General features: G+C 40.6%; 1 protein-coding gene across 2 annotated transcripts; it reads left to right on the forward strand.

Annotated features, from left to right (window-relative positions):
* Window positions 1-24,793: 24,793 nt before the first annotated feature.
* Window positions 24,794-103,784, forward strand: MFSD14B (major facilitator superfamily domain containing 14B). 2 transcript variants are annotated; one of them, XM_046022282.1, is made up of 12 exons: window positions 24,794-25,253; window positions 55,589-55,684; window positions 66,470-66,532; window positions 76,647-76,774; window positions 85,029-85,143; window positions 91,222-91,440; window positions 93,230-93,343; window positions 96,365-96,436; window positions 98,187-98,299; window positions 99,601-99,698; window positions 101,275-101,417; window positions 102,030-103,784. In XM_046022282.1, exons 1-12 carry the CDS (start codon window positions 25,146-25,148, stop codon window positions 102,279-102,281), a joined length of 1,521 nt encoding a protein of 506 aa, XP_045878238.1. In that variant the 5' UTR covers window positions 24,794-25,145; the 3' UTR covers window positions 102,282-103,784. The 2 variants fall into 2 exon arrangements, with proteins under 2 accessions (XP_045878238.1, XP_045878239.1); XM_046022283.1 differs by lacking the exons at window positions 24,794-25,253; window positions 55,589-55,684 and adding an exon at window positions 57,955-57,973.
* The last annotated feature ends 24,384 nt before the right edge of the window (window positions 103,785-128,168 follow it).

Consider the following 128,168-nt stretch of genomic DNA (forward strand, 5'->3'; position numbering starts at 1 on the left):
ACTAAGATGGGGTGCCTGGGTGGCTCAGTGGATTAAGCCACTGCCTTCGGCTCAGGTCGTGATCTCAGGGTCCTGGGATGGAGCCCCGCATCGGGCTCCCTGCTCCGCAGGGAGCCTGCTTCCTCCTCTCTCTCTGCCTGCCTCTCTGCCTACTTGTGATCTCTCTCTCTGTCAAATAAATAAATAAAATCTTAAAAAAAAAAAGTAACTAAGAATGTATCATACATGTTAATATAAGAAGTAAAATAACAACATTTTTTAAAGAAAACACAGAGTTTGGGCAAAAAGTCCTTGAATATGATGTGGAGAGCCTGATCCATTCAACAGATAAATAGAACTTCATAAAATTAAAAACCTTTGCTCAGCAAAATACACTGTTAAGAGAATAAAAAAGATAAGCTAGAGACTAGGGGAAATATTTGCAAATCTCTCATCTGACAGAAACTAGTATGCAGAGCATGTAAAAACCTATCAAAACTCAACACTGGATAACAAAGACTTCAAGTGAAAAACTATGCGAAAGACTTGAGCAGACACGTCTTCAAAGAGGATATACAGGAGGCAAACGAGCACATGAGCAGATTATCAACATCATTAATCATAAGGGAAGTGCAAATACAAGCCATACTAAGATCGCACAACGCTCGAAGGACCAAAGTAGAAAACACTGACATTACCAAGCACGGTCAAGAATTCAGAGCAAGTGGACTTTGCAAGGATTGCCAGCATGGTTGCAAAATGGTGCAGTCACTCTGGAAACGGCTTCACTACTTTTTAAATAAAGTTAAATGTACACATACGATATGCTCCAGAATCCCACTCCTAGGTATTTACCCTGGAGCAATGAAAACTTCACGTTTACAAAAAAAAACTTGCACAGGAATGTTTCATAGCAGCGTTATTTATAGTATTCAAAAATAGGAAACTACTGAAAGACCTTCTCCGGGGGAATGGATAAACGAGTTGAGGTGTATCTGTTACAGGGTTGCAGGGTTCTTGGCTCACCGAGTCCAGGAATGAATCTCACAGACACAAAAGGAAGAGGTGACGTGAAAGTTTCTAAGTGAAGGTGAGACCAGACAGGAAAAGAAAAGCTCTCTAGAGTGAGAGGGATCCCAAATGGTTGGCCACTGAGGGCTGTCACTGGCAGTCTTCATTGAGAACTGACCAGGAAGTCAAGTGGCCTCAAGACTCTGGTGCCATCTTGGTCTGAGCAAGGACTGTTGATAACACCCTTCATGCCTTACTTCTTTGAGGTCTGGTCATTTTCTGTGATTACTGTGTAGCCACCAAAGAAAAATACTCCCTAACTTCCTGGGCCAGATGGTCGGGTCTCTTCCCTTATATCTTGTCTTAGCACTTTTGCCACCAGAGAGAGTTTCAGAGCCTAGTCAGGCCCTAACCCTAACACCCACCTCCACTCCCCCCACCCCACAGTCTATAGCCATCCAACCAACCGAATATGACTCAGCAGTAAAAGGAACCAACAACTTGACTGGCTCTCAAAGACATGACGTAGATTGGAACCAGTCTCAAAGGTTACAGGTTACCTGATTTCATTTACATTACAATCTCAAAAAGATAAGACTATAGTGACTGAGAACTGATCTGTGGTTGCTGGGACTCCAGGGAGAGAGTTTGTTGGAAGGGTGTGTCTACAAAGGAGCAGTACCAGGGAATTTCTTAGGGTGATGGAGGTGTTCTGCATCCTAACTGCGGTGGTGACTACACAAATCTGAATTTGTAAAAACTTAAGGAAATGGACATCTCAAAAAAGTTCAGTTCTACTGTAAGTTGACTTTAAAAAGTTAAATGAAATTATAGGACACCAAATAATAATAATAAATCTATTACATGTTAAATACCACAGCTTGTGGAAAATAGTTACACTGAAACAAGGAGACACTTAGCATGTCTGACTCCATTTGTTTCGATTTCCCTTGCTGCTGTGACCTATAGCTTGGAAACTTCTGCTTAGCCCTGCACATGGGCATGGTGTCATCAAAGGAATTTTGCTTACAGCCAAGAATTACAAAACTGATTTCTTACCCCAAACCTACCTCATCCAAGGAGGTAAGAAATTACATACAGAAATGACTACACTTTGTATAAGATTTACAGGAATGACATGACCAGAATCCTGTAACAAAAATCAACTGACCAAGACAAAGAAGCTACACACCTTCCCTTGGATGTCAACAGATGTCAGTCATCCTTCCACTCCCACCCCCTCCCACTTCCCTGCTCAAACCTCACGCTCAGGTAGATGGTTTTCTGGGGCATTAGTCTGCCATCTCTTTGGTTTGTTAATTTTCCAAATACAGTCTCTTTCCCTGCACCAACATCTTGCCTCTTGACTGATAGGTGTGTTGTGTGGCAAGTAAAAAAGGCTTGGACTTGGTCAATATTCCCAAAAGGAAAAAAAATGTAGCAAGAAAGTTGGTATTGTCTTACAATTTTGCAAATCTCTTTAATGTCTGCCTTGACAGATGACATTGGATTCTCATATCTGCTTCTGTATCCAATCCCTTTGGTTTTGCACATCATGTAGGCTCAGAAAAATTCAATTGTATGCTCATGAGAGTAAATTAGACAAATATTCTTGGTGTTATTCTGAGAATAGTCTGACCTCGTGTCTCTCCAGAAAACTGCTAGGGACCCTTTGGGTTCCCTAGACTATACTTTGAAAACCACTGGCCTATGTTATAACTTTGCACCAGAGGAATTGCCTTTCTTTGTATGATTAATTTTTAGAAAAATATTTCTTTATTCTTTACAATGTCATTTAACATATTTATTGTGTGATTATGATACACAGCCATAATCTTTAAAGTCAAACTTTGATGTTTATTGCAGTTAGAGGATTACTTTGATTTATGATTTCCACCAATGGATTGCCCAGGAACATGCCGAAGATGTTATTTTCATTTTATGGGATTAAAAATGTTAATTATTTGCCACCAAAACCTGAACACTGCCATTTCTTTGTTTGAGTAAGTAAAAGAATTCCTTTTAAAAGTAACTCACCTTAATTCAAAAGATGTTTCCATAACTGTAAGTCATAACTGCAATGTTATGTGGGCAGAACTGTTCTGCTTACAACCCATTTACAGTCTGTAACTAGAAAGCTTTAACTCCTCAGAAGCCAGGAAATCAATAAGCAGCTTATTTGAGAATAGCTTTAGGTAATCTGCATATATAGAAATTGAGACTGATTGCAGCATCAGAAAGAGCAGTATTCTTGCCTCTGTGAATGCCGGGCAATGCGAAATGAGGGCGGGTGCCAACGTCCTAGGGTTCCGACTCAGCGGGTTTGCTTGGGTCTCAGCTCTGAAAGTTAACCACTACCTCAGGTAACAACAACTGTAACAGGATGATTTGACAGAGTCTAAACTATATACAGAGTTGTGTTTCCCCAGTAACCAGACTCATTATCCAGGATTAGAAGTTTACCATCAACTAACACTTATGGCTGGTTCGACTCCATTTCCAGCCATTCTCACAGGAAGTCAAGGCAACCAGGCCGTCAGTGGAAAGGGAGAGAAAGACTAGGCTAGCAAGACTCTCCTTTGTCCTGGAATATTGTGAATGAAGGGGAAGTTTTTCTTCTCTATCCAGGCCTTGTCGAAACCCTTGAAAGTCCAGACTCCCAGGGAGGACTCCATGGTCCAAGATCTCCTTTAGAGAGAATACTGGGTCTAGTATGCAGAATATGTCAAGAACTCTCACAGAATAGAATGGAGGTTGCCAGGGGCAGCCAGATTGTGTGGGTGGTACAGGAAGTGGGGAGAGTTGGTCAAAAGGAAAAGGTACAAACTGCAAGTTATGAGATGACTAGTTCTGGGGATGTCCTATGGAGACAGTGACCAGTTAGCAATACTGTATTACTGGAGCCAGGGGTCTTGGTGAGTCAGTGGTCTTGGCATGATGACCCTGCCTGGTCACTCCTTAGGTGTTCTCTATCGTGCTGGAAAACTTCAAGGAAATCATTATCTCTTTGAACTTTACAAGGAGGACACACATTATCTGTATAGAAGGCATGTGTAAGGTTGCCGTGCAGGTCCTAGGAAAGAAAGAAGCAGGAAAGGGAGCAAAAAAGCAGTCCTTCGTGGGGTCCCTTTAGTTTCCCTGTCTCAAAATCATCCTGTTGTACACCTTATATGAAGTATATATCAATTATACCTTAATAAAGTCAGAAAAAAAGTCATCTTTCAAGGATTAAAAGAACCCCTACAACTCAACAATAAAAAGACAAAGAACCCAATTAAGATGTGAACATAGACTTGAACGGACATCTTTCTGAAGAAGACCTACACTCAACAATCCCATGAAAAGATGTACAGCATCATTAATTGTTAGAAAAAGCAAATCAAAACCACAATGAGGTACCACTTCACACACGTGCTAAGTGTCAACATTAAAAATAAAAGGGGGATCCTGGGTGGCTCAGTGGGTTAAGCCTCTGCCTTCGGCTCAGGTCATGGTCTCAGGGTCCTGGGATCGAGCCCCACATCGGGCTCTCCGCTCAGCGGGGAGCCTGCTTCCTCCTCTCTCTCTGCCTGCTGTTCTGCCTCCTTGTGATCTCTCTCTCTCTCTCTGTCAAATAAATAAAAATTAAAAAAAAAATAAAAGAGCCAGTTACCATACTAGCAAAATCAGTTTATTCAGTAATAGCAGAGGAATTGTAATTTGGGACAAGCAAACTATGTAAACCATGGGCAAGTCTGGAGAACAAAGGGAAAGTCAACTTTTTTTTAAAAGACTTATTTATTTGAGAGAGGGAGGGAGGGAGAGGGAGGGGAAGAGGGAAGCTTAAGCACACTCCATGCTGAGTGGGTTTGATCTCATGACCCTGAGATCATGACCTGAGCTGAAACCAAGAGTCAGACACTTAAGTCACTCCACCACCCAGGTGTCCCAGGAAGGTCAACTTTTATGAGGTTTTATGAGGAAACTTCTGTTTTGAACACAAGTTTATTTGAGGAAAAAAAAAAAAAGACTTGAGGTTGTGGTAGTTTCTCATCAGCAAGCAGTGGTTAGTGCGCTGCTGTTGGGGCAAAGAAAGTTCCTTTTTTTTTTTTTTTTTTTTTTTTTAAAATGAAACTCCTACCTGTGTCCTCCCTTTTCGAGATAAGAATTCTCTCCCTTCTTGCTGCTGGATACGCAGGCAGCAGGCAGCGGTGAGTGGTGCACACTGGACAGTCCCCACCCAGGGCTCCCCAACTCCTTCTTTTTTTTTTTTTTTAAAGATTTTATTTATTCACTTGACAGACAGAGATCACAAGTAGGCAGAGAGAGGAGGAAGCAGACTCCCCGCCCAGCAGAGAGCCCAATGCGGGGTTCGATCCCAGGACCTCGGGATCATGACCCGAGCCGAAGGCAGAGGCCCCAACCCGCTGAGCCACCCAGGCGCCCCTCCCCAACTCCTTCTTTTTTTTTTTTTTTTTTTAAAGATTTTACCTATTTATTTGTCAGAGAGATAGAGAGAGTACAGGCAAGCAGAGTGGCAGGCAGAGTGGCAGGCAGAGGCAGAGGGAGAAGCAGGCTCCCTGCCGAGCAAGGAGCCGGATGTGGGACTTGATCCCAGGACGCTGGGATCACGACCTGAGCTGAAGGCAGCCGCTTAACCGACTGAGCCACCCAGGCGCCCTCCCCAACTCCTTCTTAACTGAGGTTTTCTTACAACTATAACAAAAATAAGGAAAACAGAAAATAAGTATAGGAGGGAATGGGGAGAAATTGGAACCCTCTCACACTGCTGGTAGAAATGTAAAATGGTGCAGCCAGTATGGAAAACAGTCTGGAGGTTTCTCAAAAAGTTAAACATAGAATTATGAACCAGCAATTGCATTCCTAGGTATATACCTGAAAGAACTGAAAAAATGTGGTACACAAATGTTCATCGTGACGCTATCAGTGACATTCGGAAGGTAGAGCCCAAACACCCATCACATGATGCACAAATAAATAAAAGGCTGCATATAAATACAAAAGAATAGGGGTGTCTGTGCGGCTCAGTGGGTTAAAGCCTCTGCCTTCGGCTTGGGGCATGGTCTCAGGGTCCTGGGATCGAGCCCCGCATCAGGCTCTCTGCTTGGCGGGGAGCCTGCTTCCCCCTCTCTCTCTGCCTGCCTCTCTGCCTACTTGTGATCTCTCTGTCAAATAAATAAATAAAATATTTAAAAAAAAAATAAATACAATAGAATGTTATTTAGTTTTTAAAAAGAAAATTCTGCAATATGCTACAGCATGAATGAAACTTGAAAACATGGTGCTAAGTGAAATAAGCCATTCACACACATACATGGACCCACACTAATACATAATTCCAATTTATGAGATTCCTAGAGTAGTCAGATTCATAGAGACAGACACTAGAATGCTGGTTGTCATGGGCTGGGGGACAGAAAAGTGAGCCGTTACTGCTGGGGTGATTGCTTGATGGGGGCCCAGTCTCCTTTGGTGTAATACAAATGATGGGGAGCTTGGTACAGGGGAAGCACAACCTTGTGAATGTACCATATGCCACTGATCCCTAGACTTTATCTTTTTAAAGATTTATTTCTTTATTTTATAGAGACAGAGAAAGAGAGAGAGCGAGAGTGCAAGCAGGGGGAGGGGCAGAAGGAGAGCAAGAGAGAATCCCAAGCAGACTCTCCACCAAGTGTGGAGCCAGACATAGGACTCGATCCCACAAACCTGAGATCATGATCTGAGCCAAAATCGAGAGTCAGACACTCAATCAACTGAGCCACCCAGGCACCCATGAATTGTATACTTTAAAATGACTAATTTCCTGTTCCTTAAATTTCACCTCAACTTAAAAAAAAAAAAAAAAAAAAAAAGAGGCAAGAGAGGCTCCTTCATGGTGAGGAAAGGCCTGGAGACCAGTATGCAGATCAGGAAAAAGAAAAAAAAAAAAGAAGAAGAAGAAAAGAAAAAAGAGGTCTTTGGCACAATGTAGGTATGCAGGGTCGGAGCTGAGAAGAGGTCCCTCAGCCAGCCCGTCCCCCTTACTGAGCAGACATTGACCATTGCCATCCTTATCTGAGACTCAGGTTTCATTTGTTCTGATCGTAAGTATCTAGTGTTATCCCCAAGTCTGTATTCATGCTTTCTTCATTGTTGCAACCAGTATCTTTTCTTGAGAACCAAGATGCTTGGAAAGCCAAGAAAAGGAACCGGGTATGGCAAACAGCTTTGGCCTGGAGAAGAGGGGATATGCAGAAAACAGAGCAAGAGTTGAGAGCAGGGACGCAGACAACCTTCCAGAAAAACCCGTGGGACAAGCACACAGAGGCCTGAGAAAAGGCTAGACTTCCAGCATTCACTCAGGGGGCCTAGAAAGACTCTTACTATGTGGATATCTAGAGAACATGGGGACATCTGGTTTATACTGAGAAGCACAAACATATGGCAGAATTCTCCCTGTGGAGTGGAATTCTGGAAAGCCTCGTGGCCCAGAACATAGTGCACGCCTCCAGGCACAGCACCTGCTAGTCCAAAGAAGACTGATGAATCTCTAGACAACCACTCTCCCATAACATTCAGAGAGAGGAATTCACACAAAGGTCAGACCAGATTCTCAAAATCTGGCTCACAATTCTTGCCTTCGAAATCCCAAAAGTTGCAGGAGAGATCGTATGAAAAGTGCCACAAGGTTAAGCCGCTGCCTTCGGCTCAGGTCATGATCTCAGGGTCCTGGGATCGAGTCCCACATTGGGCTCTCTGCTCAGCGGAGAGCCTGCTTCCCTTCCTCTCTCTCTGCCTGCCTCTCTTGTGATTTCTCTCTGTCAAATAAATAAATAAAATAAAATCTTTAAAAAAAAAAAAAAAAGAAAGAAAGAAAAGTGCCACAATAGGAGTTTCCTGGGAAGGCTGGGACTCGGTAGAAACTCATTAGCTCTGGTTGGTGGCAGCCTGCCCTAGCACCAAGCACGTGGACTCTCTGGGGTATCCAGGATTATTGGCAATGACACCAAAGCCCAGCTGGGGAGACCTATGGGACACAGGCTCCACATGGGTAGGATGTTGGCTAATGCTGAGAACACCATCTGGCACAGAGGAGGTGATAAAAATACTGATACGTATCCAAGCAAGTGAGAGAGAAGAGGGCTTGATTCCAGCTGCAAAGGAAGAGACCTTATTGACCCTCCACACACAGGTCACTAGGGAGCATGGAAAAGAATGCCACTGGGTCAGAGTCCAGCCCTATCTAAACCCGGAGTGGGGAGAATCACTGCAATTCCTTACAACCCACTGAAGTTGTTGTTGTTTGGATTTTTTTGGTAGGCTCCACACCCAGCACAAAGCCCAATGCAGAGCTTGAACTCATGACCTTGAGATAAAGACCTGAGCAGAGATCAAGAGTCAGAAGTTTCCTCCACTGAGCCATCCAAGTGCCCTTGTTTTGTTTTGGTTTCAATCCTTCTATTTTCAGATTCTACTTTGTCATTTATCAGTCCATAAAATCCCATTCATAAAAAATTTTAAAAGGAGTCAGAAGAATATGGCTGAAGTAGTTTTTTGTGTCTCCTTCTGGTGGTTTCTTGTATACTCCACAACAGTTTCACTTTCAATATTGGATAAGTACCAGCTGTGGGATAGGACTTCTCAGTGCCTTACTGGCCAAACCCCATGAAGGCTGACATACTGAAAGAGAATGTACTTCAGAGGTCCAAATGCAAGGAGCTCACATTATTGGCCCAAATTTGCACATTCATGGGACCATCAAGGAGCTTGCTAAATTCCTTTACAAAGTAGTGAAAGAAGCCTAAAATTAAGGACCAAACCCTTAAAAAAAAAAAAAGACCGATTTATTTATCTATTTGACACTGAAAGAACTGGAGCAGGGAGAGGGGCAGAGGCAGAGGGAGAGGGAGAAGCAGGCTCCCCGCTGACAGGACCCTGAGATCATGACCTGAGCGGACAGACACTTAACTGACTGAGCCACCCAAGTGCTCCAAGGAAGAAATTCTTATCCAACATACATCCAACAGACACCAGCATCCAGTGATGTACGGTCCTGTGTAGTCTTAGACTCTCAAACATCCTCTGCTCCCTTCTCAAGCAAAACATCTATATTTTCATTATAAACATTGTGCATAGAATATTAGCAAGTCTGTAAGAGTTCCATGACTACATTTTTGGAAGGCAACTTGACACTATTCTTTAATTATAATTGACAACACATGTTTATACCCAGGCATCCATTTCAGGCACTATAAAAATGTGCAGGCTTACTGATAATTTTCCCACCCCCCACCAAAAACAAACAAACAAACAAACAAAAAACACTCAAAAAATTAAAAATGGAAAATAAATTGGAAACAAGGGGAAAGATGAGTTAAGTCATGATCTATGCAGACAGAGATACATGGATGCTCACGAGAGGGTCAGGGCCATGCTGGCTGCCCCAGGATCGTTCTCTAGAGAATAACAACACCACCAGGGCATCGTACAACTTGGCAGTTGCTCCCTTGTTGAGACCAGTGAGCTCTGACCTCCATCCTGTCCTTCTGTCCTGCTCCCCTTTGTCACATCAGAGGATCCCAACATCCTCATATAGTGAAGATCCACATACTCTGGCTTGATCTGACTTGGCCTCACAGCCCAATCATCAGACTTTTTCCCTGAAACACTTTAGAATTCAGCAGCTCACCATCCCCACTGTCATTTCTCACCCAGACCCTGGTAATAGCCTCCTAACCAGTCTCCTTGTGTCCACTCTGACCCTATATCTTATTTGTCACACAAGCATTAAAGAGATCATTGCACAATGCAAATTATTGTGTCATTCTTGAAACCTCTGATGGACTCCACCACAGTTGGCAAGAAGTTGACATTGCCTCATGGAGGCCACACCTTTTGGGTTTATCTTCCTGTTACTCTCAGTTCCCTCTCAGTCACCCCAAACTCATTGCCTTCCTGGGCCTTACACAGGCTGTTCCTTGTGTTTCCAACACTCATCTTTCAGATCTCTCCAGAGCTGCTCCCTCATCATCATTCAGATCTTAATTTAAGTATCTGCTTTTTGGAAAGGCTATCTCTAACATCAGATAAAAGCACCTTAAAAATTATTATCTTGGGGCTCCTGGGTGGCTCAGTGGGTTAAAGCCTCTGCCTTCGGCTCAGGTCATGATCCCAGGTTCCTGGGATGGAGCCTCGAGTCAGGATCTCTGCTCAGCAGGGAGCCTGCTTCCTCCTCTCTCTCTGCCTGCCTCTCTGCCTACTTATGATCTCTGTCTGTGAAATAAATAAAATCTTTAAAAAAATTATTATCTTTTCCATAGTAATTAACAGTGCCTTACACGATTTTATTTTTGTTTAAATGTTTATTTCCTATCTTTTCAGAAGAATATAAGCTCCTGTGGGCAGGACTCTGGCTTGTGATTAGAACAATGCTCAGCTCACAATAGGGAATCAAAACGCGAAGCAAGAGAAACAAGCATAACACACCAAATTGCGCGCACTGCTTTCCCAGAGCTTGGAGGAGGCAAGAGAGATGAGAAAAAAACAAGACTGTGAATTTTTTTTAAATGTCCATGATAAGAATGTATAGTGATAACTGTTTTGCACATACATAAAACTGAGCATGTGTGAATGTGCGTTTATGTTATCAATGAAAAATTACTTATGACTTTTGTTAAAGAAAGTAAGGAAGACTTTATTGAAGGGGGCTACTGAAACAGGATTGTGTAGCTGGGGGAGAGAGAGAGGGTTGACTCAGAATACAACAAAGAAAACTGGAAACTTAGAGCCCAGCAAGTTCATAGATAGAAAACTAAGAGGAAACATCAAGGGCAGAGGGGATTCTGGCCAAACAGGATCCAGCTGAATTCTAACAGTATGCCTGCTGAAAGCAGGCTAGGGTGACCAGATGGAACTCCAACACCCCTGAAGGGGCCATGCCTTGAGCTTCAGTAGTCAGTATGATTGTCAACGAGCTAAGAGCTGCTGAGAGCAGGTAGTCCCTGCAGGGGACGGTCTGTGGGCATGAGTCACAGGAAATACATGTGGGCGCCCTGCTGGGGGTAGAAGCCAAGGCTATCAACAGGGAAGGCAAGAATATCAAGCACAAAAGTCACCCAGGTGCCCAGCAGCCTCTGCCAGCCCTCATGAAGCAAGATCACCTGGCGTTATGGTTCCAATGAGGAGGCAGGTGCCCCCAAGGTGTGACTGATTCCTTAGCCCTCTCCACCATGCAACTCTGTGACTGCCTTGTTACATGCAAGCAGAAAAGTCCCAGGATAAAGATTATGAATCTTCCATACATTTTTAAAAAGATACATACATTTTTGAAAAAGAGAGAGAGTGCATGCACACAAGCAGGGGGAGCAGCAGAGGGAGAGGGAGATGGTCCCAGAGTAAATAGTCTCTTAGGACTGGAATTGTCACCATGGAGCGGGGACAAAGCAAGACCTATGCTACCATCTATAAACAGCAGTAGAAAAGGAAGAAAGATAGTTTCATAACGTTGATGAAAATCTACGCTATTCAATGAATCTTGAAACACTGATAAAACAAAATAAAATTTAAAAAAAAAAGAAAATCTACATTATGAAAATCTACACTGACCAGGGATCCCAATGTGGGGTACTTTTCATTGTGATGTTCTCATGCCCTTTAAGCCTTGGATGCAAGGCCAGTGGTAGAGGCTCAGCTTCCTTGTGGCCCCACAGCTCTCAGATGAGATGAATGTTCCTCTCTTATTTCAGGTCACAGTGGGTCATCCGAGTCACAGTCTTCCCAAAGCCTACTGAAACCATATCAGTAACTTGGAGTTGCTTTGTTCATTACTTATCCAATTTGACAAATACAATTTGTGAGATAATATCAAATTGTGGTGAGGAACTCTGGGGTAATTCTACCTTGGTTTGAGCCCTGGCACCAGCACGCATTGATGTCGTGGCCTTACCTGCCATAAGAAATCTGTTTCTATTTTCCGGCATTTTAAGTGCGGACAATGCCCACAGGTTTCTTCGTATGCACCAACTGTGTATTAATGGGTTAGTACAGGCTTGACATTCGGGTAACTCTCATAAATGTGCTATTATTCTTTCTGTATGTTGACAGTGGTATAAATTGTGAATAAGACACAGACTTGTTCATAAGATGTTTCTAGTTCAGTTCAGTTTATGTCAGTCAGTTGAGTTTATTTCAACAGATAGTAATAATTTGTCAACAGATAATAATAAAAGTATTTTTCTCAAAAAGATGAAAGTCTACAAAGAAATACAGGCTGTTTGGTAAACAAATAATTGTAATAAGTAAAATAAAAAAGAAGCGTGCAGTAAAAGGTAGAGCCACAGAGAAAGACACCAGGAACTTTAAACTTCATTGTAATGTTAACCTTAAAAATAAAACGGTCAGTTATTTTACCAGCAAAACCAAAGGTAAGCCAACAAATGAAGGAGAGAACTATGATTTCATGAAGAAGATGGAGGACGTTGGTAGGAGTTGTTTTGAATGAACATAGAAGAAAAGCAAGAGTTCAGGTGAGTTTCTCAGGGGCTGAGTTGCAGTGAGAGTTGATTTCACTGGGGAGATGTAGTCAACATCTTTTCCTTTTGGAGCCTGAAACTGATAATTCTTTCCTGTTGAAGATTCTTCTGCTGAAGCCTGTAATTGACATTTCTTCCTGTATTAACGTTGAATAGTACTGTCCCCACCTTGGAGCTTCCCCTTCCGGTCTCTCAAGTCTACTTTAGTGAGGATTCCCTTTATTAATTTCCACAGTAATGTGGAGCAGGCTACATTGGTTAACCTGCACTTCCCAACCACACTCCACAGAACCAGAATAAGATAAAGTCCTAGGTCCATTCTACTGTTCTACTAGAGACAGTGACAAATGGGGACAGAAAGGTGAGGTTCGAGCCAACATTCAGAGTGCTAAAGCCACATCAGTGGAGCTAAGATCAGCTGACCAGACTGAGGGGAGAAGCATCAGTAAACAAGGAAAGCACCACAGTGCTCAGTGAGTCAATGACAGAAAGATGAGGGTCTTGGCTATGGCTTCAAATGGATTTTGGAGTTCTTGAATTTTCTTCCCAGGCACTTGGCTTCAGGGTTTTGATGGTTGCTCCTTAAAACAATGTTAAATAACAAGTAAACAAACAGAACCTATTCAACACCACACACATTTTTAGGTTATTTAAATCACCTTATCATGTTAACAAATACAAAGAATTTATTTGCCAGGATACTGCAGACAGGCTTTTTTTTTTAAAGATTTTATTTATTTATTTGACAGACAGAGATCACAAGTAGGCAGAGAAGCAGCTAGAAGGAGGAGGAAGTAGGCTCCCTGCTGAGCAGAAAGCCCCATGAGGGGCTCGATCCCAGGACCCTGAGACCATGACCCGAGCTGAAGGCAGAGGCTTAACCCATTGAGCCATCCAGGCACCCCAAGAAAGAGACTCTTAATTATAGAGAAAACACTGATGGTTAGCAGAAGGGAGGTGGGGGAGGGATGGGTGAACTAGGTATTGGGGAGTAAGGAGTGCACTTTTGAGGAGGATCGGGTGATGTATGGAAGTGTGGAATCACTATCTCATACACCTGAAACTAATATAACACTGTTAGCTAACTGGAATTAAAATAAAATAAATGAAATATTAGCATGTGCTCACTCTTTGGGTGAGAATTATGTTTTTAACATTTAGACAATTAAATGTTGACAGAGAAACATGCATGAGGTGCACAAAAGTTCCAAGGAAAGGGTATATGATACAGAAGAGGAGACCTGAAGAATACCAGGTGGAGATAATGCCTGAGTTGAGGGGGAGGGGCACAGGTTATTCTAGACAGAGAGAACCTTAGGTACATGAGCACAATGACATTGGCATAGAATGATGCCAGGTGATGAGGTTGAGAGGTGGGCAAACCTAGAGATCCAGGGCCATCCATGTCATGGTAATGAACTGGAGATTTACCTTGCGTAAAAATAGGATACCTTGAAGAATTTTTAGCAAGGAAATGACCCAAGATGGATTTGTATTGGAAATACTAATTTTATTTGAAGACTATATATATAGTTGGAAGTAAACCCAAAGATAAAAACACTAAATTACTGAGAGATGAGAAGGGCACGAACTAAGGCAGTGGCGGTGGGAGTGAGCAGGTGCGGAATGACTTGAGATATAGAATAAATAGGGCATGATGGTTGCTAGGATGTGTAGAGAAAGAGAGGTAGGAGGTGGGAAAGGCTATAAGTAACATTTGATAATTGATTATGAGGGGGTGGCAAGGAAAAGGAGGAGCTGACCTACATCAGCAAAAATTCCTGCTTTAGGCATAGAGATTGTATCGGGTGGCAGCAACACACATTCAGCATGTGAAACAGAGAGAAGTAGGGCAAGGAAGAAAGTCCTTAAGTTCCTCACCTTTTATATAGTTCACACACATTGTAGAATAAACTCTTTGTCTACCTGACCCACTCGAAATGCCATCCTTCCTTATAAAACTTTTGCCTGTCCCTTCTGATTCTAAATTATCCTAGTATCCACTGTAGCCTAACATACACTTTTTTTTTTTCAAATGGTAAATCATGGGATACCTGCTGACTCTGTTGGCTAAGCATCTGCCTTCAGCTCAGGTCATGGTCCCAGGGTCCTGAGATCGAGTCTTGTAGCAGGCTCCACGGTCAGTGAGAAGCCTGCTTCTCCCTCTACCTGCCACTCTCCCTGCTTGTGCTGTCTCTCTCTCTCTCTCTCTGACAAATAAATAAAATCTTTTTTTTTTAAAGGTTAAAAAACAAAAACAAAAATAAAAGGTAAATCACATGTCGACAGACTGCAAATCTGTAAATCATATGTTGGTTACCTTTTAACCAAATTTCCTAAAAGGAATTGTTCTGTAATGCAAGGAATTGGGAAGATTAAGTAAGCATAGTTCTCCATGAAAAATGGGGGGCAGCTAAAGTGAATCCTTTCAAACAGACAGATAGAGATAGAGATAGAGATAGAGATATGTGTATACATGAGAGGGCCTAGAGGCACTGACACCTCAGGAGCGGCAAGCACACCCCCTACCCATATCTTGGTTTCTAAGTGCCACTCATAAAAGGAATCGGAAAAGGCTGATTCTAGGGATGGGCTGAGAAAATACAGTTTAAACCTGGAGCATCTTGTAGTGTCAGAAGATAACAAAGTTCTTTTTTTTTTTTTAAGATTTTATTTATTTATTTGACAGAGAGAGATCACAAGTAGGCAGAGAGGCAGGCAGAGAGAGTGAGAGGGAAGCAGGCTCCCTGCCAAGCAGAGAGCCCGATGCGGGACTCGATCCCAGGACCCTGAGATCATGACCTGAGCCAAAGGCAGCGGCTTAAACCACTGAGCCACCCAGGCGCCCCACAAAGTTCTTTTTTTAGAAAAAGTGATTTTTCTGGAGGACTCAGAGAAAACCTGAAAGATCCCCCAGTGGCCAAAGATGGAACAATTTGAACAAAATGAATGAAAGAACTCTAGGTTGAGGGTTGAGGTTGACCTTTTCTCTTCTTTCAATACTCTAAAAATGTTGCCCCACTGTCTTCTAGCTTGCATTGTTACTAAAAAAAATATGCTCTCATTCTCATCTTTGCTCTTTTGCATGTGATGTGTCTCTTTTGGGGGACTGCTTTTAAGATTATCTGTTTATAACTAGTTTTGAGTAATTGAATTATGATGTGCTTTAGTGTGGTTTCCTTCATGTTTCTTGTCCTTAGAGATTCTGGAGCTTCTTGGATCTGTGGGTTTATAGACTTCATCAAATTTGTATAATTTTGGCCATTATTTCTTCAAACACTTTTTGTGCCCCTCCCCATTCTCCCCTGGGGACTTGAATTATATATTAAGCTAATGTGAATCTGTCATACACTGAGGCATTCCACTTCTTGTCCTTTCCTATGTTTTTGTTGTTTTCTATGTCATTTTGCATAACTTCTATTGTTATTTTCAAGTTCACTAATCTATTCTGCCAAGTCTAAAATGTCATCAATCCCATCCAGGGCAATTTTCATCTTTGACATCTTATACATTATTATTATTATATATTATATAATATACTATCATCATTATATATTAACTTTACATTATATATTACTAACTTTATTATTAACTTTAACATTATATATTACTAACATATATTATCATCATTATATATTACTAACTCAAATGGAAACCACAGCAGGATTTCATTGATTAACCTGAATGGCTGATTCTGTTATTCTTCTTAAAGAATATATGGCATATATAATGGATTTCTTCAGAACTGGTATTTTAGTAGGCACCTTGCCTTCAAAGACCTCTTCTAGGAGATGTCTAGAGGGAATACTGCAGGGCTGTGTGTGCAGTCTAAGAAGCACTTTTGAGAAGATGTACACATATGTGTGTCTGTTAAAGGGAAGGTGATGTGGAGTGAGAAGGTACGCTGGGGTATCAAAGGAATTAAGTCTTGGATGGGTGATGGATCCTAGTGTGTTTCATTCCTGCACTCCTGAGTATAGTTCCCTTTACTTTGTGTTTGTCTGCCACGGTGTTATACTCATAGAACCTCAGCAATTGCTTTCAAGGCCCGTGACTCTACCAGAGGCATCACTGTCTTTAGTAAGCAATTCCCAGACATTAGTCTCAGTGAAAATTCCACCATTCTAGGTATTTCTCTTGTGCACAGAGGATCTGAGCAACCTAGTTCTTCTAGGTTGCTCAGATCCTACATCTGCTCCTACATCCCCTTTTTAAGTAAGCCCTTTTGGTCCTGCCTCCAATCTGTATCTTTCAATCCCCATTGCCATCATCCTATTCGAGTCACCACAACGTACATGGACCACTGAAGTAGCCTCATACCTGGTTCTCTTACTTTTGTTCTCACCCTTCTCAAATTCATTCCCTAGAAAGCTATGGAATGATTGGCTTTATTTATTTTATTATTTCCTTGGAGAATACTGACTGACTTCTGCATGTTGATTTTTGTGTCCTGCAACTTCAATGAATGTGTTTATTATTTCTTAAAGATTTTATTTAGGGGCCCCTGGGTGGCTCAGTTGGTTGGGCCTCTGCCTTCAGCTTAGGTCATGATTCCAGGGTCCTAGGATCAGGCCCTGCATTGGGCTCCCTGATCCTCAGGAAGCCTGCTTCTCCCTCTTCCTCTGCTGCTCCTCACTGCTTGGGCTCTCTCTCTGTCTCTGCCAAATAATAAATTATTTATTTATTTGAGAGAGTGAGCTCAAGTTGGGGGAGGGACAGAGGGAGAAGTAGACTCCCCACTGAGCAGGGAGCCCAATGTGGGGCTCAATCCCAGAACCCTGGGATCATGACCTGAGTGGAAGGCAGATGCTTAACTGACTGAGCCACCCAGGTGTCACGTGTTTAATATTTCTAATAGTAATTTTTTTTTGTTGTGTCTTCAGGGTTTTCTGTATATAATATCATATCATCTGCAAAGGTCATTTTACTTCATCTGTCATTTAGATGCCTTTTATTTCTTTTTCTTGTTAAGTTTCTCTGGCTAGAATTTCCAGTATTACATTAAAGAGAGGTGGTTAAAGTGCACATCCTTGCCTTGTACCAGATCTTAGATAGGAAGTTCTCATTTTTTCCCCATTTGTTACGATGTTAGATGAGGGCTTTTCATATATGGCCTTTATTGTTGAGTCAGGCTCCTTCTGTGCCTATTTTGTTGAGTTTTAATGATGAAAGATATTGACAAATGTTTTCTCTGCCTCTGTTTAGATAAGTATGTGGTGGGGGTGTTTTCTTTCTCTTGTTTATGTGGTGTGTCATATTTATTGTGAACACTGAATCATCCTTCTGTCCCAGGGATAAATTCCATTGGTCATGGTGTACGGTCCTTTCAATGTACTCTTGAATTCAGTCTGCTAATATTTTATTGAGGATTTTTGCATCTGTGTTCATTAGGAATATTGGCCTGTACTTTAGGAACTCAGATGCTGGGTGTGTATATTTTTGTAATTGTTATATCTTCCTATTGAATTAACCATTTCATCATTATATTATGACCTTGTCTTTAAAGACAGGCTTTGACTTAAAGTCTATTTTGTATAATATAATTATATCACCCCTACTTGATTAACATTTGCATATAGTATTTTTTCCCAGCCTTTCTTTCTTTTTTCTATTTAAAGATTTTTTAAAAATTTATTTATTCGACAGAGATCACAAGTAGGCAGAGAGGCAGGCAGAGAAAGAGGGGGAAGCAGGCTCCCCACTGTGCAGAGAGCCCGACATAGGGCTTGATCCCAGGACCCTGAGATCATGACCTGAGCTGAAGGCAGAGGCTTAACCCAAAACATCTTTTTTTCTTTCTTTTAAAAAAAGTTTTCTTTAAAGATTTATCATTAAGTAATCTCCACATGCAACATGGGACTTGGACTCATAATCCCAACATCGAGGCACATGCTCTTCCAACTAAGCCAGCCAGGCGCGCTTTCCATGCTTTCAAGTTTAGCCTGTGTGTCTTTAAATCTAAAGGGAGGTCCCTTGTAGACAGCATACCACTCCATCAATTTTTTTAATCATTCAATCACTCTATGCCTTTTGATTGGTGTGGTTAATTCAAGTATATCTAAAGTAATTGTTGATAATTTAGGATTTACTATAACCCATTTATTTATTTATTTAGATTTTATTTATTTAAGAGAGGGAGAGAACAAGCTAGAGAGCACAATCAGGGGGAACAGCAGAGGGAGAAGCAGTCTCCCCACTGAGCAGGGAGCCTGATGTAGGACCTGATCCCTGGATCCTGGGATCATGACCTGACCCAAAGGCAGATGCTTAATGATTGAGCAACCCAGGTGCCCCATCCCTTTTATTTATTAAAAAAATTGTTTAAGATTATTTTATATAGAGAGGGTGAGTATTAGCACATTTTGCTCTGACATTGTAATATTGATCATCAACAATTGTTAGAAGGTGGAAGAGGAATATTCAAGTATCCTCCAGATGGAGAAGGCACTTAAGACCAAAAAATGAAGAAAGCCACTCCATACGATTTACACAGTTTTACTCAGGGTAACTTAATGGCAGTGGGGGGTGGGCAGGGGGTGTCAGACAGATGACCATCCAGATGCTACGCAGCTATTCTCTGACAAGCCCAGCCCTTAATCTACAGGTTTTACAGAGTGAGTTAAAGTGGTGCCATCTGTGTAGCAGAAGGGAGGGAGGGGAGGAAACGATATTTCTCTCTCCTAGTTATCTAAAGAACTTTAGGGAACCTCAAAACAAGCCTTCCCGAATTCTGCTCCTGGCATATATTAACCTCCAAAGGGCTTGGAACACAGCCCTGAGGGAGGTCATTGCACAAACATAAGCAAGATGTGGGGCCAAAGATCAGTATGGTCAGCAGTCCTCCTTATCTTGTACTGATTTTAAAATTAGCCTTAGTAGAATCATACCTTGATCTATATACCCTGCCAATGTTACAGCAAATTTCAGTGGATGCTATGGGAAAGAAAAAAATAATAAACTTCAAAAGTCTCTACTGCTCCCTCTAGAAACTCTACTGTGAGAGTATCTTAAGAAAATGGCTTACAAATTTTTCTAGTTTTTGGTCCCAGGAATCAGGAAATGATACTCAAGCTACTAAGTGATACAATCATTATAATCAAATAGCATGACATGGTGTATATATTTTCCTTCTTGTTTAGAAAACTGTTGAAATTAAATATTCAGAAAAATAGGCAAATCATAAGTATATAACTGATGAATTTTCACCAAATGTACATATCTGTGTACCCAGAATCCAGATCCAGAAAGAGAACATGATCAGCCCTGTAGAAACCTCTACAATACTGATTACCCTGACTTTGAACAGCACAAATTAATTTTTTGCATTTTTGAGTCATGTAAAAGGAATCATATTGTCTATATTCTTTTATGTTTGACTTCTTTTGTCCAACATCATCTTGTGATTCAGTGATGCTATTGAGAATAGTTATAATTCATTCATTTTCATTGCTGAGTGGCATTCTACTGTGTAAGCCAACATGATTTAGGAGATAATGTATATATTTTCTCTCCAAAATAATACACTGACTGCATTACACTGTACAAATTCCTTTGTGTAAAATGAGGTTTCTCAACCTTAGCACCATGGACATTTTGGCCTACATAATTCTTCGCTGCTAGGGACTATTCTACGCATCATAGGATGTTTGTTAGTATGTCTGGCCTCTTAGCAACCTCTTCACTCTGGTGATCACAACAATAAAGAACATTTCTAGAAATTATCAAATGCCCCCTGGGAAGCAAAATTACACGAGTTAAGGACAGTTGGTTTGAAGAATCTGACAATTTTAGAGAAACTTTGGACTGGTATATGTGCCATTAGAGAAAGTCTACTTAAAAAAAAAAAGTTCCTCTTGTTTTTGCTTAGATTTAAGCATGTGAGCAAATGTAGCCTACTCATAAGTAATGCGACAAATAGCAAAACCCGAAACTATTTCTTTTATTTCTTTAAGATGCATTTGAATTCTGGGGTTTGTTTGAGGGGTTGTTTTTATTTAAATTCCAGCTGTATGTATAGTTTCAGGAGTACTCTATAGTGCAATCAACATCTGGTACTCATCACAATTCCCCTCCTTAATCCCCAAGAAACAGACTCTTTTTTATTTTTTTAAGGTTTTATTTATTTGAGAGAGAGAGAATGAGAGAGAGAAAGCATGAGAAGAGGGAGGGTCAGAGGGAGAAGCAGACTCCCCGCTGAGCAGGGAGCCCTATGTGGGAATTGATCATGGGACTCCAGGATCATGACCTGAGCCAAAGGCAAACACGACCAACTAAGCTACCCCAGGCACCCAAGAAACAGACTCTTAATCTCTAGAGAACACACTAAATAGTTACCAGAATGGAGGTGGGTGGAGGAATGAGTTGAACAGGTGATGGGGATTAAGGAGTACACTTCGGGCAACACAATACGATTTCAACAAGAGAGGAAGTGTAAATAGCACGTTAAAAGAGGCAACAAAGTCAAAGGCTTCTGCAAAGTCTGTGTGTGTAATATTTTCATGTTACTCAACTCTCCCCAGAGTCACTGAATGAGGAAAGACAACATCCAGAAAGAGAAAATAACCGAGAGCTTTACATAACAACTGCAACTAATTATCTCAATGATCTCTACATAGATAAATCATATAACCTGCTTTCTGTAATCATCACAACAGTCCCAAGAGGGTGGGTATTAATTATCCCAAATTTGTAAATGAGGAGAATGAGGATTACGGACTTTAAAACACTTTTTCGAGGTCACACGAGCAATAACTGGTGAAAGAGATCCCAGCTCAGGTGGGTCTCTCAACTACTACTGCTACCACTTCCTTTTGTCAATTTTTAAGAGTTTCCAATGAAAAACCACAAGTGTGTTTTTTTTTTATATTAAGTATCTGATCCACTCAAGCCTCAACTATCAATTCCAGCTAAAGTTCTAAAACTTGACATAGACACACCAGGTAAAAACAAGAGGAATGCACTTGTTTATAACTCTGGATTCTCACTTGTTCCACTTGTCCCTATGAACATTTCTGCCTTCCAAAATAGGATTAGCAACACACTGTATGAATCCAGTAAAATGAAGTAGGAAAGACTTCCAATACATATTATGGGGCGTTTCTTCCTAAATTCACCCTGTTTGAAACAGTATTAACCGGCTTAATTTCTTCGACAAGCATTCACTGACCATCTCTTACATTCTGGGTATCCTTCTGTAATATTTCATGTTCATATATATCTTTAAAAGTCAGTAAAAAGGCAGCACTTCCCAAACTGTGTCCCACACATCTACAAGATATTAATCAGTGTTTCAAGAATAAAAATGTTTGAGAAACACTGCTTACTATATTTTCTCTTTGGAAAATCATGATACCCATCAGCATATTAAACTAGAGTAAATCTGGCAATAAAAAAGAAAACATTTTAATTTTGTTATTATTTAACAAAGTTATTTCCTACCAGGGGAACACTTTTCCTCTTGCATACCTATTAACAAAGGAGTATCTTTCCATTAATAAGATGAATTCAAACAATGAAGATGTCTAAACCCTCTTGGATGTAACAAGGCAACACACTTATAATTTAGTGAGCAACATTACTTTCCTAGAGTCTAAGATGTTGAATTAAATTTTGTGGACTCCCAAGTCTTTGACCTTGATTAGTGCAGAATTAACTAAGAGGTAAGGATAAGAGCCCATTTAATTCCTATGGTATAGCTGTCAATATAATGTAATTATGCAATTCGCCTCTTTATTTATTTTTTTGTTTTTTTTTTAAGATTTTATTTATTTATTTGACAGAGAGAGATAACAAGTAGGCAGAGAGGCAGGCAGAGAGAGAGGGGGAAGCAGGCTCCCTGCTGAGCAGAGAGCCGGATGTGGGGCTCAATCCCAGGACCCTGAGACCATGACCCGAGCCGAAGGCGGAGGCTTTAACCCACTGAGCCACCCAGGCGCCCCTACAATTCACCTCTTTAAAATTACTTTTACCAGTCTCCAGATCGAGACCAGACCTCACAGTACCATCATCAAATGCTATTTACAGTGTTATATTTCTGGCAATGCATTTTAAGTGGGATTTTCGTAAACTAGCATGGATTTGGAGGATAATCAAGAAAGATGGCAGGTTTATCTTGACATTTTAAATAACTGTAACTAGACATTTTTGCATAGACATAGTAGGCAGAAGCAGGATCAAAGTATAGCTGAAAGGGGCAAGCAGTCTTTAGCTCAATAAAAGAACATAATCCCCCCCCCCCCCGATGAGAGCTATCTATAAATGAATTGGGTGTGCTTAACATTACCTCTTCTCTGGCTATATTTAAGTAGAGGTTAGATGACAACCTGCCTGAGATATTTTTGGGAAATTTCCTACTCTCAGTTCAATGCTGTTGACTTCTAAAATCCAGTCAGTTTCCTATTGTGAACTAAAGGGTCTTCAGTCAAGGCCAAGCAGCAGTACAGTCCCTGCATTAAGGGGCAATCCAGGTTGGTTACTTTAGATCAAGCAGAGAATGGTCTTCTTTCAGGAAAAGCCAATCGTGGAGATCCATGTACTTTGGGAAGCAATGTCTGAACAGTAAGTATAAATTAAGCTATAGCTCTATACACCAAGGGCTATGAACCAAATTGTATCCTCCCCCAAAATTTAGATCTTGAAGCTTAACAACCCCAATATGACGCTATTTGGAAACAGGGCCTTTTGAGCGGTAGTTAGGTTTAGATGAGATCATGTAGGCAGGGGTGATCATGATGGATTTGTGTCCTTTTAAGAGAAAACAAAAAGCTTATCCTTGTGAGGACACAGTAAAGTGGCCATCTGTAAGCCAGGGGGAAAAGCTCTCATCAGAACCTGATTACTGGCACCCTGAGCTCAGACTTCCACACATTGGAACTGTAAGAAATAAGTTTCTGTTATTTAAGCCATCTAGCCGATGGTATTTTGTTATGGCAGCCTGAACTAAGACACCAAAGTTAAACTAGCTCAAGGCCTGGGAGGGACCTAAGCCAGTGTGTAGACTATGTCAGAGCACACAAAAATCTTTAAGATTGTTCATGAACTGTATGAAATGTTAACTTTAAAAATAAAACTGCCAGTTATTTTACCAGCAAAAATGGGTTTATTCAGAAATATCAGAGAATTGCAATCCAGGGCAAGCAAGGAAGCTACAGTCAAAACCACAGACAAGCCCCAAGGACCAAAGAGAGGAAGGTTCTCTTACAGAGAAAGTTGGGAGGGCTGTTACAAAGAAAAAGTCCACTGGAGTAAACCAAGGGTTTGAAGTATAATGGCTTTTCACAGGATGGGCTGGTGGAGCTGGGGAGAGAACCCTTCTTCCTTCTGCTGGAATAATACAGTAGCTAAAGCACCATAGACTTGCAAGGGAGTCTCTCTCTGCTGGGTCTACGGATGATGCTCGGGCATGGGAGCTCGAGCTTCTGATTTCCTTTTATTAACTCTCATAGTAATAATACAAGTTGTAAATCAACAGTGGACTTATTGGACATATTTTATTGTTAGTTAAGTCTACCTGGGTTTCCCTAATAAGGAGAAAGACTGTAAGGTCTTCAGGGTTTCAAGATAATTCCTTTTCTTTCAAGGAAGCATTGAATGCTCAACCCTCTAGCAGGAAAAAGTATTCTGACTTTATCTGTACTCCAAATTGGTGCAACAGTCCTACCTGTTTGTTACCTTAGCTTTGTAACTACCAAGTCACTCACCTTTTGAAGCTTGGGTTGGCACCTGCAAAATAGGATGTGGTATCTCACAAGGTCCTTTATGGCCAGTAATCATGAGAGCAGCATTTATGAAGCCCGGCTTAGTATAGTTTATTTCTATACATCATCACCTTGCCCAGAGCAGGCTATTATCCTTATTTCACACGTGATTCTGAGTAACCAGTTCATATCCGCCTTGTTGGAGCCATCAAGTAGCTACTGACTGGAACAGGGGCTTGTACGTTTCCTCATACTGTCCTTCCCACGCATCCCACAGCCTCACCGAGCTCTCCAGCAGCTTCTGTAGATTTTGGGGAGGAACATTATATCTTAGATACAGTGCATACAGCTCTTTCCCAGTTCTGGATTCCAGACCGGGGTGGGGGGATTTTTTTCCCGTGTCAGAACGTGTCCATTCTGTACCTGATGAGGACAGAAGGAATCATTCCAGAGCTGCCATAATTACAAAAATCCCGCGCCTCTAGGTCGGCTGACCACACTGGGAGGTGTCTCAGGAAACAGAAAGTATGGTTGGGGCGGTCCTGGGAGATGACGTACTTCCGGCGCGCGGCAGGTCTGGAGACGCGGAGGCGGGGCCCGAGGTGGGCGAGACGCTGCTGAAGGCCTTGGGCGCGGGCCCCGAGGTTGAGGCGGGAGCTGAGGCGCGGGGCGGGGCCTCCTGACGGTCCCGGGCGACCGCCGCCAGCCGGGAGAGTGGTGGTATTTGCGGCCGACGGCGTCAGTAGCTACTGGGGTCCCTTCGCGGTCTCCTCAACGGCTCCAGCCCCAGCCGTCCTTCCAGCCCTCCGCGTCGCCGCTGGCGCCGCCGCCCGACGCGCAGGCCGCCGCGGGCCGCGGAGCCCATGAGGGCGCGGGCCCTGCCGCCGCGTTCGCGGCGTCGCCGTCGTCCGAGAGCGTCCCGAGCCAGCGCGGGCATGGCCGCGGCATGAGCGCCGAGCCGCCGCCGGAGCCGGAGGACCAGGCGGCGTCGGAGCCCGCGGCGGGAGCCATGCCGGAGAAGCGCCCGGGCGCGCAGACCGCCGGCGGCATCTCGGTGAGCGCGGGCGTGGGTTCCTGCCGCGGTGCTCAGCCCAGGCCCCGGGTCTGGGGAGCCTGGGCGGGGCCGGGGCGCGGGGCTGCGTCCCCCGGGGTTTGGGCAGACATGGAGCGTCGGCTTTGGCTCCGGCTCTCGGAAAGCCCGTCCTTTCTGGGTTCGGCCATTGGGTTCCTCACCACTGGGCTTTCCCAGCGCCGCTGCTGGCCACACAGAACTCGAGCGGGTTATTGTTTCAAAGAGCGCTAGACACAGGGCCCCGAGTACAAATAATGTAGTTCTTTCAAGAATTTCCAGACGTGTAACTGGCGATGCGATTTCCGTGGTGCGTTTCCTGGCCGAGCCTGCATGGACGTGTAGGGGCCTTAACCGGGAAGTTGACTGTGGAGGCTGGGCAGCACCTCCGCCGCTTCCTCCTTCACCCCGCGGTCGCGCCGTTGCAGGGCTGGATCTCGGAGCCAGCTGCGGAGCGTTCGCAGGCGGGTTTCGCGCCCCGGTTTTACGCCGAGTTCAGGAGGCTTTCAAGCCCCGGCGTACGTGGCCCAGATTCAGCACATCAGGCTTTGTCAGTGGCGCTTTGGTTTGCTGTGATGGAATACTTAGCAGAGAGAGCCTGTCATTTCTTTCTTTTTTTTTTTTTTAATATTTTATTTATTTATTTGCCAGAGAGAGATCACAAGTAGATAGAGAGGCAGGCAGAGAGAGAGAGAGAGGGAAGCAGGCTCCCCGCTGAGCAGAGAGCCCGATGCGGGACTCGATCCCAGGACCCTGAGATCATGACCCGAGCCGAAGGCAGCGGCCTAACCCACTGAGCCACCCAGGCGCCCCGAGAGCCTGTCATTTCTTAAAGACTTTTTTGGGGGGTGGGGTCTATTTAGGACAGGAAATACAGAAACGTTACAGTGACTAGAAACTAACACAAAGAAAACTAGAAATTTTAGGAAAATTAAGTGTATGCAGTTGGCTTCACATTTTAGCTTACGTATTTGTATTTGCTTTTAAAAAACGCTACATGATTCTTCCTTGGGGAGGGGAGCCTCCGTTAGAAGAACTGGGAGGGTGGGTGAAGTCGAAGGAGCAGTAAGTGGAATGGAGCCAGAAGAGCTGGTTTCTCGTCTTGGTTCTCTGAGAACCAGGGTGCACTAGACAAGGTCTCGACACAGTCCTGCCACTCAGTGTCTCCTCTGTAGCAGGAGAGCTTAGGGATGTTGAAGGACCCTCCTTGCTCAAGTGAGTTCTGGTTTTTGAAATAGCATCAGGAGTTCCTCGTTTCAAAGACAAGATTTCCATAAAGAGAGTTTTGTGTTTGAGGGAAGGAAATTCCAGAGAATTAGTTTTTCTCGTTTTGTTTTTGGTTATTTAAAAAGTAGACTTGTCATCTTCCTCCCCCCTCTAAACTAAACCAAACTGCCAGGTCCTCCTTCTGCCTTTGAACTGATAGACCGTAATTACTAAGCAGAGGCCACGCCAGTAACGTGAGAGGTAGCCTCCTTCATCCCTTGCCATGGGTCCAACTTCCAGTACATTACCAAGTCTAGGTAATTCTACCAGACACAGATTTTAGGTTTTTATTCTCTGCATCCCTACTGTTCATTTCCTCAGCATTTTGTGCTTAGATTTTGACTTATTTTTTGGGACCCTTGCTTACCTCACCATTGGTCTGTTGTCCACAGTGTTGATCAGTGTGATCTGACATGTAAATATGATAATTATTGCTGTCCTGAAATTTTTTCATTGGCTCCCTTTAGAAAAATAACCTGGCAGGTTGAAGCATTATAACATAGTGATTAGGTGAGCATGCTTGGAATCCCAGTTCCCACCTTTTATTACCTGCATAACTTTGGGCAAGTTACATAATATCTCTGAATTAATAATAGTACTTACCACAGAGGATTTTGAGGGTTATTGCAAACCTCCACCTGGTAAGCTCTCAATAAATATTAGCTGTTACTAATTCTCATTATTTTTTTTTTAAGATTTTATTTATTTGACAGAGATCACAAGTAGGCAGAGAAGCAGGCAGGGGGGTGTGTGGGGGGTGTGGGGGGTGTGGGGGGTGGGAGGGAAGGCAAGCTCCCTGCTGAGCAGAGAGCCCGATGTGGGGCTTGATCCCAGGACCCTGAGATCATGACCTGAGCCGGAGGCAGAGGCTTAATCCACTGAGCCACCCAGGTGCCCCAATTCTCATTATTTTTGGCATGAACGATTGGTTAGTATGTATAGGTGATCTCTGCCAGTCACTTACTAAAAATTAAAGTTCCTAATTTTGGGGCACCTGGGTGGCTCAGTGGGTTAAAGCCTCTGCCTTCGGCTCAGGTCATGATCCCACCGTCCTGGGATCGAGCCCCGCATCCGGCTCTCTGCTCCGCGGAGAGCCTGCTTCCTCCTCTCTCTCTGCCTGCCTCTTTGCCTAGTTGTGATTTCTCTCTGTCAAATAAATAAAATATTTAAAAAAAAGTTCCTAATTTTATGTGCTTAGAGCTAGAACTTTTGAGGGATGTTTACTCGAGGACACTTAGACACACTATTCCCTGATTCCTTTTCCTGTGGACCCTGATGCTAATATGATAATTTGGGCACAAGTATGTTCCTGCCCAGTCTTTCCTGGTCTCTGAGGGTGCATGGAGTCAGTATTGATAAACTGCAGCAAATACGGACTGAGTTTTCTGATGCTTGCTGTACTTAGTGAAATGACTAGCATGGGCAGGTGGCACAGTTCAGACACTGGAGCTTTTTGGAATGTGTGGTGGCTGGGAGGGCAAGTGAATGCCTTTAATCATGTAGGTTCATATTGTATCCTGGCAACCTAAATTATGCGTCTTTCCTGCTTGCACTTTCTGTCTAGTATCACTTCCAGGAGCTTATGTTCTGCAGCCACCATGACTTGGTTTCATTTTAATGTATTGGAATTTCCTTATAGCTTGATTCCAGTGATACTGAGTGTTTCAGGTTCTTAGAAGCTAATAATTGTGGGGGAGACTGCCCATACATAGGGAACCTGCCGACAGATTTTCAACCTTGTTTGGCAAAGAGATGTATTGACCAGAAGGAGACTGGCAGAGAAATGTATTGATCTGAGTAATAGAAGTATTTACTTCAACAGACCATTGCCTTGTAGAAAAGGGATATGTGTTTAGCAAACAGGTTCTTGTTTTATTATTTCCTCTTTGCTCTGTCCTTTCCTAATCATGTGTGTACAGACAACTTGAGATGTTTTATCAGAATTGTTTGCATTATCATTAAATGTATACTTTCCATTATACCTAACCCTCATAGCCAGGTAAGGGGAAAGGTTTTTTTTGGCATCATTTACCAGTGAACATCTGATGAAAATTAAGAATTTGCTGCAAAGAAAACACAACCAAGTTTAGCATACTATTTCTGGATGTTCTTGGACTCCCAGAAGCCAATGCTTAGAAACGGGTTAAGAATTCTGATATGAGGTCTCTCAGGATCAATGTTGTTTTGGTGACATTTGATGTCTCTTAAGTTGACTTTCCTAAGACTGTTTCAGAAGGTCTTCTATAAAGGCTAATTTTGATTTTTGAGAACAAGAACATTATTTATTATGTAGGCAAATGGAAATAATACTCAAGAGCAGCTTCAGGTAAAAAAAATGCTAAAATGACTATGTTATGTTTATAAAAAGATAAAAGAGGATCTAGGGACATAGTAGGGAAATTATTTCAATTGTTTCTTAACACTGTTAGGGACCAGTATGATCATTTCAGTAATAAAATAGTACTGGTACATTGGCATAGCAACCTCTCTTAAGTAAATTATAGCAGATAAGGGGAGAAACTGAAAGCATTTGTGAGCAGTAGATACATTGCAATTTAGAAAAGCAAATACGTGGTGCTTTCATTGAAACATTTACTGTATTTTATATTTAGAATTATGTAAATTTCTAGTCAGCTCAGTATCATCACAGTTAGCCTTTGTCATAACACAGACTTAACCTTGCAGTTATGTTGTTCTCAGGCCTCGTATAGACAGGATTTTGTAGACCTTGCTTTTTAGGATATTTCAGCATCCTTTTCCACCATTTCTCTCACTAGATTTAAGTCTTTGAAGGTAGGGACTACAGCTGTGTATATTTTAATCTGAAATAGTCTTTAAGGAGATGATCAATAAATGTTAATAAAGAAGTCAGTCTAGCTTGAAGTCAGTTTCTGGCTTGTCAATGACATAAGCTTGTCTTACTTTTTTTTTTCTCTTGTCATTTATATAATATGCTTTGGCCTTAAAACAAGTTGGGGAGTTCTAGTTTCTTTTCTCTGAAGGTTTTGTGTAATATTGATAAAATAATTGTAGAACTTTATGGTTTTTAGGCTGGGGTAATGTAGTAATCTAGGTTTTTCTTTTTTATCTTTTCTTTTTGATTTTTCTTTTCCTGTCTGTTTTAGTAAGTTCTATTTTGTTAGGAATTTGTCCATTTCACCTTCAGATTAACTGGCATGAAGTCATTCCTAATATCCTCTTAAGCTTTTTCTTTTTTTCTTTTTTTTTTTTTTAAGATTTTTTATTTATTTACTTGACAGACAGAGATCACAAGTAGGCAGAGAGGCAGGCAGAGAGAGAGAGAGAGAGAGGAGGAAGCAGGCTCCCTGCTGAGCAGAGAGCTGGATGTGGGGCTCGATCCCAGGACCTTGCCAGAGCCGAAGGCAGAGGCTTTAACCCACTGAGCCACGCAGGCGCCCCTTCACCTCATCTTTAAAAAAACATAATAGTAATTCTCCAGTGTATCTGGGTAATGATCGGTTTTGCAAATGGTGATAATTTTGTGTCTTCTGTATTTCTGTGTTATATGAACTAGAATGTCCAGGAAAAGGTTCAGTAGCAATGGTAAAAGTAAAAAGGTAAAACTTTCTCTTCATAACAGAAATAGATTTTTCATTGTTAAGGATGGTGTAAACTATATGTATGAGAGAAATATGTTTTATTGCCTGACAGAAGTCTCTTTTTATTTCTCATTCTCTTTTTTTTAATGTGTCCTCCCTCTTCTTTCCCCCTCTTTCTTCCTTTTTGCCTCGCTCCCCACTTTCTTCCAGTTCAGTGTCTCATAGAACCTTCACAAGTCGGCTACAGAGTTTGAGATGTGCCCTGGAGAAAGATGTTGTGGCATAGTAAGGGCATGGCTTTATGAGAATTGGAGACAAATTTGTCATCGGTACCTGTAATCAACTATAATAAATAACCTGCTAAAACATATAATATCTGTGAAATTGTGTCAACTTCTGACTAGCTCCCTGACTTTTTAATATATAGTTTTATATTTGCTTATATTTCTAAAATAGCTTTATTGAAATAAAATTGACATAGTAAAAACTATGTTTAGAGTGTACGGGTTTGTATTTTGACATGTGTATACACTTGTAAAATCATTACCACAATCAAGATAGTGAATATATCCATCACTCCCAGAAGTTTCCTTAGCCCATTTTATATCCTTTCTCTCCACCTACTCCGTAGGCAAGCATTTATCTACTTTCTGTCACTATATATTACTTTTAATTTTTTAGCATATGCTCTTTTTGGTTTGGCTTTTTTCCCCCCTCAGCATAAATTGAGATTTATCCGTGTTGTATATAAATTCAGTGCATTCTTTTTGGTTGCTGAGTAGTATTCCATTGCAGAGATGTGCCACAATTTGTCCATTCAGCATTGATGAACATTTGGTTTATCACCAGGTTTTGGCTAGTATAAGTAGAGTTGCTATGAGCGTTTGTCTACCAATCTTTGTATGGGATATACTTTTATCAGAATGGAATGGGTGAATCATATGGTAGGTGTATTGTTTAACTTTTTAAGAAGATTGCCAAACTGTTATCTAAAGTGATTGTACAGTTTTACATTGTCACTAGCTCTGTGAGGGTTCCACTTCATCCACATCCTCAACACTTAGCTTTATTATTTTTTTATTTTATTTTATTTATTTATTTGACAGAGATCACAAGTAGGCAGGGAGGCAGGCGGGGGGGGGGTGGTGGTGGAAGGGAAGCAGGCCCCCTGCTGAGCAGAGAGCCCAATGTGGGGCTTGATCCCAGGACCCTGGGATTGTGACCTGAGCCAAAGGCAGAGGCTTTAACCCACTGAACCACCCAGGTACCCCTCAACACTTAGTTTTAGCCCGTGTAATAGGTCTGTAGTGTATCTTACCGTATTTTTAATTTGGATGTCCCTGTGGCTTACGATGTTCAGCATCTCTCCATAAGTTTACTTGCCATCTTTATATCTTCTTGGTGAAGTGTCTGCTTAAGTCTTGCCTATTTTTTGTTGTTGTTGTTAGGTTGTTTATTATCTTAAAATTGATTTTGGAGAGTTCTTTATATATTTGGGATGTAAGTCCTTTATTAAATATATGCTTTGCAAAAATTTTCTTCCAAGCTGTGCTTTTAGAAGAACAGAGTTTTTTAATTTTCATGAAATTTAACTTATTCATTTGTTCTTTTATGGAAAGTGTTTTTGGTTTCATATCTAAGAAGTGCTTATTTCCTGTGTTTTTAGAAGATTTTTAGATTTTACACTTAGGTTTATGACCATTTGAATTAGTTTAAAATATGGTGGAGTGTGGATGGAAGTTTTTTTTTGTGTGTGTATGGATAACTGATGGTTGCATGCTTTGTTGAAAAGAGGTTTTTTTTTTGTTTGTTTTAAGATTTTATTTATTTGAAAGAGAGAGCCTGTGGCGGGGAGGGGTAGAGAGAAGGAAAAGGAGAGAGAGAATCTCAAGCCAACTCAGCGCTGAGCGCAGATCCTGATGTGGTGCTCAGTCCCACAACCCGGAGATCCTGACCTGAGCAGAAACTAAGAGTCCAGTGCTTGCCCAACTGAGCCACCTACGCCCCCTGAAAAGATTTTTTTTTTTTTTTTTTTCACTAAATTGCCTTTGCACTTTAGTGGAAATGCACTTTCAGTTGTCCATATATGTGTCAGTCTGTTCTGGATTCTCTGTTTCATCTATTTATCGTTATATCAGTACCACTTAATCTGTATTATTGGAGGTAGCTAATACTTGAAACAAATAGTGTTAGGCTTCCAACTTTGTTTTCTTTTAAAATTATTTTGACTATTCTAGGTCTTTACATTTTAGAAGTATAGAATCAGATTATTGACTTCTACAAAAAAAACCCAAAACCCTGCTTATATTTTCATTGGTGTTTTGTTGACTCTGATGATCAGCTTGGGAAGAATTGAAGACAACATTGAGTCTTCTCATCCATGAAGGAGGTGCTGCTCCATTTATTTCAGGTCTTATAAAATTTCCCACCTGTATTTTATAGTTTTCAGTATATAGCTCTTTCACGTCATTTGTCAGATTTTACCGTAGTTCATATTTTTTGTTGCTATTGTACATAACAGTGTAAATGTATTAAAAATGTGAACTCTTAAAAAATTCAGATTTATAGTTGTTTGTTGCCAGTATATTGAAATACAGTTGATTTAAGAAATTCTCTTAACATTGCAATATATTGCACAGAACATAAAATTGACTATTTTAACCTTTTTTTTTTTTTTTTGAAGTGGCTTCCACTCTGGGCCCAGTGTGGGGCTTGAACTCATAAACCTGAGATCAAAACCTGAGCTGAGATCAAGAGTTAAATAGTTGGATGCTTAAATCACTGAGCAATCCAGGTGCCACTTTGCCCTTTTTTTTTGGATTAGTTATTTACTTATTTGAGAGAGTGAGCGAGAGAGCATGAGCAGGTACAGAGTAAAGACAGAGAGGGAGAAGCAGGCTCCACACTGAGCAAGGGAGCCCGACCCCAGAACCACGGGATCTTGATAAGAGCCAAAGGCAGACAGTTAATGGACTGAGCCACTCAGGTGCCCCAATGCCTTAACCATTTTTAAGCATGCAGTTTAGTAGTGTTAAATATATTTATATTATTGGGAAACCAATCTCTAGAACTTTTTCAGTTTGTAAAATTAACCTCTATGTCCATTACATAGCATTTACCCTATCCCCCATTCCCTAATAACCACCTTTCTGCTTTCATTTGCTTTAAATTTGCCTACTCTAGATACCTCATATAAGTGGAATCAGTCTTTTTGTGACACTCAGCATAATGTCCTCACTGTTGTTGTTGACACATGTTGAAATATGTTGTCTTTAAGATTGTTGAAGACTGGTAGTATGCCTCAGAATTTCCTTCAAGGCTGAATAGTATCCTAGTTTATGTGTATACCGCATTCTGTTTCTACAGTTATCTGTTGAGTGTTCATTGCTTCTAGGTGGTGGTGGTGGTGATTATTTGACTATTGCGAATAATGCCTTTGTGAACATGATTGTAGAAATAAATTTCTCTTTGAGATCCTGCTTTCAGTTCTTTTGGAGACCTACCTAGAAGTGGAATCACTGGATTATTGGATAATTCCATTTTTAATTTTTTTTTAAAGATTTTATTTATTTATTTGACAGAGATCACAAGTAGGCAGAGAGGCAGGCGGGGTTCGGGGGGTGGTGAGCAGACTCCCTGCAGGGCAGAGAGCCTGATGCGGGGCTCGATCCCAGCACCCTGGGATCATGACCTGAGCTGAAGGCAGAGGCTTTAACCCACTGAGCCACCCAGGCGCCCCTCCATTTTTAATTTTTGAGGCACCACCGTGCTGTTTCATTTTGTGGCTGCATCATTGTAAATTCCTACCAACATTACACAAGGATTCCAGTATCTCTGCATCCTCACCAACATCTGTCACTTTCTGGTTTTTGTTTTGTTTTGGAGAGTAACCATCTTGATGAGTGTGAAGTGGTATCTCGTTTTGATTTTGCATTTCACTTATTATTAGTGATTTTGATCATCTTTTCATATGCTTATTAGCCATTTCATAGTCTTTTGCCCTTTTTTAAATTGGGTTGTTACTGTTGTTATTTTGAGTTATTGGGGTTCTGGATAAATTCTGGAAATTATCTTCTTATTAGACAACATGCATTGCAAATATTTTCTCCATAGATTGCCTTTTCACTCAGTTGATTGTACCCTTGGATGTGTAGAAGTTTTAAATTTTGCTAACATCCAGCTTACCTGTTTTTACTTTTGTTGTCTTTGTTTTTTGGTGTCCTATCAATGTATCATTGCCAAATCCAGTGTTAAAAGCTTTCCCCTTATGTCATTTTGTAAAAGTTTTAGCTCTTTTTTTTTTTTTTAAGATTTTATTTATTTATTTGACAGGAAGAGAGAGAGCACAAGCAGGGGAGCTGCAGGCAGAGAGAGAGGGAGCAGCAAGCTCCCTTCTGATCAAGGAGCTCGATACGGGTTCCATCCCAGGACCCTGGGATCATGACCTGAGCCAAAGGCAGGTGCTTAACCAACTGAGTCATGCAGGTGCCCAAGAGTTTTATGGCTTACATTTAGGGTTTTGGTGTATTTTATTTATTTATTTATTTATTTTTTTTAAATTTATTAAGATTTTATTTATTCGACAGGTAGCGATCACAAGTAGGCGGGAGGGGAGGGAGCAGGGGTGGGGGACCAGGCTCCCCGCTGAGCAGAGAGCCTACTGCGGCTCGATCCAGGGACCCTGGGGTCATGACCTGAGCTGAAGGCAGAGGCTTTAACCCACTGAGCCACCCAGGTGCCCCAGGGTTTGGGTGTATTTTAAAAAGTTTGTGATTTTGATGAAGCCCAATATCTTCTTTTGTTGCTGTGGAGCCATTTCTAAGAATCTATAACTAAATTCAAGATTTACCTCTGTTTTCTTCCAGAAGCTTTGTGGCTTTAGGTTAGATCATTTATCTGGTCTGAGTTAACTTTTATATATGGGGTGAGGTAGAGTTCCAGCTTCATTCTTTATATGTGGAAATTCAGTTGATTCAGCATCATTTGTTGAGGAAACTGTTCTTTCCCTTTTTAAATGGATTTGTAACTTTTGCCAAAAATTAGCAGAACATAGATGTATGGGTTTATTTGTGGAAACTCAGTTCTAGTCAGTTGGTGTATATGACAGCCTCTCTCTCTTCTGCTCCCATGTGGGCAAGTCACTGATGTTTGCTGTGTACTGTGATCTTTGAGTTGGGGATTATGTTTGGGACAAATGGGAGTAGCTTTCAACCTTATCTTTTTCCAGTTGAAGGCAGATGACCTGATTCACAAAAGCCAGATGCTCTAGTTCATCTGATGTTTTCAGGTCATGTTGAGATAGCAAGTGAGGGATTAGTGGAGATTGTTCTTTTGTCCAGATACACACTGAACCAGGCCAGACTCCTTAGCGTGGGAAAGGCGAGGGGGGTGGATAAGTAAAGGGCTGCACCTGGCCTGAGGAGCTGTCTAAATTTGGCTCCTGTCATCTCTTACTTAGGTTGCCTCAGTCCATGCTGCTTGTCATATGTATGTGCTGTTTCTACTTGTGGAGAACTTGGGGCTCTCTAAGAAAGGTAGTTTAAATAATAAAGTGGTTGGTTAGCATACACTCTGGAGGTAAATGCGTGGATGGAACACCAGCTTAGGCACTTAGTAACTGTGTGAGATGGGCAAGTTACTTGAATTCTCTGCATCTGAGTTTTGTCACCTATATAATGGGAATAAAGCATAATTTAGGATAATTTTTGCTTTAGTATAGCTTAGGATCTTTTGTAGTAGCCTGTCCCTAACCTGTGTCCTTGTTCTTTAGAGTGTTTAAAATTTAAAATTTAATTTTAAATTTACAATTTTATATTCCATGAAATGGGAACAGGGATACTATCTTCTGTTGATACCATTGCCCCCAGCATCTAGCTGACATAATAGAACTCAACAAAGGTATGTTAGTGAATTAACCACTTAGAATTGAATATTTTCATTCTTTTTTTTTTTAAGATTTCATTTATTTATTTGATAGAGAGAGATGGCAAATAGGCAGAGAGGGAGACAGAGAGGGGGAAGCAGGCTCCTGCTGAGCAGAGAGCCCGATGTGGGGCATTATCCCAGGACCCCGGGACCACAACCAGAGCCAAAGTCAGAGGCTTTAATCCACTGAGCCACCCAGGTGCCCCGAATGTTTTCATTTTTAAAGAAGATTGAGGGGTGCCTGGGTGGCTCAGTGGGTTAAAGCCTGTGCCCTCGGCTCAGGTCATGATCCCAGGGTCCTGGGATTGAGCCCTGCATTGGGCTCTCTGCTCCACGGGGAGCCTGCTTCCCCCTCCCCCCGCCTGCCTCTCTGCCTACCTATGATCTCTGTCTGTCAAATAAATAATTAAAATCTTAAAAAAAAAAAAGAGAGAGAAGGTTGATAGAGATAGAAATATTTACAAAAGCAGCCCTTGGCATCTTGGTTTGCTTTAAGTCAGGTGGTGTTGGCAAATTAGAGAGTTTGAAAAGTTGAGCTAAAGGAAGTTATCTTACAAATGTTTAATAAATGCTTAGTATATCCAACATCATAGTCATTGTATTTATTCAACTATTTAATGCAGTGCTGAGAAAATTTTCATAATTTTTGTAGAAAAGTTATTTAATCTGAAGAAGCAACAAAATTGTTTTTCTTACTGGCATTCCAGTATTAGGAGGAAGAAAGCAAAACGTTCAGGTATGATAATTTATTTGTTTTAAAATGATTTGTGTTCTTCATCTTTGTGTTTATATTTTAAAAGATTTCTGATAAGGAATTTATTTTTGATGGAGCAAGAAGTACTAAATGTCTGAATTTTTTAAAATACTAAGAGCTTATAGTGAAACATACTTCTCCTAAATGCCTTCAGTAGTACTGAAGAGATGACTTTAAATCTTATGGCAGTACGTTCCAACTCTGGGGTTCCAGTTTTCAATGAAAATGTATTTTGAAATAATACTTCTGCTTAGAAGTACAATGGAACCAACAGCTTACAGTTACAGTCTTAGTTCCTTAGCTTACCCACTAAAATCAAACTAAAATATTTCATTTTTAATAGCTGAACATTGTTCATGGTGTAATGATACACTTGATAATAATGGAATTTTTTTTTTTATTGCACTTGATAGGAAGTACAGGAATTGTGTGCTTATTTTGACAGTATAATATCACCAAAGACCCAGTGGGCTCATTACATTCATATACTCTGCTCTTCCCGGGGCGCTAGTTTTTGGTCTTTAGGATTGACCACATTTGGTCTCAAGTTGGCTGTCGTTGCTAAGTGTCACATGCTTACACAACAGTGCCCTCATACTGGAAACAGTAATGTTTTGATATATGTCCCTAGAAGAATGAAGGAAAGTCCATCAGCCCCCTGACGTATTTCCCCTCATATCTCACTGGCCGTAATTGGGTGATATGGTTCATTCCTATTTTAAGTCATTGAATTTTCCTGGTCAAGTTGGCTCATCAAGATTGAGCTATGGACCTGAAAAGTTCTCAAGCCTGTAGTGGCAAGGAGGTGACTACGTTCTCTTTATGCATACAGTTGCTAAAACACGAACACAGTTGGGAATTTGTTAACAAATATGTCTTGGGTGGTATGGGAAGTCAGCTTTTTCTGTCACAAAACCTGTTACCTGCTGAGTTCAGGGTATGTTTAGAAAGTACTGTTGAGATCCTTGCCTTTGAGAGGTGTTGTGTAGTATAGGAGAGAGAATAGTTGTGTGTGGCAAAGAGGCTATAGGGGTTTGGTGGGGAAGCACCCGCCTCTGCTCAGGGTAGTTGAGGAATGTCAGCAGCTTCTCAGATACTTTATCAGGTTACTGATATTTATAAACTCTCCCTTTGTATTCCACTTACATTGGGGCTAGCAGACTTTCTTCCGTTAAGAATCTGATGGTAAACATTGCTTTGGTGTAATTTTGGAAATCATGAGCTGTGAGTCCTCCCACTGTACTACTTTTTTTCAACGTTGTTTTGACCATTCTGGTTGTTTGCATTTCTGTGTGAAGTGTAGGATCATCTCATCAAGTTCTGTAATAAAAAACTGCTGGGATTTTGATATGGATTGCATTGAATATGTAGATCCATTCTTAGAGAATTATATTAACAGTTTTTAAAAGATTTTTATTTGTCTATTGACAGAGAGAGATCACAAGTAGACAGAGAGGCAGGCAGAGAAAGGGAGAAGTAGGCTCCCCGCTGAGCAGAGAGCCCAATCCTGGGCTCCATCCCAGGACTCTGGGATCATGACCTGAGCTGAAGGCAGAGGTTTAACCCACTTAGCCACCCAGGGTCCTGGGAGGGAGCCCCGCATCGGGCTCTCTGCTCAGCAGGAAGCCTGCTTCCCACCCCGCCTGCCTCTCTGCCTACTTGTAATCTCTGTCAAGTAAGTAAATAAAATCTTTAAAAAAAAAAATCACTGTTGATGTTAACATTTTCTCTGAGGTAGTGTTTGTCACCTTTCTTTATAAAGTTACTCTTTCCCCCTCTTTCTATATTTACTCTTTGGAGGAGAGTATGTGCAGCCCGCATTCGAAGAATGGGAAGTTACGCCTCACTTTCTTGAGTGCAGAGTACCTATGTAAATTATTTGGAGTTCCTCTGCATAGGAGTTTTGTCTGTTTTCCCCCATTTGTTTACTATATCATCTTTTAGTATAAACATACTTATTTTATAATTTGAGTTATAATGCAATATGGCTTTATTTTGTTGCTCATACTGCTCCAGCTTTAGCCATTGGGAGCTCTTTGACATATATCCATGTTTGGTTTTGTTTTTTTTTTTAAGATTTTATTTATTTATTTGTCAGAGAGAGAGACAGAGAGAGAAAGATCACAAGTAGGCAGAGGCAGAGGGAGAAGCAGGCTCCCTGTCGAGCAAGGAGCCCGATACGGGACTCGATCCCAGGACGCTAGGATCATGACCCGAGCCGAAGGCAGCCGCTTAACCAACTGAGCCACCCAGGCGTCCCAGACATATATCCATGTTTTTGTCGTTTTCTTAGGTTTTGTTTATTTGTTGTTAGTTGTTATTGTTGTTGTTTTAGCACTTATATTCTGGCACTACAAGAGCTCCCAGTTCCTCTTGTATATTTCCTGCCTTAGTCCTAGAATTAACCATTTCTCCAAGGAGCCCTGGCTCCTTTGTTGGAAAATTGTATTTGAAACCAAGACCTGGGCACCAGATACTTAAAGTGCTGTTGGGCTGCCAGGGTGTCATTACTTTTAGGTTCTCAGGTGGCAGGTCAAGGAAGATATATGTGTGAATATTAGTCTGTGTATATACATATATCTATAAATATTTCTGTATGTGCCTGTCTGTATCCGTGTGAAGCTAGAATAAGTTCATAATGATATCCAAATCTAATCTGTTATCGCATGGCTCATTCTCTCTCTCCCCTTTGTTTATTTATAACCTCCCACTCAGGCAGTGAAAAAAGTAACTCCCACCATTTGCCATCCGTTTACTTAATTGTTCAGTCCCAGGACACTGGTTTCAGAATTGTTATCTGTACCCCTGTGGAGAACACATTTTTCAGTTAGAGCACAGTGCTTATGTGAAGTTTCTTTGGCCTTCAGTCTAACAGACTCTACTCATTCCTAATGTTACTTAGATCACAGACTTTTCCCCCTGCTCTCTCCAGTGAAGTTGATTCATACATTCCTAATACAGTTAGCTCTTTGTCACATTCTGCGGTCCATGCTGAGATTCTCTGACCTCTTAAATATTTTTTTAATTAACATGTATTAAGGTTCATTCTTTGCATTCTGAAAGTCTGTGGGTTTTGATACAAATACACGGTGCCACTTACCTACCATTACAGTGTTACATGTAAGTTTCACTGCCTGAAAAAGTCCCTGTGGTTCAACTGTTTAACTTAGCCTTCCACCCCTAGCAACCACTGATCTGTTTACCATCTCTATAGTTGTACCTAAATGGAATCATATACCATATAGCCTTCCAGACTTGCTTCTTTTCACTTAGCAGTATGCATTTAAATTCTGTTATCCAGCAATTGCATGGACTGCATAAGTGACATGTTGGGCATCTTCTATATTATTTCCCGTATCATTTTTGGTTAGGAATCTATTCAGATTCCTCCCTCCCAACCTCGTTTTATAATTAGGGGATTTATTAACTCATTTAACAAGAAATCTGATGGAAAGACAGTTTTGGAATTGGCTCATTTAGCATATAAGCAGTATAATCAAGAATAAGGGTACTTTGTGTTTTCTGTGTATTGACTTGTCTGGCTCTTGTGGTCTCAAGGTGGCTGTCATAGTTCTAGCCTTCATGAAGTCCAGAGGCAGCCAAGAGACTGCCTCTTTCCGCATCTTTCTCTCTCTCATCCTTTTTACCATTGCATTTTTTTAAAGATTTTATTTATTTACTTGACACAGAGAGATCACAAGTAGGCAGAGAGGCAGGCGGGGAGGGGGGGAAAGCAGGCTCCCTGCTGAGCAGAGAGCCCGATTCGGGACTCGATCCCAGGACCCTGGATCATGACCTGAGCCAAAGGCAGAGGCTCAACCCACTGAGCCACCCAGGCACGCCTACCATTGCATTTTTAAATTGAGATACAGTCACATAAAATTCACTGTATTCAAGTGTACTGTTCATTTATTTTAGTATACTCACAAGTTTGTGCAACTGTCACCACTGTCAGAACATTTTCATCTCCCCAAAATGAAACCCAGTACCCATTAGTAATCATTCTCTATTTTCCCCTACTCTCAAGCCTTGGCGACCACTAATCTGCTCCCTCCCTTTGGAATTGTATATTCTGGGCATTTCATTTAAATGGAGTCATACTATATTGTTGCCTTTCCTCCTGGCTTTTCTTACTTAGCATTATGTTTTCAAAGTTCATCCATGTTGTAGCATGTATTTTTACTTCATTCTTTTTTACTGCTGAATAATATTGCTTTGTATGGATATACCACTTTTTGTTTATTCATTCATCAGTTGGCAGACATTTGGGTTGTTTCCACATTTGGTTACTGTGAATAATGCCGTGTGAACATTTGTTGATGAGTTTCTGTATGAACATATATTTTCAGTTGTCTTAGGTATTGGAGTACAATTGCTGGTAACTGTTGAAAATTCAAAACTGTTCAAAATATGGTAACTGTTCAAAATTTTGAGAAATTGCCAAACTATTTTCCACAGTGGTTGTACCATTTTTATATTCCCAACAGTTCTGTATGAGGGCTGTTTAAATCCTCATCGGTGCTTATTACTATATTTTTTTAATATCCATTCTAGTGGTTCTGAAGTGGTACATCACTGGTTTTGATATTCATTGCCCTGGTGGCTAATGATGTTGAATATCTTTTCATGTGTTTATTGATTACTTGTGTATCTTCTTTTAAGAAATGTTTCTTTATACAAGTTCTTTGCCCCTTTTTACGTTGGGTTACTTGTTATTTTATAAGTGAGTTGTAAGAGCTCTTGATTCAAGTCCCTTATCAGGTATGAGTTTTGCAAATACTTTATTCCACTCTGTGGCTTGTCTTTTTGTTCTTTGAGCAGTATTTTTCACTGTGTAAGTTTTTAATTTCAGTGCAGTCCAACATATTAACTTTTTTTTTTTGCATGGATAGTGAGGTTAGTGCTGTATATACAAACTCATCGTGAAACTAAGGGCCCTACTTTTAGCTCTGTGATCTATTTTGAATTTCTTTTTAAAAAATTTTTGGTAAAATATACATAACTCAAAATTCACCGTTTTAGCCATTTTTAAAGTGTACGGTTCAGTGGCATTTAAGTACATTAACATTGTTTTGCAACCATTACCCATTGTCCTTCTCCAGAACTTATCATTTGAAACTGAACTCTGTACCCATTGAACAATAACTCATCGTTTCCCTTTCTCTCTAGCCCCTGACAATCACCATTCTGCTTTCTGTCTCTTTAAATCTCTACATCCGAGGCGCCTGGGTGGCTCAGTGGGTTAAAGCCTCTGCCTTCAGCTCAGGTCATGATCCCAGGGTCCTGGGATCGAGCCCCGCATCGGGCTCTCTGCTCGGCAGGGAGCCTGCTTCCTCCTCCCTCTCTCTGCCTGCCTCTCTGCCTACTTGTAATTTCTGTCTTTCAAATAAATAAATAAAATCTTAAAAAAAAAAGAATAAATCTCTACATCCTTGCCAACACTTGGTGTTTTCAGGTTTTTAAATTTTTTTTCTTTATAATCATAGCCATCCTAATGACCATGAGGTACTATCATTGTTGTTTAACTTTGCATTTCCTTAATGATAAGTGATGTGGAGCATCTTTTCATGTATTTTTTTGTCCTTTGCCCATTTTTGCACGTTTATTGGTCCTTGAATTGTAGGAGTTTGTTTTTTTTTTTTAACATACAATCTGGGTAATCCTCATTGGATATATGACTTGCAAATATTTCTCCATTCTCTGGGTTCTCTTTTCAGTCTGCTGATAATGCCCCATGATGCACAAAAGTTTCTTTTTGATTAATCAGATTATCTATTTTTTTTCTTTTGTTGCCCTTTTTTTTAATGGCATTGAGGAAAGCATTGTCAAATCCAATGTCATGAAACTTCCCTCCTGTGTTTTCTTCCAAGAGTTTATAGTTTTAGCTTTTACATTTAGTGCTTTGATACATTTTGAATTAAATTTTTGTACATGATGTGAGGTTAGGTCCAGCTTTATTATTTTGCTTATGAATAGCCAGTGTTCCCAGCACCATGTGTTGAAGAGACTATTCTCCATTGAATGGTCTTAGGACTCTTGTTGCAAATCATTTGGCTATTACACAAGTGTTTATTTCTGTACTCTCTATTATTCAATGGTCTTTAATGTCTGTTTTTTTTTTTAATATTTTATTTATTTATTTGACAGACAAATCACAAGTAGGCAGATAGGCAGGTAGGGAGAAAGAAGGGAGGAAGCAGGCTCCCTGCTGAGCAGAGAGCCCGATACAGGGCTTGATCCCAGGACCCTGGGATCATGACCTGAGCCAAAGGCAGAGGCTTTAACCCACTGAGCCACCCAGGCGCCCCTTTAATGTCTGTTTTTATGCTAGTACTATACTGTTTTGATAAGCTTTGTAGTATGCTTTGAACGCACGAAGTGTGAGTACTAGAGTTTTGTTCTTTTTGATTGTTTTGGCTGTTACTTCAGGGTCATTTGAGATTCCATATGAATTTTAGAACAGGTTTTCCCTTTTTTGCAAAAAATGTAATTGGGATTTTTGTAGGAATGACATTGAATCCATAGATCATTTAGGGCCATTCACATCTAGACATTAAGTTTCCTGATTCATGAACATGGAATGTCTTTCCGTTTATTTGTGGTCTTCTTAATTCCTTTCAGCAACGTTTTGTTGTTTTCAGTGTTAAAGTATTTTGCCTGCCTGGTTTATTTCTCCTGAGAATTTATTTTTTTTGATGCTCTTGTGAAAGGAATCGTTTTTGTAATTTCCTTTTCAGATTGTTCGTTGTCGGGTCATGATCTCAGGGTCGCGTCGGGCTCTCTGCTCCGCGGGGAGCCTGCTTCCTCCTCTCTCTCTGCCTGCCTCTCTGCCTACTTGTGATCTCTCGCTCTGTCAAATAAATAAATAAAATCTTTAAAAAAAAAAAAAAAAAGAAAAGAAATGCAACTGAGGGATGCCTGGGTGGCTCAGTCGGTTAAGTGGCTGCCTTCCTCTCAGGTGGAAATGTCAGGGTCGTGGGATCTAGCCTTTCTGCAGGCTCCTTGCTCAGCGGGGAGCCTGTTCCTCTTCTACCCCCCCCCCCCCGGCCCCCACCTTGCACCCTTCCCACTCATGCAGGCTGTCTCTCAGAGAAATTAAAATCTTTAAAGAAAGATGCAACTGATATTTGCATGTTGATTTTTTTTTTGTCCTGTAATTTTGCTGAATTCATTTTTAGCTCTAAAGTTGTTTTTGTTTTTAAATAAACTTCAGGGTTTTCTATATGTAAGATGATGGCATCCCCAAACAGAAATGATTTTACTTCTTCCTTTCCAATTTAGATGCTTTTCCCCCCCCATATGTGATTACTGTGGCTAGAACTCCCAATACTATGATGTATAAAATTGTGTTGAAAGCAGGAATCCTTTCCATGTTCTGATCTTTTTTTTTTTTAAGATTTTATATATTTATTTATATGTCAGAAAGAGAGAGAGAACACACAAGTAGTCAGAGAGGCAGGCAGAGGCGGAGAGAGAAGCAGGCTCCTTTGTAAGCAAGGAGCCCTATGTGGGACTCGATCCCAGGACCCCGGGATCATGACCCGAGCTGAAGGCAGCGGCCCAACCCGTTGAGCCACCCAGGCGTCCTCCGTGTTCTGATCTTAAAGGAAAAGTTTTTTCACCCTTTCACTATTGACTTTGATGTTAGGTTTGGATTTTTCATATGTGGCATTTATCATATTGAGATAATTTCCTTTTATCCTTTTTAAGATTTTTTTTTTTTTAATCATGAAAGGCTGTTGAGTTTGTCAGATGCTTTTACTGCGTCAGTGGAGATGATCATGTGTTTTTCCCTCTTCATTTTAATGTGATGGTGTTCCGTTGATCGATTTTCATATGTGAACTTTTCTTAATTCCAGGAATAACTCTCACTTGGCCATGGTATTAGAGCCCTTTTAGCAGGTTGCTGAATTTAATTTGCTAGTATTGTGTTAAGGATTTTTGTATCGTTAGCGTAAGGAAAATTAATCTGTAGTTGTCTTTTCTTGTATCTTTTCTTTGGTACAGATAAATGCTTTCTTCATAAAATGTGTTAGGAAGTGTTTCTTCTTTTTTGAGAAGACTTTGAGAGTGATTGATTTTAATTCTGCTTTAAATGTTTGGTAGAATTTTCCTGATAAAGCCATGAGGTCCAGGACTTTTCTTTGTTGAGTAGTTTTTGAGCACTGATCCAATTCCCTTACTAGTTCTAGGTATATTCAGATAGCCTATTTCTTAATGATTCAGTCTTATTAGTAGGTTGGGTGTTTCTAGAAATCTGTCCATTTCATCTAATTTACCTAATCCATTGGCTGCAGTTGCTCATAATACTCTCTTATAACCTCCCTTTCATTTCCGATTTTAGTGATTTAAATGTCCCCCCTATTTTCATGGTCACTTTCCCTGTTTGGTTAGTTTTATGATTTTCTGTTGCTTTTCTGTTCGGTATTGCATTTATTTCTGCTCTAACCCTTTATTATTTCTTTCCTTGTTCTTGCCTTGGTTGGTTTTGCTTTTTCTGGTTTCTTACAGTGAAAAGTTAGGTTATTGATAGCAGATCTTTTTTTTTTTTTAAATAATAAGGCATGTACATCTATAAAATTCCCTGTAACCACTGCTTTAACAGTATTCAACAAACTTTGATATGTTGTGTTTTCATTTTTGTTTATCTGAAAGTTGTAATCTTCTTGTGATTTCTTATTTGACCTATGGTTGTTTAGGTGTGTACTGTTTAATACCCACATATTTGTGAATTTTCCATATTCTTTTATGTTACTGATTTCTAGTTTCATTACATTGTGATCAAGAGAATGTAGTTTATATGATTTCAGCCTTTAATTTATTTAGACTTGTTTTATGGTATTTCTGTGTACATATGAGAAGAGCCTACTGCTGTAGTTGGGGGGAGTAGTGTTCAGTAAAGGTTAGGTCTAGTTAGTGTAGTGTTACTAAAATAGCCTATTTTACTTCCTTGTTGATCTTCTAATTGTTCTATTCATTATTAGAAGTGGGTATGGAAGTCTCCAATTATTATTATTGAATTGTATATTTGTGCCTTTATTTTTAAAGGGTATGAGTGCCAGTGGGTGAGGGAGCATGAATGAATGATTTGTTACATAATATAAATATCTTTGATATTGACTGTAAAGAAGTCCTGTAAGTCAACATGAAAGATTCATTCTCCATTGAAAAGATATGCAGAGCAATGAACAATTTGTAGGCATATACAGCTTTCTAAAAAACATAGGAAATTCTGTTTCACTTGTAATCACAGAAATGCAAAAGAAAATGATACAACCATTAAAAAGTCTAACTAGCAAAAAGTATGTGCAGTCTTAGGATATGGGGAGATTCAGATATTGTATTGCAGTGTATTTTATTCTCAAACATTGTTACTGATTGTAAAAATGCAATCTTTAAAAAACAGTTTTTTTTAAAGATTGTATTTATTGGGCGCCTGGGTGGCTCAGTGGGTTAAGCCTCTGCCTTTGGCTCAGGTCATGATCTCAGGGTCCTGGGATCGAGTCCCACATCCGGCTCTCTGCTTGGCAGGGAGCCTGCTTCCTCCTCTCTCTCTCTCTCTGCCTGCTTCTCTGCCTACTTGTGATTTCTGTCTGTCAAATAAATAAATAAAAATCTTTTAAAAAATAAAGATTGTATTTATTTATTTGAGAGAGAGAGCATGAGAGGGGAGAAGGTCAGAAGGGGAAGTAGACTCCCCATGGCGCTGGAATCCCGATGAGGGACTTGATCCCAAGATTCTGGCATCATGACCTGAGCCAAAGGCAGTCGCTCAACCACCTGAGCCACCCAGGCGCCCCTGTAGGTGACTCTTTAAACTTTTTTTGGCAACCTGTTTGAAGCTTTTTAGTTTTCTTCCCTTTTGTTATGAATACTCCTCCATATTCATCACCCTACTTCAACAGTTAAAAACACACAAGACCAATCTTATTTTACCTGCGTTTTCATTAAACTGGTCCTCACATATCAGCTAAATTGAATCCAAGCTTTGTGTTTGTTTCATTTTGGCAAGAATACTTACAAGTGGTCTATTTCTTGTGTATTGCATCATGCATCAAATAACCTTTGACTCTCTTTATGATGTTTTAATTGATCGGGTTTCAGGTCTTATCAGCTTGATTATTCTCTTATAAAGTGCCTTATCAGCTTTTACCTTGTGGTTTTAATAGCTATTAATGGTTGTTGCCTAGACGGACTATACTAGATTACAAAGTGGCAGGATTTTAAGTTAATCAGTCTGTCATTCATTATCAAAAATTTATTTTTATTTTTTTTATTTGACAGAGATCACACGTAGGTGGGGTGGGGAAGCAGGCTCCCTGCTGAGCAGAGCCCCATGTAGGGCTCTATCCCAGGACCCTGGGATCATGACCTTAGCTGAAGGCAGAGGCTTTAACCCACTGAGCCACCCAGGCGCCCCATTATCAAAATTTTTTTTAAAAAAGAACTTTTCGTAGTCAAATACTTGGTTGTGCTAAGATGCAGAAAAGCAGGATAAATGCTTTCTTTTTCCCTCTCCTTCGTATTTAGCAGTTCTCAGAATAATGGCTTAGTTTTCTGGCATCCTTCAAAGATCTCTGGACTTGGAAATTTGAAGACATATGATAATATTTTAATCAATGGCAGACATTACTCTCTTTACTCAGTCTTGGCCAGTGGGAGTTAACTTCAGCTTGGCCCCTGAATCCTTTCAATATGACTGTAGTCTTCAATAACATCTTTGCTTCTGGCAATATAGATTCCAGAGTCAATTGTATTTTTTACCCCAAATCTGGAATTAGCTATTTGTCCAAAAAGTCCCATTTTCTTTTAGTGGGAAATGATATTTGAAGACCACAATCTTGGGCCCCAAGAGGGGGGGTATTCACTCCTGTAGGGTTGTTCATTTTTTTCTAGGTCTTTTTAGTGGCTCAATCTAGAAAATTCTAACTTTTTCATTAAGGTAATGTAGATCATAGTGTGTGTGTGTGTTTTTTTTTTTTAAAGATTTATTTATTTATTTGACAGAGATCACAAGTAGGCAGAGAGGCAGGCAGAGAGAGAGGAGGAAGCATGCTCCCTGCTGAGCAGAGTGCTGGATGGGGGACTCGATCCCAGGACCCTGGGATCAATGACCTGAGCTGAAGGCAGAGGCTTTAACCCACTGAGCCACCCAGGCGCCCCATAATGTGTGTGTTTTTTTAAACCAAGTTTAGAATTTCAGATTTTTGGTATTTTGATTTAATATTTTATCTTTTCTCTTACAATGAAAATCTCATTTCCTAGTGACAATAGTATGGTAACTTAGTATATTCTACTTACACTTGAAAGTTTCAAAAAATATAAAGTGTTATTACTACCAACGTGATTACTTAAAACAGTTTAAAATTTCATTTTCTTTTTACCCTTAGGATATAGCTTCTAAGAATGTTCATTCAAATTCTGTTTTAAAGCAACTAAACCACAACTCTTGATACATGGGTAGGTTGATGTATTTAACTTGCATTTGATTTTGTTTTAGAATTAGCTGAAGCAGTTCCCTGGTTCCAAAGTTAAATATATGAACCAACATACGAAATCTAGCTTCCATCCTGTCACTTTCACTCCCTCCTCTCCTTCCTGTATGTAATTGCTTGGATGCTTATTTTTCTTGACATTTGTGTTTTGTTTACACAAATAAATATGTGTGCAAATGTATTCACATTCTTCAGTCCTCTCTCAAGTGAAAAAGGTACTAACATTGCACATTATTCTATATCTTGCTTTTTTGGTGTTTTATTTGTTTGGCATCAGTAGTGTTCTCATAGCCTTGTGCACATGACACTTCATATTTTTGCCATATTGTCTGTGTGAGAAATTCCTACAGTGGGGTTATTGCTTCAGAGGATAAATATAAAAGTAATTTGGCTAAATATTGCCACATTGTTCCATTTCTCATCCCTATTAGCAGTGTAAGATCATATTATCAAACTTCTGAAATTTTTGCCGTTAGATGAGTATAGCTTGATTTTGCATTTTTCTTGTGAATAAAGTTGTTGAAGGGCTGTTCTATGAACTGTTCGTATCTCTTATCCATCTTTTTGTTGGGTTGTTAGTCTTGATTTTTTTAGAAACATTTTAAATGTTAGAGCTGTTAGCTGATTAGCTGACATAGTAGAAGTAGTTTTTTCACTCACAGTTTGTACAACTTTTTTTTTTAAGATTTTATTTATTTAGACTGTGTGCATGAGCAGGCTGAGAGGCAGAGGAAGAGAGAGAATCTCAAGCAGCCTTTATGCTAATTGTGGAGCTGTATGTGGGGCTTAGTTTCACTACCCTTGAGATCATGACCTGAGCCAAAACCAAGAGTCTAATGTTTAACCTACTGAACCCTCCAGGTGCCCCTGTACAGCTTTTTGATTACACTTGGTTGAATTTTAATTGTAAATTGATTATAGTGAATAAACAGAAAGCAATATATCCACGTAATGGAATATTATTTGGCCATAAAATTGAATGATGAACATGGATGATTCTTAAAAACATGCTAAATGGATGAAGCAAGGCAAAGTAGGCCACATGCTAGATGATTCCATTTATGAATTCCATTTATATATGATTCTAGAATAGGCAAATCCATAGATACAGGAAGTATGTTAGTCATTGCTAGGAAATGGGGTGAGGAGAGATTGGGGCATGACTGCTCTTAGATACGAGATTTCTTTTTGGGGTAATGAAAATATTCCAGAATTAGATAGTGGTGATAATTTTACAACTTTGTGAATATACTAATAAACACTGTACGCTTGGAAATGGCTAATTTAATGGAATGTGATTTATAGTTCAAGAAAAAAATAAAAAATGCATATCATCACTCTAATCATGAGAACATTAAACAAATTCAAATGGGAGGGCATTCTACATAATAACTGGTAAAGAGTATACCTGTGGTCCTCAAAAGTGTCAGGATCATGGAATTAAAAAATAAAAGTCTTAGTAGCTATCTAAGGTTGGAAGAACCCAAGGAAACAGGAGAACAAAATGCAGTGCTAAATCCTGGATTAGACCCTAAGCCAGGAAAAAGAAAAGATTAGTGAGAAAAATGGTGACATTCAAATAACATATAAATTAGCTTAAAGTAGAATAGCAATGTTAATTTTTAGATTTGGATAATTGTACCATAGTTATCTAAGACATTAGTATTTGGGGAAGTTTGGTGAAGGATATACTGGAACCCTGTACTGGTTTTGCAACTTTTCTGTGGGTTTTAAATTGTTTAAAAAAATAGAGTGGGTGGCTCAGTTGGTTGAGCATCTGTCTCTTAGTTTTGGCGCAGGTCATCAGGGTCTTTCTCCCTCTGCCCCCCTGCCCCGCCTTGAACATTCTCTCTCTAAAATAAATCTTTTTTAAAAATAAATTGTTTAAAAATAAAAATAATTATTTAATTATTAATTGCAACAACACTAAAAGTGGAAACTCCCTAGTAAGCATCAATAAATTAAAATTATGGTACATCTGTACAGTGGAATATTGTGTAGCTATTATAAAGAATGAAGATTTGCATGCAGTGACATGGAAATAGATAAAGGTAAAAAAGGCAACATGTATATTGTATTACCAGTTATGAAAAAGTATGTTTTTGCAAAAACAGTGAATACTGTTTTGCTGAAAAAAAAAAATTTAAAAATTTTTTTAAAAAGTATGTTTTTACCTATGAATGTACATGCATAAAAATATGACAGAATTCTAACATTGTGAATACCTATGAAAATTAGAACATGTATATTGCCATAAAGGTTTTACAGTGTTCATATATTAGTGTAACAGTTGTAATTTCTTAAGTATATATATTCCATATAAAATAACGCAAAAAGACGGGCGCCTGGGTGGCTCAGTGGTTTAAGCCGCTGCCTTCGGCTCAGGTCATGATCTCAGGGTCCTGGAATCGAGTCCCGCATCGGGCTCTCTGCTTGGCAGGGAGCCTGCTTCCCTCTCACTCTCTCTGCCTGCCTCTCTGCCTGCTTGTGATCTCTCTGCCTACTTGTGATCTCTCTCTGTCAAATAAATAAATAAAATCTTTAAAAAAAAAAATAACGCAAAAAGAGATTTGTCTCCTGTTTTTATAAAACATTAGGTGGAAGAGAAATGCTAAGTGCAGTTATGTATTCCTTTAATACTGCCTTTCATAAATTTGATATTTTGCTTCTTTGTATTCAGGCTCATGAGCTGACTTTTAGGAATATGTTCAGTGAATCTTTGGTTGTTGATCTGTTCTACTTTGAATGAAATCCCAGGGAATACTTGTTTTGTGCAGTCTCTTGTTTTGATAACTAGTTACAAACTTCTGAATAGCCAGAGTGATGTTAAACCCCTACTCACTTCTCTTTGGGAGAGAATTATGATAGTTTACTTAACAAGACTGAGTCTAGAAGTTGTTTTCCTTCTTAAGGAACACAATATTAATTCCTCAAATTAAGAAAAAAAATACTCCGTGCTTATTATTTCCTATTATATGTAGTATACAGTCTTTAATGCTAAAATGCTGGGGACCATGTTTTTTATTCACCTACAAGCTAACTTCAGTATGTTAGGAAAATCATCAGTTCTCACCAAGGATCTTTTGGCTCCATTTTAGAACAGTTTCCCTTTATTGATTTTCACAGTTATGTGTGGACTGAGGGATGAGACTGGAGAATTACTGAAGGGATCTCAAGGAAGTTTAGTTTAAACTTAATCATGAGGGCAAAGGGGAGGAGGTTGTATCACTTAATGATTGCTACATAAGAAACTACCCCCACATTTAGTGACTTTAAAACACCAACCATTTATGACAATTCTTTGGGCTAAAGTCAGCTTGGGGTTCTTCACTGGATTTGTGTGCAGTCACTCATGCTTCCATAGTCATCTTCAGGCTTGATGGGAGTTGGGTGATCTTAGACAGCCTTGTTCCTCTGCCAGGCAGCTGGTGGTGGCTGTTCACACTGGTTGGTCCAGGTGGCCTCAAGAGGGAGAACTTCATATGCTTTCCTCCTCCGGTGCCTATAAGGCATTTCCATGTGGTCTTGAAGGCCTCTGGAGGCCTAGGTTCAGAAGTTCATATTGTCATTTCACCTGACATCCGTTGGTTTGAGTGAAGTTGTTAAGCCAGCCCAGATCGAGGGAAGTAGAGAAATAGACTCCACCTTTTGATGGCATAGACAGCACAGCCATATTGCAAAGATTATGTGCACTGAAATTCAGAATTTGTGGCTCAGTTTTTGCAGTCTTCTGCAGGTATCATATGATGACATGTGTATTTTAGAATGATCACTCTGTGGTATCAAGAAAGATTCAGAGAAAGCAGGGAAGAGAAATCAAGGTAGAGTGAAGAGGCCATTGCAGTCATCTGTGGGAGAGATGGTAGTAGGAATGAATAAAGACATCACCACATACTTATCTTCTCAACATCTCAACATGTTCCATACTGATATATAATAGGGGAAATGGAGAGACAAGCCATTGAGCTGATTCAGAGAGGCTGCATTACCTCAGATAATTTAAGTGAGAAAGTTGTGATACTTTTTTTCATCAGCATACTGGCCACCAAGAGCTTGGGAAGAATCGGAAGGAAGGCAGATTTATTTTTGTTACCTTCTTACGTCTAGTTGCCCTCACCATACCAAGGCCTGCCTGCCTATTACAGTACATTTCTCTCATGCATCACAGGTATTGACTAGTAATAGTTGGTAGTTCAATTGAAGTAATTTAGGTAGAGGTGAGAATAAGAAAGTGTTTTTATTTTGTAAGAGGTGTTTGTTAAACAATTTCTAATTGATACATCTAAGCATGTAATATGTAAACAAAAAGGCAGCGTTGTCTGGTTTTTTGCAGGGTGTTAAAATAGCATAATATCCTAAAAATATATCATGCAGATTAAAGTGTGTGTCTGTTTTTATGTTTAATCAGCATTGCCATCACATGGATCTCTATCCCAGTGGTTTCCATAAATAGAGCTTCATTGCCTAGGAAAAAGCACCAAACCATGGAAGCTGCAAATGAGAAATAGAGCTGCTTTCTTTGGCTTCCTGTTAAGTGCATTTTCAGAGTTCCGTGAGATTCTTATATGCATGATGCTTAATAAATAAAACAAATGATTCAAGAGCAATTGACCTTCTCACCCAGTGTTCGGAAGCAATTATTTTCTATGGTATGTGGTTGGTGACTATTAGAATTTTTACCCAAATAGCTGGGAATTATTAGTTAATGCATATAGGCTCATTTACTATTTAAAAATTATTTTTTGCTACCACTTCTACATTTTTTTCTGTAGATTTTAAAACAGATTCCAAACATACTCTCATTTCACAAATACATTACTATGTATCTCTAAGAGATAAGGATCTTTTAAAAACACACCTTACTTCAAAACCATTATTACAAAGAGTATAATTCTTTAGTATCAGCCAATACTCAGTCCATTTTCAAATTTCCATGATTGTCTCAGAATTGTCTTTTTTCCAGGTAGTTTGAGTCAAACCCCAGAGTCACATAGTATTGCTTTTGGTTAATATTTCTTTCTTTTTTTTTTTTTTTTAATTTGACACAGAGATCACAAGTAGGCAGAGAGGCAGGCAGAGAGAGAGGAGGAAGCAGGCTCCCTGCGGAGCAGAGAGCCTGATGTGGGGCTCGATCCCAGGACCCTGAGATCATGACCCGAGCCGAAGGCAGCGGCTTAATCCACTGAGCCACCCAGGCGCCCCAGCTTTTGGTTAATATTTCTTAAATTTCTTTTAATCTGCATACTAAAATCATCCTCCCTCCTTTTTCTTTTTTTCTTTGCCCATACCATTTCCTTGTTGAAGAAATTGGAACATCTTAAAAAATTTTCCACATTTTGGGTTTGCTCTTTAAAGGATCAGAGAAAAGATACTAGTCTCTGAAGAAGAGATCCTTCTTCCATCTCCTATATTTTGTGGAGTGCTTATTACTATAGTGGGGTGAAAGGAGGGCTATTTGGATACATCATCGAACAAAGACAAAAATCCTTTCCTTCCTAGCATTTAAATTACTATTCCATGGGCAGTAGACAAAAATGAATCATAAAGTTTGTTGGAAATCCTCTAGAAAACGGTAAGAGCATAAGAAGGGGATAGGGAGGTGTGGGACCTTGTTGGACAAGTGGGATGTGGGGCTGAATGCCCTGGAAGTCTAAGAGGGCGGAGCAGAGGAGTTGCCAGGATCTGATTTACATTTAAATGGGGCCACTGCCGCTGCTGTGCAATGGGTGAGAGGGCAAGGGTGGAAAGCTACTCTGTAACCTAGGCAAGGGATGGTAGAGGATTAGACAGAGGGCAGTGTGGTGAGAGCCAAGAGTGAAGGCCAAGTTTCTGTCTCTAGCAGCTGGAACGACTTAATGCAGAGAGTCTCAGAAGGCTTAATCACAGGCAGAGGCTGATTTGTTACTGCCATTTCCGTTCACTATTCTGTTGGTAAAGGACTACTGAAAACTAGTGCTTTTTGAAGGTTATGTTCACAGCCTTTTGTTTTGGAGGGGTTGAATTGTTAGATGCTTAAATATTTTCTCTTTTAAATTTTGTAAAATGCTTTCTGTTTTTGCCTCATTTAATGGCATTTAAAAGTACTTTTCATTGGACATTGCAAAAATGTAGAAATTTACAAGTTTGTATTTTTAATGACATTTGTTCTTGGCTCTTTGAAATTTTTCAAAACTACAAAAAATTAAAAGTAAAATTATATTCCCTTCATCTAAATTCAGCAGTTAGCATTTTTGACATTTGCTTTAGGAAATATGTATGTATGTTTTTGGTTTTTTGTTGTTGGTTTGGTTTGTTTTTGTTTTTTCACCCAAACCATTTGACAATAAGTTGTAGACATCAAGAACACCCATGTGATTATCTAATATAAAGTCCATATTCATATTTTATCCTTTTGTTCCCTTCTCCTCCAGGATCCCCCATTTCGTTGTTGTGACTCTTGCCTCCTTCACTATGTATGAGTCTCCTGACCTTTATTTTCATCTTTTATGGCATTGACATTTTTAAGGAGATTGCACGCCTGTTATCTTATAGAACGTCCCACAATCTGAATTTGTCTGATTATTTCCTTATGATTAGATTCCAGTGAAATGATGCAGATTTACTTCTACCTTTTAAAGACTTAAAAATATAAACAGAGGAATAGTGAGGGGTTTACAGTCTTCTGCAGACATCACTTCCAGTTACTACCAAGTGGTAGGAAGGGGCCTAATCTTGTAATAAGCATTGTCACAGAATCAGCATTAAGTCGGAGGGAATTTTAGATTTATCTCCAGAAGTCATAAACTGCAGACGACTAGCAGAATAGACACGGTCTTAAAATGTAACAGAAACAGAAGGCTGGATTTTTACCCCTATGTATGGACTGTATGTATGGACTGTGTTTTCCTTATTGTTTTTCCTCCCCCATCATTTAAATCATCTGTGCTGCTCCTGAAGCTTTTGAGCAGATGATCCATATGCCCACCTCTCTCTTTACATAACTAGAGAAACCAGGCTTAGAAAGGCCAAGTTGCTGAGGAACACACAATTAGTAAGAGACAGAATAGTCAGGTGTTGGAACCCCAGTCTCTTAAAGACCCAGTTGATTCTCAACCAAAACTCAGTTGTTCACGTTGATGGGACAAGTGAAAAGTTTATAACTTTGGCACCTTCTGTGGTTAGGCAAGGAATGCCTAATGCCCCAGAATTAAGTTTTATCATATAAGTAGGTCCTAAGTTTATTTTATACAGCATTTATTTTGTGTGTTAGATACCATTTTAGCAAAATGGATTTCTTTCATCTTGCTACTATTTTTCATAACAACTTTCTTCTTTTTTTAGCTACAAGGCTTTGGCAGACCAAGTGTATACCATGCTGCTATTGTCATCTTCCTAGAATTCTTTGCGTGGGGCTTGTTGACAACTCCAATGTTAACTGTAAGTATTGCTGAACAGGTCCTTGTTTATGAAAGCAAAACAGAGGTTCTTAAGTATGTATCTCCAGGGCCAAATGTTTAGGTACGTGTTTGAGAGACTCTCTTGATAGCTATTTGAAACAGCTTCTTCCAGTGGGTTGTTTCCACTGTGTGCACAGACTGTGAACTACCTGCAGCAAAACGCCTGGGCTGCACTTTAAGTATTCTTGGGTAGCAAGGCCCTCCCACTGACCCAGAATCTTGGAAGTGCTGTGAGTGAACTGCAGGTATTTAGGAAGATGCAGTAGGGGAAATTATTGCAAAGTTTTGTTGAACTTTGTAACTTACTTTGTGTGGATGTAATGGCCTTTGACTAAGAACATAGTAAATAGATTGGTAAGTACCTTGTAACAGTGAAAGTGATCATTGTTAAGAATGTTCAGATTTCCATATTTGATAGCTCACTTATCTATAGCCACTTTTTGCTGAGGCTGCACTGAATTTCTTAGCAAGAACCTGGATGTTTGATATATGTTGTGGTTAGAGGAAGGGAGATGTGTAAGAAAGGGTTGGCATGTAGATTTTGGGTGCTTAATTACTATTTTATTTTGTTTTTTTAAAGATTTTATTTATTTGAGAGAGAAAGTGCATCTGCACGTGCGTACACGAGCAGGTGGAGGAGCAGAGGGAAAGAGAGATTTCCAAGCAAATTCTTTGCTGAGGACAGAGCCCCAGACAGGGCTCAATTTCAGGACCCTGAGATCACGACCTGAGCCAAAATCAAGAGTCAGACACTCGACTGAGCCACCCAGGCACACCCCAATCAACAAAATACCCAAGTAACAGTTATACTAAAGATATTTTTAAATTGAAGAAAAAGATATTTTTTAATTGGCCTTATATTTCAGTTGTCTTAAATTGTTCTTCAAAAATCATTGGTGGTTAACTCTTCTCAATCACCATGTTGCCATGCCAGAGAATCCCTTTGGATACAGATGAACTTTGTTCCAAAATTAGCTTTAGAAAATAGGGAACTTAAAGAGGCTGTTAGCCTCACATAAGACTTCGCTATTTTTATTCTTCTGGTGCATTTAAAATTTGATTTGAAATTTTCAAATTTGAAATTAATCAAATTTGAAATTTGATTAATTAAAATGACAGCTTGTATGGAATGGTCAGAAGATTGCCTGTGCTTTTAAACCTCTGTTTTATTCTTTCTCATTACACTATCTTTTCCTTCCTAATGCATTACTACAGAAGATAACTGGTTATTAGTTAATGGGGTAAGTGGTCCCCATTTTAAGTTCACGAGCCTGCTGTGTTCACCACTGTTTGGACTGCCTATGACACACTTAGTGCTCAGGAGCTACTTTCTTTGAATAATAGGAATATGCATTGTAGGCTCACATGTGTGTCCTCGAGGGATTGTTTCTTTGAGATGTATTTTCAGTATGAATATAGACATACCAGCCTACTCATTGTAAGGAAATATGTTATTTAATTTTTGGTCTTAGCTCTCTGACTCTGTCCATGTCCATCCCCCGTGTCCATTCCCCGCACACCCCTGCCCCCGCTTATGTGTTATGCGTCTTTTTTTTTTTTTTTAAGTTTTTTTTTTTTAAATTTGACAGAGAGAAGGAGATCACAAGCAGGCAGAGAGGCAGGCAGAGAGAGAGAGGGAAACAGGCTCCTTGCTGAGCAGAGAGCCCAATGCGGGCCTCAATCCCAGGACCCTGTGAACATGACCTGAGCCGAAGGCAGAGGCTTAACCCACTGAGCCACCCAGGTGCCCTGTTAAGCGTTTAAATAGTATTTTTTTAAGGCAACCAGAAATCTCCTATAGTGGTTCAGCAGGTTTCTCAATATGGAGTTAATCCTGTAATCATGCTCTGGTAAGAATTCAAAGTGAAGTGAAGAACAACTTAATGTTTTTCAGGCCTTGCTAGAAGTTCTAAAACCACTTTCCAGACAGTTAAAATCTTTGGGGACCTTTTTGGCCCTAGACCAGATTGTCAGATCTCTTTTAGTTTTAATTAATTAATTAATTTTAGTATATATCCAAAGACTGATGTGCCTTTCTTCCTACTGCCCAATGCAGATAATTTTCCTAGTGGTTCTTTGTCCTTATTAGACCCTGGAATGCAGCATTAGAAACCAGCCAAAATGCTGCTTTATTTCCTCTTTGCAGTTTCTGAGCAGTTTTGCTGCTTGCAAAGATTTGGTTAAAATAAACATGTGTGAGGAGTACAGGGTTGCTGGCATCACTCTGACACACGATATTGTCATAGAAGAAGTGTTGCTGAGTTAATTGGTGGGTTCATGCTCTTCTTTTCTGAGCTCTTGGTGTTGCTAAATTAAGCTAAATGTCCTTTACTGTACTATCTCACTTAGCCTTTACACTACAGTTTGCTACCTTTGTTTCTGTTCTGGCGAGGGTGGTTCCTTCCTCCTTTGAGGGGGAAGAGTCCCATATTTTAAAGAAAAAAGATTATCTCTGGCATATCTCCTCTACTTTCAGCCTTTTCTGGTTGGACAGAGAACTGATAATGTTAGGTTGTTTGATAAGGAAAGGATAAAATTAGGGTTTATTTCATTACAGCAGGAGTTCATTTATCCTCTTCTTTTATGTTGGGGTTTACTGTTGTCGTATAAGTAGTTCTTGGCATCCTGCATCTATCACCCACTTTGGTGTAACTATTAGAATGATGGTTCATGTGTGGTTTTTTCCATGCTATAACTAGTGGACAGCACTCTGTCCTGTTTCCTTCAGGTGAGAAAAACAGTCTGATAAGGATTTGGAGATACAGAATAGTACCTGCATATTAATATTTTGTCCAATCTGACTGTCTGCATCCTAGCACTCAGTAGAAGTGGTCTGTTTGAAGTAGTATAGAATTGGAGACTTTCCAAGATGGTGGAGAAGTAGGAGACCTTAGTTTTGTCTGTTCCCAGGAATTCAGCTAGATTGCTATCAAATCATTCTGAACACCTGTGAACTCATCCTGAGATCTAAGAAAAGAATAGCTCCAGTTCTACAAATAGAAAAGTGATCACTTTCTGCAAGAATGACAAGACGGAAAAGCTCACCTCAAAAAAGAATAAGAGACAGTACTGACAGCCAGAGACCTAATCAGTATGGCTATAAGTAAGGTGTCAGAACTAGAGTGTGGAATAATGATTATAGAGATACTAGCTGGGCTCGAAAAAAGCATAGAAGACACTAGAGAATCCCTTTCTGGAAAAATAAAAGAACTAACATCTAATCAAGGTGAAATTAAAAAGGCCATTAATGAGATGCAATAAAAAAAGGTGGCTCTAACTGCTAGGATAAAGGAGGCAGATGGCTGCCATTCCCATTGGAAATAAGGACTTTAGCCCTGCTTATAGTCGTCCCTATCCCACTGCTGCTTTTCTAACTAGGTCTTAGTTTGCATTCCAGGGCTTTGGGGCTGTTACACAGCCAGGGTGCCAAGACTGGTGGCAGGTTCCCAGTCAGTCCCTGAATGCTTGGTGCTTAGCTGGCCAGGGTATTCATGGGGATGGGTAACATTTAATTTTCTATTACGCTGGTACACAAAACAATTTGTGTTTTGACCTTGTGTCTACTGATTTTGCTAAATTCACTTACTAATCCTAAATGTTTATCAACAGGTTTTTACATACATATTCATATATTTTGTGAATTACAGTTTTTAGCTCCTTCCAGTCCTTTTTATTTTTCTTACTGCATTGCTGTGACATCCAGTACAGTGTTGACTAGAAGCAGTCACTGTAGGCATCCTTATCTCACAGATGATCTCTGGTGGAAAGTGATCTAAAATTTAAAATTCACCACTAAGTATGTTACTTGCTATAGATTTGTTTTTGTAGATACTCTTTTTCAGAGAAAGGAAGTTCCCTTCTTCCTGTTTTGCTTACAATTATCCTAAGAAGGTATTAAACTTTATCAAATGAATTTTCTGCATATAACCAGATAACAACTAGATTTTTCCATTATTTGAGTAATGTCAATTATATTGATTTTTTTTTTTTTATTAAAAGATTTTACTTATTAGAGCTTGAAGAAGAGAGATTACAGGAAGGGGTGGGTAGAGGGAGAAGCAGACTCCTCCCGCTGAGCAGGGAACCCAGTGCAGAACCTGATCCCAGGAGTCCGGGATCATGACCCAAACCGAAAGCAGATGCCTGACTGACTGAGCCATCCCAGCACCCAGTTATATTGATTTTTGAATATTAGCCCACCCTTGCATAAATCCCACTCAGTTTTGACATATATTTATAACTGGAAGCTTGTCCTTTGCTCCCCTTCACCCATTTCATCCTCCATCCTCTGCCTGTGGCAACCACTAGTCTATTCTCTGTATCTGTGAGCTTGTTTGTTTTATTTGCTTCCACGTATTAATGAGATAATATGATATTTGTCTTTCTCTGTTTGACTTATTTCTCTTAGCAAAATGCCCTCAGGGTCCATTGATGTTGTCTTAAGTGGCAGAATTTCCTTTTTTATGACTGAATGATGTTCTTGTGTGTGTGTGTGTCACAATTTCCTTTATTTTTAAAGATTTTATTTATTTATTTGACAGAGAGACAGTGGGAGAGGAAATACAAGCAGGAGGAGTGGGAGAGGGAGAAGCAGGCTTCTCACTGAGCAGGGAGCCTGACGTGGGTCTCGATCCCAGGATCATGACCTGAGCTGAAGGCAGATGCTTAACGACTGAGCCGTCCAGGCGCCCCTTATTTTTTATTTTTAATTGAAGTACAGGATAATATTAGTTTCAGGAATACAGTATACTGATTTGACAGTTCTATGCATTATAAGATCCTTACCATAATAAATACTTACCATCTGTCACCATACAAAGTTATTACAGTCTTAATCACTATATTTCCTGTGCTCATAAATTATTGCAAGTATATTGTCTTAATTTCTAAACATTTGGGGACTTTTCAAGGTTATATTATCAGAAATCATTATGAATTATTTCAGTTCTTTGAAACTTATTGAAGCCTGTTTGGTATACTCATATATGGTTAATTCTGATAAATTTTCCATGTGATCTGCAAAGAATTAAATATTCCCTGGAGTAGTATTCTCTACAGGGTAAGTATGTTAAATTAGTTAATTTTGTTTAATGTCTTTTATATATTCACTGGTATCATTTGTCTACCTGTTCTGGCATCTTTGAAGAGAGATGTATTTCTCTCCTACTTTTTTACATTGTTGTGCAGCTAAATTCTGTATTTTTTTTAAACACTGCAGTACATTGTAATGTTTTATACAGTCATTATTTATCCTGGTAGTTACACATTCTGATGTTCTTCCTTTTTCTGTATTTCTGTGCTTTTTCCAGTAATCAGTTCTTGAAGACTTTTTTTTTTTTTTTACTTGTTTTGCTTTGGTGCAGGTCCCTGTGCAGCACATTATTTTTAATGTATGTAGCAATTTTTTTAATCTCTTGGAGGACACTTACACTTACTTTATTTTTTTTAAAGATTTTATTTATTTATTTGACAGACAGAGATCACAAGTAGGCAGAGAGGCAGGCAGAGAGAGGAGGAAGCAGGCTCCCTGCTGAGCAGAGAGCCTGATGTGGGGCTCGATCCCAGGACCCTGAGATCATGACCTGAGCTGAAAGCAGAGGCTTAACCCACTGAGCCACCCAGGCACCCCATTTACACTTATTTTAAAACTTTCTTCTGTTTCCTATCATAATTTGGTTATTTGGCAGTGGGGTAGATTGTCTTTTCCTGTTTGTGCCTTTTAATGATTTTTAGATTTATATTGAATTTTATACATGCTTATGTTTACAGATGAGGGGGTAGATCAGAGATTGTGAAAACAAGTATTCTCTGGGGCCAGGCAAGTAATGTAAATGTCAGAAGTGGGGTGGGAATGTTCCAGTTGGAATACACGCAGCTTTGGCCACAGCAGCCACTGTCTGCTTACTCAGCTCATCAGTGATGTGGCACTTCAAGCCCCATGTTTTCTAATCTTCTGACTTCTTGTGACAGGCTAGAAAACCATATGGTATATGACTTTTTCCTGAAATTTACACACTGACAGTTACTGCACTTTCAGAAGTACAAAGACAAATCAGAAAGAATATCAGCTTGCGAGTTTGCCGCCTGTGCCCTAGACACCTGTGGTAGTTGGAGTATTGTTCTCCAGCCCAGGTGGAAAGCCCTGTTCCTCAGAACTGAATGCAGGCATTGCTTGTAGGCGCTCCTGATTTCTGACAGTGTGGTTGTTCAGAGATCCCTCTATAAAGAAGTAGTTTATTATGTGATCGTAGGGCTTTTTGCTACTCTTGGCAGACCTAAGGGACCTGGGGCATTATCATTTTTTAATCCTACCCATTTGGTTCTGCAGGTATCCCATTTAGTAGTCTCAGTTCAGAGAACTATGCTGTTTGATTCTTATGTTGGGCACTGATAAGGAGGATGGCAGCTTTGAGAGCAAGATACGGGAACTCATAACCTTTTTTTGTTTTTGTTTTTTAAAGATTTTTATTTATTTATTTGACAGACAGAGATTATATTTGCCACAGAGAGGCAGGCAGAGAGAGAGAGGAAGGGAAGCAAGCTCCCTGCTGAGCAGAGAGCCTGATGGGGGGCTCGATCTCAGGACCCTGGGATCATGACCCGAGCCGAAGGCAGAGGCTTTAACCCACTGAGCCACCCAGGCGTCCCTGTAACCTTTTAAAAACCTGTTGAACTATGGCTGTTTTTCCTCCTCCTCCAGTTCTGGGTCTTGTTTTTGTCTTGGTTTGGTTTGGTTTTTTTTCCTGGACTCTGGAAAATTTATGTTTTCAAAGATCTTTTTTTTCTTCCCACCTTCACATGTTATTGTTACTTGAGCTCTTTCAGGGTTTCCTGTCTGCTGTGTGTCATCCACTATTCCTAGCTTCCCAGGAATACTGTACATGTAGTTTCCTAGCAGTGGAATTTTAGGTAGAAGTGCAGAATTGCAGCTGTGCGTACATGTGTGAGCACATGCATATATATATGTCTGCGTGCTTACAGACATGCAGTCATTCGCTTCATTTTACCAGAAGTCAGTTCAACTCTCTAAACTTGCAGTTACTAGGAAATACCATTACAGAGGTGCCTGAGTGGCTCAGTCATTTAAGTGGCTGCTTTCAGCTCAGGTCATTATCCCAGGGTCCTGGGATTCAGCTCCACATCAGGCTCCCTGCTTAGTGGGGAGTCTGCTTCTCCCTCCCCCTCTGCTGCTTCCCCTGTTTCTGCTCTCTTCCTGTCAAGTAAATAAATTAAATCTTTTTTAAAAAAATACCATTATGTTTAATGCTTCAGGTAGTCTTGAAGAATAAAGGCAATTTCTTCCTTAAGTTTTATTTTATATAGGAAGAAGTTATAAATGAAAGCTTTGATTTTATCAGAAATGTTTAATACACTTTTTATTGTTAGGTTTAATTTATTATGGTAACAGTTACTGGCTTTTGTAGTTAAATTATATACTGTATTTAATTTTTTTAATTTATCATAAAATGGGTAGAATATTACTTTTTTTTTTTTTAAGATTTTATTTATTTGTTTGACAGAGAGAGATCACAAGCAGGCAGAGCAGCAGGCAGAGAGAGAGGGGGAAGCAGGCTCCCTGCTAAGCAGAGAGCCCAATGTGGGGCTCGATCCCAGGACCCTGAGATCATGACCCAAGCTGAAGGCAGAGGCTTTAACCCACTGAGCCACCCAGGTGCCCCTCTTTTTACTTTATAGCTGCTTTATTTTATGAAGGCTTATCTTATTTTTATTGACTTTTGTTTTACTTCCTTATCCAATAAGATTTAACTGCTATCTTCTCCACTTCCCTCCAATTAGGAAAAAGCAGAAGAGGTTTGAAAAGCAGAGATTGAAAATTCTTAGAGGAACTTCCTGCATCGTCTCTCAAATAGCCAGATACCCCGTCAGATCTCTGTAGTTTAGCATACAGCCCAGTAATTCATACACGGGTATGGTTTTGCCAAATTTAAGTGGTTGTGTCCTGTTTCTGCTGCATCATCTGCACAAGTGAATGCATGTTCGGGTCCTTTTGAGCGTAGAGTTGTTTTAAGGGAAGTCAGAGGACGGAGCTGGAGCGGTGGAGGATCAGCACTGGTGTTCCTTTGGCGACAAGCAGGCAGCCCTGGAGCTGGTGCGGTATTCACGCGCATTGCCCCACCTTCTGTTTGGCTCTGGCAGAAACTCTGAGGAAGCCTGTGAGCAAGGGGAGTCTGAGGAATGTCTGTTTGCTCTCAGCCTCAGTTCGACAGAATATGTAAGGGGAGAACAGAGGGTTGTGAGGCACTGGATACCCACACCCAATGGCAAGCCCAGGATCAGAGAAACGTTTTTTAAAATACATTGACTTTCTTGTGTTTTGCTGTTTCACTGTATTTTTGTGATGCATGTAACAAATGAAACTGTGAAGTAGTTCTGATACTGATTTGGATTCTGTTTTCTTTAAAGAAAATTTTATATCTCTGTATTCTATGAAGTGTTATTTTTGAGATTTTGCTGAGAACTTGAGATTTTTAACTTGAGCTATTTGCTGTCATTTATTTACTTTCTGTTTTTCCAGTACAGATAGGTAGAGTTCAAATGCCACTAGCTGCGATGACAAACCTTTTCTAAACCTTAAGAATAATCTTGTTAGTTTGGGGCGCCTGGGTGGCTCAGTGGTTTAAGCCTCTGCCTTCAGCTCAGGTCATGATCTCAGGGTCCTGGGATCGAGCCCCACATCGGGCTCTCTGCTCAGCAGGGAGCCTGCTTCCCCCTCTCTCTCTGTCTACTTGTGATCTCTCTCTTTGTCAAATAAATAAATTCTTTTAAAAAAAAAGAATAATCTTGTTAGGAAAAAGGTTGGAAACAGTTTCTATGAAATTGTTGCATAGCATTCCATGCGGATTTACTGAAGTCTCTCAGAATCTTCACCCTAATCTAGGACAGCAGTGTCAGCACAAATGAGGTGAAGAAATGGAAACACTTTGTTTACCTCCTTTATTCTAATGTCATTAAGTCTTCTAATTCCACACAATGAAAAATAAAACCTACAGGACACATGATTTTGTTGTGTGCATCACTGTTTGTTTATATTCACCATTTTCTTTGCTGTTTATTTCATGTTGCATCTCAGATCTTACATCTGTATTATTTTCCTTCTTCTGGAAGTACATTATTTTATATCTCATTAGGTGGAGTCCGTAAGTTAGTAGACGTACTACTGTGAGTTTTGCTAGGTTAAAAATTGCGCTCAAAGTACATTTTAGCCAGGTATAGAATTGTAGGTTAGCATTTGTCTTTTCCCTGTTATGTTGATGATAGGATAGCATGCTTCCTTTCTGGCCTCCATTGTTACTGTTATGAAGACATCTTAATTGGAGCTCAATTGAAGGCAGTCTGTATCTCTTGCTGCTTTTAGGATTTGTTATTGTTGTTGTTTTTGGTTTTCTGATTGAGAGTTTGGATTTCTTTTTATATTGCTTAGAATTTATTATGCTGCTTTAATCTCTGCCCTGATATCTATCATTGGTTTAATACATTCTCAGCCATTGGCTTCTGAAATGTTGTGTCTGCCTCATTTTCATTACAAGACAAGTTTAATTGAAATTGTGTCATATTTTCTTACAGGATCCTCCGTGTCTTTTACTTTCTCTTTTATTTTTTGCCTTTTTGTCTCTTCATGCTGCATTTTGGATAGTTTCTTTTGACCTGCTTTTGGGTTCAACAATTCTCAGCCATGTCTAATCTTGTTAAACATATCCATTGAGTGAGTTCCTAACTTAATACTTTTTTTTTCTGTTTTGGAATTTCTTTTTGTTCTTTTTAAAATCTGTGGGCTTTCTTTTAGCTTCTAATTCAAAAGTTTCAAGCTTATTTTCTATATCCTGGAACATAGTAAATATATATGTGTGTGTGTGTGTATATATATATATATATATTTTTTTTTTTTTTAAGATTTTATTTATTTGAGAGAGCGAGCATGCACATACCAGTGAGGGGAGGAGCAAAGGGAGAGGGGCAGGCAGACTCCTTGCTGAATGAGGAGGCTGACACAGGGCTTGATCCCAAGTCCCGAGATCATGAACTGAACCAAAGTCAGATGCTTAACCAACTGAGCTGCCTAGATGCCCTAAGCAAATTCATTTTACCTTATTTCTGTTAAGTAATTCCAGAATATGAAGTTGTTGAGAGTCTGTTTCTGGTATATGTATATTCTTTGTTGCTGTTTCTTGCTCATGGTATCGTATTTCCTTTTGTATCTCATTACTTTTTTTTTTTTTTAATGCCATGGTCATTGTATTTGAAAAACATATATGTGTGGTTGATTTGAAGCCTGTATGATGCCTTTTGAGGATTGATTTTTAAATTTTTTCTGTTAGATATCCAGAGGCACTACAAGTTCAGAATCACTATGATCCAAATTGAAGGCTTGGGTTTCCTAGACTACCTAGGTCACATGCACCTGGCCTGCAGGTTCATATACTTGAGCTTATATAACCTTTTGTGGTACCTGCTTAAAATTGTTAGTAGTGAAAGGTGTAGCCAGTTAACAATTTATGTTTGCTGCAGATGGTTTTGTAAGAGAAACACCTGAGTTCTCCTGTGTAGGTTCTTGCCTTGTTTAGATTTCTGCCTCATTATTTTTTATGTTTTTGTACTTTTGGATATTTTCCATATTTCACTGATACTTAGAAGTATTTTCATTCCAGGGTTCATCTTATTTACCTAACCTAATATTAACAGAGGCAAAAATCTTACGCTTTAATTTGTTGTTGAATTTTTCTTGATGTGTGTTTGCTTTTTGTAGGTTCTACATGAAACATTTCCTCAACACACATTCCTCATGAATGGTCTCATTCAAGGTGTAAAGGTAAGAACAGTTTTTGTGTGGTTCACAAGGAACCAAAGGCAGGAATCCTTAGTAGTTTAACTCTGGAAGTTTGAATGCGAGGTGGAGAAATAATCACTGTTTGTTCTGGAGACCTAAATCTAAACTTTTACCTGGATTATCAATGTCATAATGAAATACAACCCAAGTCTATAAGGCATAGAATTGTTTACTGGTAAAAGCAGTACTTCATTTTTATTAACATGTACACAGCATTTTATAAAGAGTTTATGTGAGGCTTTTAATTCCCCATCTGTCATGTTCTTTTCTACTTTTGAGATTGACTTTGATATTGAGGAAGAAGGCAGCATCAAGACTTCATCAGCTATATAGTAGTCTTTCGTCAAAGCTTGTTTGTGTTTTAATCAAAGCTAAGTTCTCGACCATGTAATTATTAATTCATTGTTTAAATTTTAATGTGAATTTATCAGAAAAGTTTATAAATCAGAGATTAAAATAGAATGTTACGTTCCAGTCCCACTTTACAGTATGGTTAGTATACAGGAATAGTGTCTGATGTGTCCGTCTCAGCTTAGACGGCATTGATCTGTGAGCTGAGGAGCACACTTCAAATTATACCCTAGTAATTTATTTATTTTTTTTTTAAAGATTTTATTTATTTATTTGATAGACAGAGATCACAAGTAGGCAGAGAAGCAGGCAGAGAGAGAGGAGGAAGCAGGCTCCCCGCCAAGCAGAGAGCCCGATGCAGGGCTCGATCCCAGGACCCTGAGACCATGACCTGAGCCGAAGGTAGAGACTTAAACCACTGAGCCACCCAGGCGCCCCTACCCTAGTAATTTATTGAATTTGCAGCTTTGAGCAGTATTATTTGTAATGAATGACATTTATTCTTTCCCAATTTTCAAAAAGAATTTGAGAGTGCTTACAATAATGGCATTTTATTTTTTTAAAGATTTATTTACTTTAGGGAGCACGAGCAGGGGGAGGGGCAGAGGGAGAGAGAGAGACTCCCCACTGAGCCCAATGTGGCCCTATGTTTTCACTTAACCCTAGGAATACACCGAGGAGTACTAGAATTGCTGGATCATATGGTAACTTGATTGTTTCAATTAACATCTTTCCTAACCCTCTCTCTGGCAAGTCATATGGGTGACTTAAGCCTTGGACAACAATTTCTTCTATCTCTACACTCTTCCTGGATGACATTATCAGACTCACCATTTTCAGCTCTCAAGTATTTCCCTAGACCTTATTAGACTTAGGTACCCAGTTGCCTTATTGACACCTCTTTTTCCTTGGCTGATAAGCATCTCAAGGTCAACATGCTGAAACTATGTTCCTGATCTTTCCCTTTAGCTGGACCTGCTCCCAAGCCTTCCTCATTTCGATTATTGGTCATGCCATTCTCACTCAGACCAAAACCCCTGGAGTCAGCGTTGACTCCCTTCTCTTCCCCAACCCATTCCATCAGTAGATTCTGTGGTTGTGCCTCTAAAATAGATCTATAGTAAAAACATGCTCTGGTCTCGTTTCAGGAGAGATCCTGAGAAAATACAAGCCAGCTGTGGTCTTAACCAATCCCATCCCCACTCAGGTGTCTCCTCTGGCATCATCCCTGTTCTCTTCTACACTCCTGGTGACCTTTCTCCAAGCAAAGCTTCCTTAGCCTGTGCTTGCCTGAGGGCTTCGCAGGTTACGTTTTTTTCTGCTTGATTGCTTTCCCCCTAGATACTGACCTCACTCCGTAAACCTTAGCTTTTCACCCAGATGTCATTTTTTAGTAAAGCCTTTACTGACTATTGTCTTGAATAGTGTGACCTGTTGTCATCACTTCAGTCCCTCTTCTCTGCTTTGTTTTTCTTCAGAAGCACTATAATTTCACCTCTGACATGCTATATATTTTGCTTTATGTTGTTACTGTATGTCCTTCTCAACCTTTCTCTTTTAGACTAGAACCTTCTTGAAGGCATGAATTTTTGTCTGCTTTGCTGTCCTCAGCACCTAGAACAGTTCTTGGCAAATGACACATGTTCAGTAAATATTGTTGACTTAATATTTCTTTCTAGTCTTTCTCTACACATTTTAAATAGTCAAGATCCAGCTTACACAGAGACTAACAATTTATCTTTGTTCTTGTATCAGCAGTCACTAATTATATAGCATAATAATTTCTCTGTGACATTAAAAAAATCATACGAAGTATAGGTGGCCCTCTTTTTGCACATTCTGGTATACACAGATTTCAGTTAGAAAACACCAATCCCTGCAACAGTACAGCTCAAATCTCCATCACCATGGTCTGTTAACTGTGAGTAATTGCATAAAGTACGAAGGGCTGCTAGCTCCTCAGTCCTCAGAACACTACATAAATCACGGGTGAACACCATCATCGGTAACCATTCGTGGCACTTCAGAACGTTGGTGACTGGTCACTGTGCATCTCTTAGTTCCTGCACAGAGAGCAGAGCATGCAGCCCTGCTGCCTCCTTGGCTCCAGCGATAAACCCCCGTAACACTTTACAAAAACGGATCATTGAAAAGGAGCTGGCCAACAAGGGTAGAAGTGCAGTGAAGAAGTAATGACTGATAATGCTAGAAGTGAGATTCGTGTAGAACCTCTGCGGAGTCATAGAAGAAATGGGCTGGTTGGGTGTACAGCCCGAGGGACTTATTAAGATAAACTCAGCAGCATAAAGGAGAACAGTGTGATGAAGATATCCCCGGGAAGTGATGTCAACAAAATGCTACACACTGAAGAAACACTCAGAGATGGTATTTCATGACATTGAAAACATAAAGGACAAAACATTGCAAGCTGATTCAAATTTAGAAAGGCATCTGACAGTTGGCCAATGCACAGAAGATACTGACTACACATCATATGTTATATGGCTTAGTGGGACAGCAAGCACTGTTCACGTGACTCTGGATAAGTTTTTTATAGGGAAATAAAACTTGATTTCCTAAGGTTTGAAATTACAGTCTAAATAAATATTAGCAAATTTTTTTCTTTTCATTAGTATTGAGATTAATAACATACATTAAAAGAATTATTTTTTTTTTAAAGATTTTATTTATTTATTTGACAGAGAGAAAGATCACAAGTAGACAGAGAGGCAGGCAGAGAGAGAGGAGGAAGCAGGCTCCCTGCAGAGCAGAGATCCCGATGCGGGGCTCGATCCCAGGACCCTGAGATCATGACCTGAGCCGAAGGCAGCGGCTTAATCCACTAAGCCACCCAGGCGCCCCAAAAGAATTATTTTAAGAAATGGACTCAGATGATTTGGCGTTAGCAAGTCTGAAATTTGTTGGGCAGGCTGAACTCAGGCAAGAGTTGATGCTATAGTCCCAAGGCAGAACTCATTCTTCTGGAAACCTCAGCTTTTGTTCTTAAGGCCATCAGCTAATTGGACGAGCCTCTCCCCATATTATTGAGGGTGATACCCTTTACTTTAAAACCAACTGCAACAAAATAACCTTCACAGGAACCCCCATACTACACTTGATGAAACACTTGATCTTAGCCAAAAGGCCGAGAAGCGATTACACACTTGATGAAACAACTGGATGCTATAGCCTAGCCAAGGTGACAGCATCACAGTAGTTGTAGCTACACTTCGTCAAAAATGTTACACCAGACTGAGAGCCAGGTGTGACTTGGCAGGTGAAGTCTCGTTACGACGGCTGGTTGATAGCAGCAGGTGGACTGGCTGTAATCATTTTCATCATTAAAACCAATTGGTCTGATGATCTGACGTCTGCCTTGTAACTTCTTGAAAGTTTTCTCTTTAGCAGCTATGTTTTATATTTATTACAGAAGTACACATATCAGTGTCCCAGACGCGGCAGGTCATGTGTCCAGGGCTGGTTTATGCCTAGGGTGATCAGTATGAAGAGGGTGGCGCTAGAGCCGGGAGGTGATCATCTGGTCTGGCTTCGACAGCGCAGTGAAGGCTGGGGAAAGGGGAAGAAGTGGAAGACCCAGCAGGCCAGCTAATGGGGTGCGCGGGGGTTCACGTGCAGCTGTGCTGCTTCTCCGTCTAGACTTGACCGTCAGCTTTGATTAAGGAAATGGCAAGTAGATCCTCTGCCAGGAAGCTCCTCCGGGGTATTTAACACGTCGAGTTTCTGTAGTCCCCGGAGCTGCTGCTCATCTGTCTCATTCTGCTATTTACATGAATTAAATCAGCAGTAGTAGCTTAGCATAAGGACACACGGGAACTTTTGATTTTTTAAAAAGTTTATTTATTAATTTGAGAGAGAGCGTGCACAAGTGAGGGTAGGGGCACAGGGAGGGAGAGAATCTCAGGCAGACTCCCGGCCGAGCGTGGGGCCTGGCGCGGGGCTCCATCTTATAAGCCTGGGATCACTACCTGAGCCGAAACGGAGTCAGATGCTTAACTGACTGAGTTACCCTGGCGCCTCTTGGTTGATGTTTTTAAGAATTAAAGAGTCAAAAACAAGATACTTTAAAGTTCCCTCACACTACTCTTTGATATTAGTAAGTACAGAATGGTTTACCTACACACACACACACAGAATAATTCTTAATTTGGACAAAAATTTAAAGATTATCCTTTTTATTATCTGTAAATACAATTGTCAGACAACCTACTTGAGAAATGACTTCATGTTTTAAGTACAGTCTTTTCATGATAGATTGCTAATTTATCCATTTAATAAAAGAGGTGTGGGTGGCTGGGTGGCACAGTCAGGGAAGCATCCAGCTCTTGGTTTCAGCTCAGGTCATGATCTCATAGTTGGGGGACAGAGCCCTGCATCAGCCTCCACATTCAGCATGGAGTCTGCCTGGGATCCTCTGCCCTTCCTGCTTGTGTGCTCTCTCTCCCCCACCCCCAAAATAAATAAATAAATCTTTAAAATAAAATAAAATAAACATGTAAGGGCACCCACAAGTGGGAAAGACTAGTACTTTATGTGCTTTAGGTTGGAGACCCTGAAATGTTAACAGATTAAGAATTGGTTTGAACTGTGGGCTTATGGGTTGGGACTTCTGATTTTAGTATATGTGCTGCCGAAGCGAGCACGGGTTGGGACTTCTGGAGCCACCTCACGTCTGAGCCGAAACCTGCCTCTGCTGCTTACGAGCCTCAGGCTAGCTGCTTACCCTGATAGCACCTACGTCACAGCGGCAGGACACGTGTGTGAAAGGTGTGGAAGACTCTGGCATATGTGGATGCTAGCCTAGCTGTTACTGTACTACTTTAGAGCATATACTAAGCTTTCTTGGAGTCGGGATTTGAAGTAGGGACCTATTCTGAGTAGGGAAAGTCTATTTTCTTATATTTTAATTAAAACAATTTCACTTCCATCTGCTTTTTATTTCTTCTTTCTTTTAGTGACTCTTTCCTACTTTGCTCCTTTACCTCAAAACAAAACAACACGCCCTAGCCTTCCTGCCCATGTCATTATTTCCTCGGAGGCTCTGGCACCAACTGTTCTTTGACTTTCTCCAGCTTTGCAGATTCACTTTTCTAATTTTAATTGATTTCTGATTTTAATTGAATTAAAATCACTTTATGTGTCACATTTCTCATTTGCCCTCCTGCATTGATTGATGCGTACCCTCTGAAGGGAAGCTCTGTACTGTGCGGGGTCTCAGTGGGCCCTAAGTCAGAGAGGTGATCCTGTGTTAATACCGTTTTTGCGTGAAAATATTTATTCTAGTCACTTGCACAAAAAAAACACAGTTCCATTGGTGTATGATTTTCTCTTGTCTTTTAAGAAATGAGAAATTGAACAAATCTAAAATTGATCTAAAATCTAGACTCTAGAAAGTGAACAAATCTAATTTGGGGGTAACCAAGTCTACATGTTGCAAGTTCCTCATAGCTTATTAAAGAATACTGAAAATTTGTCATAGTATGTGAACTTTTTCAAGGAAAAGTGAAAATTTTCAGAAGTAGTTAAATGACTTTGTACTCTATTCTGTGGAGCCATTGCTCACATTCATTTGCAAAGTTAATTATGCTATTTGAAAGAAAACAAAAAACATTTTTAGTTTTAAAAATACTGAGCCAACTGTTTTAGTCAAATATTTGCCAACTGCATATGTTAAGGAAAATGTATGCTTAAAACTTTCATGATGGTTATATGAAGTGTGAAATTCATGTATATTTGCTTCAGGTAAGTTTTATTTGTCATTCTATGTATGGTTTAAAATGTTACTTGGAAAAAAAATGTTAGTTGGATAATTGCATTTAATTGAACGATAAACTCTAATTAGAGCCGAAAAGTCATGTCAGAAATACTGGCCAGGGTGCCTGAGTGGCTTACGTTGGTTAAGTGTCTGCCTTTGGCTTGGGTCATGCTCCCGGGGACCTGGGATCCAGCCCCACGTTGTCAGGCTCCCTGCTCAGTGAGGAGCCTGCTTCTCCCTCCCTCTGCTGCTTCTCCAGCTTGTACCCTCTCTCTCTCTCTTTCCCTCTGTCAAATAAGTAAAATAAAATCTTAAGGAAAAAAAAAAAGAAATACTGGCCAATTAATTATGCCACTGTAAACACCCACGTCTGCTGGGAAGTTAACTAACTGTAGCGACTGTGAGAGCCGTTGGCGAATTCTGCCATCTGCACCAGACTCCTCCACACCATGTTGCATCTAGTACTGGTTGAGCTGGGATAGCATAGTACCCTTTGACCCTCATTATGTTCGGATTTCATGTTTGCAAACCCACCTACTCAGTGAGTTTGTCTGTGACCCCAGATCAGCACAGTGCTTTCGTGGTCATTCATGCCCCTGGGTGAGGGGGAGTGTCAGGTACCAGCCCCTCATTTCTAGCCAAGTTCGAATTTCTGTTTGTTTGAGGTCTTACTCTGTACATGTGTCCTTGTCCATTTAGTGCCACGTTTTTGCATTTTCGTGTCTTTTGTTGGTGATTTGGCTATTTAAAATGTACCCCAGGGTGGTGCAGAAGTACTGACTAGTATCTTTAAGCATGGGAGGTCGTGATGTGCCTTACGGAGAATATACTGTCAGATAAGCCTCATTCAAGGCATGAGTCATGGTGCTGTTGATTTAGAGTTCAGTGTTCATAGGTCAACAATATATATTAAGTATAGTGTCTTCAAAGAGAAACACACATAAATCATGGTTGTGTATTGATCAGTTAATGGAATTAGGTGACCAGAGCCTTGCAGGAAGCTAAGGAGCAGTGGTTCCACGTTCTCCAGTTCAGTGTTTCTTGCGGCCTTATAGAACATACCTGCTGTGGGTAATGAGAGTCAGCAGTATTTCTGATCAAGAAAAGGTGTCTGAGGTCTGTCTGGTGTTACTTTTTAAACATTTTGTTCTCATTTGCAGATTGTGTCAGGGTACAAATACCCTCAACCTGTTGCTCTCACAATGTGGCCTGATAGCATCTGGGGCCAGGTCGGGTAGTAAAAACACCACTCTGGGGAAGGAAAAGTGATTTTTAGAAATTCATGTTTTCCAAAGAGCCAAGGACAGTTGACCTTGAACAACCCAGGTTTGAATTGCATGGGTTCACTTGCAGACTGTTTTTTCTTTTGGCTGTCATGTATTTTTGGTTATGATTTTCCTACCATTTTCTTTTCGTTAGCTTACTTTAAGAATACAGTACGTGATACATAAAATATACAAATAATGATAATACAAAATATCATTAATCATTAATCATTTTCAATAATGTTTACATTATTGATAAAGCTTCTGGTCAGTAGTTTAGTTTTGGGGAAGTCAAAAATTATATGTGAATTTTTTTTTTTAAAGATTTTATTTATTTGAGAGAGTGAGAGAGTACACAGCAGAGGAAGAGGGAGAAGCAGACTCCCCCGCTGAGCAGGGAGCCCGACGTGGGGCCCGATCCTAGGATCCTGGGATCATGACCTGAGCCGAAGGCAGACGCCTAATGACTGAGCCACCCAGGTGCCCCTGTATGTGGATTTTTGACTACATGATGTAGAGGATGTTGGTGTCCCAAACTGTGTTCTTCAGGGGTCAGCTGCACGAGATTATATGTTAGAATCTTAATAAAAAAGGTTGTCAGGGGGCGCCTGAGTGGCTCAGTTGGTTAAGCAACTGTCTTCAGCTCAGGTTATGATCCTCCCGGGATCGAGTCCCACATTGGATTCCCAGCTCCACAGGGAGTCATCCTTCTTCTTCTGACCTCCCCTCTCATGCTCTCTCTCTCGCTGTCTCAAATAAAGAAATAAAATCTTTAAAAAAGGGGAGGGGGGTAGGTTGTCCCAGAAGATGTTTTCAGAATCTATTACTGTTACTAAGAATTTGATTAAAATAATATTTTTAATGGATAGATTAAATTACCATTTAAAATCCATAATCTGGAAGACAGTATATTTTTTCTGTAAAAACTATATTACTTTAAATATTTCTTTAATGTTTGGCCTTTTTAAAAGATTTTATTTATTTACTTTTCAAAGAGAGAGGGAGAGCACAAGCAGAGGAGTGGCAGGCAGAGGGAGAAGCAGGCTCCCCACTGAGCAGGGAGCCTGATGTAGGAATCAATCCCAGGATCCTGAGATCATGACCTGAGCCAAAGGCAGACGCTTAAGGGACTGAGCCACCCAGCCATCCTGCCTTCTTGTTGTTTTGTTTAAAAATGGCATATATTCCATATTTTAAAGCATAGTGTGAAGTCTCAAGTGTGGGAAGTATATGCAGGCACAGCGAAGTCCCGTTGGCACAAACGAAAATGGTATATCAGGAAACTAAGAAGTACTACATATAGCCAAAGCACAGAATGTGTGTTAGGTGCCAGATTTTGGAGGGTACTGTGTGTATGCAATGCTGAGCAATTTCAGATACACAGCAGTAGAAAATAGAATGAACACCCATGTACTGACCATCCAGTTTCATTATTTATCAACATTTTCCTACTCTTGTCTCCTCTCTCTCAGTTTTCCCCTGCTCATTTTTTTTTTTTTTTTGTAAAAGCTAAGTTCAGAAACTCATTATTTCACCCATAAGTACCCGCTGAAAATTTTTAAACTGTACAATGGAGGCTACGGCAGGGTTTTAAAGATTTATTATTATTATTTTAGAGAGAGCGAGTATGAATGAGAGGGAGGAGCAGAGAGGGAGGAAGAAGGAGAGAATCTAAAACAGTCTCTGCAGTGTTCAGAGCCCCATGCAGGGCCCAGTCTCATGATTCCGACATGACCCAAGCTGAAACCAATGGTCAGACGCTTAAGTGACTGAGCCACCCAGGTGCCCCAAGACCACCCAAGACCAGGGTTTAAAGAAGGGATCAGAACAGAGGTTTGCAGCTCATCAAGGGGAGCACATATTGTGGGGAGGATCAGAGTCAGGGCCAAGTAGGCAAGAAAGTGTCTTCATTGCAGCAGATGATTTGGAGCTATGCATATTTATTAAACTGAATTAAGTTTCTAGCCTCTTCCTGCATGCGTGGTGTGTATGCATCTCGTGGGCCGTCTGTAGGTGTACATAGTTCATATCACTGCTTCTCCAGGAAAATAAGCTCCCCCCACCCGGCCATTTTCCATTTTCTAACAGCATGCTTAGAAATTTGTTAGGACTTTTTTTTTTAAATTTCCAGTCCTGTTTTTATTTGTTTGCACAATAAACAAATGAAATTTTAATGGTAAATTGACTGCTGTGGGCAGTTAGACCGTGCTAATGGGCTGACTTGTAATGATGTAGGGTTTTTCATTGTTCAGTTATCCACTGTGTAGTAGTACATCATCAGTTTTTGATGTAGCGTTCAGTGATTAACGCCCAGTGCTCATTGCAGTATGTGCTCTCCTTAATACCCATTACCCAGTTACCCAGTCCCTCTCCCCTCTCCCCTCTGAAACCCTCAGCTGTTTCCCAGAGCCCATAGTTTCTCATAGTTCCTCTCCCTTTCTGATTTCTCCCCCTTCAGTTTTCCCTTCCTTCCCCAGTGGTCCTCTGTGCTATTCCTTATGTTCCACATATGGCTAAAACCATATTATAATTGTCTTTCTCTGCTTGACTTATTTCATTAGAATGTTTTTAAATGACACTTTATATTTAATGTTTCAAATTAGTCTGTTTTGGGGCCAGTGAAATAAGAGCATTTACAAAGTAAGAATTACAAGTGATTGGGGGACCACATTGTAAATATGACCTTTGTTTCTGCTTTCCTTTCCAGGGCCTGCTGTCTTTTCTGAGTGCCCCCCTCATAGGCGCTCTGTCTGATGTGTGGGGGAGGAAACCCTTTCTCCTTGGCACCGTGTTCTTCACCTGTTTCCCAATTCCACTGATGAGGATCAGCCCTTGGTGAGTGGCTTTGTTTTGGGTCACATGTGAATAATATGTCTGCAAAGCATTTCTTAACCATTTCAAAGCAGTTGATACCTATATTTTTATTTGATTTCTTTGGTAATACTGAAAACCAATTTGGGCTCTAAGATGTTTAAAGATGTCTCTAAGGGGGAGCGCCTGGGTGGCTCAGTGGGTTAAAGCTTCTGCCTTCGGCTTGGGTCATGATCCCAGGGTCCTGGGATCAAGCCCTGCATCTGGCTCTCTGCTCAGCGGGGAACCTGCTTCCCTGCCTCTCTACCTACTTGTGATCTCTCTCTGTCAAATAAGTAAATACAAATCTTAAAAAAAAAAAAAAAAGATGTCTCTAAGAGCAACTGTTGTTGCCATCAGGTCAGTTAAAGGGTTGGGTCCTGGGAGGGGCTGAGAGTCCCTGTACTCACCCCTTTGGCTCAGCTGACTGCAAATGTGTTGTCATCTCACTGCTCTCTAGGGCACCGATGAAAAAAGTTGACATCAACAGACACGAGTCACTTTTGAGTACACGGTAGTGAGACCAAGAGACTGTTCTAAATCATAATATGAATTTGATCTTATTTTTTCTTGATAAATAGGGAGAGAATACTTAACATATAACCAAGTACCAAAGATGGTTTGGAATTTGCACCTGAGCTGTACCTTAGTTGTTTTTCTTGGTTCCAGAAGATGGTATTTGGCCAAAATTTCTATTGCCGAGATACTCGTCCTAAGGTGTGAAGAACACACCTTAAAATGAAAGGGTTTTTGTGTGTGTGTGTGTGTGTCTGTATGTGTGTTTTAATGCATTAATATTTTTTTGGATCATGTGAAAATGTCCTTGTTTGATCATAAGACAGTTTTATGTCAGTATTTGTTACATTATAAATATGTTGGTTTAGTGGGTCCTTTTATTTTCTGAGAGATGATGAATTTTTATTAAATAATTATTGAGTCTTTCCGAGAACAAGTCATGCTTTTCCGATAAATGAAGGCTTTTTTAATGTCCTCTCAATATCTTAAAATATTTTTTCTTTAGATTTTCAAATGATTTTGCCTCTTCCCTTCCCATTTTCATGCTGTTGCTTTTGCTTATACTGATTAATGAGTAATGCTAAGTAAAAGTGATAATGGACTTAACATCTCATGTATATAAAGCAGATATTGTAATGTTTCATCATTTGAGTGTTGAGTGCATTGAAAAATATTGTTACTATGAAGAATTATATTAATAGATTTTCTTTTTTTTTTTTAATTTTTTTATTATGCTAAGTTAGTCACCATGCAGTAGTTCATTAGTCTTTGATGTAGTGTTCCATGATTCATTGTTTGCGTATAACACCCAGTGCTCATTGCAATACGTGCGCTCCTTAATACCCATCACGAGGCTAATCCATCCCCCCACCCCACTCCCCTCTGAAACCCTAAGTTTGTTTCCCGCAGTCCATAGTCTCTCATGGCTTGTCTCCCCCTCTGATTTCCCCCACTTCATTTTTCCCTCCCTATTCCTAATGTCCTTATGTTCCACATATGCTATTCCTTATGTTCCACATATAAATGAAACCATGTGATAATTGTCTTTCTCTGCTTGACTTATTTCACTCAGCATAATCCCCTCTGGTTCCATCCATGTTGATTTAGAGGTAGGTATTCACCCTTTCTGATGGCCGTGTGGTATTCCACTGTATATACGGACCACATCTTCCTTATCCATTTGTCTGCTGAAGGGTGTCTCAGCTCCTTCTACAGTTTGGCTGTTGTAACATTGCTGCTGTGAACATTGGGGTGTATGTGCCCCTTCTTTTCACTACATCTGTATATTTGGGGTAAATACCTAGTAATGCAGTGGCTAGGTCATCAGGTAGCTCTATTTTAACTTTATGAGGAACCTCTGTACTGATTTTCCAAAGTGGCTGTACTAGCTTGCGTTCCCACCAACAGTGAGGAGGGTTCCCCTTTCTCCACATCCTCGCCAACATCTGTCGTTTCCTGCCTTGTTAATTTTAGCCATTCTGACTGCTGTAAGGTGGTATCTCATTGTGGTTTTGACTTGAATTTCCCTGATGGCTCATGATACAGAACATTTTTTAATGTGTCCGTTAGCCATTTGTATGTCACCTTTGGAGAAGTGTCTGTCTGTTCATGTCTTGTGCCCATTTCTTGACTTGATTATTTGGTTTTTGGGTGTTTGAAAAGTTCTTTATAGATCTTGGATATCCGCCCTTTATCTGTAATATCATTTGCAAATATCTTCTCCCATTCTGTGGGTTGCCTCTTTGTTTTGTTGACTCTTTCCTTTGCTGTGCAAAAGACTTTTTTTATCTTGAAGTCCCAAAAGTTCATTTTCACTTATGTTTCCCATGCCTTCAGAGACATATCTTGCAAGAAGTTGCTGTGATTGATGTCAAAGAGGTTACTGCCTATGTTCTTTGGGATTTTGATGGATTCCTATCTCACATTGAGGTCTCTCATTCATTTTGAATTTATCTTTGTGTATGGTGTAAGAGGATGGTCCAGTTTCATTCTTCCGGATATAGCTGTCCAATTTTCCCAGCACCATTTATTGAAGAGACTGTCTTTTTTCCATGGGATATTTTTCCTGCTTTATCAAAAATTAGTTGACCATAAAGTTGAGGGTCTATATGTGGGCTCTCTATTCTGTTCCATTGATCTGTGTGTCTGTTTTTGTGCCAATACCTTGCTGTCTTAGTGATCATAGCTTTGTAATGTAGCTTGAAATCAGGCAACATGATGCCCCCAGCCTGCTTCTTTTTTTCAGTATTTCCTTGGTGATTTGGGGTCTTTTCTGGTTCCATACAAATTTTAGGATTGTTTGTTCTAGCTCTTTGAAAAATGCCAGTGTTATTTTGATAGGGGTTGAAAGTATAGATTGCTTTGGGCAGCATAGACGTTTTCACAATGTGTATTCTTCTAGTCCATGAGCATGGAATGTTTTTCCATCTTTTTGTGTCTTCAGTTTCTTTCATAAGTGTTCTATAGTTCATTGAGTATAGATCCTTTGCCTCATTGGTTAGGTTTATTCCAAGGTATCTTAGGGGTTTTGGTGCTATTGTAAATGGAATCGATTCTCTAAATTTCTCCATCTACACTTATATTATTAGTGTATAGAAAAGCAACTGATTTCTGTGCACTGATTTTGTATCCTGCCACATTACTGTATTGCTATATGAGTTCTAGTAATTGGGGCATGGAGTCTTTTGGGTTTTCCACATAAAATATGTCATCTGCTATGAGAGTTTGACTTCTTTGCCAATTTGAATACCTTTAATTTTTTTTGTTGTCTGACTGTTGTTGCTAGGACTTCTAGTACTATGTTGAAGAAAAGTGGTGAGCATGGGCATCCTTGTCATGTTCCTGATCTTAAGGGAAAAGCTCTTGGCTTTTCCCCATGAGAATGATACTCACTTTGGGCTTTTCATAGATGTTTTTTTATGAATTTGAGGAATGTTCCCTCTATCTTTACACTCTGAAGACTTTTAATCAGGAAAGGATGCTGTACTTTGTCAAATGCTTTTTCTGCATCAATTGAGAGGACCATATGATTCTTGTCTCTTCTCTTACTAGTGTGTCATATTGATTGATTTGTGAATGTTGAACCATCCTTGCAGCCCAGGAATAATCACACCTGGCTGTGATGGATAATCCTTTTAATGTACAGTTGGATCCTGTGGGCTAGGATCTTGTTGAGTATTTTGGCATCCATGTTCATCTTGGTCTGTAATTCTCCTTTTTGATGGGGTCTTTGCCCGATTTGGGCATCAAGATAATGCTGGGCTCATAAAATTAGTTTGGAAGTTTCCTCCTGTTTCTGTTTTTTGAAACAGCTTCAGGAGAATAGGTATTGTTTCTTCTATAAATATGTGGTAGAATTCCCCTGGGAATCCATCAGGCCCTGGACTCTTGTTTTTTGGGAGGTTTTTGATCACACACAATTTTGGTACTGGTTATTGGTCTGTTGAGATTATCCATTTCTTCCTGTTTCAGTCTTGGTGTAGTTTACCAGGAAGGCATCCATTTCTTCCAGGTTGCTTAATTTACTGGCATATACTTGTTGATAATGATTTCTAATAATTATTTCCATTTCCTTGGTGTTGGTTATGATCTCTCCCATTTCATTCATAATTTCATTAATTTGGGTCCTTTCTCTAGTCAATGGTTTGTCGATCTCATTAATTCTTTCAAAGAACCAGCTTCTAGTTTTGTTGTTCTGCTCTACTGTATTTCTGGGTTCTAATTCTTTGATCTCTGCTCTAATCCTTATTTTATCTCTTCTGCTTGGCTTAGCTTTATTTGTTCTTTTTTTGGTTCTTTAAGGTGTAAAATTAGCTTGTGAATTCGGGAATTTTCTGGTTTTTTTGTGTGTGAGGCTTGGATGGCTGTCTGTTTCCCCCTCAGGACCACCTTTGCAGTATCCCATAGGTTTTAACCCAATGTGTTTTCATTCTCCTTGGTTTCCTGAATTGTTTAATAAGTTTTTTGATTTCCTGGTTGACCCAAACATTCTTACACAGGATGGTCTTCAGCTTCCACATGTTTGAATTCCTTCCAAATTTTTTCTTGTGATTGAGCTCTAATTTCAAACCACTATAGTCTGAGAATATGCAGGGAATAATCTTAATCATTTGGTGTTGGTTGAGACCTGATTTGTGACCCAGTATGTGGTCTGTTCTGGAGAAAGTTCCATGTGTGATTGAGAAGAATGAGTATTCTATTGTTTTAGGGTGGAATGTTCTGTATCTATCTATGAAGTCCATCTGGTCCAGTGTGTCATTCAAAGCTCTTGTTTCTGGGGCACCTGGGTGGCTCAGTGGATTAAAGCCTTTGCCTTCGGCTCAGGTCATGATCCCAGGGTCCTGGGATCGAGCCCCACATCGGGCTCTCTGCTCAGCAGGGAGCCTGCTTCTCTTCCTCTCTGCCTCTCTGCCTACTTGTGATCTCTGTCTGTCAAATAAATAAATAAAATCTTTAAAAAAAAAAAAAAAAGCTCTTGTTTCTTGATTTTCTGCTTAGATGATCTGTCTGTCGGTGAGAGTGGAGTGTTGAGGTCTCCTGCTATTAATGTATTATCATTATGTTTCTTTATTTTGGTTAACAGTTGGCTTATGTAGTTGGCTGCTCCCATGTTGGGGTATAGATATTTACAACTGTTAGATCTTCTTGTTAGATAAATGCTTTAAGAATGATACAGTATCCTTCTGTATCTCTGACTACAGTCTTTAGCTTAAAATCTGATTTGTCTGCTATGAGAATTGCTACCCCAGCTTTCTTGAGGTCCACTGACATGAAAAATGGTTCTCCATCCCCTCACTTTCAGTCTGGATTTATCTTCAGGTTCAAAATGATCTCTTGTGGCAGCTATGGATAGGTCATGTCTTTTTATCCAGTCTCCAACCCCGTGCCATTTCATGGGAGCATTAGGCTGTTCACATTGAGAGTGATTACTGAAAAATGGGATTTTATTGCCATCATGTTGCCTGTGAAGTCCTTGTTTCTATAGATTATCTCTGTAAATTTCTGGTCTATATTACTCTTAGGATCTTCCTTCTATTATAGAACCCTCCCCCCTTAATATTTCTTGCTGGGCCGGCTTAGTGGTCACATATTCTTTCAGTTTCTTCGGTCTTAGAAGCTCTTAATCTCTCCATCCATTCTGAATGTCAGCCTTTCCAGATAAAGTACCCTTGGCTGCATGTTCTTCTCATTTAGTACCCCAGATGTCTTGCCAACACTTTCTGGCTTGCCAGGTCTCTGTGGACAGGTCTAATGTTATTCTAATGTTCCTCCTTCTGTACCTAAGAACTCTTTTCCTCCTAGCCACCTTCAAGATTATTTCCTTGAATCAAAGATTTGCACATTGTACAGTTAAATATCAGGGGTCAGTCTGTTCTCATTGATAATGGGAGGGGTCCTTTCTGCCTCTTGGACACGAATGCTTGTTTCCTTCCCCAGATTAGGAGAGTTCCCAGCTAAGATTTGCTCAGATATATCTTCTGGACCTCTCTCTCTCTCTACTCCTCAGGATCCCAATAATCTGACATTGTAATGTTTCATGGCGTCATTAATCTCTCTCAGTCTGATCTCTTGGGCTTTGATGTTTGTCCTAGGCCTTCTCAGTTTCCTTCTTCTCTGTCATCTTCTAGCTCACTAGTTCATTGTTCTGCCTCGTTTACCCTGGCAGAGTATCCTGTTTAGACTGCATTTCATTCATATTATTTATATGTTTGGCCTGACTAGATCTCATTTCTGCTCTTAGAGATTCTATGTCTTTGCTAATATTTTTCTCAAACCTAAATATCGACTTCGTAATTGTTGCTCTGATGTCAGTTTCTGACATCTTGGTTATATCCATATCCATTAGGTCTGTGGCAGAGGCCACAATCTCTGATTCTTTCCTTTGTTGGGGGTTCCTCCACTTAATCATTCTGTTGTGGGGGGGTGGTTGAGGGAATGTACAGAGTCCCAAGTATTAAGCACAACCCAAGCAAGGTGCACCTGTTTTATAGGGACCTTAGGGTTGTCATCCTCTTCTTCCAGCCTGTCTTCTGGGGGAGGGGTCTGCCCTGCTTGGGCAGAGTTGCCATGCCCCCTGTTGGGGTGCGGGGTGTGGGCTTAGTGAAAACCGGTTTTGGGGGCTTTCGTTCCATGGCTGCTTTCCGCGTTTCTTCCGAGAGTCAGAGCAGTAGTGACCACATCCAAACCTCTCAGGACAGAGAAATCGCAGTCTGCTCTTCACTGAGCTCTCCAAGCCACAGTCTCCATTCCTGTCTGCACTGCTAAAACCCACAGCCTCCCCAGTTTGTGCGCCCCACAGCAAAACTCCCAGTGGTGATAGCCAGGGCAGGGCATGTCTCTGCCCTTTGTGCTTCTAAAACCACAAGCCACCCCCGGTTCTGCACGCGCACCTGAATCTCCTGGATCCTGTCTGGGGGCTGCACTAAAGTCCTTTCCTGGCCACCACAGGTCCACCAGTCTGTACCTGGTTCCCAGCATGGGGCGCTTTTGTGCTCCTGTGTTATATCACCGTCCCAGCACCAGCTTATGGCGGCTTCCTCTCCCTTCTGCTTATCTTCCAATATCTGCGCAGAATCACGGCTCCCCGCTTCATACCTTGAGACTGTTGGAGATACTCCGTTTGTGGAGATCCAGATATATATTCTTACATCTCAGGCTGATTGTGAGTGTTCAGAATGGTTTGTAGATATCCAGCTAAATTCAGGGGACCGGTTGAAATAGGGTCCCCTACTCCCCTGCCACCTTTTCCCGACCCCCTTATATTATTAACTTTTTTTTTTTTTTTTTTTTTGACAGAGATCACAAGTAGACAGGCAGGCAGAGAGAGAGAGAGAGAGGGAAGCAGGCAGGCAGAGAGAGAGAGAGAGAGAGGGAAGCAGGCTCGCAGCTGAGCAGAGAGCCCGATGCGGGACTCGATCCCAGGACCCTGAGATCATGACCTGAGCCGAAGGCAGCGGCTTAACCCACTGAGCCACCCAGGCGCCCCTCCTTATATTATTAGATTTTCTAATACTGAAATATCCTTATGTCTCAGGATAAACCCTACATTTTGTTCTGTAGAATTTTGTTTGGTCGTATCTTAACTAGATTTTGTTTAAAGCATCTGTGCCTGTGAATGAAATTTTAGTCTTAAATACATTAATATTGTAATGATTCTGCTTTTATGTAGCCCTTTTACTTATTTTTAAGATTTTGAGAGCGAGCGAGCATGCGCATGTGTATGCAAGAGCCGGGGGAAGGGCAGAAGGAGAGGAGAGTTTTGCTCCCTGCTGAGCTGGAGTTGGGGGCCACATGGTCCCAGGACCTGGAAATCATGACCTGAGCTGAAGGCAGACACTTAATCAGCTGAGCCACCCAGGCGCCCCTGTGTAGTAGCTCTTTTAAAGTTATTTGCTGTATGTGTCTTTTTCTTAGCTAAAGCTAGGAAAATTTAAGTTTTTATTTCTCTTTTATTGGTTGCCTTTAAAACTATATCCCCTTACTCTTTCATTTTTTTCAGCTTCATGTACTGACTCCCTTTAAGCAGTTACAGACTTGGTGTGTTTCTACTTCCCCATCTTATCATTTTATTAGTTGTCCTTTGTATCTTTACATATACATATACATGCATTTGTTTTTAAATTTACTTTTTTGGTTTATAATCTTTACATGATATCTTTGGTTCTGATTATAAAAGTGTATGCACACTACCTCTCTCCTGGTAATTAAAATAATCTTTTTATAGGTGGTACTTTGCTATGATTTCTGTGTCTGGAGTCTTCTCGGTCACATTCTCTGTGATATTTGCCTATGTAGCTGATGTCACTCAAGAACACGAGCGAAGTACTGCTTATGGATGGGTAAGAGTACAGTTTATGTTTTTTAACCAGAGAAGTAATTAGCCTCCTATTTAAAAATGTATTGGAAAGGGGGGGGGGGTTGGGAGAGGGGAGTGGGGTTATGGACATTGGGGAGGGTGTGTGCTATGGTGAGTGCTGTGAAGTGTGTAAACCTGGCGATTCACAGACCTGTACCCCTGGGGCTAATAATACATGATATGTTTATAAAAAAATAAATTTAAAAAATGTATTGGAAAGTAAGATTTAAAATAAACTACAAATACTGATTTACATAAGAGAAAATCTAAAGCAGTTGAAGTTTAAAAAGGAGATTTATGAAGTTTAAAATAGCAAGATGGAAATTACTAGTAATATATTCTCTGGTTTTAGGGTGGGAAATTTGGCAGGAATGTGTGAGTTGTCAGCCGCAAAACTGTTTCCAAAGTTGATTTGATTTGTTTATGTTAGCTTATCTCGAGGAAACATAACAAACAGGTGCTAAGCACATGAGTCCCTGCGCAGCTGCAGCTCCTTGGGGTTGGAGAGATGCTGCACCTCAGCCCTGTTAATCCACTGTTAACTGTATTGCTGGTTGTGTGCTTTGACGCTTACTTGGCAGATGGTTCTGTAGAGAAAGGACTACATTTATTCGGCAAATGATTGTTGAGTGCGTAACACAAGTTGTAGGAGACCTTGTTTTTGGATAGTTGAGTATTAGAGAATCAGTTCTAATTTTCTGAGGTGGGATTGTGGCTTTACGGTTCTGCAGGGGAGGACAGACTTGTACAAGATGACCCTTGAAGTCAGAGGACTCGAGTGGCTGGGGGCAGGGAGGGAGATGCCCTGTGAGCAATCTGTGGGGACGTGGCCAGTGCGCGAACTTGATGAGTTATGTGGGTGGAGGGGGGACATTTTCCCTTCTTCTCTTCTAGGTTCTTTGGCTACCCTAGTCATAATTAAATTGACATAAAACAGATTACCAGGAGGGAAACGTTTAATTTTGTACAGAGCTCCACAAACTCCCGAGACCTAAAGGCAGCTGGGCAGTTGGAGCTTGTGCGCCACCCTGAGCTGAGGAAAAAGGGCGGTGGGGCCTGGGACTTCAGAGGGAAGGAAAACTGTTCACAGGAAGAGGAGGAGAGCAAATGACTGGTAAATAAATGTTTGCCGTGCCATGCAAATAAACCTTTCTGATATAAAAAGTTATCTCTGGCAGTTATCTAGGAAGAGAGGCCCCCTATCTAAATTCTTCCAGGCTCTGAATGAGAAGCCAAAAAGCTTTCCCTGAGGCTAAGGCCATAACACCCTGAACGCGCCTGATCTGTCTGATCTCAGAAAGCCTTCCCTGAGCCTGCTGGGTCTTCATTGCCCTCAACCAGAATAGTCTGCACACAGAGGGGTGTAGTTGGGGTGGCGCCTTCTCCCCTCCACGGCTCCGGGCTCTTCTCTCAACTTCCTGTGTTTACGTGAGAAAAGGTGGAGGAAGAAAAATCTGCCTGGGGTGTTCAGTCCTGGGGAGGCCTGAAGGCCGGAAACCCAGGTTACTTCTCTCCTTTCCCAGGCCTTTCTCTTTCTCTTGAATCCTACTTCCTGGAAGATAGGAAGGACTCATAATTGTACGGAGACCAGTTATCGCTGTTCCATAAAACACATCAGCAGCTTTCACTTTGTTGACATCAGACATTAGTTTAAAACCTTCTTCTTCAGCATTACCTCCCCTCCACCTACTATCTGCTGTCCCCTCGCCTTCATCTCCCCTCCCACCCTGAATGTTGCATGACATCCTGACACGGTCACCGGCCGCCATCTCCGGAATGCGGTGGAAGAGCGCAGAGGGAGAGGCTGTCAGGAGCCTTCAAAAAAGGCAGGGGGCTGCAAGGTGGCGCGTAACAGCAGAGTTGAGAAAGTGCCAGAAGCCTCAATTCACCATGTTTGTGCCGCTTTTTTACATGATGGGCAATACCCATTGAGATACTCATTTCCCACCAGTTTTTTTTTTTAAAGATCTTATTTATTGGGGCGCCTGGGTGGCTCAGTGGTTTAAGCCGCTGCCTTCGGCTCAGGTCATGATCTCAGGGTCCTGGGATCGAGTCCCGCATCGGGCTCTCTGCTCAGCAGGGAGCCTGCTTTCCTCTCACTCTGTCTGCCTCTCTGCCTACTTGTGATCTCTCTCTGTCAAATAAATACATAAAGTCTTTAAAAAAAAAAAGATCTTATTTATTTATTTGACAGACAGAGATCACAAGTAGGCAGAGCAGCAGGCAGAGAGAGAGGGGGAAGCAGGCTCCCTGCTGAGCAGAGAGCCCCCAATGTGGGGCTCGATCCCAGGACCCTGAGATCATGACCTGAGCCGAAGGCAGCGGCTTAAACCACTGAGCCACCCAGGCGCCCCCCCACCAGTTTTTTTTTTTAACCCAAACCCTAACTTGGTCGAGGAGTCAGGATGTTGGCCAGTGACTCACCTTTATGTGTACCCTAAGTTGTCAGATGTTAAGATGACAGAACTTAAAAAAAAAAGGAGAAAAGTTTGCAGGCTGCTGCGTCTTACAGATATAGGAGGACTTACTGCAAGTGATCTACAGACTGGCGAGGCTAGCTGGGGTTTTAGATCCATGCAATAAAACTCCCACTACACCAAGACCGCAGCGGTTCTTTCAGGGCCGCGGCGAGTAGTTCTGTGAACCGAGCGAATGCTGCGGAGAGGCTGTGCGGTGAGGTCGCCCGGGAGAGGCATTTAGCAGAGCCGCACGTGGAGGGTGAGGGCAGTTAGGGATTTAGACGAATAACAGTGCTGCTCTGAGTTTTAAGAAAGATACAGCATTTTGCATAGAAGTTCATGGTGTCACAGACCTAGAAACTCAGTCATGCGGAAGGTACTGAGCCTCAGCTGCTGGAGAGGAACAGCCCGAGGAGATGGAAGGGGGGGGGGGGGGGCTGCCGCCGCTCTCTGCCCTTCCTGGCACTTGAAACCTGGCCACCAGCCCTTTCCTTTTATTTCCATATTCCACGTGATTAAATTGCCTCCCAGAATACTTACTATCATTACATAGAGAGTTTCACGCTAAATTCTTACTATTTCTCACCATGAAATGTATCTCTACGTTTTACTTCTCACACATTTGAAGAGGCTAAGCTCTCAGGTGCTGCACTCAGGGAGGAGGAGACAGAGGCGCAGAGTGGCGGAGAGACGGGCAGGAGGAGGGACTCCGGAGCGCCGAGGGGCCAGTGAAGTCAGGGCTGCGTCAGGAGGACTTGCCAGCCTGTCCTCCGTGTCTGACGCATCTGCCCTGCTGTGCCAGTGGGGTCCTTTATGGGACTTACAGCTCCGATTCAGATACACAGAATCTGAAATCCTATATGCCTTTTTTTTTTTTTTTTTTTAAAGATTTATTTTATGTTAGAGAGAAGCAGACTCCGTGCTGGGCAAGGACCCTGAGATCATGACCTGGGCTGAAATCAGGAGTCAGAAACTCTCCCAACTGAGCCATCCAGGTGCCCCCTAAACTCATTTCTTAAACTCTGTTTTGAAAGCTTAGAAGAAGGATTCTCATTAAGATTTCTGCCTCTGTCAGTTTGAGGTTTTCTCTGTAGCAGTTTACAAATAATTAAATTATGGAAATACTAGAAAACAGAGTACTTTCTCAGAGCAGGGTTGCAGGTGCATCACCTGGAAGGGAAAGATGAATGAGGACGTTACCGTGGTTGACGGTGTTTGCATTGCTTATTGATGAGCAGTAATCTCATTTCATCGGAAGCAGCTGCTGCAGCCCTTCCCAAGTTTTCTGAGCAGGAGCTTAGTAGAATGCAGTCATTTTCCATTCAAAACTCATGTATCAGATGTGTTCATATATACTGAATCATTGTCCTAGGATAATAAATTTAATTCCATTGTTTGTAATGACTGAATCTTGAGTTACTGAAAAATTTTTGTTCTAGAAAGTGTACATTTGGCTAGAAGACAATTATGATGGTAGATTTAGATACATCATTTTGACAAATAATGAGACAAGTTCTTGTTTTCTTCTTGAAATTCAAGTGATTGTTAGATCCTTTAAACTTGGAATGCTGTGGGATTATGAAAAGCAGTTTCAGCTGAAATGAAGCAGCTATAAGTCTAACTGTACATTTTAGTGAGAAAGATTAGAGATTAGAAAATGGCTCTCATTCTTGTTCATCATATGAACTTAAGAGTTATTTAGGAATAACATGGAGGACACTGGGAGATGGCGAGGATAAGTGAGTTGGGGGAGATCAGGAGGAGACTGAGAAATAAACTAAGGGTTTTGGAGGGAAGGGGGGTGGGTATTAAGGAGGGCACGGATTGCATGGAGCACTGGGTGTGGTGCATAAACAATGAATTTTGGAACACTGAAAAATTAAAATTTATAAATAAATAAGTTGTTTAACCTAGGGCACTTGGGTGGCTCAGTTTGGCTCAGGTCATGATCTCGGGGTCCTGGGATTGAGCCCTGCATCGGGCTCCCTGCTGCTCTCCCTACTTGTGCTCTATCTCTGTCAAATAAAATCTTTTTTTAAAAAAAAAGTTACTTTTCTGTTGCTATTTGTACATTGAGTACAAATTTTTTGTTCACATACAAAAATGTGGAGATTAAGAAAATGAAAACTTACGAATAAATGACTGACTCGTTGACCCATTTTGTGCAGAAATGAGGTGGTTAGCACTGGAGGACCCGTGGCAGTGCTCTCCTAGCAGCATGCGCGTCCTTGCGGTGTGTAATGTAACAGCCTTGATCTTCTCAAAATAATACGGAAAAACCTGAAGGGCAGGAGCTCTGTCTTCTTCTGGTACAGAGTGGGTACTTAGTAAATACTGAACCAAGTAAATATTGAACCAATTCCTGCTCCCCAAGTTGGAATTCTGGATGCCTCCTTTACTCCCCCAGTTTTTATTGGACTTCTGGCTTCTGTAGTATTTTTAGTATAATACTAATTGCAGAGAGATTGTATTTTCAAATTCATTTGCGGGTGATGGGTGAAGGAAGAATGTCATAGACTAACCAGGTGTCATAATTTTAACCATAGATAATGACTTCAGTGGTTTCTTTTAAAATCCATTAGAGGTTTAGATAACCAATTTATGTCTGTTTTTGGTACTCAGTCTGGTTATAATTTAGAGACTGTACATTCAAGCTTCTGAGCATTCAGGGTACATTCCAAGATAGAGGAAGCCTCTGCATTAGAAAAACCATGTGATGAAGAGACTCCACGTGGATTCAGGTGCGACTGTGACCAGGCGGTTCTGTGGTTTCTGGTGCAGGATGGAGGTGGGGAGTGACAGAAACGAACAGCTCAGGGATCTCTAGGGTGGCTCAGTGTGTTAAAGCCTCTGCCTTTGGCTCAGGTCATGATCCCGGAGTCCTGGGATCGAGCCCCACGTGGGGCTCTCTGCTCTGCAGGGAGACTGCTTCCCCCCTCTCTCTGCCTGTCTCTCTGCCTGCTTGTGATCTCTCTGTCGAATAAATAAATAAAATCTTTAAAAAAAAAAAAAAAAAAAAAAAAGGTTTCAGCCTCTCTCTCAACAGATCTCTGTTGTTGTTAACAGCTTTTTCTCTGAGACTATTGGGGATTTTTTCCCCCTTCTCTGTGCTAATGAAATGGTCACCAAATAAAATGGTAAACAGTGGACGTTTTTAGACTGTGAGATCAGCACAGTCCATGAGTAATTTGTAGGTTGTACCATTAGCCCTGCAGACGTTTTTCTTCTCATGCCTTTCTCCCCACATCCCTGTCTTCCAATTAAAGAAGACTAAAATGTGTATGTTTTATTTATGGAGAAGTTTTTCCTCAATTTTTATTTCTGATAAGATTATTTTTTACTCTTGTAGCTTTTCAGGATATCTCCAGTTAGTTCATAGTTTGTGAACAAATCCTTAAAAGGAAGTGACTCTCTCTCGTTCTTAAAATGTTCATGCAACACATTCCTTCTGTTTTGTGTGAAGCCAGGGAAGGATGGCTGTAGGTACATCGGTGGGACCCTGTGTAAGAAGCAGGAACACGGGTGTGACGGGGCTGAGTGTGTGCTTTCTGCGTGTGTGTGGTAGAAGGTGGGACTCTGGGTGAGAGCCTGCTTTTCCACAGGTCTCGGCCACCTTTGCAGCCAGTCTGGTCAGCAGCCCGGCCATTGGAGCATACCTTTCAGCCAGTTACGGAGACAGCCTTGTTGTGCTGGTGGCCACAGTGGTGGCGCTTCTGGACATCTGCTTCATCTTACTGGCTGTTCCAGAATCCCTGTCAGAGAAAATGAGACCACTTTCCTGGGGAGCTAAGATTTCTTGGAAACAAGCCGACCCGTTTGCGGTAAATATCCATTTCTTTCTCCAGTAAAAATAGAAAAAAAATTCAATCGCCCATAAGGCACTGAAGTTGTCTATGCACCAAGGAATATGCAGGATTTGTATTTCTTTCCTTTTAAAAATTTTTTTTATTAGGAAGAGAGGGATGGGCAAAAAGAAAATGAGAGATACAGTCTTGTGTGTTCCATGCCCCGCGTGGAGCTCAACTTGGCGCTCAATCTCATGAGTCAGACACTTAACCCACTGAGCCACCCAGGTGCCCCTAGAATTTATTTTTAAGTCAAGCGTGTGGTAGGTATCCTAAGAAAAAAGAAAAAAATGTCTGCTTAATTCCTGTGAACGTAGGAAAATGTTTTTTCTTACTGCATGGTTGTTTTCACTTTTTTTTGGTAAACAAAATGAAGGTGGCCGTTTGAATTGTTCATTTTCATTCACTTCAATTCAGAAAAGATGACTAGATTTGGTCTGCCTAAAGTAGTTATTTTCTAGGTTGTTAATATACATCCACTTTGACCAGAGGCTTTGAACCTCTATTGTGCAGGTTGAACGGATTCTTTGTTTTCTGTAACTTTTTAAAAATTTTTGGCTTTTTGGGGGGCAAGGATCCTATTAACAAATTGAAAAAGTACTGAGAAGAAGAATCTTATCCCTCCCTTTTAATTAAATTAAATTTAAATTTAAAATTAAAGAAATTGTTCTTTAAGAAAAATATGTGCAGAAAAAAACGAGAGATTTGACCACGGTTTTTAATCATCCAAATTGACTTTTTAGGAAAAATATGTAAAAAGGAAAATAACTCCTCAAATTCTTTTCTGAAAAGGTCCCTCAGGTCCCAACCTGAGGACCCTGCTCATTTTGTTTGTGCTGTGATATCAGAAGTGGAGAGGAAGGTGCTTGGAGAACGAACCTGGGTGTGGACCTGGGCTCCCGTCAGGCCTCCCACTTTCTTGTCACGTAGTGGTCAAGTTACCCGTGGCAACTCCTCTGTGAAGCAGCAGTACTCTGCCGCCCGAGGACTCTGCCTCCCGAGACTCTGCCTCCCGAGGACTCCTCCAGGGCTGCCGCAGGGTGGACCGGGAACGTATGTAAACGAACCAGTCACATGTCTGTGCCGCAAGGCTCCACAGACATGAGCCGTTTTGCTGTTCATCATATAAGGTTACGGTTACGGTGACCCTAGAATCCAGTGAAGCACTCTCCAGTACTTAGACAACAAACACATCTTTTGATCTTAGCAACAATTCTGTGTAAAAAGGAATGTAAGAAGGACTTTTAGACAAAGTTGTAACATTCAGAAGTTACTGGTCAGAGACTCCTGTTGTCACTGACCCCCATGGTGGGAGCATATTTCTTTGTCGGCCAGTTTTACAGGAAAATTGAGTATTAACATCTTGAAGAATATAGTAAATTTATATATTATAAAAACCCTGAACTGTTTATGGATTTTAAAGTGTTGTGTTATGAATGAAGGAGAGAGATGAGATTTTCTTAAATGGTTCTGAAGCAATGTTTTTTCAGTGACTGTTTCTAGGGTGTGAAACCAGTATGGTTAACAAAGATGAACAAGTATTTGTGGGGTTTTTTGTTTTGGTTTTAAGCTATAATATTTCAAACATAAAACTTTGAAATTAGAGGACTTGTAACCATAGAGTTAATGTTTACCTACTTTTGTAATCCCTTCAACTTTTATAATCCACCTTAATAAAACAAAACAATGAAGCCAATATCCTGGAATGGCAGTGACTCTAGTGTGGCCTAACTTTTTATGTGTTTCTCTTTCTGTTTACTCCTAGTCACTGAAGAAGGTTGGAAAAGATTCTACTGTCTTATTAATTTGCATCACCGTGTTTCTGTCATACCTTCCTGAGGCTGGACAGTATTCAAGTTTTTTTCTCTATCTCAGACAGGTGGGTAATGTGTGCCTAGTAGGTTTAGAACATGAAGAAAACCAAAGGTTAGGACCTGTCTAAAACTATTTTGGAGAAAACCGTATACAGAAAAAGTGTGGACTTGCTTCCAGTATATTAAGTGTAGGCCGTGACATATAATTAGCAGTCAAGGAAACTTTAATATGATATTTTAAAATATTATAAAGTGTTTACTCTTGGAAAAATCTCCCTGAGAATTAGCATAAGCAAAATCTATCATAATGTTATAAATCTTCATTAAATTTCAAAGACAGGGCAAGTTTGATCTGACCTGATCTGGGACATCTTCAGTAGGCCACATAACTCAGTGCTGCTGTAGACGTCAAGGGGGCTCACAAGCAAGAATCAAAATAATCCCTCCCCGATCTTTTTTTCTTTAAAAGTTTAAACTCTGCTTTGTCCCCCAAAAAGGCAGCTGACTTAAGGCAATTTAAAAACAAGCTCCCCTGGGGCACCTGGGTGGCTCAGTGAGTTAAAGCTTCTGCCTTCCGCTCAGGTCATGATCTGGGATCGAGCCCCTCATCAGGCTCTCTGCTCAGCAGGGAGCCTGCTTCCTCCTCTCTCTCTACCTGCCTCTCTGCCTACTTGTGATCTCTGTCTGTCAAATAAATAAAATCTTAAAAAAGTAAAAATAAAAACAAGCTCCCTTTCCAATCTTTTTTCCCCCAGTTCTCAGGATTGTGTAGATTGCCTTCCATTAGCAATCCTGCCCTGGTCTTTTACTGATTTCCCTGGGAAGTCCTTCTAGGGGCTCACTCCACATGGCGGAGCAGGCCTCCTCCTAAGATAAATTCCTCTATTTTTGGAGATATTTTAAATTGAAACTTGTTAAATTCACCATTCTAACAGTTTTCCTGAAAATGTGAGACTATTATTTTATATGGTAGCATGTAAGGAAAACTGTTTTTCAACCAGTTCTTTTCAGTTTGTTCATTGAGTGGGCAGATGCTAGAGATTTAGTGGGAAGACTGGTGAAAAAGCATGTTTAATGTAGAAAATTAATCTGCATTTCTAATTAAATTATGCATTAAATTAACTGCATTTAAATGTAGGAAAAATAGGAAAGTTAAGGAGGTGAAAAATCTTCTCATTCCTTCAGAAAAAACAATTATATTTTCTTTTTCTGCCCTTTCTTTCTATACATATTGCTCATGTCACTACCACCAGCACGCAACAGTAAATCAGAATCATTTTCTGTTATTTTGTATTTGTGCGCGCTTTTAAGAGCAGTTCACACACACACATTAGAGGTAAAATTGCACTAGGTATTTCTAAATCATATATCTGATAAGGAACCTGTATCAAGTATTAACTTTTATAAATGAATAAAAGGACAACCCAATTGAAAAATTTCAAAAAAAGATTGAATAGAGGGGCACCTGGGTGGCTCAGTGGATTAAGCCTCTGCCTTCAGCTCAGGTCATGATCCTAGGGTCCTGGGATCGAGCCCCACGTCGGGCTCTCTGCTCCGCAGGGAGCCTGCTTCCTCTTCTCTCTCTGCCTGCCTCTCTGCCTGGTTGTGATTTCTCTCTGTCAAATGAATAAAATATTTAAAAAAAAAAAAAAAAAAAGATTGACTAGATACCTGTCCAAGGAAGATTCACAAATGGCGAAAAAGCACATGAAAAGATGCTTAACATTAGCCACCAAAGAAGTGCAAATCAAAACGAGATACCACTTCACACCTGCTGCAGTCAGACAGACAGACAGAAGGTATGGCGAAATGCCAACTCACACAGGCTGGTAGGAACGTAAGATGGGGTGGAAGGGAGTCTGGCGGTCCCTCAAGGTGTTCAACGTAGGGTTTCCAGGGAGACTGTTCCTACAAATGTAGCCAAGAGAAATGAAAACATAGGTCTGCGGAGAAACTTTTATACAAATATTTATAATAGCCAAAAAGCAGAAATAGTCGATGGAATGTACTGACAAACGGTGGCATATCTGTACAGCTGATGTTACTGTTCGGCGGTGAGAGGCAGTAAAGCGCTGCACCCGCAGCAGCGTGGACGCCCTGGGAAAACGCTGTGCTGAATCAGAGATACCAGGACCATATGTGGCTTGATTTCTTTTACATGAAAGGCTCAGAAAAAACAAACCCAGATACAGGAAGTGTATCACTGGCTGGACAGAGGGACAGGCTGGGGGAATGGGACTCCTGACGGGGCCCGAGGACTGATGACGTCGTCTACAGTTGACTCTGGTGATGGTTGGCCAACTCTCTGAGTATTCTCAAGCCACTGAATTGTATACTTCTAATGGGGGAACTGTAGGATAATACTTAAGTCCTGTCTTGATAAAGCTGCTTTAAATGTATGTTTATACTTAGATTTACAAATACAGGCTGAGAAATAATCCCTAAATAAGGCTACTTTCCAGGTTCCTTTTTTTTTTTAGTTGCATTTAATGAGTGAATAATGGGCCTTTGCTTGTTGGCAGCACTGACTGGGGAACCTGAGATTTTAGCTCTATTACCTAGTTGTGTGACTGGAAGCAAGACAATCATTTCTTAAATAATAGAATGTATACAATAATTTTTAAATCCTTTTCCTGATTTTTACAGGATTTCAGTAGAAGGCAAAAATATTTGACTTTTTAAAAACTTGGTATTTAAAACCTAAAGTTTTAGGCCTGTCAGAGCTTCTGTTAAGGTTAAGAGGCTTAGAAATTATTGCCAGTTCACGTCAATTGCTTCTAGAATCGCCATGGATGCTTTTTAAAACATGCCTGTGCCTAGGCCCAGAGAGCCTGATTTAATTGGTCTCAAATGGGTCACAGCATTTCATTGCCTACCCTCCCCCTCTTCTCTGTTGCCCACATGATTCAAATGGGCAGCCGAGGTTGAGAGCCACCGACTTGGCTACTGAGCAGATTCTCTATTGGGAGGACCAAAAGTCAGATCATTTTCTTCATGTTCTCTCTAGTGTTTGATGATGATATATTTGTCTCATACTATTTTTATAATATCTGTATTACAAAAGTGTTTCCTTTCCATTTCCCCAGGTCATAGGTTTCGGATCTGTGAAGATCGCAGCATTCATAGCTATGGTAGGCATTCTGTCCATTGTGGCTCAGGTGAGTGTCATTTCAGCCATCTTTTCTTTATCATTTTTATCTGGAAATAACTGGATTTACAGGACACTGCAAAGAAATGCTCTTGGGGAGCCCCTATACCCCTGTCATTAACCCCCTCCTCCCCTGCCATGGTACCATCTCTTGTTTCTGTGGTACAACATCAGACCCAGTCAGCAGGCATCGATACAGTCTACAGAACCATCTTTTTTTTCCTGGAGAGGCACGGTGGGTTGCGGGGGTGTGTAGAGGCAGAGAGCATCTCAGCAGGGACTCCACACGGCACCGAGCCCGACACAGGACTCTGTCTCATGATCCTCGAAATCATGACCTGAGCTGAAATCGAGAGGGAGATGCTCTGGGGCGCCTGGGTGGCTCAGTGGGTTAAAGCCTCTGCCTTCGGCTCAGGTCGTGATCCCAAGGTCCTGGGATTAAGCCCCGCATTGGGCTCTCTGCTCAGCAGGGAACCTGCTTCCCCCTCTCTCTCTGCCTGCCTTTCTGCCTATGACCTCTCTCTCTGTCAAATAAATAAATAATCTTTAAAAAAAAAAAAAAAAGGATGCTCAACCACCTGAGCCACCCGGGCACCCCAGAACCATCATTTTTAATAGGATGTTGAAATTGTAATTTAGGAGGAATTTAATACAACTTTTCATTAGTTTTTAGGATACCTGTTACCTCTACTAGTCAGTTCAGCAAGTAACAGCTTTCTTTTACAACCACCAATCATCTAACTCCAGATACTGCAAAGTAAGCTTAAAATAGAGAAACACTCTTGGTTAATGAGGAAAGTATAGTAGCAGGAAAACAAAAATAGAATCAGTAACTCTTCCAAACTCCGCTGTCCTGAAGACCGAAGAGATGTGGTAAATGAGTTCATTAGGATATATGAAATGAGTAAACATTAAAATTTACCCATCTACTATTATAAAGGACCACAAAAGGCAGGATACGTGACCTTTACATGAACTCACTGACATGCCCGGGTGTGTTCACAGTATCACATGGAAGTGCCCAGAGGTCATTTTCCTGAAATGGCTTCATGTGGCTTTATAGCGTGGGGCCAGCAGAGTGCTCTTCAAGGAGAGACCAGCAGGCTGTGAAACTGTGTTGCCCAAACATTAGAGCTGACAAGACTCACAGGACTGCATTAAGGCAAAAAAAGCCTTTTTTGTCAGTGAATGTAAATTGTGTTGAACTTGCAGGTTGCTTATGAATTTGGTTTGTATTTATAGCAACTGTAGCTATTCAGTTAGTCCAGACTCCTCTTTCATCCTCTGCCTTTACAATCTGAGCTAGTCGTTTTTAGTAGAGCATGTATTTGTTAAAGTCAGATTTGCATCAGTCCAGCTTTCTGACACTGTTAACTTCCCGCAGAATCCCGCATATTCTGTAATGTGTCCAGTCGGGGTTCGCTCTTCCCTGGTGGTGAAGTGACTGGCATTTCTCCATGGAGTCCGAGTCCTGTCCTTCTCAATCATGATAATTGGTGAACCTTATTGGTGACCTTTTGGGAAGTGCTAGCAAAGCATTAGATAAACAGGCTTTGGTGAGGGGCTGAAGGCCCGGAGCCCCCACAGCTCAACTCGAGCTCCGTCAGTATGGCGTGGCTTCCCCACTCCCCGGCCAGGCTGTGCACCTGTAGCAGCCCCTCTGGTCATGGTGAATCATCCTTCTCCCCCCCCCCTCCCGTCAAGCTGGCATCAGAGCTGTGACTCATGGCTTCTCAAGATTACCCCCTTTGTTTTTACAGACTGTCTTTCTTACCATCTTGATGAGATCATTAGGGAACAAGAATACTGTCCTCCTGGGCTTGGGCTTCCAGATGTTCCAGTTAGCCTGGTATGGTTTTGGATCTCAGGCCTGGTAAGCCTCTCCTTTGGATCCTCATAAACTAATAGAAGCCTCTTTTAGAGGAACTCGAGTTGGCTGAATGTGATGGGAAGGAAGCAAGGATTATTTTGCCGGTTGGTATATTCGACATTTCAAAAAGGGTGTTCAGACTTAAATTTGCCGAAGGATGGAGCTAAGTAGTTTCAGATTATTTGCTAAGATTGCCTTTGCCTCAGCGGTGAAGTTCTTATTTAATTGGACGTGTACTTTTTAAGCACATTTGTCAATTTTTAGTGACCTCACACAGTCCACAAGAAGACAAGGAAAAATGACTGGTTATAGTGGGGTTCGCTGCCGTAATTAACTGAGTGACTCTAGGTAGTGACATAACCTTTATAACCTAGAACATCTGAGTTAGACGAACACTAAGATCTCCTCCAAAACCATGTGTGCCCTGAGGCGGTTACTACTGCCCACATATTAGATGCCCACAGACAGGAGGTTCAGATAAGCCCTCAGGAGTAAGAAATGTATGTGCCTGCTTACTGAAGACCTGATTTTCTGTGTTGGGTTTACGTATGAGAGTTGATCCTCACTTTACTCCTATAAATTGACGATGTAACGTAAGAGGAGCTAGAAATGGGCTCAGTGGTTCAGTGGCCAATTCTTCTTGTTCTTGAAGATTCCAGTCACGTGAACTCTGGTACTTCAGTAGCTGATTTGGTCAGACTTGTGCTATGTTTAAGATTTTGTTGACCTGCAGGGTTTTTTCTTTTCAGTAAGGTTGTGCACATTAGCTTCCCCAAGGAGGTCTGGCCAGACAGGTTTTCAGCCCCATTAGGACCTCACTTTGCTCACACTCATACTTTATACTTCAGTTGCTTTCATAGCGACCCTGAACTTCAGATCTCTGTTGTTTCTTTTGGTGGCACGTGACACTTGTTTGAAGGGTAGCAAACCGAGCAGCCCAAGGGCAGTGTGAAGGTGGAATTAGACAGAAAAGTCGAATATCACTGAGGAAGATGTGGTATTTATAGAAACAAATCTTTTTGAACTTCATTGAACTTATACGTTTAAAGATGGTAATGGACAAACAATGCGAAGAACAGATTTCAAAGGAGGGAACATAAAATAACGAAATCTTCCCAGCTGTGAAGTAATCACTATTAACAGTATGATCTAGGACCTTCCAGGTTTTTAAAAAAAAAAAAACAAAACCCATTTTTTCTTAAAGAGGGAAAAGTACAACCTAAGAGAAAATTTTGCCAGATTGTACACCATAAGTTCTTCAGGGCTGGCCTGCCACCTGACTGCAGCCGCTCTTGTCATTGCAGGATGATGTGGGCAGCAGGGACAGTGGCCGCTATGTCCAGCATCACATTTCCAGCAGTCAGCGCCCTTGTCTCTCGGAATGCGGAGTCCGATCAGCAAGGTGAGGTCACTGTACTCTCGGTGTTTTCCTCCTTCAGCTAAGATACACCTGAAGTAAGAGAGGCTTGGAGCCTCTCTTCATGTCACAGAGCACGTGACGACCATGTGGTCCCTTCTTGGCAATTAGACCTTTCTATTTTCCCTCCTGCTTTGATCCTACATTCTTTAAATTTGGACTAAGCAGTTAAGAATACTAAGGATTAGAAATAGAACTATCCCCGCCCCCAGAAAGAACCATCCATTTTCTCCTGGCAGTTTTGAGTCCTCATGTGTGTGTGTGTGTGTGTGACCACCAGAATGAACCGATCATTTTACAGATGTCAAATGATGACAGACTGGACAGTAAAGCAAGGAGTTCTTTATTTAAGCACCATAATCACCAACATTTCTTTAAATTCAAAATCAAAGTTCATTAGCTTAAATTAGGAAATGATTTTTTGAGGGGGTAAATATGTGTACTTACTATTAAATGCACAGTGAGCAGCACAATTAAAATGGAGACAACCATGTGGAGAATAGCACTCTACCATCTAGACTCATCCTTCTAGAACCTCTGGTTTCTATCAGGCAGTTCCTGCTGCCAGAATTAATCCTTCTCCATCTGTTAATGGTTCACCTAAGAAGTCAGGAAGTAGTAGATTTTATAAGGAAAACCTTTTAAATGCATGACAGCCCTTTAAAAAGTTTTAATAAAGAACCAGATTGAAAGATCAATTCATTGCACTACTTTTCCACATCAAAAATTAACCATCTTACTCATACCTGTGTTAAAGTGTCACTTGAAGACTATAGAATCTGTGTGACACCCTTTGCGAACTCCTGTGGCTGTGTCCTTGGGGCGGTGTCCCGTCTGAAGAAGCCAGCCCGCTGTGGAGGATGGGCCTGCCGACAGGCACCATCTGGTCTTTCATGACGTGAATTCTCTTTGGCTGTTATGATGCTTGTATGTTTTAATGCAGCTGTTCCTAAATGTCAGGGTCAACATTACTGGAACATATTAAATTGGATCATATTTGAACAGTTTGACTTATGGAAATATCCATTTTCATGATTCAAGCTAATATTTTATCTGCCACATGAGAAACCAGAGATACCTAGCAGTTGGCACTTCCGGGACTTTTCAGTGCAGGTCACCATGAGCAGCAGAGTCGGTGTGGACGTGCTGGGAGCACACAACTCTAGGACTGCCGTGGACTCACACACAGGGCTCCAGGAGGCGAAGGGCAGATTTTTGCTGTAAAAGGACTGTTAGATGAGTAAACGAGGGAAAATCTCATTCCACAGAAAAGTGGAAATTGCCTACAAATGGAGAATATTAAAGTTTTTTTCATTTATTATTCCTCATTTATAGAAAGGATCTAGCTGTTATGGGGGGAATTCAGCCCCAAAAGAGATTTCACAAACATCACAGTCATTTCATCTCCATATAGATCTTAGGGCAGAGAGTTAGGACATCAAAGGGACATAGTAAAACCGGTAACACATTTGTGCACCAAATGAAACTATGATGGGCGAAGTCCCTAATCTTAAGATACTTTTATGAGAAGACCGGCTCCCTTCTCTTCGTTCTGATGCAGGAGTTGCCCAGGGCATCATAACGGGAATAAGAGGGCTGTGTAACGGCCTGGGGCCAGCACTCTACGGCTTCATATTCTACATGTTCCATGTGGAACTGACTGAGTTGGAATCGGAACTGAGTTCTGACAACGCTGCCCTGCAGGTAATTTGGTGATAAGTCTAGTTTTATAACCACTTTGTCTGATGGTAGCAAAATCTGAACTTAAATTTGGAGAAAGCTCTTGTTCGTACAGTGTTTCTGTTGTATGTGCTGTGCTCAGTGCTTCCTGGGATCGAGGAAGATGAGTTCAGTGACGTAGTATCTTCCCCAAAAGCTGTGTCTTAATTTGGTTCAGAGTCCATTTTCACCTACACAAGTACTCTGCTCAGAATGCTGTCCTCTGGTGAAGCCCAGCGAGGCCAAGTAAACTGTGGAATGACCTAGATCCCTGCCAGAAATTGAGCTAGAGTGCTGCTTCTGGGTATTTCTTCAGTCGTTCCTGCAGTGTACATGTCTGGATAAAATGGTCCTTAGCGTTCGCATGCTGTGTGGTCCTAGGGTGGGAGTTGGAGACCCGCAGCTGCCACTTAAAAGCTGTTGAGAAGTAGCGCGAAGAACAATGGTTAGTTACCCTCTGTCATGTTCTAAACATAGGCGCTCTCAGAACTTGCTTATGAGAAAATGGTTTACTTTTTGATGGTTCGGAGGAGGCCAGGGTTAATTCTGGATTGAAGATTAACCAAACGCTTTATCTCTGTTTTCCCTGCTGCTCAGGGAGCTGTCATCCCAGGCCCACCGTTTTTGTTCGGGGCGTGTATAGTTCTCATGTCCTTCCTGGTTGCCTTATTCATCCCTGAATACCGCAAAGGCAGTGGAACCCAAAAACACAGCAACAGCATCAGCGGCAGCCTGACGAACCCCCCCGAGCGGGGCAGTGACGAGGACATTGAGCCACTGCTGCAAGACGGCAGCATCTGGGAGCTCTCTTCCTCCGAGGAGGCTGGGAGTCAGTGCACCGAGCTGTGAACTTGACAGAAAGGGGCATTCTGTGGACGCCTTCTCCGAGAGCCGCGGGGTCCACACCACCGGAGACTTCATGGTGCTGGAGGGGAGATGCTGGTGGCGTCCTTCAGGGACAGGTTCGAGAAGTGACCCTCTCCATCCCTCTGCCCCCTGCCCCCACTTCTGTTCCTTTTCTTCTTGCTGTGGTATATTAGAACAAGATCTAAAGTACTTTCCTGCAAATTTTGCGGTCTTCAAAGTCCTCTGGAGTCCACACTTTGAGACTAAATTAGCAAGATTGATCTTGGTGGGATGGCTTTCCTGCAGTAGCGCTGGAGGCGGAGCGACGGCCGTTCCTCCGTCTCCTTTGAAGTGGAAGGCGCAGGGTGGGAGTGGACTGCCGTCTCCGGCACGATCCAAGCTAACAAGTCCCTGCTTGTTTTCTTCCTTCCTTTTCTTCCTTCCTTCTCTGATCTGTGCCCACTCAGCCCACGGCTGTTTCTAAGTGGCTGCTCTAAGAGTCACTCAGTATCAGGGATCTATGGCCTTTGTTCAAAGGTCAACAAAAACTCAAGTCTTTCTCTCCTTCTCTCTACTTCCTATTCTTGGCTCGAATGAAATTCAGCGTCAACACCTCTGGACATTAATACTGATCAGTGATAACCTTTATTAGATAAAGGGAAATTTTCTTAAAAATTTAAATTATGAAGAACTAGCAACTCAGACCATTAAACCTGGTGTTTTGGTCAGATCCAAGGTGATTTTATGTAAGAAAAACACAGCAAGTATTCTGGTGGCAACACAGTATGAAGGGAGTTTCTGAGAAAGTTTTCAGTAAGAGAAATATTCCTATGTGAGAACGAGAATTAGTGACTGGATCCCAGCGGAGTTTATATCCAAGTCCAGGCTCACAGAACACATGACAACCGGCTCGCTCCTTGCTGCATCTTGTCTTCTCCGTTTTCTCGTTCATCTCACTCCTGCCTTAACTGCTGTGTTGTATGCGCCTGTCTCGCAGTCAGGTCTTTATTTCCATCTGTTTGTCTGACTTTTGAATTTCATGGGAATATGCACATCAGATTCTTTTCTAAAATATGGTGGTTTAAGAAGCTCAGTTTAACAAGTGTCTTGCTAATTTCTCGAGATGTTTTATGGACAGAAAACTTTACAGATTTATATGTATTTTGCTGCACCAGTAAAGGACCATTACCTAGGGCCCACCCACCTTTAACAGAGCACTCCTCTGAAAGTTTTATAGGTATGACATATATCTGTAGATATTTGTAAGGAGTTTTAAATTTTTTTTGATGGGGTGCTGTGTAAATCTTGTATTTATAAATGTAATGAAGGTATTGAAAGAAAAATATATATACAACTTTTATAAAAGAATTGTGTACTGACTGAATACATTTAAAAGAAAATATATTTTGAAACCTGTTCTGCTATGAACAGAGATAACATATCTTTTTACTATGCTGTTGGTTTTTAAGTTAAGCTTCCTAATGCATAATAAATTTGCGATGGATACTTCTATGTCTTTTATGTTTCTTTAAAGGAGATGGTACCATGGATATTTGGGTGGGTATCAACTACATTCTTAATCTTTAAGCTAATGCAAAAAAAGAGGTATATTTTTAAAAAAATTTTGATTTTTAGAAGACTCCCTTCACAAACAAATCGTACCTTTTTTATTTAAATTTTTTAAAAGGGAAAAAAATTTTTAAAGGGACACAAATTTGTACACCCATTTAATGGCATTACTCACAATAGCCAAAACGTGGAAGCAACTTGGATGCTTACTGTTAAATGAACAGATAAAGAAAATGTGGCATTTGGATACAAAGAAATCCTCAGCCTAAGAAAGGAAGCAAATTCTGACTATGCCACAACATGGATGAACATTCAAGACATGCTAAGTGAAGTAAGCCAGTCACAAAAGGACACACACGGTGTGGTTCCACTTTAGTCAAATTCAGACAGACAGAAAGTAGAACAGTGGATGCCAGAATGGGGAGAGTTTCAGTTTTGCAAGATGGACGTGTTGAGGATGGTCGCAGGAAGGTATGAATGTACTCAGTGCCATTGAACTGTAAAAAATGGTCAACTTTATGTGTATTTTGCCACAATTTTTATTTTTTTATTTTTTTTTAAAGATTTTATTTATTTGAAAGAGAGACAGTGAGAGAGAGCATGAAAGGGGAGAAGGTCAGAGGGAGCAGACTCCCCATGGAGCAGGGAGCCCGATGTGGGACTCTTTCCCAGGGCCCTGGGATCATGACCTGAGCTGAAGGCAGACGCTTAACCAACTGAGCCACCCAGGCGCCCTGCCACAATTTTTAAAGAATGCTCTCATGACATCCTTACTCCTGCTTACCAAAATTAGTTTTTTTAACCCAGTATTACAAGTATCAAAACTGGGATAAAAATCTGGTTGTTTTAACCACATTTACAGTTCAGTGGTTTTTAATGTATTCACAAGGTTGCACAGCTGTTAGGCCTATCTCCAAAACATTTCCCTCATCCAAAAAAAAAACCCCATATCCAATACTAATCACTACCAATTCTCCTTACCCCATTACCTGGCAACCAGTGATACATTTTCTGTCTCTATGGATTTGCCTATTTGGGACATTTCATATAAATGAAATACAATTATGTGTGACCTTTTGTGTCCAGCTTCCTAAACGCAGCATGTTTTCCAGATTCGTCCATGTTGAAGCATGTGTCCGATCCTACTCCTCTTTCAGGATGATGTTCTAAGTGTGCACCACATTTCTTTTGTTCACTTTTCAATCAGATGTAAATGGATACTGAGCTTGTTTCCATTTTTTCAGCTATTACGAATAATGCTAGTATGATGATCTTGTCCGAGTTTTATGTGAACGTGCTCTCACTTCTTAGGTATGTGACAGACGGAAATTGCTGGTTTATATGGTAACTGTTTAACCATTTTAGGAAGCACCAAAGTCTTTTTCATGGCAGCTGCACATCTCAGGTTCCCGTCAGTAGTGTAGGAGGCTTCAGTTTCTCCATATCCTTACCAGCACTGGTTTTCTGTTTGTCATTTATAGATACTCAGGTTGTTTTAAAGTGGTACCTCATTGTGGTTTTGATCTCCATTTCCCTGATGACTAGTTACGTTGAGCATCTTTTCATGTGTTGTTGGCCGGCTGTATATTCTCTTTGGAGAAATGTCTATTCAAGTCCATTATCTATTTTTGAATAGGGATGTAGTTTTTGGGGGGATGTTGTTCTGTTGCTGAGTTCTAAGAGTTCTTCATGTATTTGGGATACTAGACTCTTGGTGAATATTTTCTCTCATTCTGTGGGTTGTCTTTTCCCTTTCTTGATGATGTCCTTTGAGAAGTTTTAATTTGGGGTGCCATGGTGGCTCAGTCAATTGAGCACTGGACCTTGGTTTTGGCTCAGGTCATCCTCTCAGGGTTGTGAAATTAAGCCCCATGTTGGGTTACACACTAGGGGGCGGGGGGAGGGGGTCTGCTCAAGATTCTCTTTCTCCCCCTCCCGTCTCCTTCTCTCTCTAAAATAGAATCTTTTTAGAAAGTTTTAATTTTGATGAAGTCCAACTTCTCTTTTTAATTTTATTGCCATATCTAAGAATTCACTACCAAATACAAGGTCACGAAAATTCGCCCACATTTCCTGTTTTATGCTTTGTCTTTGACCCATCTTGAATTACTTTTATGTGTGACATGAGGTAGGATTTCAGCATCAGTCGCTCTCATGTGAATGACTACTCTGTGACCTCAACCCCACTTGATGAAGAGATCCTTTCCGCACTGAAAGGTGTCGGCCCCGCTGTCAGAACTCTGATGAACAACGAAGGACGCGTGTGGTGATGCCCCCCGCCCTCCCGGTCTGTTCTTCTGCCAGCGCCACAGGACTGCGACAGCCAGGCGCACAGTCATAAGTTCTGAGATGGGCAAGCGTGAGTCCTCCAGCCTTGTTCTTTAAACACTTTTGGCTATTCAGTGTCTGTTTCATATGAAATTTAAAGTCCGCTTTTCCACTTCTGGCGGGGGGAGGCAGTGGCATTCTGGTGGGGGCTGCGCTGAACCTGCAGATCGCTGTGGGCAGCGCTGCCGTCTGAGCAGTCCTTGGGCTGGTGATCGCTGGTTGTGCAGACCGCCGGCTGCCAGTGTGCCAAAATACAACTGATTACGGTGTGCTGACCGCGTCCTGGCACCAGTATTCTTTTTTCGGGTGGATTCATCAGGCTTTTCTGTATTTTAGATTACATCCTCTCCAGAGAGGTTTCTTCCTCTTCTGTTTAGATGTTTTTTAGTTATTTTTGCCTCATTTTCTGGCTAAAACTTACAGTGCTGAGCAGTGGCTAAAGCAAGCACACTGTATTCCTCCTGATTGCAGAGAGAAATCTTCCAGCTCTTCACCACCGAGTATATTAGCTGGCAGTTCTTCACAGATGCCCTTCATCGTCCTGTGGGATGTTCCCCTCTCTTCCTTGTTTGTTAGGTGTTTTTTTGGTTTTCTATTTTGTAATTAGGAAAGGATGTTAGAGTCTGTTAAAGGCTTTTTCTGCATTGAGAGGACTGGCTTACTCTTCATTCTGCTAATCTGGTGTCTTACACAGACTGATGGTAGGCTGATCCACACTCGCATTAATTACTAAGATAAATTTCCCACTTGATCATGTTGTCTTAACACTTTAATATGATGCTGGATGCAAAGCACTAATTATTTTTCTTGTTGTTTTAGGATTTTTTGCACCTGTGTCCTTAGGGGATAGTGGTGTTTGCTAGTGTTACCTGAGGTAATGCGCTCCATGCAGGAGGAGATGGGAGAAGTTCCCTTTTCTTTTTTCTCAAAGGGTATAAGAAAGATTGGTACTGACGCAAATTTAAACATTTTGGTAGAATGCTACTGTATAAGGGTGTCCTACACCAGTTATTTAAACAGAATTTAGTGAAAAGAATCATAAACGAGGCAACCAGAAGAGCAAGCCGACTCTAAGGCCGTGGTTCTCAGACGTCAGCATGCGTTAGGGTCAGCTGGGGGCTTGGGGAGCACAGATTCGTGATCGGGCATCGGAGTTACTGACTGAATAGACCAGGTGGAGGCTGAGAATAGGGTTCCATGGAATCGGGGATAACAAAATGCAGTTTTCCTGGGCCAAGGGAACAGTGTTCACCACTCAGTGACTACAGCAGTCGTACGGAAGGGCTGCCACCTGGCCAGTGTGGAATTTCTGGGCTTGGCAGCAAGTTCTAGGGGCCAATGGTTGGGGCTGACAGTGTACCTGGTTCCGCCCGTGCTGGGGAAGCTGCAGACTGGGCTCGGCTGCTGCTCTCGGGAAGAACCGCCCCTGCCAGCGTGGAGAAGCGCCGTCAGAATGAAGCTGTGGGAAATGGGAAGACAGGAAGGAGTCAGTCCGTGCCTCCTCCTCTGCTTCCGTTTGCGGCTTCTGTCTAGCATCCTTAATGGGCTAGCACAGAGCCAGCGGACAATGCAGAACAGCTGTGCCAAGTAAAGGACAGAGTGGAAGAGACAAGGACTGGAACCCTCAACATGCCCGCCACACGCTACACGTACGTGAACTTCTGATCCCCACCAGCACCTCTCCCGTGACCCTGATCTGCGTCTGCTAAAGGATCTGGACCTTCCACCGTTATGCCCTTTCCCCGGAAGCTATCGTTTTCCCCTAACTCCCCAACTGGGCATTAGTACAGCTGGACAACGGTGGTGGTAAGGGAGCCAACCCCCTGTGCAGCCGAAAATCCGCATATAACCTGACTCACCAAAAACTGAACGACTGATCGCCTACTCTTAACCAGAAGCCTTACCAATAAGCCAATTAACACATACTTTGTATGTTAAATGTATTACATACTGCATTCTGAGAATAAAGTAGGCTAGAAAAAAAATGTTAAGAAATCTTAAAATACATTTACAATATCACTTCATAAAAAGTCCACGTAGAGTGGACCTGTGCAGCTCAAACCCTGTTGTCCACGGGCCAGCCATACTGAGACGTGTCTCCGCGAGCCCCCCGGGTTCCAGACAGAGCACTCCTTTCACCCACTGATGTCAGCAAGCCATCTGCCTGAGAAGGCCAAGTGACAGTCTCCTCCTCAGTGCAGCGGGACCACAGCTGTGTCACCTTGTGGCAGTGTTACCCACGTTCCCCCCAGCAGCTGCTCTCAGAAGTGCAGGTGGTTTAGGTGTGATGGTAAGAAAATCTATCCACTGCCTTAGTTTGAAACCCTCGTATTCTGGCTCTGAGAGCAGCACCGTTTACTGTCTCACGCAAAGCACATACTGCCCCATTAGAACTCCGTTCTTTAAGGTCTGGGGGCTTGTTTGTTTTGGATTCTTACTTTTCTTTTGACTAAAACTGAACATGACCATATATTTTTGTATAAAACAGCTAAAGTTCACAAGCTCATAGAGCTTGAAACCATGAGATAACGGCTACATTACAACACATCATGAACATCAAGCGTGTGCGTGTGTAAAATACCTACGTCAATGACACCGACGCATTTTAAAAGTCTCACGGGAGGGGGAAGCTGGGAAGATGGAGTAGAAGGACCCTATGTCCCCCTTGTCCCAGGGATACAACTGGGTAACAGCAGCAGCATAAATAACCCAGAAAATGACGTGAAGACCGGCAGAACAAACTCCACACTAAAGGTCGAGAAAAGGCCACATTTAAGAAGGTTAGAAAGGGCAGAGACACGGCTCGGGTACAAAAAGAGATACAGCCATGTCTGGTCAGGATGGGCATGGAGAAGGGTGAAAAGCAGACTATCATGCCAGGGAGCCTGGGGAAGAGAGATTCCCCATAACCACTGGATTTGACAGTAAGGGGCCAAATTTTGTGAGTTCTTAGAACCAACAGGATTTAAAGCCTGGAATTTTAAAAATGAGCAGGCATGGCTCTGGGAGAGCCAACAGGGCATTAGGAAGCTTGACCCCTGCCCTTAAAGCCACATCACCACAAAGAGCCAGCAGAGATACTCATGGGGGCAGACAGGAGGGAATCCCAGAGAATGGACAGGAGCGGTGCAGAGATCCCTTCAGGAAGAGAGGAGCCGGCAGGTGCTATTTCTCTCCCCTGCCCCTCACCATAAACCAGAGCAGTACTGACATTCACTCCCTAATTTGCTTACACCAAGTCCCAGCCACCCGCTCCACAGTGCATCCTCCCTTCCCAGTTATGCCTGACAGTCCAGCCGCTGTGAGTCCCCCTCCCCAAGAAGACTGGCACAAACCCCACCCACACCACCTTTCCAAACCATACATTTTGCAGGGCTTTGGTTCCAGGAGCAGAAGGTTTCACTTGGCAAACAGACAAGTGCATACCTTGTTAATACATGCCGTACCCCAGCTGGGTCCAAACACTACCCACAACACACAGCCTCTGCAGACAACTGGAGTGAAGGACAAAACAACCAGGACCCGGGAAACACACACAGGAGACGCTCCCTGAAGCACCTGGCCCTGGGCAACAGGAGACACGGCACCGCAGGGCACTACAGGACCTCCTGCTAAGGCCATCACCCTCAAGAGCAGGAGACACAGCCGACTCTCCCAACACACAGAAACAGTGTTTCTAAATGAAATTAAAAATACACTTGATGGGGGGGCGCCTGGGTGGCTCAGTGGATTAAGCCGCTGCCTTCGGCTCAGGTCATGATCTTAGGGTCCTGGGATCAGCCCCGCATCGGGCTCTCTGCTCTGCAGGGAGCCTGCTTCCTCCTCTCTCTCTGCCTGCCTCTCTGCCTACTTGTGATCTCTCTCTCTGTCAAATAAATAAATAAAATCTTTAAAAAAAAATACACTTGATGGAATAAACAGCAAGCTAAATGAAGCAGGGAAAGACAGAATAAAGGAAAGTAAGCTGAGAAAGCAAGAGACAAAAAAGTTATGCAGATTGAGAACAGAGCTAGGGAAGTCAGTGAATCCACCAAGTGTAGTAGCATTCATATTACAGTGGTCCTAAAAGAAGAAAAAGGGGTAGAAGATGTATTCAAAGAAATAACAGCTAAAAGCTTTCCTGAGGAAGGAAACGGACATCCAAATCCAGGAGGCCCAGAGAACTCCCATCAAAATCAACAGAAGCAGGCCAACTCCAAGATATGTTGTACTTAAATTTACAAACTATAGTGACAGAAAAAATCTTCAAAGCAGCAAAACAAAAGTCCTTAACTTACAAGGGAAAACCCACAGGGCTTGCTGGAGATTTCTCAAAAGAAACACGGCAAGCCAAAAGGGAGTGGCATAATATATACAAAGTGCTGAATGGGAAAATTCTGCAGCCAAGAATAATCTATCCACCAAGGCTATAATTCAGAATAGGAGGAGACAGAAAGTTTCCCAAACAAAAACTGAAGAAGTTCATAACCATGAAACGAGCCCTGCAATAAATATTAAAGGGACTCTGAGTGCAAAGATCAAAAGTGACAAAGATGAGAAAGGAACAGAGAAAGAGTACCCAGAAATGGACCCTCAACTATATGGCCAGCTTATTTTTTTAAAAAAGATTTTATTTATTTATTTGACAGAGACACAGTGAGAGAGGGAACACAAGCAGGGAGAGTGAGAGAGGGAGAAGCAGGCTTCCCGCTGAGCAAGGAGCCTGATGAGGGGCTTGATCCCAGGACCCAGGAATCATGACCTGAGCTGAAGGCAGACATTTAACAACTGAGCCACCCGGGTGCTCCTGGTCAACTGATTTTTGACAAAGCAGAAAAGAATATCCAATGGGAAATGGACAGTCTCTTCAACAAATGGTGTTGGGAAAACTGGACCATTTTCTTACACCATATACAAAGATAAACTCAAAATGGATAAAAGACCTAAATTTGAGACCGGAATCCACCAAAATCCTAGAAGATTTTGAGGCAGCAACCTCTATGACCTCTATGACCTTGGCTGCAGCAACTTCTTGCTAGACACATCTCCAAATGCAAGGGGAATAAAATACCAAAAATGAACTTTTGGGGCTTGTGCACAGCGAAGGGAACAATCAACAGAATTAAAAGGCAACCTACAGAATGGGAGAAGATATTTGCAAATGATATATCAGATAAAGTGCTGGTATCCAAGATCTCTAAGAACTTATTAAACTCAACACCCCAAAAAAACAAATAATCCAGTCAAGAAATGGGCAGAAGACGTGAACAGACATTTTTCCCAGGAGGACATACAAATAGCCAAGAGACACATGAGAAAATGCTCCACATTATTCAGCATCAGGGAAATACAAATCAAAACCACAATCAGATACCACCTCACACCAACCAAAATGGCTAAAATGAACAAGTCAGGAAATGACAGTTGTTGGCAAGGATGTGGAGAAAGGGGAACCTTCATACAGAGAGGGAGACAAACCATGAGAGACTCTTAACTACAGAAACAGACTGAGGGTTGCCAGGGTGATGGGCACTATATGTTACATGCAACTGATGAATTACTGAACTCTACATGTGAAACTAATGATGCACTATATGTTGACTGAATTAAAAAAAAAAAAAGGAACAAAGAAAATCTCCAGAAACAATGACAAAAGGTGTAATAAAATGGCAATAAACACATATATATCAATAACTACTCTGACTATAAATGGACTAAACACTCTAATCAAACGATGTACAGTGTCAGAATGGTTAAAAAAAAAAAAAAAAAACAAGACCTATCCTATATACTGCCTACAAGAGACTCATTTCAGACCCAACGCCAGTGCAGATTCAAAGTTAAGGAATGAAGGCATGCCTGGGTGGCTCAGGTGGTTAAGTGTCTGACTTCGGCTCAGGTCATGACCTCGAGGTGCTGGGACTGAGCCCCGAGTCTGGCTCCCTGTTCAGTGGGGAGTCTGCCTCTCCCTCTGTTCTGCCCCGTGCTCCCTCTATCAAATAAATAAATAAAATATTTTCTTTTAAAAAGGGGATGGAGAAACATTTATCATGAAATTGGTTATCAAAAGAAGACTGGACTTTTAATACTTATATTGGACAAACAAGACTTTGAAACAGACACTGTAACAAGAAATGAAAAAGGGTACTATATCATAATAAAGGGGACTATTCAACAAGACACAACAATCATAAATATTTATGCACCAAATATAGGAGCACCCAAATAAATACGGCAGCTAATAATAGAGGAACTAATCAATAGTAATAGAGTAATAGTAGGGCACTTTAACACCCCAATTACATCAATGGACAGAGATCACCTACACAGAAAATCAACAAGGAAACAATAGCTTTACATAATACACTGGAACAGATGGAATTAACAGATATAATCAGAACATTCCATCTGAAAGCAGGAGAATACAAATTATTCTCAAATATACATGAGACACTCTCCAGAGAAGATCACATATTAGGTCACAAAACACGCCTCAACAAACAAAAAGACTTAAGCCATAACCATGCATCTTTTCTGACCATAACGCTATGAAACTGGAAGTTACCCACTGGAAAGAGCACAAATACACTGAGGTTAAACAACATGCTACTAAACGATGAATGAGTCAACCAGGAAACCAAAGAAGAAATTTTTTAAAAATTACATGCAAAGAGATAAAAATGAATATTCAATGGTCCAAAAACCTTTGGGAAGCAGTAAAAATGGTCTTTTTAAAAATATATTTTATTTGAGAGAGAGAGAAAGACTCTGAAACAGACTCCACACTGGACACAGAGCCAATGTGGGGCTTGATCCAAAAGCTGGGAGATCATGACCTGAGCCGAAACCAAAAGTCAGACACTTATCCAACTAACCCGCCCAGGTACCCCAGTAAAAGTGGGCTTAAGAAGGAAGTATATAGCAATACAGGCCTACCTCAAAAAGCAAGAAAAATCTCAAATACACAACTTAACCTTACACCTAGGAGCTAAAAAAAAAAAAACAAGGGAAGCCCAAAACCAGCAGAAGAAAGGAAACAATAAAGAATCAAGCAGAAATAGGGGGCGCCTGGGTGGCTCAGTGGATTAAAGCCTCTGCCTCCAGCTCGGGTCATGGCCCCAGGGTTCTGGGATCCAGCCCCACATCAGGCTCTCTGCTCAGCAGGGAGCCTGCTTCCCCTCCTCTCTCTCTGCCTGCCTCTCTGCCTACTTGTGATCTCAGTCAAATAAATAAATAAAATCTTTAAAAAAAAAAAAAGAATCAAGCAAAAATAAATGATATAGAAACTAAAAAAACAAAAGAAAAAAAACCCCAACAAATCAATGAAACCAGTAGCTGCTTCTTGGGGGCGGGGGGGGGGGGCGGGGGGGGGCGGGGCGGGGACGGACTCGACTTAAAATTGATAAACCCCAGGGAGCCTGGGTGGCTCAGTGGGTTAAGCCTCTGCCTTTGGCTCAGGTCATAATCTCAGGGTCCTGGGATCGAGCCCCGCATCATGCTCTCTGCTCAGCAGGGAGCCTGCTCCCCTCTCTCTCTGCTGCCTCTCTGCCTACTTGTGATCTCTGTCAAATAAATCAATAAAATCTTAAAAAAAAAAACTGATAAACCCCTAGCCAGACTAGGCTAGGATCCAAATAAACAAAATAACAGATGAGAGAGAAGTAACTAACTCCACAGAAATACAAACAATTTTAAGAGATGATAATGAGGGGCACCTGGTTGGCTCAGTGGGTTAAAGCCTCTGCATTCAGCTCAGGTCATGATCCCAGGGTCCTGGGATCGAGCCCCGCATGGGGCTCTCTACTCAGCAGGGAGCCTGCTTCCCTTCCTCTCTCTCTGCCTGCCTCTCTGCCTACTTGTGATCTCTGTCAAATAAATAAATAAAATCTTAAAAAAAAAAAAGATGATAATGAAAAGCACGCCAATATATAGGGCAGCCTAGAAGAAATGGACAAATTCCTAGAAACATATAAACTACCAAAACTGAAGCAGGAAGAAATAGAAAATATGAACAGAGCAATCACCAGCAATTAAATTGAATCAGTAATCAAAAATTCCCAACAAACAAAAAGTCCAGGACCAGACTGCTTCACAGGTGAATTCTAACAAAAAAAGAAGAGTCTCTCTTTTTAAGAGTTTCTCTTCTCTTTTCTTCTCAAACTAGGTGAATTCTAACAAACATTTTTTTTTTTTAAAGATTTTATTTATTTGAGAGAGAGAGAGAGCAAGCACAGGCAGAGGCAGAGGGCAAAGCAGGCTCCCTGCCAAACAAGGAGCCCGATGCGGGACTCGATCCCAGGACGCTGGGATCATGACCTGAGCCGAAGGCAGCCGCCTAACCAACTGAGCCACCCAGGTGTCAAGAACAATTTTACTGGGCACCTGGGTGGTTCAGTCAATTGAGCATCTGACTCTTGATTTCCGCTCAGGTCATGGGATGGAGCCCCACGTCAGGCTCTGTCAGAGTCTGTTTGTCTCTCTCCCTCTATTCCTCTTTCCCTGCCTCATGTGCGCGCACGCTCACTCTCTCAAATAAGTAAATGTATTTAAAAAATAAAGAAGAGTTTCTATTAAGAGTTTCTCTTCTCTTCTCAAACTATTCCCAAAAATAGAAGAGGAAGGAAAACTCCCAAATTCATTCTACAGGGCCAGCATTACCCTGATACCAAAACAAGAAAAGAAATCACCACCACCCACAAAAAAAAAAAAAAAAAGAAAAAAGAGAACAAGTCAGTATTTCTCATGACTATAAATCCAAATATCCTCAACAAAATACTAGCAAACCAAATTGAACGACACATGTAAAAAAATCATTCAGGGGGCTCAATCAGTTGACTGAGCATCTGACTCTTGGTTTCAGCTCAGTCATGATCTCAGGGCCCTGGATCAAGCCCACACTGGGCTCTGCTCCATGAGGAGTCACCTTGTCTCCCTCTCCCACTGCCCCGCCCCTTGTTTGCTCACTCACTCTCTAATAAAAATCTTTTAAAAATGTAAAAACTTTTTTAAAAGCATTCACCACAATCAGGTGGGATTTACTCCCAGGAGGTAAGAGTAGTTCAATATTCACAAATCAATCAATGTGATATATCACATCAATAAAGGAAAGGATAAAAAAAATGATCTTTCCAATAAATAAAGAAAAGATAGCTGAAAAAGTACAATGCCCATTCATGGTAAGAAACCTCAACAAAGTAGGTTTAGAGAAAACATAACATAATAAGGGTCTTACATGAAAATCTGCAGCAAACATCATACACAATGGGGAAAAGCTGAGAACTTCTCTGCTAAGGATGTCCACTCTCACCTCTTTTATTCAGTACAGTACTGAAACCCTAGCCACAGTAATTAGACAATGAAAAGAAGTAAAATGCATCCAAAAAGAAAAGTCAAACTTTCACTATTTGCAGATGACATGATACTCTATCTAGAAAATGCAAAAGACCACCAAAAAACGACCAGAACTACTTAATGAATTCAGTAAGGTCACAGGATACAAAATCAATGTACAGAACTCTATTGCTTTTCTATGAAGCAGTAGAGAAAGAAATTAAGAAAATTCCATTTACAACTGCACCCAAAAAATAAATAAATAAATAAATAAATACCAAGGAATGAACTTAACAAAAGAGGTGAAAGAAACACTTACAAAAAAAATTAGAGAGACACAAAGAAACGGAAAGATGTTCCATGCACTTGAATTGGAAGAACAAACAAGGTTAAAATGCAGTGCCCAAAGCAGTCTACAAATTTAATGCAACCCCTACCAAAATACCAACGGCATTTTTCACAGAACTACAGCAAACAATCCTAAAATTTAGCTGGACCAACAAAAGACCCCAAACAGCCAAAGCAATCTTAAAGAACAAACTGGAGCTATTACAATCCTAGAGTTCAAGCTATAATACAAAGCTGCAGCAATCAAAGCAGTATGGTACTGGTACAAAAACAGACAAATAGATCAATGGAACAGAGTGGAGTGCCCAGAAATCTACAATTAGGGGCACCTGGGTGGCTCAGTGGGTTAAAGCCTCTGCCTTTGGCTCAGGTCATGATCCCAGGGTCCTGGGATCGAGCCCCACATTGGGCTCTCTGCTCCGCGGGGAGCCTGCTTCCTCCTCTCTCTGCCTGCCTCTCTGCCTAGTTGTGATTTCTCTCCGTGAAATAAATAAAATATTTTAAAAAATAATAATAAATCTATAATTATATAGTCAATTAACCCTCAATGAAGCAGGAAAAAATACACAATAGGGAAAAAACAGTTTCTTCTAACACATGGGCTTAGGAAAACTATTCTTTTACAAGAATAAAACTATTCTTTTCTTTTCTTTTACAAGCTATTCTTTTACAAGAATTCTTGTAATTCTAGCTATTCTTTTACAAGAATAAAACTACGGGTGCCTAGGTGGCTCATTCAGTTAAATATCCGACTCTTGGTTTCAGCTCAGGTCATGAATTCAGGGTCATGAGAATACAGCCCTGCACTGAGGTCTATGCTCAGAGTCTGCCTGATATTCTTTCCCTCTCACTCTGCCCCTCCCCCCGTTCTTTAAAGTGGATGGGTAAATCTTAAAAATGAAAATAATAATAATAAAATAAAAATAGACAATTCCCTTGCACCACACACAAAAATAAACTGAAAATTCTCAACTCAACTCCTACAATTCAACAACCCACCACAAAAATATAAAAAACCGGGCAGACAACATGAACAGACATTTCTCCAAAGACATACAGATAGCCAATGGACACATGAAAAGACGCTCAACATCATTTATCATCAAAGAAATACAAGTCAAAATCAGAATGAGGTATCACTTCACACTTGTCAGAAGAGCTAAAATCAAAAAAACAAGAAACAGTAAGCCTTGGCAAGCATGTGGAAAAAAGGAACCTTCATACACTGGTGGTAAAAACGCAAGCTGGTGCAACAACTATGGAAAACAGAATGGAGGTTCTTCAAAAAGTTAAAAATAGAGGGGCACTAGGTGACTCAGTTGGTTAAGTGTCTGCCTTCAGCTCAGGTCAAGGGTCCTGGGAATGTGCCCTACACTGGGCTCCCTGCTGAGTGGAAAGTCTGCTTCTCCCTCTCCCTCCACCCCTTCCCTTGTTCATGTTCTCTCTCACTCTCTAATAAATAAATTTTTTAAAAAGTTAAAAACAGAATTATTATATGATCCAGTAAATGCACTACTGGGTATTTACCCCCGAAATACAAAAACACTAATTTGAAGAGATACATGCACCCCTGTTTAGTAACATTATTTGCAATAGCTAAATTATAGGAGCAGCCCAAGTGTCCATCCACAGATGAATGGATAAAGAGTGGCATATGCACGTGCGCGCGCGCACACACAATGGGGTATTATTCAGCCACAAAAAAAAGAGTATCTAGCCATTTGTAACAACATAGATGAAGTTAGATAGTATAATGCTAAATGAAATAAGTCAGAGAAAGACAAATACCACATGATTTCCCTCATATTTGGAATTTAAGAAACAAAACAAATGAGCAAAGGAGAAAACAAGAGAGACAAACCAAGAAAAAGAGAACTAACTGATGGTTAGCAGAAGAGGGGCCTTGTGAAATAGGGGACAGGGATTAAAGAGCACAGTTATTATGATAAGCACCGTGTAACATCCAGAATAGCTGAATCATATATCGTACACCTGACGCTAATATACACTGTAGTTATCAATACTGAAATTAAAATAAAAAACTTAAATATTTAGGTCTCATGGGATACTTGGATTTAAGTGGGGAAAAAACTATTTCTATATACTAGCAATAAACAATTAGAAAATTAATTTCACTTACAGAGTATGAATTGTACGATCAACTGAACAGATGCAGAAAAAACATTTTAAAAATTCAACACTTATGACAAGTGGGTATAGAGGAAATGTATCTCAACAAAATAAAGCATGTATGTTACAAGCCCACAAATAACATCCTACTAAAACTGAGAATATTAAAAATACTCTTGTCACTTTTATTCAAAAGTGAATATTGAAAGTCTCATGTAGAGCAACTAGACAAGAAATAACAAGTCTCCAAACTGGAAAGGAAGAAGTAAAACTGTCACTATTTTTAGATGACATATTACATAGAGACAACCTTAAAGACTGTAAACAAAATAAAGAATTCAGGAAAGCTGCAGGATATAAAATCAATACACCAGAAAAACCCTGTTAGTTCTATACACTAATAATGAACTATCAGAAAAATTAAGAAAACAGTTCCATCTACAACTGCACCCAAGTGAATACAATTAGAGATACATTTAAGAAGGTGAAAGACCAGGGCACCTGGCTGGCTCAGTTGAGCATCTGACTCTTGATTTCAGCCCAGGTCACTGTGAGATCAAAACTTTCTCTCTCTCTCCCCTCCTCAAATAAATAAAATCTTTAAAAAAAAAAAAAAGGTGAAAGAACTGTACACTTGAAACTGTAATAAGACACTGCTGAAATAAACTGAAGACAAATAAATGGAAAGATACTCAATGTTCATGGGCTGGAAGAACTGTTAAATAAGCATACTATCCAAACCAATCTTCAAATTCAACACAATCCCCAATAAAATTCCGACTGTGTTTTTCACAGAAATAAGCAATCCTAAAATGTGTATAGAACCACAGACAATCCCAAATATGCAAAGGAACCTTGCGAAAAACCAACAAATCTGGAATATCACACTCCCTGACTTCAAACAATACTGTAGAAGTATAGTAATCAAATCGTATGGTATTGACATAAAAACAGGCACATGTAGGTCAGTGGAACACAACAGAGAGCCCAGAAATTAACCCTCTCATAAAGAGCCAATTAATTTTTGATCAAGGAGCTGGAAATAAACAATTGAGGGGAAATACAGACTGGTTTTGGTTTTTCTTTTTTTAATATTTTATTTATTTATTTGACAGAGAGTACAACCAGGGGGAGTGGCAGGCAGAAGGAGAGGGAGAAGCAGACTCCCCGCTGAGGCAAAGCAGGGAGACCAATATGGGGCTCAATTCCAGGATCCTGGGATCATGACCTGAGCTGTAGGCAGACGCTTAACCAACTGAGTCACCCAAGCACCCACAGAAAATACACTGTTAAATCAATGTTTTTGGAAAGGAGGACAGCGACATGCAGAATAATGAAACTGGACAACTATATTACACTATTCACAAAAATTAACTGAAAGTAGATTAAAGACTTAAATGTAGAACCTAAAACTATAAAACTCCTAGAAGCAGTAAGCTCAATGTTAGTCTAGATAATAAATACAAAGACTTAAAGACGGCCAACAAGTACATGACTCTCAATGTCACGAATCATCAGGAAAATGCAAATCAAAACCACAATGAGCTATCACTTCATTCCTGTCAGAATGGCTATTATAAGGAAAATAAAATAACATGTTGGCAAGAACACTGAAAAAAGGGAACATCTGCTCACTATTGGTGGGAATGTAAATTGGTGCAGCCACAACGGAAAACAGCATGCAGGTTTCTTAATAAATTAAAAAAAAAATAGAACTATCACATAATCCAGGAACTCCCCTTCTGTGTATTATCTGAAGAAAACAAAAACACTAACTTGAAAAGATACTTGCATCCCCATTTTGTTTGCAGCATTACTTACAATATCCAAGATACAGAAACAATCTAAGGGTCTTTCAATGCCTTAATGGACAAAGTAACGTGATATATAGAGATACAGATACATAAAATTTACTTAGCAGTTGAAAAAAAAAGTCTTGTTTTAAAAAAATTTAACTTATAATAGCTTCCCCCCAAATTAGGATTAAATCTAACAAAATATGTGAAGGATCTGTATGCAGACTGTAAGGCACTAATGACGGAACTCAAACAAGACCACGTAACTGGAAAGGCAGCATGGCAAAGATGTTAGTTCCTCAAAACCGATCCACAGATTTAATGTAATCGTCACAAAATCCCAGCAGATCTTTGTACACATATATATACAGATACTAAAACCTATATGGTAGGAGTGTAGCAGCTTTGAAAGTTTGAAAAAGAAACTCTGTAGCTACAGTAAGCAAGACAATGTGGTGTTAGAAAAGGGACAGACACAGAGCAGAGCTAGGAACCCAGAAACAGTCCCACAAGAGAATGGCCAACTGATGACAAAGGTGCAAAAGCACAACAGTGGTACACGCAGACCTAATTCCGGACAACTGCTGTGTATTTGTGTGCTCCTGGGGCTGTTTAGTCACTTTTAATATTTCTCCACATCTGTTCAACGTATTTTCCACCCTATAACCGGATCCAGTAAGATTTATCACTGGGATACAAGGAAGGTTCAACATATGCAAATCAACCAATATGATACATTGTGTTAATAGAACAAAATCTAAAAATCCCATTATTTCAACAGATGCAGAAAAAACACTGGACAAAACATCCTTTCATTAAAAAAAACAAACAACTCTCAAATAATAGGGCACAAAGGGGCGCCTGGGTGGCTCAGTGGGTTAAGCCTCTGTCTTCAGCTCAGGTCATGATCTCAGGGTCCTGGGATGAGCCTCACATCAGGCTCTCTGCTCAGCAGGGAGCCTGCTTCCCCCTCTTTCTGCCTGCCTCTCTGCCTGCTTGTGATTGTGCACTCTCTCGCTCTCTCCCTCTCTGTCAAATAAATAAATAAATAGTGCACAGATAGGCCATACTTCAAATTACAAAGGCCACGTATGACAAGTCCACAAAACAAGCATACTCTAAGGTGAACAGCCAAAAGCTTTTTTTTCCTGAAGACAAGACTAGGACAAGAGTGCTCACTCTGGCCACTCCTTTGAACATAATACTGGAAGTCTGAGCCAAAGAAATCAGGGAAGAAGAAATAAAGGCATCCAAATTAGAAAACAAGAAGTTAAATAGTTTCTATATACAGGTGACATAATGTTAATACAGAAAATCTTAAAGACTCTGCTGAAAAGGTTATTAGAAATTAATAAACTTGGGGCACCTGGGTGGTTCAGTGGGTTATGCCTCTGCCTTCGGCTCAGGTCATGATCTCAGGGTCCTGGGATGGGCCCCACATCAGGCTCTCTGCTCAGTGGGGAGCCTGCTTCCCTCTCTCTCTGCCTGCCTCTCTGCCTACTTGTGATCTGTTAAATACATAAATAATCTTTTTAATAAATAAATAAAATAATAAACTTAAAGTTGCATAATACAAAAGCAACATTAAAAAATCATTTGCATTTCAGGACTTCTGGGGAAATGGTGGAATAGACGATCCTGTGTTCACCTTGCCCCATGAATACAACTAGGTAACACCTGCCATCAGTATAAATAACCCAGAAAATGATCTGAAGACTAGCAGAACAGACTCTCTACAGCTAAATGTAGACAAGAGGCCCCAATGAGGAGGGTAGGAAGGGTGGAGATGCAGTCTAGAGCCAAAAAGACTCACAGAACTATCCACACAAGGATGACAAAGGTATGGAGAGAAGAGAGGAGCAGATGCCCCTCCAAGCACCTCAGACATGGGGACCTGCCCAAAGAAGACAAATTCCCATACCATTTGACTCTGAAAACCAGATGGGACTGGTTTAGCAAGTCTTACAATCAGTGGGGCTTAGCACTGTTAAAATGGAACTTTAACAATCAGTGGGATAGGCTCTGGGAGAGCAGGAGGGTAAAAGTAAACTGAGTCTCTGCCCTTAAAGAGACAGCACAACAAACAGCCCTGCTGAGTTACGGCATAGAATCAGCAATTCCAAAAATACCTGAGGAATACAAGAAAAATATTTATTTACTAATCTCAGAGCAAGTACTAAAAGAGCAGGAATCTTTGGAAGATGTCTCTAAGAGCAAAGGAGCAAAAGGAGTGTCATCCAACATCCGAACTCCCAGCACAGATACAGGGACACCTATGGGAACCAGCACAGTTCAACACTCTCTAGCTTCCTAACAGCGCACACACGCCCCCATCCTGCAGACTCACCCCCTCTGTCTCAGCCTCCAGTCTTCCTAGGCGGCTGCAGTGCCCCCTCACAGAGCGGACTGGCACAGACTTTGCTGGCACTGTGCCCCACCTCCATGTTCTCCTGCAGACTCCCACCCTCCAACATGCACTTACCAGAGTACATAAATGATTATTAACAAACATAAAGCAAACAACTGATAGTAATACCATAATAGTAGGGAACTAAAACACCTCACTTACATTAATGGATAGATCACGGAAACAGAAAATCAACAAGTAAATACTAGCTTTGAATGACACACTGGACTAGATGGATCTAACAGATACATGCAGAACATTTCATACTAAGACAGAGTACACAGTCTTCTCAAGTGCAGAGAGAACACACCCTAGATCATGTCAGGCCACATACTGTGTCTCAACAAATTCAAAAATACTGAAATTGTATCATGCATTTTTTTCTAACCACAATGCTATGAAACTAGAAATCAACCACAAGAAAATAAATCTGAAAATGACAAATATACATAGAGGTTAAATAACAAGCTACTAAACAATGAATGGGTCAACCAAAAGTATCAGAGAGGAAGTAAAAAAATGCATGGAGACAAATGAAAATAAAAATACAACCAGCCCAACATCTTTGGGATGCAGCAAAAGTTCTAAGAGATTATAGCAATACAGGCCTACCTCAAAAGCAAAACAAAACAAAACAAAAAAATAAACAACCTAACCTTACACCTAAAATAACTAGAAAAAGAAGTACAAAGCCTAAACCCAGTAGAATAAAGGAAAGAATAAAGGCAAGAGCGGAAATAAAATAGAAAACCACCACCACCACAAAAACAGAAGAGATCAATGAAACCAGAACCTGGTTCCTTGAAAACATCAACAAAATTGATAAACCTTTAGCCAGACTCAACAAAGGGGTGGGAGGAGAATGACTCAAAATCAGAAATGAAAGATGGGAATAACACAGAAATACAAATGACCACTACAAATAAAAACAAAACAAATTGAACAACTCAGAAGAAATGGGTAAATTCCTAGAAACACGCGACCTCCCAAAACTTAATGAGGAAGAAACAAAATTTGAACAGATCGATTACTAGCAACAAAACTGAATCAGTAATCAAATAATTCCCAACAAACCAAAGTCCAGAAACAAATGGCTTTGTGGAGAAAGTCTGCCATTTAAAAAAGAATATCTATTCTTCACAAACTATCCCCCCAAAAACAGAAAGAGATGCTTCCAAATGCATTCTGTGAGGCCAGCAGTACCCTAATACTAATGAAAACACTACAAAAAAGAAAGAGAACTGCAGGCCAATATCTCTGACTACAGATGCAAAATCCTCAATAAATAACAGCAACCTGAACCAATAATACATCCAAAGATTCATTCACCAGGATCAAATGGGACTTATTCCTGGGATGCAGTGATGGCTTAATATTTGCAAATCAATGAGATACATCACATCAACAAGACAAAGAATAAAAATCATGATCATAAAAAAATAATAATGTCCATTACAGTAAATGCAAAAAAAGCATCTGACAAAGTAAAAATCCACTCAAGATAAAAACCCGTAACAAAGTAGATTTAGAGGGAACATACCTCAGTAACAGATTTATATTTGAGAAACGGCTAACATTTGCAATGCTGAAAAACTGAGAGCACTTCCCCTAAGATAAGGAACAAGACAAGGATGTCCACTCTCACCACTCTTATTCAACAAAGTACTAGAAGTCCTAGCTACAGCAATAAAACGCATCCAAACTGGTAAGGAAGAAGTTAAACTGTCACCATTTCCAGATGATATACATATACCAAAAACCCAAATGACCACCAAAAAACTACTAGAACTGATAAAAGAATTGAATAAAATCATAGGATACAAAATCAATATACAGAAATACTGCATTTCTATACATTTAATAATGAAACAGCAGAAAGAGATTAAGAAAACAATCCCATTTACAACTGAACCAAAAATAATAAAATATGTACAAATAAACTTAGCCAAGGAGGTGAAAGACCTGTCTGCACTCTAAAAATAAAAAACACTGATGAAAAAAAATTAAAAATGACACGAAGAGAAATTCCATGCTCACAGATTGGAAAAATAAGAATTGTTAAAATGTCCATACAACCCAAAGCAATCTATACACTTAGTGCTATCCCTATCAAAATACCAAGAGCATTTTTCACAGATACAATCATAACATTTTTTTTTAATTTATTTGAGAGAGAGACAGTGAGAGAGAGCATGAGAAGGGAGAAGGTAGGAGGGAGAAGCAGACTCCCCATGGAGCTGGGAGCCGGATGTGGGTCTCGATTCCAGGACTCCGGGATCATGACCTGAGCCAAAAGCAGTTGCTTAACCAACTGAGCCACTCAGGTGCCCCAATCATAACATTTTTTTTTTTTAAGATTTTATTTATTTATTTGACAGAGAGAAATCACAAGAGAGGCAGGCAGAGAGAGAGGAAGGGAAGCAGGCTATCCGCTGAGCAGAGAGCCCAATGTGGGACTCGATCCCAGGACCCTGAGATCATGATCTGAGCTGAAGGCAGCGGCTTAACCCACTGAGCTACCCAGGCGCCCTCATAACATTTTTAAGAAACCACAAAGACCCCAAATAGCCAAAGCAGTTTTGAAAAAGCAAAGCAAAGCTGGGGCATCATGTTTCTGGACTTCAAGTTATATACAAAGCTGCTGTCATCAAAACAGTATGGTACTGGACAAAAGCAGACACACAGATCAATGGAACAAAATAGAGAGACCAGAAATAAACCCACAATTATGTGGTCAAGTAATCTTCGACAAAGGAAACAAGACTCTACAATGGAAAAAGGACAGTCTCTTCAACAAATGGTGTTAGGAAAACAGGACAGCTTCATACAAAAGAATGAAACTGAACCACTTTCTTAGACCACAAACAAAATTAAACTCAAGATGGAGTAGGGACCTAAATATAAGACCTGAAACCATAAAATTCCTGGACAACACAAGCAGTAATCACTTCAACATCAGTCATAGATTTTTCTAGTATGTCTCCTTTGCCAAGGGAAATAAAATCAAAATGAAAGTATTTGGACTACACCCAAATTAAAAGCTTTTGCACAGTGAAGGAAACCATCAACAAAACTAAAAGATAACCTACTGAATGGAAGAAAATATTTGCAAGAATATACCTGATAAGGGGTTAATATCCAAAACACATAAAGAACTTATACAACTCAACACCAAAAAAGACAACAACAACAACAAAACATTTAAAAAGGGCAGAAAACATGAACAGACATTTATCCAAAGAAGACATAGAGATGGCCAACAGAACATGGAAGATGCTCATCATTCATCATGAGAGAAATGCAAATCAAAACTACAGTATCACCTCATACCTTTCTTAATAGCTAAAATCACACAGAAACAAGAGTGGAAGAGGGAACCCTCCTGCACTGTTGGTAGGAATGCAGACTGATGCAGTCACTACGGAAAACAGTACAGAAGTTCCTCAAAAAATTAAAAATTAAAAATAGAACTACCATATAATCCAGTAATTCCACTACTGGCTATTTACCCAAAGACAACAACAACACCAATCCTAAAAGATATACACACCCCTACGTTTACTGCAGCATTATTTACAACAGCCAAAATATGGAAACATCCATTGGTGAACGGCTAAAGAAGATGTGGCATATATATCTATAATGGAATATTACTCAGCCATTAAAAAAAAAGAATCAAATTTTGCCATCTGCAACAAATAAATCCAGAGGATGATAGAGCTAAGTGAAATACAGTCAGAGAAAGACATGACTTTGCTATATGAATTTAAGAAATAAAGAAGAGATAAAGAAAAAGACTCAAATATAAAGAACTGGTGGTTGCCAGAGCCGGGGGCGGGGGTGTGGAGGGATGGGTCAAACAGGTGAAGGGGATTAAGAGTACACTTATAGGGACGCCTAGGTGGCTCAGTTGGCTGGGTGGCTGCCTTCCGCTCAGGTCATGATCCCAGTGCCCTGGGATTGAGTCCCACATCAGGCTCCTTGCTCGGCAGGGAGCCTGCTTGTCCCTCTGCCTCTGCCTGCCTCTCTGCCTGTGCTCGCTCGCTCTCCCTCTCTGACAAACAAATAAATAAAAATCTTAAAAGAAAAAAAAAAGAGTACACTTATAAGGAGCACTGAGTATAATATACAGAATTGCTGAATAACTGTATCAAACACCTGAAACTAATAAAACACTATGTTAATTATACTTGAACTAAAAAATAAAACCTTAAAAAGCTTTTTATATATTAGTGAGTTAGCTCTTTATCTGTGAGGTAAATTGCAAATATTATTCCAAATGCATTATCTGTCTTGTCCTGCTTATGTTTTTGCAATACCATTGTTTTTAAATCAGTTGCATTTCTTATATATTTTTTTTAAGATTTTGTTTATTTGAGAGAGAGAGAGAAAGAAAATATACACAAGGGGAGGGGGCGCAGGGTGGAGAGGAAAAAGCAACATGCTCCACTAAATGGAAAGCTGGATGCTGGGCTCAATCCCGGGACCCCAAAATCATGACCCGAGGTGAAGGCAGACGCTTGACTAAGCCATGCAGGTGGCCCTACCCCACATTTTTGAATGCAAATTTCTTAATCACTTCGCTTACTGCTTTTGGTTTGAGTAATAACTAGGAAGTCCTTACCCATACCCAAGTTATAAAGGAATTCTCTCTTTTTCTTCTAGAAACTGTGTGGTTTTGTTTCTTCTATTTAGATTTCTTAACATACCTGGAATTTGTTTTGGTTTATATTATAAAGTATGGACTCAATTTTATCTTTTATCTAAATGGCTATCTCACTGTCACAATGATATTTATTAAAGAATTCCTCTTTTCCTTAGTGATTTCGCATGCCATATTTTGTATACATTATCCAAATATACTTTAGTCCATTTCTAGATCTTATACTTTATTCCCTTTTTCTGTCCATTCATGTTCTAACTCTACGATGTTACAATTATCTAGGATCTAGAATATGTTAGCAAAACCTCCTTCACTGCCAGTCATCTTCAGGATCTGCTGGCTTTTGTTAAAATTTTTTTTTTGCAAATTCAGCTTTTATCTCCAGCATGAAACCTTGTTTGGGGAATTATCTTAAAGTTCTATATCAACTTAGAACTTACGTTTTTATGACAGCATTTGACCAAGTCTATTTGGTAACTAGTATAAAATTTTCTTCTTTCAGCTTTCACATTCTACTCCTAAGTATTTTATCTTTTTAAAAAATATGTTGAGATTTTTCTTATTGTCATAACTTTTTTTAAATGAAGGCTATTAATTTTGTATATTCATTATTCAGTAATTTTTAAAATTACTGACTACTGAGCTTTCTAGATGTATTTTATTTCTTCTGCAAATAGTTTCATTTTTAAAATTTACACAACTCTCATTATCTTCTTGCTGATTTTATTGGCTAATGTCAGCAGTAAAAAGTTAATATACTTGCTATGATTCTGAACTTAAGAAAATGTTTCTGTTTTACATATTAAGGAAGAAATTTGTTTTAGTTCATCAATTCCTATTGCAGTGATTTTTTTTTTTTTTTTTTTTTGAGTTATAAATGGGCATTGAGAGGCACCTGGGTGGCTCTGTTGGTTAAGTATCAGACTCTTAATCTCAGCTCAGGTCTTGATCGTGGGGTCATGAGTGCAAGCCCCCCAAAAATAAAGGGTGTTGGATTTTGTAAAAGATCTTTTCAAGTGCCTGGGGAGAAATTTTATGATTTTTTCCTTAGATCTATGTCTATGATTAGTTATACTGGCAATTCCAAATACTGAGGCATCCTGGCATTTTTGGATAAATTCAACCTAGTGAGGTCTTATTTTTAATATGTTGTTTGTTTCTGCTAATATTTAAAAATTTTTAATCAATATTCATTACTAAGATTTGTCCAGTTTTTTTGTACACTTTCCTTCAGGTTTGGGTCCAAATGTTATACATGTTCCATTTACTAACTTGAAACTTTCCATCTTTTTGGTAGAATTCTTCTGTGAAACTTTCTATGACTGATGCTGTTTTGTGAG

This window comes from Meles meles, chromosome 11, assembly GCF_922984935.1.
Source record: "Meles meles chromosome 11, mMelMel3.1 paternal haplotype, whole genome shotgun sequence".
NCBI lineage: Eukaryota > Metazoa > Chordata > Mammalia > Carnivora > Mustelidae > Meles > Meles meles.

Excerpts from the sequence above, each read along its gene's own strand:
- MFSD14B (XM_046022282.1), top strand. The coding sequence starts at position 25,146 with ATGAGCGCCGAGCCGCCGCCGGAGCCGGAGGACCAGGCGGCGTCGGAG. Across the intron at positions 25,254-55,588 it reads AGACCGCCGGCGGCATCTCG|CTACAAGGCTTTGGCAGACC; the intron begins GTGAGCGCGGGC and ends TTCTTTTTTTAG. Across the intron at positions 101,418-102,029 it reads CTGACAACGCTGCCCTGCAG|GGAGCTGTCATCCCAGGCCC; the intron begins GTAATTTGGTGA and ends CCTGCTGCTCAG.